General features: G+C 35.9%; 1 protein-coding gene across 4 annotated transcripts; it reads left to right on the forward strand.

Annotated features, from left to right (window-relative positions):
• The first annotated feature begins 2092 nt into the window (after nucleotides 1-2092).
• On the forward strand, nucleotides 2093-118771 carry LOC150082102 (ufm1-specific protease 2-like). Of its 4 annotated transcripts, none has more exons than XM_090379980.1 (13): nucleotides 2093-2181; nucleotides 13086-13298; nucleotides 19086-19305; nucleotides 26810-27036; nucleotides 38841-38934; nucleotides 49985-50136; nucleotides 55001-55100; nucleotides 64575-64718; nucleotides 77813-77991; nucleotides 90031-90129; nucleotides 105844-105946; nucleotides 117174-117298; nucleotides 118308-118771. In XM_090379980.1, the coding sequence occupies exons 1-13, from the start codon at nucleotides 2137-2139 to the stop codon at nucleotides 118392-118394; spliced, it is 1788 nt and encodes a 595-aa protein (XP_090236106.1). In that variant the 5' UTR covers nucleotides 2093-2136; the 3' UTR covers nucleotides 118395-118771. The 4 variants fall into 4 exon arrangements, with proteins under 4 accessions (XP_090236106.1, XP_090236107.1, XP_090236109.1 ...); XM_090379981.1 differs by having other exon boundaries at nucleotides 90031-90099; XM_090379983.1 differs by having other exon boundaries at nucleotides 13086-13133.
• Nucleotides 118772-130901: the final 12130 nt, after the last annotated feature.

A 130901-nucleotide genomic window follows, 5' to 3' on the forward strand; every position in this document is an offset into this window, starting at 1 on the left:
CATCCGAACATTCTGGAATACTCCAGGCGAATTTCGAATTTCTTCGGCAGCTACTGCTATTCTTGCAACCAGCTCCTCAGCATTGTCAACAGGGGTGTCATAAACTAGCGATTTCATATGACCCCAGGAATAAAAATCAAGACATGATAGGTCGGGTGACCGAGCAGGCCAACGCACGGGACCACCACGTCCGATCCACTGTTGACCAAATGTGACATCCAGGTAGTTACGAACATCTCCGCTATAATGGGTAGGGGCTCCATCGTGTTGGAACATTGTCTGTTGCGTCGATGCTTAAATCTGTTCATCTCTCAAAAGTTGTGGCAATACTTGCTGCAGAAAGATCAAGTAGATAGGTCCGGTTAGACGACATGGTAACAGGTAAGGTCCGATGAGGTGATCTCCCATAATACCGGCCCATACATTGACCGAAAATCGAATCTGTGCTGCACGACGTCGTATTGCATGCGGGTTCTCGACCGCCCAGATATGGTCGTTATGCGTGTTGAAAATTCCTTCCCTTGTGAAGGATGCCTCATCGGAAAACAACACTTCAGCAGGAAAAAGGGGATTTGTAGCACATTTTCCAAGGTACCACTGTGCGAAAGCAATACGAGGTGCATAATCCTCCAGTTGCTGTGTCTGGACATGCTGCACGTGAAACGGATGCATGTCTTGTTCTCGAAGAATCCTCCAGACGCTGCAATGGGAACCCCCGACTGCGTTTGCTAGACTTCGTGTACTCGTTCTTGGATTCCCCTGTACATGCTGCAGCACATTCTGTTCGACGGCTGGAGTCCGTGCTGTTCTTACCCTGTCCCTGTCAGCTCTTTCAAATAAACCTCTCTCAGCTAACCTCTGGTGCAGTCTTGCAAAGAAATTATGACTGGGAATACGCCTCGTCGGATATCGTTCCGCGTACAAACGCTGTGCGGCTGGCCCACTACAATTTGCAGCCCCGTACGCCAAATGCATATCGGCTAACTCTGCGTTCGTGTAATCATCCATCCTACTAACTTGGCGTTCTTGTTCAAGAAATTCGAAATTCGCCTGGAGTATTCCAGAATGTTCGGATGTCCATGCGTCGGAGATGTGAGGCGTGCATTGTAGCCCGTGGAAGAAACTTCGAACACTTACTTTAATCCATGTACCTTTTGCTTCTTTTCATGTATTATTAAAACGATTTCTCACTTACGGTCTCTTTTCTTTATGGTGCTTCTGTGTACAACACCGCTTCAGGAAAGCATTTCCGACCCCACATTGCTATATGATTTCGAGTTGTCAGGATGTACCCTACCCCTCTTAGAAGTTCTGAAACGTTTAACTGAAACACCCTGTATACTAAGACACTTTATGGAAACCACATCTTGAATGGGGCAGAGAAAACTTAATTAACTTTAAATACAGTTTCACTGGGTAATCTTCAGCCTCCGAAAATTTAGCGCAGGCTTGGCATCTGATTATAGATACCACCATTTTTTGTTTAGAAGAAGCACATGCCTATAAAAAAAAGTTCAGCAGTGACAAAGGAGGGAAAACTGAGATCACACGTTGGTGAAAAAATCAGGAGATACACCTTTATTAACTTGGGGCACAGAAACTGGTCCCTATATATGACAAGTGCTCTTAGCGATTAAGTAGAAAAATTCACATAAACCGCATTCCATACACTTCACAAAGCTCTTTTCAACTAACCGGGACAAATGAGTACGCGTGCATTTTTTTTTTTTTTTTTAACAGAAGCAAACTGCTCAATCTCCATCGCTTGATTTATGATTTCACAGGCTGGTGTGATCCTGTTCTCTCTGTGGCTACCCATCGTGTATTTTTTTCAGTGCGCCTTTAAATGGCTGATCTGATGCAGTATAAGCTTGCTGTCCTGCAAAAATTTGCTATTACTAATACTAGTGCCCATAATATTTTCTGGTCACTCTACTCAGGAAAGTTTGTAAAAAGACAACAAGGAATGTCTAATATAAATTAATAATTATCATTGCTTGGCGTTTTTTTTTTTTTTTTTAAGGAGGGAAATTTAGCTGAGTAAGTGAGGAAGATTGGTCCCAGGTGGTCTAGTAACGTTTTGTATGGCATACATTACAAAAGTTTAGGGTTGTTGTCGCTTGGCAACGTGGCAAGATGGGTAAAGCGTATAGAGTGATAGTTTCAGAGATACTTCAAGAAGTAAGTGCTAATGGATTGGCTCTCAACTGTGATTCCTTGTGATGGCTGTGTACTGTTAATATTTACTACACTTGGCAAAAAAAAAAAATTTTTTTTTTTCAATAATAATCGAGATAACGGTGCTATTTGATTACTTGTTGCCTAACAATGGAAGACTTAATCACATGGAGTAATTGTTCCGATTCGAAATGTTTACCCCGCAGAAAATGGAACGTTCTACAAGTTCTAAGTTCCAGTATTCCAATATTTTCTGTTTATCTGAGTCATTCTCGGTGTAAATACATAAAAGTAAACTGCAGTCGTTATCAACCCACTGCAGGATGGAAGCCTCCTCAACAATTCTTGTTGAGGGAAATGGACCATAATCTGCCACGGTGGTCCAGTGCGGGTTGGCAGATCGACCGTATTTAGGAGTCGGACTTGAATCCCCGGCTACTCAAAGAGCGTGTGCTACTGCACTCCGGCTCCTGACCACTCTGTTACATAAGACAACAGCGTTATTCTTAGTTTCTATACCGAGAGCAGACAGAAAAGAATATTCTTATCAAAAGACGCCAACAACATACTTGACTTTGTATTTGCTAACGTACACAGTTTTGTTGCCTGTAGCAGCAGTTCAACATTTTAAACCCCTTTAAACATCAGCTTTCATTTTTTATTATTTTGAATATATTGATAGAATTTATATTATTGTATGTTTTATAACGTGTGAGGACGTTTTTAGCGATGGGGATTCCAGGAATATACCTAATTGTAACTGGGAGTTGTTTTTTTTGACAACTGAGAGATTGTTGAAGCCAAAAGTAAATAAGCACTTGGGTCTGATGGAATCTATTTAGTTATATTAATTAAAATAAGCAGCAAAGAAGGTAAGCAAACATTTAACCATGGCCTCCGTAGCCGATTGGTCAGGAGTGGGAGTGCAGTAGCACACACTCTTTGAGTAGACTGGGGTTCAAGCCTCTGACCGCTGAATACGATCGATCTGCCAACCAGCACTTTACCAGCGTGGCAGATTATGGTCCATTTTCCCTCAGCATGAATTGTTGAGGAGGCTTCTGTCCTGCAGTGGGTTGATAATGGCTGCACTTTACCTTTATGAGAGCATCCTTGGATTCAGGGGATGTTCCTACTGGCTAGAGATGCAAATTGCCCCTATTTACAGAGGGGATCAAAGGGCAAAGTGAGTAATTTCAGACCTGCAAGCTTGACATGTGCCAGGGAAGGTGATGAGTTTAATGAACGCACTTATATAGTAATCAAATACAGATTTGTTAAGAGGAGTTGGTGTCTGACCCTGATTAGAAATGTGAAGTCACAAAGGAATGGAATGCAAAAACAATTTTGACATTGCATACTTAGATTTCAGTAAATCTTTTCATACTGTTCCACGTGAATGATTGCTGTACAAATTGGAGCAGTGTTACATTAGGGGTAAATTATTGCTATGCATGAAGGAATGCATTGAAAGGCAACAGACAGATATTGATTGTTAATGACTATTACTCTTCATGGTCTAATGTTATTACTGGAATACTTCAGGGTTTGGTGTTTTCTCTCTTATTGTTTTCAGTATTTATTAATGATATTGAAATTTTACTAACAATACAAAAGTTGGTGGGGTGATTAATGACTGTAATCAGGCAGATAAGCCGAAAAGTGGCAATCAAGGTTTAATATTGATAAATGCTAGCACTTCATTTGAGTAACAGTAGTCCCAGAATAACTTGTCAAGAGGTGGGAATACTATACTTTTGTTAGTGGAGAATGTAAAAGACTTGGGCATAGTGCAGTCCAATATAAAGTTCTTTGAGCAATGTGGGTGGGCTGCAGTGATAGCTTATGGGGTTCTGTGAGTGATATATACCGGAATATTGCCATTTGGGACAAGGAAGTGATTATCCTATTGTATAAGGCAGTGGTTAGGCTGCTTCTTTATTACTGCATACTGGTTTGGAAATTCCATTTTAGGATGTGGATATGTTTGATGGCTGCAGGGAAGAACAGCAAGATTAGTCAGTTGCACAAAAGGGTACCTTTATCAAGAAATACTTGAGTTCTGTAAATTGCAGCACCTGGAACTAGGCACTTGTGGGGAGACCTGATTGAAGTGTTTAATGCTTAAAATGGATTGAGTAAACTAAATTGTGTTGAAATCCTTACTCTTTCTCAGATAAAACATACAGAAGGATATAAAGAGAGGAAGGATGGTTGAAGGATAAATAAATTCGGAGGAAGATTAGATAACTTGTTAGAAAGGATCGGTATATGAAGTGGGTATATTTTTTTTCCTGATGCCGTGTAAGGTTGCTTCCTTAAATCTTTTTGCTGCTTCTAATACTTTTACAGTGAACAATAATTCAGTACACAGGGCTAGAACAAGATTTTTTTTTTTTTTTTTTTTTCTGAGGTAAACAACAAATTTTCACTTTAATAAATTAAGTATAACTTAAAATATAAATATGTGATACATAGCATGTTGATACTGTTAATATTATTTAAGATTTAACAGTAGAACTAAAATTAAATCACACACATATCAATCAGAATAGCATTTTAAAAAATGATTTTGATGTTGCTTGAGTAGCATGGTGTGTAGGTAATTTAAAACTTGTCAAAAGAGGAATAAAGCACTTCAGCCTACTTTAGTAGAATATCTGTTTATTTCCGGTTGGAAAGAAGATACAGTTAGGAGTCTGACATTTCATAGTATATTCTTGCCACTTCATGAGTGATTGCTGTTATTGCTGCTTCGCCACTACATAGATCAGAAGGTCCAAAGCTGTGATTTATAAGTCAAACTTTTGGCTTATTTGATATGTAGGAAGATATGCAAGAAAGCAAGTTTATACAGGTCAGAAAACAAAAAAAAAAAAAACAAACCGCAAAGACCAAAGATTTGACTTATAGATCAAACCTTTGGTCTTTTTTGTCTTCAGTAGGAGCAGAATGACCCCATCATTTTCAATTGCAGGGATCATTCTACTCCCACTGAAGACTTAATCCAATTATTTGGCATTCCAGTTTGGCTTTATGTTCAACTTGTATCAGAGCTGTGATGCCAGTTTGTTAACACTGGGTTTGCTTTAGAATATCAGCTAAGGATCATACTTGGTTAAAACAACTTTAAATTTTAGCAAACTGTTATTTTTAAAGGGGACTTCGATAATCCCTCAAAAATTTAACAAAGATATTAGCAACAAGTTGCTAATATCTTTTTAAATTGTATAGCATCACCTGTAAAGTGAATCTACTATACATTTAAAAATTTGGAACTCTGCCAGGACAGCTGTTTAGAAATTTACAGGCTTCTCATTAGCGACGTAGGCAGAACCATTGATAGCTGTATTTACCATTTACAAATCTTGGGTGAAACAAAATTTTGTTTATACTTTTGTAAATTAAATTACATTACATATCCCAGGTGCCATATGTAGATCCTATCCAGAGTTTAGCTATTGGGACAGGATTAATGACCTTGGAAAACCTGATTCACACTTGGCTTACACTCCATCTTTGCTTCCACCAGTCATACTATCCCTCTGATGCTAATGTACTGGCTCACCCAATAAACATCTTTGTGTGCACTGATTTAAAGTTTCCCTTTCAGCATATATTAAAATGCATTTCCAACTTATGAAAAAAAAAAAAAAAGTATGTATGCACACATACAACATATTTTCTGGATGTTAAAATGCACTCATGTTTTAGAAGGCAGATTTTGGAAAAAAGAATTTTATTGGATACATTTTAAATACAAATTCACAACTGCGTATTAATAAAAATGTCAGCGTTTTACCTATTCGCACACTTATGAAATATTTGGTTAGTGTCAAATTGTGACTTGGTACCTCTGTCCATTTGGTCTACTGGCGCCTCCGTAGCCAGGTGGGAAGGAGCAGCAGTGCGTAGCACACGCTTCTTGATTAGACCGGGGTTCGAGCCCGTTACCACCAAATATGGAGAATGCGGAAAGGTCATGGAATGACCACCGTATATCCCGGAGCAATATGGCCTTAGTTGCTAATGCTCCTAAAAACCAAAAAACAATTTGGTCTACTGCTCATGCATGAATGCTTTAAATGGTTTCTTAATTCAGATGGTCAATGGCTGCAGGTGACTGAGCTTCTTGGAATCACATCTAACTCTGTTGAATTCAGCAACTGTTCCTTTTTATTACTTGCATCACATACTAAAACAGGATTTTCAGAAGGCTTACACATTTTGACCTTACTCTAGCCACAGCTGGAGATAAAATAAATCACTGTTTCCAAGACTGTTGTAGCTGAGTGGTGAAGCCTGGGCATGTGCTACTACCTGTGCTTGAATGAATGTGGTTCAAGCCCACATGACTACTAAATATGCTGCTATTCTTATATTCCCTCTACCTTGTGAACTCCTCTGAACTCTGTGTGTATCTAGGTGATTATGAATAGATAGAAATAAAATAAAAACAGGAAGTTAGTGACAACAGAAAATATGAATTACTGTCACCAACATGTAATGCATTGCACTATAGTATTCCCTACACATATTGGCTGTATATATATTATATTTAGATTGCAAAGCAGCAGTATCATAATAAAAAAAAACAGTAAAGAACACTATTTTTTACCACCTCACCAGTCATCTAAATAATAGTTTAGTGTAGGAACTTAAGTTTTTGCAAATTTATAGTACAGATGTGAAATTTGGCAAAGCCAAAGTATAACTAGAGCAAGAGGACCAGGGTTAATGGTGGTACAGATAACTTTATTGGTACGGTGCCAATAAAGTGAGTAAGATCAACTGTACTCAAAGCAGGAGCATTAATAGAGGCATATGATGCAAGAAAGCAAGTTTATACAGCATCAGCCAAAAAAAAAAAAAAAAAAAAACCCAATTCCCATTTCACCCATACATATTTGCTCCAAAAGTTTGTCCAGTTCTTCCTTGAATTTATTTAAGCTATCAACTTTATCAAGGTTTAGGCCTAAATGGATGTCAGATGAACTAATGAGATACGGCAGAGAAGAAAAATGCATGGGATACATATAAATTAAAGGGTGACTTGGAAGCCTATGATAGATATAAGCTGGTCTGTAACCAAGTCACAAAGGAGATTAGGCAGCCAAAGGCAGATTATGAGAAATCCCTGGCAAAGGATGCAAAGAAAAACAGAAAAGAGTTCTTTACCAATGTAAACTCTAGAAGGGATGAATCAGATTGGTCCACTGGATATTGATGGTTCAACTGTTGATGATCCTGCTCAGGTGGCTAACAAACTAAACAAGTATTTTGCATCTACATTCGCACATGAGGAGTTATTCAGGAAGGGGAATGCTAGAGGTGAAGTAAACTGGCAGTGAGCTAGATGATTTTGTAATAACTGAGAGGAAAGTGGAGAAGAAATTGTTGAGGATAAACATGAAAAAGGCACCTGGGGTGGATGGGATCTATCCATTTATATTAAAGGAGGCAGCAAAGGAAGTAAGCAAACCCTTAACCATAATTATGAGAGCTTCTTTGGACTCAGGGGGAGGTACCCATAGACTGGAGATGTGCAAATGTGACCCCAATTCACAAAGGAGGATCAAAGGCTGACACAAGTAATTATAGACCTGTGAGTTTAACTTCTGTTCCAGGAAAATTAATGGAGGCACTGGTTAAAGAAGCACTGCAGGATCATCTAGACAAGACTTCAGTTATAGCTCGGACACAGCATGGTTTTGTTAAGGGAAAGTCTTGCCTGACCAATTTGATTGGATACTATGATGCAGTCACAAAAGAACTGGATGCAGGGAATAACTTTGATATTATATATTTGGATCTTAGAAAGGCTTTTGATACTGTTGCACATGGAAGACTGCTGCACAAATTGGTGTAGTGTGGCATTGAAGGCAAATTGCTGCTATGGATAAAGGGATGGAGAGGGGGAGAGAGTGGTAATCAATGGACACTGCTCATCGTGGACTAATGTTATTAGTGGAGTCCCTCAGGGTTCAGTGTTGGGTCCATTGTTGTTTTCTGTATTTATAAATGATATCGATGATGGTATATCAAGCTTAATGTCCACGTTTGCAGATGATACAAAGGTTGGCAGGGTTGTTAAGGACACTACTGACAGTATGCTGCTGCAACAGGATCTGGAAAGGTTGAGCAGAAGGGCTGAGAGGTGGAAAATGAAGTTTAACATTGAAAAATGTAAAGTACTACATATAGGAAACAGTAACCCCAGAGCAACGTATCAACTCTGGTACTACACTGACAGTGGTAGAGAATGAAAGGACCTGGGGGTAATTGTGCAGGCAGATATGAAGTTTTCTGAGCAGTGCAGATGGGCTACAAGAGTAACTCACGGTGTCTTGTCAATGATATACAGGAAATTTTTCTAGCAGGGATAAGGAGGTGATTATTCCCTTGTATAAGACAATGGTCAGGCCACACCTTGAGTACTGTATACAGGTCTGGAGGCCTCATTTCAAGAAGGATGTAGAGGCTGCTGGGACGAGTACAGAGAAGGGCAACAAGATTAGTGAATGGAACAAAGGGTTGCTCTTACAAAGAAAGGCTTAAATTTTGGGCGAAGAAAGGCTTAAGAAAGGGTATAAATTCAAATTGAGGAAAGACAGATGTAGGATAGATGTGCGGAAATTTGCCTTTAGCCAGCGGCTAGTTCATTGGTGGAACAGACTTCCATCCCTTGTTGTGGAAGTTGATAGCCTAAATAAATTTAAGGCTCAGCTGGACAGGTATTTTGAATAAACAGAGGGGTGAAATGGGAGTGGTTTTTTTTTTGCATCATATGCCTCTACTAATGCTAATGCTAACTTCCACGATTACAGATGAAAGTCTGTTCCAGCAATCAGTTACCCGCTGGCTAAAGGCAAACTTCTGCACATCTATTCTACAACTGTCTTTCTTCAGTTTGAGTTCAGAACTTTAAGCCTGTCTTGGTAAGAGTACCCCTTTGTTCCACTTGCCAATTTTGTTGCCCTTCTCTGTACTCACTCTAGCAACTCTACATCCTTTCTAAAATGAGGTGTCTAGACCTGTATACAGTATATCCAAAGTGTGGCCTGACCATTGCCTTATACAAAGGGATAATCACTTGATTCCTGCTAGCAAAATTCCTGTATATCATTGACAAGACCCCTATGACTTGCTCTGGCAAACCTGACTGCACAATTACCCCCCAAAGTCTTTTTCATTCTTCTCTACCTTGAGTGTAGTACCACACAGTTGGTACATTTCCCTGGGGTTACTGCTACCCATATGCAGTACTTTAGATTTGTCAATGTTAAAATTCAGTTGCCACTTCTCAGCCCATCTGCCCAACTTTTCTAGATCCTGTTGCAGTAGCATACTGTCATTACCAACCATGCCAAACTTTGTATCATCTGCAAACTTTGGCATTAAGCTGATATACCTTCATCACTATCATTGATAAATATACAAAACAACAATGGGCCCAACGCTGAACCCTGGCACTCCACTAATAACATTAGTCCTCGAAGAGCAGTGTCCATTGATCACCACTCAACTAACCTTTTATCCTTTTTAGCAACTTGCCCTTAATGCCATACTGCATAAAAAAGCTTTTCTGAAATTCAAGTATATGATATCAAAATTATTTTTTGCATCCAGTTCCTTTGTGACCACATCATAATATTGGTGCCTCCGTAGCCAGGTGGGCAGGAGCAGCAGTGCGTAGCACACGCTTCTTGATTAGACTGGGGTTCGAGCCTGTGACCACCAAATACGGAGGATGCGGAAAGGTCAGGGATGACCACTGCATATCCTCGGAGCAATATGGTCTTAGTTGCTAATGCTCCTAAAAATCAAATAACAAACAAACAAACATCCCTACAAAAATAATTTCCATGATGCAATGTGAATAAATATTGGAATCAGAAGATTTAAAATATTTGTCCAACCAAGGAAATGAAGAATAGGGATCATACAGATCATGAATAAGAAGGGCATCAAATATTCAGACCTGTATCCAGCTGTCAATAGTTTCAAAACACATCCCTCCTTACTGGCTGCAGCAGGAGAAAACTTTAAAGATTACAGTACCATTTGTACTGGTTGTTTCATTTAGTTGAAAGTATCAAATACCCTGTAAGATTTCCTAAAAGAGAATATGCAACAAACATCATAACTGCAAATTGATAGAAATTGGCAGTTGCAGAGAACCTGACCTGTGACATCTTAAGCATAAAGTTGCATGGATGTGCATGTGCAACAGATCTTACTTGTACTAAACTGTGGTATTACAAGAAGTGAATATAGCCCCACCCCATGTCATTAGTATACATTCATTGGCAAATAACCAAAGGCAAACTGTTACAAACCACAACAACTTCACATAGCAAAGGAATAGTCACCACAAGTTGCTCACTGTGGCAGCTTGTAGTGACTGACTTTACCAATCAATTTTTTGAGACAAAAAAAAAAAAAGGCAAGAAATAGTTTAAAATGGGAAATCTAAAAATTTATTCTTAACTCTGACATTATATTGACATTATAATAAGTCTTGTTATCTAAAAAAAAATGTGTGTGTGTGTATATATATTTCTCAACTACTGTATAGCCAAAAATCAGGTAGCACAGTGAATGAGAAAGAAAACTAAAACTCTGTGTAAAGCTGTCATAAAAATTGGCATTTTTTTAATGTATATATTCAGTACTGTGAATTTTTAATGGATTTGCACAATGGGTAATGTTATCCAAATAAAACTGATATTAGTTACTCCAGGTTAACTACGTGGAAAGTAGTCATTTCTAAACAGCACATGTCTGAGTGCTGTCACCGTCACTGGAGAGCCCAGTGCCCCCTGATGGTTGACTGCAAAAGTTAAGACAGAGAAGTATTAATTTAGAAGCTGTTTCAAATATTGCAATCAGCATTTGAATTAGTGCCCCCTTTTATTAGTTATATTATAATATTGGCCTCATAAAGTTTTTCTGTTGGGGTTTAATGTCCACATAACTTACATTTTAAATTGAAAATTTTCTTCCGGTTTATCACTTGACTGCCCATTTAGATTCGATACTTCCATTCACTGCTCAACAGAAGGTTGCTAATAGGGCTACCTGCTGTCTGATGGAACCACTAATTTCTGAAACCAGTCACAGCAATGCCTCAGTTTTTTAATGGATAACAAATTTGCCAATGAGTGATGTAATCTAATTAAAATCAGTATTAGTTATTCTAGGTTGGCTATGTTGACAAACAGTGGCAGATCCAGAAAAAAATTAGGAGGGCACCATTTTGTGCACTAGAATGTCGATCACATTAGCACCAGTTTTGCCAACTGTAGTCAGTTGAAAATAGCTGAGCCACAATGCAAAAATAGATAAAATCCTATGTTAACAATGAAAAAAAAAAAAACTTTGTAACTAGAGGGAATTTAAATGATTGGTGTACATTTTCCGAAAAACAACAAGGGGGAGCACGTGCCCCAGTGCCCCTATCTATCCTGAATCCGCCACTGTTGACAGATGTAGTCATTTCTAAAGAGCACATGCCTGAGTGTTGTCACCATTACTGGATTGACTACTGCATCTCTTGATGGTTGACTTAAGTTAACACATAGAAGCATTATTTTAGAAGCTGTTTCAAAAATAGATAAATCAAGACATGGCTGCTTTCAAATACACGTTACTGATCAGATTCCTAAAACTATAAAGGTAAATACAGGGTGATTTATAAGTATGTTATCGCTCTTACAGGAGTTTTTGTTTCAGATTGTTTCTTTGAGTAAAAAAAAAATGGCTTACGTACATGTCGGAAAATGCTGCATGGATGGAAGTATGCTTATTCCCCCCCCCCAAATAATTACAGTTTATTGTTATGTATTTATATTTTTTAACGTTACAATGGTAGCATACTAATGGATCACCCTGCAGGAAAGTAAGTTTCCCAATATTTTATTTTCAAAAGTTAGATACAGAAAAGAAATTGTTTAATTAAAAAGAGATGTCCATTTTTCAACATAATCCTTGTGAACATTCTATCATTTATCCCAATGTTTTATGATATTTTTGAAACTGTATTGCATGTTGTGTCATAACATTGATAATCAATTACATAACCATAATATATTTGTAGATTTCTAATGGATTCTTACCTTTTTAACCCAATAAGAAATAGATGACTCCTGGCAATTTTTTTTTTGTGAAGCTGTGTGATTGGCCATTCTAAAATATCATTTCACAATCTGATAGGAAGCCACTCGGATCAGTTTCATATAATTTGTTGCATAGAATTCCATACATATACAAAGTTACATTCTATACTATATTTGGTTTTCAAAGTACATTTTGAGACTTTACTTTCTAGTTTCTCAGATTTTGCATTTTCTACAAATGTGATTTCTAGATTTAATAAAGGTGAAAATAAAATGTGGTGCGATAAAATAATGACTTCTAAAATTAAACACTATTATACCATTGAAGGATAGTTATAAACTATAACCAGTAATGCTGAATGGGTGCTATCTGCATATGAGAAAAAATTAAATATAAAACTACTAAGTAAAAATAAGAATTAGAAAGTTTCCAAAATAAAAACCAGTAGTTATTCAAGCCTTCCACTTCCACAGCATTAGATAGAAGTTTGTTCTAACAATCAATTACCTCAAGTTTCTTATTCTTATTTTTACTTGGTAATTTTATTTTTAATTTTTGCTCATATGCAGGTAGCAGTTGGTACCTCTCAGCATTACTGCTTGCAGTTTGCAACTTTTCCTTCAATGTGGTATAATGGCATTTAAATTTAGAAATCACTACAAGATTTAGTTACATTTAAATTATTCTATTTATGACAAGAAAACTGAAAAAAAAATTATTAATAAGGAAGCAAAACAGATTATACTGAAGTTTGCAATCTGATTTTTTTTTATGATTATAATTTCTAGAAATTGAGAAGATATATGCTTCAAGAAGAAGAACTTTGCCTAGGACTGGTATTTGGATTTTATAATGATGATACAATTTTGTGCATTGATTTTGGAATCTATAAAGATTTCTTTCCAGTAGGTCTTTTTATAGTTGGAGTTTTTTGTTGTGCTCCTTGTGATCCAAAGAATTATAACTTATATTATGAATCACTTTTGGATGCCAATTCTGAGGTAAGTATTAAGCTTATTTTTTTTAAAGATCGGTTTATGGAATCTCATAAAAGGTCATGCATTAATTAGATAAGCTGAGTACTTTGAACTATCAGTGAACATTTTCTGTTGTGGAAGATGCCCATTATGAGTACAATTTTCAGTATAACAGAATATAATCTGAAGAAAAAAGCCTAAGCTTAGTTAACATTCTTTAAATTTAGTTTAAGATTTGTCAAAAATTTAATTATAGTTTAAACTATGATAAAGATGTCCAAAATAACCCGAGGCAATTATTGGGAGGGGGAAAATGTTAATCTGTTCACAAACACGGCAGACCAATTTGTAATCAAATTGGAAGGAGAGAATGGGATGGACAAGTTATATCTAATCTGATCATATTAGTTCTCATATGGAAACTTGAATTTTTTATAAACTATCTGAAGATTTAGTTTCACGTTCCAGGGGGTAAAAACTATGCCTTATATCAATGTCAAATAATCAATCCACAAACATGGCAGGCCACTTTGTAATAAAATTGGAAGGAGAGAATGAGAAAAGCTATGCCTTTTATCTCCTAGAATGCGAAATTAAATCATAAATAAAATTTATGTTCAGATTTTTAATGGTTTGATTCAGTAACATGTTATGACATTTAATTAAAAAATTCTTTATTTTTTTGAGCTTCAGATTAGCTCAAAAAATTAGATTAGCTTCAGATTTGTGCATATAATAAACAGTGGCCTAGCTAAAAGCAGGGTATATATCCATTTTTATGATTAAATTTAAATATTTTGTTTGTTCTGGTTAATTAAAAAGTGGGACATCTAAATGGACTGTTTTGTGTAAAATTTTTTTTGGACACATGGTGATGATTACTGATTGCCATCTTTTACATTGCTTTGTTGTTATCACTGGCTTGTCAATTTTTATAATGGGATGCCATGCTTTCCTTTTGAGAAGTATCATTATCAAGGTAGTTAAGCTAGGATGTGCCGGGGCATCCTAGGCTGAATAGTGGCAGTTGAGTTTTAACATTGATAAATGCAGGGTGCTGCATTTGGGTAGCAGTAATCCCAGGATAACACACAGTTGAGAGATATGATACTGCATTCGTGGCAGTATAGAATGAAAGAGACCTAGTAGTAATTTTCAGTCCAACATAAAGTTCTCTGATCAGTGCAGCTCTTCTGCATCGCTTAGAGAACTTGACATGGGGTTCTGTCAATGCGATGCAGGAATTTTGCCAGCAGGGGAAAATAGGAATTTACAATGGAATAATCATTACAATGATTATTCCATTGTAAAAGGCAATGGTTAAGCTGCATCCTGAGTACCGCACACATTTGGAACCCTCATTTTGGAAAGGATATGGATCTGTTGGAATGGATGTAGGGAAGCGCATCAAGATTAGTCAGGTGCACAGAAGAGCTATCAAGATGGACGCCTACTTGCTTGCTCTTGGATATCCAGACACACAGCAAGAGAGCATACATTTAAATTGTAATGTAAATTGTAAATGGAAAAGGATGGTTTCAGGATAGATGCTTGGAATTTTGCCTTCAGCTAGAGAGTAATTAATTAATTGATTGTTGGAACAGACTTCTGTCTGGTGTTTTTGAAGAAGGAGCAGACATGTTACTAGAAGTGATAAGCAGACAAAGCGGATAGCATTTTTTTTTTCTTTAAACTAATTCTGCATAAATTTGCTTCCTTGCATCATTTTTTCACTAATATTAAAAAACTAATATTAATATCCCACCCAGAAACCTACTCATTGATCTTTTCTGGATTTTTCTGTGGTTTCTGGATACCGGCACCCGCGTGTCTACCACTTTACTGGGAAAGTGGTCCCTAGTGAGATTCTTATAAAATGGCTATCAGAATAGTCTTTTAAGTACAGGGTGTTTCAGAATTACGTTTAAAAAATTCCAGGACATGTTCTAATCAGTGGCGGCTCGTGACTCTAATTTCGTATGTTTGGGTTTTCTGCACCTTAAAGTCACATTAAATTGCTTTGGTTATAAGATATACACAGTAATAATAATAAGCAAGTTAAAAATACTACAAAATATTAACTAGACATTTACCATTAACAGACTTGAACTTTTATTTAAAAACAAAATTCATTCTTCAGTTATTATTTGTTAAAAATAGATTAATAACTTTTTTCATTCAAGTTTGGTGCACTGCTGACCAAGCTTTTTTTCTCTATTGAAAGCATTGCTTAAGCATTTAGCCTTTCCTGATTCATAGTACTCCTAAAAATGTTTTTATTCTTTTTAATGTCGAATGGCAGCGTTCTGGCTCTGAAATAGTCATCAGAATGGTCAAAAGAACTTTTATGAGTTTTGTAAGTTCACCAAGAACTTCAGCTAGATTATTTTCTGAGATAAATGTCAGAAAGTCAGTTAATTCGCAATAATTGTGTAGATCGTGTCTGCTGTAGAAAACTTGTAATTCCGTAAGAAGTTTTTCTCTTTAAATCATGGGATATGCCTCAGTAGTTTCCCATACCTCTTCCATGGGCATTTTCGTATGAAAAATAACAAAGTTCTCCTTGTTAAACAATTTAGCAGCAATTAATTGCTTTGTAAAAAAATATCTGTCACCTATGTCAACACATATAGTTGCATACTTCCTTCGCTTCAATCATGAATGTTTTTGAAGGATTTTCACAGTACATTGAATTCCTGATTTTTAGAATGGCATTCTTAAAGTTTCCTATTCATTACTTAAGATGTGCAAAATTCCAGTTGCTTCTGAAATTGTCTTATCTGCATTTGCTGTCGCTTGTAGTTCCTCCATGCACTTTTTTTAAGGATTCGAAATTTTCATAAATGCTGTTCATGGTGCGTATATTGAAGTTCCATCTTGTAGGGGAAGGTCAGGCAACATGGCTGTCCATATGCTTTCTGAGAATAGAGAGACGCTGTGGTGATCTCGAGAAAAATGTTGGTATTGACGTGAGGGTCGAAAAGAATATTCTTGAATCTTGGGTACTACTTCCTGCATTTCTCATCATCAGATTCAGTTGGTGTGCATAGCAGTGAATAAAATGTGCATTTTTGTACACTTCTATTATTTTAGCCTGAACTCTCCCTTTCTTGCCTTTCATCACACTTGCGCACTCAATCAAATGTCTGAGCAACCAGCTTTTGAGTATTTCCTTCGAGGATTATGTTTAACTGATCTAGAATGTATTTCGATATTCCGTCTGCTGTTTGGTTTTCCGGAGTGAAAAAACCCCAAAAACACTCAAAAATGTTTCCATTTAGTTCATATCTCAGAAAAATTACCATTTGTATATGTTCTGAAACATCTGTTGTGTCATCTGCCATGACAGCTACGAATGAAACTTCTTTAATTTCTCTTTTTATTTCATCCTGGCATATTTGCAGAAAACAGTCAAGAATATCATTCCGAATAGTTTTTGAAATGCCTTTAAATGCTGCATTACTTTCTAAATGGTTCTTTAAATTGGAATCTAATGTACAGGCGAAATTTATTAATCCTCTGAATACTACTGGATTTTTAGAATTGTCTTTTTCATCATGTCCACATAAAGGAATTTCAAACTGTCCACAAAATTGAATGCAGTTTATTATTTTAGATAATACCTCACGTTTCTTGGTAACTTTTCCGTTATGTTTGCAGATTGAAAGTCTGTAGGCCTCACTAAGCTGTTTAATATTTACGCTTCCTAAAAGCGATAGTGAAATCACATTATCAATATGTTTCTTCGAACTCTCATATTTTAAGTCTTTTCTTCATTCTGTTTGTTTGTAAAGCCACTTATTGTCCATGTTAAGTCACCTCCGAACAGTAAACATGGAAAACAAAACAATGCATTTTTAACTTCACATCCACAAAGCCAACTTTTCCTTTGGTACGTTCAGTTTTAAAACTGCAAATATATTTCTTATTATTACTTATTCCCCACTGAGAAATTTGAATCTTTGGTGTGGGGTGGCCTTCTTTATTAATTGCATTTTTTTCTTGGAGGGATAATTGTGAAAAACTAAGTTGCTGAAGTTTATTCACTGTCACGCAATTTACTTCATGGGGAAGTGTGGAGGCCATGATCGAGTCAAATTTCACAAATGTCGTAGAAATAATGTTTTACTTACACATCGCCTCATAATATAACTTCAACTTACTAAGTTCAAGCTCAATTTGCAATTTAGCTGTAATCGCATAATTACAATGTTGAGTATTGACTTAACACATTATTTAGTTACTTAATGGGAATTTGGGCGAATGACAAAAAGACACCGACATTGTGGCTACACACCCATCGTGGTCAACAATGAAATTTGCGCTGCACGCTTTACAGTGACTTTGATTCATTTCATCTATAAAAAAATGTATATTAGCAAGTTGCCAATGGCAACCAACTACCAGATATTCATTGGAATGCAAATGTGTCACTGCCTGGCGCACAGTGAGGCCTATGGTTAAACGATTTCGTGCTTTTATTCGTTTATTATTTCGTGTTTTTGATTTTCTTAAATGAAATCAACAAAGGAACAGGGTGTGATGTCAAAATTTGCAGATCATGTTGTTGTTGTTATTTGGTTTTTAGGAGCATTAGCAACTAAGGCCATATTGCTCTGAAGCAGATCATGTGAAGTATGAATGGCACGTAGTTTATCAGCACCAAGCAGCACATCTTCAGGTTGACTTCAAGGATGGCCAGAAAAGTGGTAGCTATGTTTTAATTTGGCAAAATGTGATGTCTTACACATGGGGAATAGCCACCTCAAAATAACTTGTACACTTGGTGAGGTTGAATTATAAACAGTAGAGGAAGAAACAGATTTGGGAGTTATGATATATTTGGACATGAAGTTCTCAGAGCATAGACTGGCAGCAAGGAAGGCTCATTATGCCCTGTCGATGATTTGTCAAACATTTACTTGTAGAGATGGAGAGGTTGTAATCTCACTGTATAAGGCAGTTGTAAGACTGCACTTGGAATACTGTGTTTAGTTATGGAGATCACACCTGAAAAAAGACGTTGAGCTTCTTGAAAGGGTCCAAAGTCAGACACTGCACCTAGTGAGTTTGGCAAAAAGGATGACCATACAAGGAAAGCTTTCATATATATGATCTACAGAGCTGGGCAACTAGGCACCTTAGAGAAGACCTGTTGAGGTGTATAAGGCTTTGAGAGGAGAAAATAAAACAATTGGGGGTGAAATTTTATTGTTATAAATGAATCCAGAACTAAGGGGCCATAAATTCAAATTGGGAGGGAGGGAATGGTGGGGAAGAAGTTTAGACTGGATTTCAGAAAGTTCTCTTTTAGCCAGAAAGTTGTCGATTCTGAAATTCATTGCCTCCATGGGTGATTGAGGTTGACAGCTTAGGGAGATTCTGGCATCAGCTGGATAGGTATCTTTGGGAAGAGGGAGTCAAATAGATTATTTATTTTATTTTATTTTTTTATTTATATTATATATTACAGTTGAAGCTCTGTATAACGACTCCCCAAGGGAATGAGAAAATGGTTGTTATGTCGGAAGGGTGTTATATCGATTGTTCATAAAATAGCATTAGGTTAATGAGAAATTGGCTGGAACCAACCACATAAGGTGTGGGATGTTAAAAAGAGGGTTGCTATAAAGAGCTTTGACTGTATTTATTTTATTATATATGATTTTTATTTTATATTAATTTTATTATATATACAAACACATTTTTTGCTGATGAAGCAGAAACCTCGAGCTTCCTTGAAATATTGTGTTCAGTGGCTAATACTTAGTCAGAATTAATTTTAAATATTTTATGTTTATGCATATTTAGGCTATTCCAGAAGAAGAAGCTGTTATTCTCTATGCACAGAAAATTCATTGTGAAGGTAACACTCATGTGGAAGATATCAAAGCACAGATTTATTCGTTCTCTTCAACAAATGTGAAAACGGCTGACGTTTCTTTTAAACCTTTTGATCCTCTTGATGGATTTATATTTTTAAGGGCCAGAGGTCGATTACCTTTAACATTTGAAGCTGCTCAAGATAACGGTATGTTTCAATCACCAGCATATTTGAAAATAGATTATTACAAATACCATAACTTGCAGATACTTTAATTTAATGGGTAATTAATAATATATCACCATGTTATCATAAATTTGATTACTTCATTGATGATGTAATGATATTGTGAATGGGGAGGAACATTTGCCCTGTTTCCAGTCTTCAGGAATTTCACTTTAGTGTAAAGATGCCTCTATTATATTATAATGTCTGATAAAAAAGTTCTAAGATTTTATTTATTACAAAAGAAGCAGTGAAGATAGAAGGTCAAAAGGGTGAGAAACTATACAGGGGAAGGCTTCATCACATTACTGGTTTCAGCAGCCTCCTGTTACACCTAAACTTCAAGTGAGGCAGGGCTGCACTTGTCATTACTGGTTATGATTTTCTTGGAGCATTTAATAAAAGAATGTAAGTCACTGACGAAGTTTAGTGTGGGAAATGAAAAAATTGGATTTTTTTTATGCAGATAATATCAGACTGTTAAATAGTAGCCCAGAAGAATCTCTGAATAAAATAAAATTTGTAGAGAATTTGATATGAAAATTATTAGTTGCACAATAACAGAAGTTATGAAAGTGGGAGAGACAAGGAAAATTTAAGTTGTAGACTAAATAGTTAAAAATTGAAACAAGTTGGTAATTTTGTGTGTCTAGGAACAGTGTTTAATGAAGAAGAGGATTGGCATGAAAATGAGTCATTGCATAAACAAAATAGGAGGCACAGGAAGCTATAAATAATTCAGAGCCAAAGACAAAATTAGCTGTTTATCACAATCTTTTTTTTTTTTTAACCTGATGTCTGATTAGGTTTGGTCCTTGAGGTTGTCACAGACATTCTCTCAGATATGCCAGACAAGCTGTACTTGCTACCTGGGAGTCTAAAACGCTGATGGAACTGATATTCGGGTGACACTCAAGTCAAGTGGACCCAATTTCGGCGAAGTCCGGACGGTCTGTGACAGCCAAATCCTCTGCTTGCACCTTCACGATGGTGGGACTTTTAGTAATCCTGGGTATAACCTCCATGCACAAGCACATGGTGGGCGACCACCCAGGTGTGAACCAACGTAAGCAGGGGTCGAGGTGTGGCGCCCACACCACATGGAGGAATGCCGCCCCTCTATGTTACCAGGCAGTACTAGGTGGTAGATGACTCTCATCAACCGGTGAAATACCACCACTTTGCTTATTAGAGGCTTGAAGTGGTGGAACCCATGTTTAGTCTCTAGAGCTAAGTTCCGGTCAACCCTTCCCTATCTCTTCCATCATGCAGTATGATTGATGACTTTTGAGGTTATGATGAACGTCGTGGTGAGATCCAACATTCCTTACATTTCGAGGGTACAGCTCTAAAACGGTTTTCGCAGGCCGGCCGCTAGTTAGTACACCGGACCGAACCTATTGGTAACTCTCTAGGAGGCTTCCGGATCAGCTAGTGTATAATCTTGCTACCTCTACTCTGCCAGATAGTGACTGGAGGGAGTCTGAGTAGTGTGTATGCGGGGAGCATTGTTGAGGCCACGTTATGTCAAGGATCTGGGTATATTCTTACCACATGTACGCCATATCCAAAAATTTCATTACTTCATACAGCATGTCCCACCCACTTTTTTTTTACTATTGAATACACCATGAATTGTCAAACTAATAGAACAAGCTTATCTGCGAAAAGATCTAAACCTCCCAAGGACTTCCTAATTAATTTCACAAATATACGTGGTCTCAATTCTAATCTCAACGATGTCCATTTCCACTTGCAGTCTGCCAAACCACATGTACTTTTTCTGACAGAATCTCAGTTATCAGTTGATTCAACTACTGCTCATCTCAGATACCCAAATTATTCGCTGTATGATTCCTTTCGCCTCAAAGGTGGTACTTGTGCATATGTCCGTTCTGATATTCCCTGTCAGAGACTTGGCAATTTGGAATCTCCTCTCTTTGATCTTCTCTGGCTTAAAATCTCTCTACCTCATTGTGTCAAATTCATCTGTTGTCTCTACCGTTCTCCCAACTCCACTAATCACTTGGAGCTCTTTGACTTCCTCTCGTTGCAACTTGACTTTCTTCAGTCCAACTTTCCTAACAGTGAGGTAATTTTCCTTGGTGATTTTAATGTTCACAACTCCAGCTGGCTTCCGTTTTCTAGTCACACCACCCAGCCGGTCGTGATGCTGAGGCTTTTGCAATTACTAATGACCTAGCACAGATTGTTCATTTACCTACAAGAATACCGGACAATCCGAATCATACAGCCAATACGCTTGATCTTTTTCTCACAAACAACCCTTCTAAGTACACGGTCGAAGTGAGAGGTCCTTTAGGCACTTCAGATCACAACTTGGTGATTGTCTCTTCTCCAATGGAACCTTTATCTCATGGCTATTCCCAACCTCATGTTGTTTGGCATTACAAGAATCCAAAATGGGATGACCTGCGAGACTTCTTTTCTTCTTTTCCTTGGTCAGATTACTGTTTCAAAACTCCTGATGTCAACGTTTGCTCAGATCGTGTCAGTGAAATTATTCTTGCAGGAATGGAATCCTTTATCCCACACTCCACTTTAAAATCTCGTCCTTTATCTAAACCTTGGTTTTCCAATAAATGTGCTAAGGCTGTTCAAGAGAAGAATGTTGCATATCGTAATTGGCTTGTTTCTAATTCTTCAGTTTCATTTTCTGCCTACACCAAAGCTCGCAACAATTGTAAAGCAGTTATTAATCAGTCCAAACTAGAGTTTGAACAGGCTAAGAGTAGAAAACTTGCTTCTTGCCCTAATGGTAGCCGAGCATTCTGGTCTCTTGCCAAAGCTATTGGCCGCAACTTTTGCCCATCTCTGCTTCCACCTCTGTCCAAACCATATGGTTCTGTTGTCACTTCAGCCAAGGATAAAGCTGACCTGCTAGCATCCCATTTTTCTTCCAGCTCATTTATTAATGAACTTGGTAAAACACCTCCCACCATTCCCAACGCGGTCCATTCAATGCCTCCTGTGGTCTTCCGTCAAAAGGATATCAGAAGGATTTTGATGAATCTTGATGCTAAGAAAGCTCCAGGTCCTGATGGTATTTCTCCACTTGCTCTCAAAATCTGTGCTCCTGTACTTACTCCTATTCTTTGCTGCCTTTTTTCACTTTCTTATTCCAAAGGTGTTTTTCCTTTTGCTTGGAAATTTGCTCATATCCAGCCAGTTCCTAAAAAGGGTGACAAATCCCTCCCATCCAATTATCGTCCCATTGCAATTACTTCTACTCTTTCTAAAGTAATGGAGAAATCAATTAACCGCCAACTCTTAAACTACCTAGAAACCTTCCGTCTGATCAACGATCACCAGTATGGATTCCGTCAGTGTCGATCCACTGGTGATATCCTGGCTTATGTTACCCATTTATGGACTACTTCAATGGAAAAGTTCGGTGAAACACAAGTAGTTGCTCTTGACATCTCAAAGGCTTTTGATCGTGTTTGGCATAAAGGTCTTCTAAACAAGCTTCCATCTTATGGTTTGCCAACTGTTTTTAGTAATTGGTTATCCAGTTTTCTCTCTGATCGCTCACTGAGGGTGATGGTAGATGGCTCTCTGTCTTCTAACTTCTCCACTAATGCCGGTGTCCCCCAAGATTCCGTTCTTTCCCCCACTCTTTTCGTTTTGTATATCAATGACCTTCTTCCATTGACTGGAAATCCTATCCATAGTTTTGCCGATGATAGCACATTGCATTCAACTTTCTGTTTTGAGAAATCTTGTCCTGCTCAGTCAGCTTCAATTTCTCAAAAATCTGCTACCAATTCCTTAAATGCCGATCTTCAGGTAATTCTCCAGTGGGGCAAAGACAACTTAGTTGATTTCAACCCTTCTAAAACTCAGTCTTGTCTTGTATCTCGCAAAAAGGATTCTTCTGCTCCTATGCTTATCTTTAGTGACACTCCAATTTCTAGGCAAAAGGATATATCTCTTTTGGGGATTACCCTGACTTCTAATCTCTCTTGGCACAAGCACATTACAAATATTGCTTCCTGTGCATCTAAAAAACTTGGTTTTCTCTTTCGCTCTCAGCATTACTTTTCTTCCAAACAGCTGCTCACTCTGCATAAATCGCAAATCCGCCCTGCCATGGAATATTGTTCCCACATTTGGGGTGGTGCCCCCAAAACCTCTCTCAGGCTTCTTGATTCCATTCAGAAGCGGGCAGTTAGGTTAATTAATGACTCATCTCTAACAGAGTCTCTCCACTCGCTTTCTCATAGACGCACTGTTTCTGCTGCATGTCTCTTCTACAGATACTTCCATGGGCACTGTTCTTCTGAATTGGCTTCTATAATTCCTGCTCTCTCTTTCAAAACAGTCCGAACACGTGCCGCCACCAGCCAACATCCATTTACTGTCCAACTTCAAACCTACAGAACCAACTTTTCATCTTCCTCATTTATTCATTCAACTACCGTTTTCTGGAGCAACCTTCCTTCATACGTATTTCCTGAAAATTACAATCTACAGAAGTTCAAGTCCAATGTCACATACCAAAACATACCAAGCACGGTACTAAGTACTATAGGTTCTAATACCTCTCGTGTTTGGGGTTCACATAAAAAAAAAAAAAAAGAAATAAAGGAATTAATCAAAAATTAGAAAATTCAGAAATAAGAATTTTTAGGAAAAAGTAAATGGAACTGATAGATGTAAGCAATGGCAAGACCATATTACAAATGAGGAAATAAGAAAAAGTCTTGGAGTTACAAATATCCAAAGTTAATCGAAGCAACCATAAGCTGGTATGGACCTGTAGAAAGAATGGGGAATTCTTTCTACAGGCCTATATTACCATTTAAATATTTCAAATTTGAAATATTTGAATGGTAATAGGCCCAGAGGCAGATTAAAAGGAAGGTGGATCGATGGTAAAGGCTTACTCTGGCTAAGTTAAAAATCTAACAGGAATTAGGATAGCATGGAAGAAAACAATGAATGTAAATTTGATAATCCAGAAGGACTGATTTATACTACCATAGTAACCTGTACAGCAACTGGGTATAACAGATTTAGATGATGATGAGAAAGTATATTATACATTTGCTTTCGAAGACATGCCCTTCTTCTGCAGCTGATCTCAATTAAGTTTCACATGTTAAAATCTTCTCTGTAGCCTCTGTTCAACCAGTGAAAGAACATAACACTATTCAACAAAACATACCATAATAATTATTCCAAGGAGACCATGTTACAAATTAATGAATTTAATTTTGAAATGCAGTCTCTAACATCATCACTCGTAGATATATGGATACTAATAGTTGTCTTGCCTGCTGATTTTCAGATTTAATGCATTGAACAATCACACTCTATGATAGAATGAGTCTGTATAATAAAATTTTAGTCCATATTATGTGTTGAGCCTAGAATGTGAAGTGATTCTGGCTACCTCTTGTGTTCTTAATTACTATGGCATGATTAGCAGTTTTTAGTGAATATTGAGGGTGACCACATTGCTCCTCTTAATAATTCTGAGTCAGAGTAGAACAAGCAAAAAGTTAGCTGGTAAATAAAGTCATTATCTGCCCAGCCACCTATGCATGAAGACAAGAAGCATCATTTAATTCATATCTTGCATAAGTAGCTGGGCACAATGTGCATTGTCATCATCAGTGCCATCATGTAGGCATTGCACATAATAGGGGATAGAAAATCCCCATTCCTCATGACACAAAGAATGGGGATCATTTTCATATATTTCAGTATGCATTTTCATATACAGGCAACCTCCCCCATATAACGCGGTACTTCTACAACACCGTTTCGCTCTAACACGATTGATAAATTGCAGAAATCCTCGCACAACACGGTACTTATATAACATGGTTTCACTCTAACATGGTTTGAGAATTGAGGGAAATCTCACGTAGCACGGTATTTTTGAACTTTTGTGCTGGGGAAACCCTGCTATTATGTTAGATGTAATTTTCAACGTTTCCATTCCTTTTTGTGAATCCCTGCTGTTGACTTGCTAGTCTTTATCGCCTTCATGATATTTTTCTAAAGCACATTTCTGGAGGTCACTACCATAAAACAATAAAAACAATTTGCAGTTTCCAGTTTATTGGGCTTTTCTGTTAGTGTAATCAATTATAAACGGTTAGTAAACTCAATCTTCTTGCATTTGTTATAGTACTGACAGCTGGAATTCTGTGGGTTTTCATGTTATTACAGTGAAATGTGTTTCCCCTTCCATGAAATATTCAATTATATAAAAAAACATAAATAAATTTTCAGAAACTCATTACTCCATATCTCACTTGTGCGTATCGTATTTGTTGCAACTTGTGTGTGCCAGGTTCTCTGTTATTAATTGCTTATCATTTTTACTGTTTTAAATTTTACAACAAAAAAAAAGTCAGTGAACAGAAATATAAATTAGTTAGTATATACATATTACGGTATGTATTAATTAAGCTATGTACGTAAGCTTTAATTTATTTTTATTTTGCTAACTGGAAAATATTCTTCCTATTTTCACCTATCATTTAACTTTGTTAATTGGTAAGGTAATAAATTTAAATTTGTGCTTTATATCTAAGCGAGGGGTCCACTGTATTTTGTTGGGAGATCCCTGGGTTAGGTTCTGTGCTATTGAACATGTGCTTGTTTGAGACCATAAACAATTGTGACTTCGAAACGTGCAGTTCGTGATTTTTAAAGAGAGCAGAAGGTATATGGAATCTAGATGCTGCAGAAGAGATTGTGCTTAGCAGCGATGAAGAGGAATAAAATTAATTGAACATACATTATCTGACATATAACTATCACAGTTTGTAAGGTGAGACATTTGTTCAGTTATTACTATTTAAGTTACTACTATTATAAAAATAAAGTTAAAATCATCATCATCAGCCATTTTCATTCCACTGCAGGATGAAGGCCTCTCCAACAACTTTCCAGTTCCTTCTGTTTTGTTCAATGGCCATCCATTTACTACCCACAAACTCATGAATTTCATCTGTCCATCTCCGTTGTTGTCTTCCAGGTTTTCTTCTAGCTCCTCTTGGATACCATTCTGTTATTTTCATAGTCCAAAGTTAAAGTATTAAGTTATTACTACTATAAAAATTAAGTTTCCGATAGTTATAAAAAATGGCATATTTTTGTTAGCTGTTGGATCGTAACCTCCCTTTTTGCACCGGTTCTTAGTCCCATATAACACGGTTTCTCATTACATGAGATTTTGTAGGAACCAAATTACCGTGTTATACGAGGGTTACCTGTAGTTTTTTTTTTTTTTTTGCTTCTTAGAATTTTGTTTTCTATCTTTTATCAAAGAATTTTATTCTGTAAAAGTCATTTACAAATTCTGATTTTATTAATTTTGTTAATATTTAATTTTATTTAATAAAATTATCTTTTTGAATTGGAAATATATTTCTGATTATAATTTCATTATTCAGACATTTTTGTCTCTTGTTAATGTTATGATATGATATTTTATATTTTTAAGATACTAATGAGAAAAATATCAAGGCTGCAGTGGATAAATTATATGGAATATTTTCTAGCAAAGCACCTGCATTCCATTTAAGAAATTCTTCATTTTTATTAAGTAATTTATTGCCAACAAACTACCAGCAAGTCACATGCAAAGAGTTGTTTAATCAGATTGAAGTAAATGATGAAGATTTCAGCAATAAACAGAAGTCCAGAAAGAAAAAGCAGACAAAAGAAATGGTAAATTGATATGTGAAAAAAAAAAAATTTAAATATAAGATTAGTAAAAGACCGAGTGAGTCAAAAACAAAATTTTAAAATCGCTATTTATCTTTTTTTAATGGCATTTTTGCTGAAAATAATGAAGTGTTTTGCATTGTTTCTAATCACTGACATAAAAAGAGGTAATACAATATTTGAATAATGTCAGCATTAAGATTCCCCCATTCTCAAGTAAACATACTGTGCAATATTGGTGGTAGAGTTTAATTCAGTTTATTTATATTAAAGGGGAATACCAGATATTTTGACTTCTTGTAGGTCTTCTTTAGTAGGTGTTTGTGGAGTGGGAAATTATATGAAAAGTTTACTTTTGTAATCATCTTAATTTTTGAATTATGATACAGAAAAAAGATATCTCTGCATATAATCGATTATTGAAATAATTGCTTATTGATAATTTGATTATGCCCATCACTATAGAAGAGAAGAGAAGAAAGAACTTTGTTTTGTTCTCCTTTTAATGTGAATTAACACTTTCACTGCTGACTTTTCTGATGACCTTTTTGACTTGGGATTGAAAACACAGGATTGAGTTAGTCTGGATTGAGATGGGCACAGATATTTTTGGGCTTTCTTCTTACTATGACTGAATTAATCAAACTCTAGTGAAGGTTGCTTGACAAAAATATTTGGTTTTTCCTCTGTCAAATTGGAATCAAAAGTTCTAAAATTAGGAGTCGTTTCCCTTCCAAATGGATTAAAAATCCATTTGGAAGGGAAATATTTGGAAGGGAAATAAAGCCATATATTTGTGGGAGGAAGCAATGAATGTGTTAAATGCCAATATTCCATTATGAATTCTACCACTATTGCAACAGTATTTTTTCAAGAATTAGTGAATCCTGCTTTTGGCATCCCTCACAAAAACCTCATTATAAAATTCCTTTAAATGTTATGTTTGTGTACTTCAGTTCCCTGTAAAATATGATGTATCATTGTAAATAAACTCTAACCCAAGGCTCTTCCTCAAATGTGAAGACGTTTGTGGATTACCACTTAATTAAAAGTGGTTGCTCTGAAAATCACTTTGCATTTTAAAACTCTGGTGTCACTATCTGACAACTACATAATTTCATGTACCATTTCAGGATAATAGATCATTAATGTGTTTAAGGATCTGTTATTCTGAACAATAGGATAATAGATAGTATAAGTTAAATTGAAAAGGATGACTGCAGGATAGATGTTCAAAAATTTGCTTTCAACCAGAGCGTGACTGATTGTTGGAACAAATTGCCATCTGGTGGTATAGAAGTGGGTAGTTTCAATAAATTTAAGGAAGAATTAGACAAATTATTAGAGGGGAAGGACAGATGAGTTTTTTTTTTTTTTTTTTTTCTTGCTAATGCTGCATAAGCTTCCATCATTTGTCACTACTCATACTAATTAATAAGAATGTGTGTACTTGATTGAATTTGTGGTCAGTAGTGAAGATGAAACGGAAGCATTGGTTGTGCACGTGGTAGTTTTTCAGCAAAATTGAATAATAATTGTTATGCTGGCATCTCCAGAATAATGGTTTCACATATTTGAATATTATTATTAGAGTAGCTAAATGATGTGCAAGAAAACATACTTTTTCTGCATCTGTTCAAAAGTAGAATGTGCAATCGCTCATACTTTTCCCATCACCAAAATGTGACCATCTATTCCACCTTAGTTATGTTAAGAGGTTCCAGTGATCTGTAGCATGCTACTCAAAAGTAAACTTCATAAGATCCAGCCTTCTGGATCAGTGTTACTCCATAAAATTTTATGTCTGTGCCTCTTGGTTCTTATCTCTCCTACCAGCAAGAATATACCATTTTTACTCAGGTCCTTCAGAGCCTTGTGTGCCTCAGCAAACCTTCCCCTCCAAGATTTAGCTTTTAGTTGCCAATCTTTGTAGCATTTCTAAACTGTTCTATATAGAGACAAAAATTAGTGGCCCTCAATCTGGTTATCCTTCTTTGAGTCTGCTTACAGGATTTTTTTTATGTAAAAACATCTATGGCAGCACTAGAGTAAAACCGATTGGTAACGAAAATTTTTTACGGTAAGGGAAATGACTCGATTGTTACCGAAATTTTTTTATGGAAGTGATGCAATTGACATCACTTCCTATTAGCTGGCTGTTAGATTTTAAATGATGCAAATGACATCACTTCCTAAATGGTGCTAACGATGCTAACTCAGTCACTAATTGATTCGGTAGAGTAAGTAGTTGATTCAGTAGAGTAAGTTTCATACTTAGATATGGAAATGGTGTCACTTCCTAAATGATGCCAACTCAGTCACTAATGTTGATTCTGTAGAGTAAGAAGCAGATAGTAATATTATGCAAGAAAGCGGGCAGTAATATTATGCAAGAATAAAATGCAGACTTTAATAAAATCTGTTTCTCAAGATTTTGATCAACATCAAGCTTCTAAGTAGCGTAAGTAAGTTTCGATCAAACCGTTCAAAAATTTAAATGGTTTTACTCTATTGCTGCTGTAGATGTTCACATAAAATAAAACATCTTTTGTGCATGCAGAGTATATATGCTACTTTATTTTTTAATCATTGGAATAAGTTGCTTGCATGGGTAGTTGAGACCAAGGGATCAGGAAAATTCAAAGGCCAACTGGATTGTTACCTGTGGGAGAATGGAAGCACATGGTTATATGTGTGTGAAAAGCTCTTTTGCCTTACACCACATAACTGATGTTAATACTTCAGCTTGGTGACTCGAGCATACTTGAAACATGCTTTCTTTATTGAATTCACATTAGTTTCAACTGAATGCCTTTCAGTAACCTTGGCAGTGTTCTTTTTATTATTTATTTATTTTTTTTGGCACCTCCATAGCCAGGTGGGCAGGAGCAGTAGTGCGTAGCACACACTTCTTGATTAGACCGAGGTTCGAGCCTGTGACCACCAAATACGGAGGATGCGGAAAGGTCAGGGAATGACCACCACATATCCCCGGAGCGGCGCCTCCGTAGCCAGGTGGGCAGGAGCGGCAGTGCGTAGCACACGCTTCTTGATCAGACCGGGGTTCGAGCCTGTGACCACCAAATATGGAGGATGCGGAAAGGTCAGGGAATGACCACCGCATATCCCCTGAGCAATATGGCCTTAGTTGCTAATGCTCCTAAAAACCAAATAACAATATCCCCGGAGCAATATGGCCTTAGTTGCTAATGCTCCTAAAAACCAAATAACAATATGTTTTATTTTCTTTCAGTCTTAGTTAACAGAAAGTACTTATTCCATTTGTATTTTCACATACATCATGACTCCTGCAACCTGAGGCATAGCTAATTTCAGTCACAGTATCAGTTACCAAAGGTGTCTCCAATGTTCCATCCCTTTTCTTGTCACCTGATGTTTGAAAAGTGAGAAAAATGAGCACCTGTGAATGAGAGTTTATTGTGAATTGACTTCTATAGCTGCAGTTGTTTTGTGATGCATATTGAAGATGCATCCTTTTCATCCAAACTGTTGATGGCACCTTTTCTTTCACCTTCTAAAATGTTTTGCATATTAAAATGCAACAAACGTTTTTTTTTTGTTTGTTTGTTTGTTTAGTCAGCATGGGTTGAGCAGGTTATGTGAGTCCAAGTGCAATTTTCTTGAACATCTGATGATGTGGACTTTTCACAAATATCCTATTGCCATATGGCAACAGGATATTTGTGTTAGGATATTTATAACATCAAGAAATAAGCTCATACTGCTTCTAGGCGCCTCCGTAGCCAGGTGAGCAGGAGCAGCAGTGCATAGCACACGCTTCTTGATTAGACTGGGGTTCGAGCCCGTGACCACCAAATACGGAGGATGCGGAAAGGTCAGGGAATGACCACCGCATATGCCCGGAGCAATATGGCCTTAGTTGCTAATGCTCCTAAAAACCAAATAACAACAACATACTGCTTCTGAAAATCTGAATTACCTGTGCTAAACAAGTAATGTAGAGCAAAAAGAATTTTAAGAGTTCTTACTGATTTTTAATGTTAGGAACAGCAGTATGTTATTATATTTAATTCCATCAGCTGCAGCATAGAAAGAGCATTACATTGGTAGTATATATCTTCCCACACCATCAGTTGTCAGTGGAAATTGAAACATTTTGTCTGGTAACTTCATCTTTAATCATCTGTGTACACTGACACAGTGTGACTATCACTGTCATTGTACAAAGAAACCCCAACCAACTGAATTTAATGTACACCCATGTAGAAAGTCCTTCATGTATTTTTCAAGAAAAACTTTCAGTTTTCTAGTTTCCACAGAGGAATACTGCTATCAACAAACACTTGGCATTAATAAAACAAAAAAACAGATTGCTTGCTGGCAGTCTTCCAAGATTTGGCTCCTTTGTATTAGAAGTTGGAAAGGTAAGTTTTGGGAAACTAAGTACTTCTTATTGAATTCACTGGTTTTTGTACACTTTACAAAACAACACTGTGCTCATCGTTAGCTAATTTATTCGCTATCTGGTTTAAAGAAGTACTCACTTTTGGCATTGTCATTTGCTACAAAACCTAAAGATTGAATGACTTTTAGAGTAAAAGTTGCTAGACTAAAATAACAAACAGAAGTCATCCTGACTTTGTTATTTATTGCTCATCAGTCATGTAGTATGAAATACCAGTAAATAAGAATAAATGGAAAATTCAAAGTTTATCAGATGTCCCCCCAGTGGTTTTACTAACAACATCAAATGTGAGGAATAAAGATAGTTTTTTTGATTTCCCATATTTTTTATTTACAGTATTGAAAAACTTTGCCTTCCAAAAATTCAGGAAAGGAGCTGAGAAATATATGCTCTACCAATTGATTGATTATGAAAAACACATTAAATCTTAATAGATGTACCAATTTAATCAAAAAAAAAAAAAAAAACTTGTGTGTTTATGGCATCACATAGATTTCTTTAATTTGTATACAGGGTGTTTCAGTTAAACGTTTCAGAACTTCTAAGAGGGGTAGGGTACATCCTGACAACTCGAAATCATATAGCAATGTGGGGTCGGAAATGCTTTCCTGAAGCGGTGTTGTACACAGAAACACCATAAAGAAAAGAGACCGTAAGTGAGAAATCGTTTTAATAATACATGAAAAGAAGCAAAAGGTACATGGATTAAAGTAAGTGTTCGAAGTTTCTTCCACGGGCTACAATGCACGCCTCACATCTCCGACTCATGGACATCCGAACATTCTGGAATACTCCAGGCGAATTTCGAATTTCTTCGGCAGCTACTGCTATTCTTGCAACCAGCTCCTCAGCATTGTCAACAGGGGTGTCATAAACTAGCGATTTCATATGACCCCAGGAATAAAAATCAAGACATGATAGGTCGGGTGACCGAGCAGGCCAACGCACGGGACCACCACGTCCGATCCACTGTTGACCAAATGTGACATCCAGGTAGTTACGAACATCTCCGCTATAATGGGTAGGGGCTCCATCGTGTTGGAACATTGTCTGTTGCGTCGATGCTTAAATCTGTTCATCTCTCAAAAGTTGTGGCAATACTTGCTGCAGAAAGATCAAGTAGATAGGTCCGGTTAGACGACATGGTAACAGGTAAGGTCCGATGAGGTGATCTCCCATAATACCGGCCCATACATTGACCGAAAATCGAATCTGTGCTGCACGACGTCGCACGACGACTTCTGTGTACAATACCGCTTCAGGAAAGCATTTCCGACCCCACATTGCTATATGATTTCGAGTTGTCAGGATGTACCCTACCCCTCTTAGACGTTCTGAAACGTTTAACTGAAACACCCTGTAGAAATTTCCCATTTCTGTTAGTGCTTTGATGTTTGACTGGAAAATGCATATGATAGTTCAAGTACAGAAGGGAAAATATGGGCAGAATAACAGATGAAAATAGGTCTTTTTTCCCTGAACACCCCCTGACTTTAGTCATGATCATGCTAGGTTATTATTTATTAATTATTTGGGTTTTTTTTTTTAGGAGCATTAGCAACTAAGGCCATATTGCTCCGGAGATATGTGGTGGTCATTCCCTGACCTTTCTGCATCCTCCGTATTTGGTGGTCACGGGCTTGAACCCCGGTCTAATCAAGAAGCGTGTGCTAGGTGCAGAAAACTTCTCATCATTAGGACCCTATAGAATAGCCATGTATAAATATTTCTCAATTAAAATTTTTGTGATATGAATTAGTGTGAGTACTGAAAAAAAAATCAGGAGACTTATTTTGCCAGCATTCGTTGAGATCGTAATGGCTAAATCCAAGTCAAAAATATCTAATCCAATGTTTTCCAACTTGTGGGGGTCATGATCCAAAATTGGGAATTTGCATAAAAGAAAAATAAATTTTAATGAAATAATTAACAGTATGCAATTAAAAAAATAAATAATAATGTGTGTTAAAATGATTAAAAACACATTGCCATATCTATGATCAGCTTATCCATAATGTATATACAACTATTAATAAATTATATATCAGTTCATTGATATACAGGACTTGCATGAAACATAGTAATATACAGAACTCTGATAGATATATCATCACTGAGATGTATAAAAGAGGTGTATAAAGCCTTGAATGGTTTGAGCATGATGCTGATGGGATTCTTCCTCTTGCTCAGAATAATCACCTGAGATGGCATAAATTCATATTGAGGAAAGACAGTTGTAGGATAGATGTATGGAAGTTTGCCTTTAGCCAGCGGGTGGTTGATTGCTGAAACAAACTTCCATCGTTGTAGAAGTTGATAACTTAAATAGATTCAAGGCAAAACTAGACAAACATTTGGAGCTAGTGGATGGGTGAAATGAGAAGGGTGGTTTTTTTTTTTTTTGCTGATGCTATATAGGCTTGCTTTCTTGCATCATGTGCCTTTACTAATGCTAATACTGAAGATACATTAGATATATTCACTGAGAAATTAATGAGCCTCTCACCTCCAACTCTATTGTAGTTGTGCATAACAGGAGAATTAGTGGCAAATGATGCAAGGAAGCAAACTAAAAGTTGTCGATATTTGAATAAATGAAATCAGTGGATTTTCCATTAATTAATTAATTTTGTATGTTAACATTTTCACAAATTTACAGGCGATTGTTTTGGGCCATAATGCTCATTCATTTATGAACAAGGATTGCAGAATTGACTGAACTGTGAATATGAGGCATGAAATCTGCTTAATTGCGAATATGGGTTGCATTCAAAGAACAGCCCATATAATGAGAATGTATGTGGAAAATTATATAAATTGTCTGTTGAGATGGTCATGCTCAGCTAATTGAATAATGTTATCTGTAATACTTGTTGCAATCATTCCTTTTCTGATGCACATTGCTATGCATTTGTAATCAGTGCAGCATAAACTAGAGGCTCATATCTACTCCAGTGTTCTTGGCATCTAGCAAAACTCAGTTGTTGCATTCTAAATTCATTGCCACATCCATCTCAGTGTACATGCTGCCCTTTCAGTAATTTCAACTAGAAGTGCACAATACTTGTGTGGTTAATGTACCAGCCACAAGTGTGACGTTATATGGCACGCTCGTGGCTGGTACATTTACCACAAGTGTTGTGCACTTCTGGTTGAAATTAGATTGATGATAGAATGTTCATTCTATCATCGTGTAAATTTCTAGTTAAGCCGTATGTGTCTTGATGTGCCAATATGTGACACAACCTTAGCATGAAGTTGCTAGTAATGAATGAAGTTGCTAGTAAGCATTACCTTTAACACATATAGGCAGCATATAGAAACCAGAAGTTAGCATTAGCATAAGCATACAGTGCAAGAAAGCAAGCTTATGCAGCATCAGCCAAAAAAAAAAAAAAATCCTCCCATTTCACCCCTCCATTCATTCCAAATGCCATCCAGCTCAGCTTTAAATTTATTTAGGCTATCAACTTCCACAACAAAAGATGGAAGTCTGTTCCACCAATCAACTACCTGCTGGCTAAAGGCAAATTTCCACACATCTATTCTACAACTGTCTTTCCTCAATTTGAAACTGTGCCCCCTCTGGTTCTTAATCTGAGCAAGAACAAGCTGAATGCTGATGGGATTCTTCAATCCCATCAGCATTCAGCTTGTTCAATCCATTCAAGGCCTTATACACCTCAATCAGATCACCTCGCAGGTGCCTACTCTCTCCAGTCGCTGCAACTTGCAGAACTTAAGCCTTTCTTGGTAAGAGCATCCCTTTGTTCCCCTCACCAATCTTGTTGCCCTTCTCTGTACTCATTCTAGCAACTCTATATCCTTCCTAAAATGAGGCCTCGAAATCTGTACACAGTACTGTAGGTGTGGCCTGACCATTGCCTTGTATAACGGGATAATAACCTCCCTATCTGTGCTAGCAGAATTCCTATATATCATATATCATTGACAAGACTCGATGCACTGCTCAGCAAACTGCATATTTGACTGCTCAGCAAACTGCATATTTGACTGCACAATTACCTCCAGGTCTTTTCACTTTCCACTTCCCTGAATCTAGTACCACACAGTTGTTACATTTCTCTTCGGTTATTGCTACCCATATATAGTACTTTGCATTTGTCAATGTTAAACTTCAGTTGCCACTTCTCAGCACATTTGCCCAACTTATCTAGATCTAGTTGGAGTAGCACACTGTCTTTACTGTCGTTAACAACCCTGCCAACCTTTGTATCATCTGCAAACTTGGACATTAAACCTGATATACCTTTATCAGTATCATTGATAAATATACAAAACAACAATGGACCCAACACCGAACCTTGGGGAACTCCACTAATAACATTTGTCCACGAAGAGCAGTGTCCATTGATTACCACTCTTTATCGTCTCCACTCAACCATCCCTTTATCCATTAATGCCATACCTCTCCAATTTGTACAGCAGCCTTCCATGTCCAACAGTATCAAAAGCTTTCCTGAAATACAAGTATATGATATCCAAATTATTTTTGGCATTCAGTTCCTTTGTGACCACATCATAGTATCCAGTCAAATTTGTCAGACAAGACCTCCCTTTAACAAACCCATGTTGTGTCTTAACTATTACTGCAGTCTTGTCTAGATGATTCTGCAATGCTTCTTTAACCAGTGATTCCATTATTTTCCCTGGAACACAAGTTAAACTAACAGATCTTTAGTTACTTGTGTCACCTTTTGAACCCCTTTTATGAATTGGTGATACATTTACACACCTCCAATCCAAGCTCTCATAATTATGGCTAAGAGTTTGCTTACTTCCTTTGCTGCCTCCTTTAATATAACTGGATAGATCCCATCCACTCCAGGTGCCTTTTTTATGTTTAACTCCAACAATTTCTCCTCCACTTTGCTCTCAGTTATTACAAAATCACTTACCTCCCTGTTAGAGTTTGATAAACTTCTGGCACTCCCCTCATTGAATAACTCCTCATGTTTGAATGTAGATGCAAAATACTCATTCAGTTTATTAGCTATCTGAGCAGCATCATCAGTAGTCAGCCCATCTATGTTAAGTGGTCCAATCTAATTCATCCCTTTCGTTCTAGGGTTTACATAAGCAAAGAACTCTTCGCTCTTTTTCTTTGCACCCTTTTCCAAAGATTTCTAGTAATCTGCCTTTGCCTCCCTAACCTCCTTTGTGACTTGAGTACAGACTAGTTTATATCTGCCATACTCTTCTGTGTCACCCGATACTTTATATGCATCCCATACATTTTTCTTCTCTGCCACGAGCCTCATTAGTTCATCTGACACCCATTAAGGCCAAAACCTAAATGGGTGTCGAAAAGCCTAGTAGCCTCCAAAATTAAGTCCCTGAATGCTTCCCATTTAGAATTCAACGTTGGTAAAATCATCAGTTGATTCCACTGTACAGAATTTAAAAACTGTCTGAGACCCCTGTAGTCACCTTTACGAAAGCAAAAGCTGTCCCCTTTAGCCTTAATGGTAGTTACATCTTTAAGTAATTCCTACGTCAAAACTTTGTGATCACTATCACCCAGTGGTTCCTTTATCTACAAATTCTTAATACATGAATAATCACTGCTGATAATGAGATCAAGTGTATTACTCCCTCTGGTTGCTTTTCAAACATGTTGTTGTAGAAAACAGTCATCCAATAAATCCACAAAAGCCTTGCTAGTGTGCGAGTGACCAATCCACATTTTCCAGTCAATATCTGGAAAGTTAAAATCCCCCATTATAAGACATTCTGATTTACTGGCCCACTATTCCTCTGCACACTTGCTCATTATACTCATCAGATTCATTAGGTCCTTAACACACACACACACACACACACACACACACACACACACACACACACACACACACACACACACACACACACACACACACACACACACACACACACACACACCTACTCTCATTTTTCCTTTCCCAGTGCTTGTGTCACACCAAACTGACTCAATATTGTTCTGTCCACCGATGTCGACTGGTTTTATTTGCTTGGATTTTATGTTTCTTAACTAACAGCATAACCCCTCCTCCCTTCCTGTCCTGTCTATCCTTTCTGTATACATTGTACTCCCCAAATTCCAATTCTGCACTGCTTATATCTGTGTGACACCATGTCTCTGATATCCCAACAATATCTGCCTTTGATGTCTTGACTAGCACTTCAAGCTCATCAAATTTATTAACTATACTCCTAGCATTGGTGTACATGCAAGTATACATGCACCTATTCCTACTTTTAGTTACCCTAACACTGCCCATGTATTTACTTGTTCCACAATGACCCCCAGCAATCCTGGAAATCTCCATTACCTTGCTTTCCAGGCTGCTGCTCATTCTAACAGAAGTAGTGCAAGAATCACTTTTGCCTCTGCCTGCGGCCACTGTTAACGTTTTTGTCCGTGTATCCCCCAAGCTAGCAGTTTTCTGACCCATCTAACACTGCCTCGATAGCATCAGCAAATATTCTTGCACCCTTTATTTTTAAGTGTACCCCATCCCTGCAGAAGCAGTCTCTCCTGTCAACAAGCACTGACTAGGCTGAAAAAATTCTACCCCTTGAGACTTGCACAATCTTTCCAGGGCCAAATTGATTGACAAGGCTCTCATCATATACTCCCTCCTATCGTGTCTGGGCAGAATTGCAGACACTTTCACATTCAATCCTAACTCGCAACTTTTTTCAACATTGACCTGTACTTGTTGAGTAAATCTGCAGATCTCTTACTCTTAATGTCATTAGTTCCAACATGCACAACAATATCACCCTTAAAAGATTGTGTACAGTTAATTGTGAGATTCCTTTGATTGCCTGTACCGGAAATCGTGTCCTACATTTCTGTGAATAAAGAATTTTATTATTATATCTGCAAATTCTTTTTTGTGCAAGCTAGAATCCTTCCCTGGTTGAAATTGCCATTCAGGTTCAACACAGTAGAATGTATGTTTCTGTATATAATTGCTAGACTCTGTCGATCTGTTGCTGGGCATTATCCAAGACCCAGCTTCTCTGGGCCTTGCATATGAGCCTATTCTAGGCATTACATGTATGAATTCCTTTAATAAGATCTGCTGCAGATTCATCTACCTGCGGTGGGCCTCGTTTTATTAAATATATATGGATAAGTGCACCAAATGTCATTTATCATCTCTGTTTTGTGTAATATGATGTAGTGAAGGTATAAGATTTTGGCCAACAAATATATAATTTCAAAATCTTTTCAGAATTACATTTTTTTTTTTTAATGCTCATATTTATTGTTAATGTAACTTAAAAAAATATAAAGTTTCTGTTCTCTCAAAATTCACAGGTAAAAATTCATTTGTTTTGTTTTATGCAGAATATACTGAATTTTGATATACTCCTACAAACGACTGGCAAAGCTGCATTGGAAAACAGCGTGGAACACACATTAGTAATTCATCATCAAAGAAGCAAGTATAATGTTTTGCAATTTTGTGTGATGAGCTTTTAATACCTTTTTAATAAATTTCAAGATCAATGTTTGAAATTTTAAAACAGTTTCAGACATTGAAACCTATTATTAAACTATAACTTTAGAAGAGGAATATTTAAAAACCAAATTTTGAAATCAAGTTAAGAATAAGTCAAACATCTTAAAAAAAAAAATTGATGTATTAATATATTGTGAATATATTAATCTTGTTCCCTCTACTCTGCTGAATAGTTGTTGGAAGGAGTTTGTGTAGTGTGTATTCTGGGGACATTGTCAAAGCCACGTTATGTCAAGGTGTTGGGTATATTCTTTCCACGTGTACACCATATCCAAAAATTTCATTACTTCATACAGCATTTCCTTCCCACCTTTTCTTACTACTGAATACATCATGAATAGTCAAACTAATAGAACAAATTTATCAGTGAAAAAGATCTAAACCTCCCAAACATTTCCTCTTTCATTTCACAAATATATGTGGTCTCAGTTCCAATCTCAGTGATGTCCATTTTCACTTACAGTCTGTCAAACACCGCATACTTTTTGTGAGCTGTCCTAATCATTTGCTGTATGATTCCTTTCGTTTCAAAGGTGATACTTGTGTGTTTATGTCTGTTCTGATATTCCCTCTCAGAGACTTAGTAATTTGGAATCCCCTCTTTTTGATCTTCTCTGGCTTAAAATCTCTCTCTACCACATTCTGTCAAATTCATCTCTTGCCTCTATCATTCTCCCAACTCTACTAATCACTTGGCTCTTTGACTTCCTCTCTCTGAAACTTGACTTTCTCCAGTCCAACTTTCCTAACAGTGAGGTAATCTTCCTTGGTGATTTTACTGTTCACAACTCCAGCTGGTTTCCATTTTCTAGTCACACGGATCCAGCTGGTAGTGAAGCTGAGGCTTTTCCAATTACTGATGACCTTGCACAGATTGTTTGCTTACCTACCAGAATACCAGACAATGCTAACCATGCAGCCAACATGGTTGAGGTTGTTGTTGTTATTTGGTTTTTAGGAGCATTAGCAACTAAGGCCATATTGCTCCAGGGATATGCGGTTGTCATTCCCTGACCTTTCCGCATCCTCCATATTTGGTGGTCACGGACTCGAACCCTGGTCTAATCAAGAAGCGTGTGCTATTCACTGCTGCTCCTGCCCACCTGGCTACGGAGGCACCTTACATGGTTGAGGTGAGTGATCCTCTAGCCACCTCAGATCATAACTTGGTGATGGGTGATGGTCTGTTCTCCATTGGAGCCTTTCTCTCATTGCCTATCTCATCCTTGTGTTGTTTGGCATTACAAGAATGCAAAATGGGATGATCTGTTAGATTTATTTCCTTTGTCGGATTACTGTTTCAAATCTTCTGAAGTCAGCATTTGTTCAGATCGTGTCAGTGAAATTATTCTTGTAGGGATGAAATCTTTTATTCCACACTCCACCTTAAAATCTTGACCTTTATCTAAACCTTGGTTTTCCAATAAATGTGGAAAATTGTTCAAGAGAAGAATGTTGAATATTGCAATTGGCTTGTATCCAAATCTCCAGGTTCATTTTCTGCTTACACCAAAGCTTGCAACAATTGTAAAGCAGTTATTAATCAGTCCAAACTAGATTTCGAACAGGCTAAGAGTAGAAAACTTGCTTCTTGTCCAAATGGTAGCCGAGCATTCTGGCCTCTTGGTAGAGTTGTCGGCCACAAATTTTGACCATCTCTATTCCCACCTCTTCAAAACTGGATGGTTCTATTGCCACTTCAGTTACAGATACAGCTGACCTGCTAGCATCCTGCCTTTTTTCTAATGTCTGTATTGATGATCTTGGTAAACCCACCTCCTGCCATTCCCAGTACACTCTTCTCAATGCCTCCTGTGATCTTCCATCCAAAGGATGTCAGAAGAATCTTGAACAGTCTTGATTCCAAGAAAGTGGCAAGTCCTGATTGTATTTCTCCACTTGTCCTCAAAATTTGTGCTCCTGAGCTTACTCCTGTTTGTGTTGCCTCCCCCCCCCCTTTCCTATTCCACAGTTGTTTTCCCTTCAGCTTGGAAATTTACTCATATCCAGCCAGTTGCTAAAAAGGGCGACAAATCCTTCCCATCCAATTATCATCCCATTGTACTTCTATTCATTATAAAGTAATGGAGAAATGTGTTAACTGCCAACTCTTAAACTATCTAGAAGCCTTCCATCTGATCAATATGGATTCCATCAGTGTTGATCCACTGGTGATGTACTGGCTTATGTTACCCATCTTGGACAGATTCAGTGGAAAAGTTAGGTGATACTTAGGAAGTTGCTCTTGATATTTCAAAGGCTTTTGGTCATGTTTGACATAAAGGTCCTCTAAATAAGCTTCCATCTTTTGGTTTGCCAGCTGTTTTTTGTAATTGGATATTCAGTTTTCTCTCTAACTGCTCACTGCAGATGGCTCTCTTGTCTTCTAACTTCTCCATTAATGCTGGTGGTGATCCCCAAGGTTCGTTTGTTTCTCCCAATCTTTTCCTCTTATATATTAATGACCTTCTTCCATTGATCAGAAATTCTATCCATAGTTTTGTTGATGATAGCACGTTGCATTCCACCTTTCAGTTAGAGAAACCTTGCCCTGCACAAACAGCTTCAACTTCTCGAATCTCCAGTGGGGCAAAGATAATTTAGTTGATTTCAATCCTTCTAAATCTCAGTCCTGTCTTATATCTCGCAAAAAGGATTCTTCTGCTCCCGTGCTTGTCTTCTTTGATGACACTCAGATATCTAGACAAGATCACATATTTCTATTAGGGATTAACCTAACTTCTAATCTCTCTTGGCATAAGCACATCACAAATATTGCTTCATCTGCATGCATCTAAAAAACCGTATTTTTCCTTTTTTTTTTTTTTTCTTGGCGTTACTTTTCTTCCAAACAGCTGTTCACTCTATACAAATTGCAAATCTGTCCTACCATGGAATATTGTTCCCCACATCTGGGGCAGTTGTCCCCAAAACTTCTCTCAGGTTTCTAGATTCCATACAAAAGAGGACAGGTTAATTAATGACCCATCTCTAACAAAGTCTCTCCACTCCCTTTTTCATAGATGTTCTGTTTCTGCTGCATGCCTTTTCTATAGATACTTCTGCAAACACTGCTCCTCTGAATTGGCTTTCCTAATTCCCCCTCTCTTTCTCTCTCTTCCAAACCTGTCCAGACACATGCTGCAATCAGTCAGCATCCTTTTACTGTCTAACTTCAAACTCACAAGACCAACTTTTCTTCTTTCTCACTTATTCTTCAACTTCCATTTTTTGAAACAACCTCCCTTCATACATATTTCCTGATAATTATAATCTACAGAAATTGAAGACTACTGTCAGCAAGTATCATCTTTCAACCTTCAACCCATGCACAGTACTACTAATTATTATAGGTTCTAATACCCCCTCGTGCTTGAGGATTTGATGAAAAATAAATAAATAAAAGAACAAGATGTTCATTAAAGATGGTCTGAGTTTGCAGTTTCCTATATTTCTTATTCTTCATTATGTTACATCATGTTACAAAATACTTTAATGTATTTTCTCTTCTTGTTATATATGTGTTTTACTCCTTTCTGTTATGAGAATAAATACCTACATTAAAATGGTACTCTGATTTTAATGTAGGTATAAATACCAACATTAAAATGGTACTCATTTTCTTTACGGAAATGCTGCATTGGGCTAATGCAGTCCAATGCAGCAATGACAGTTATAATAAAAATAAATAAAGGGGTTATTTTATAAACGTAACAAAATTGGAAGTTTTGTTTCCAGTCAATTCTTGACTGATTGCTTATATTCAGTGCATTTATTCACTGCTCTATACAAGATTGAGGCTGCCTAATTTCTAATGAGTGGCCCAAATAGATTTAAAACTAGTACAACAGTACCTTCAAGTTTTTAATGAATAATAGATTCATCCTCACTAACAGAAGATATATCGTGAATGATGTTACCGTCCTGAACAAGGTAAATGTTGGAAGTGATCATAGAATGGTAAGATGCACACTTGATATAGGTGTAAGAAAAGAAAGGATAAAACTGACTCAAGTGAATAATACAAAGATCTTTGAGATAACAGAAGAGGAGAAAAAGCAGTATGTACTGGAACTCAGACTGCTCAGGACCAAGATATCGACAAGGAATATTACAACTTTCTGAAAGTGATAAAGCCCAAGAAACCTATAGGGAAAAAGAAATCCAAAGAAGAAAAAATTATTCAAGAAACACTTGTCGTGATGAACCAAAGACGACAAATGAAGAGCAAGAAAAACACTGACAAGGAAAAAATTGAGTATACTGAGTTATGCAAAGTCATTAGAAAGAGACTCGGAGAGGACATAAGAAATGTAGAACAAGCATTAAGGGTAAACAAAGGATTTAAATCAGCAGCCATAAGAAATAATACAGAAAGACAAATGATACTGAAACTGAAGAATAGTGATGGCGTACTTATAAATAGCAGAGAAGGCATAATTCAAATAGCCGAACGCTATTATAGAGAATTATACAAGGAGTGAGGGAATGATGCCAGCAGTGGGGAAGATGGATCACAAATTAGTAACTCATACGACATACCCGATATCCTTCCTGATGAGGTAGAACATGCTTTGAAGAAAATGAAGAATCAGAAAGCCCTGGGAAGAAGATGAAGTTACTGTAGAGTGGTTAAAATTGGGAGGAAGAGACATGACACAAAAACTGGCAAGACCCTTCACAAAATGCATTAGAAAAGGTGTGAAGCCTAAGGAGTGGAATAATGCAATCATAGTTTTGCTGCATAAGAAAGGAGATAAATCAGAAACTGGAAATTATAGACAAATTATCTTGTTATCCCACATCTACGAGTTGTTCACAAGGGTCATTACTAACAGATTAGAAAGAATACTTGATGAGAATCAACTGAAAGAGCACGCTCGCTTTAGGGCAGAATTCTGAAATGTGGATCACCTTCACATAATATTAGTATTAGTATTAGTAACGGCCGTATGGTGCAAGAAAGCCTATGGCTTATGCTGCACCAGCCAAAAAAAAAAAAAAAAAAAAAATCCGAACAAAACAATGATAAAAACAAAAATTAAATAAATAAATAAATCATAATAATTAATAAATAAATAAAAATAATAAAATGAAATTAAAAATTAAATAAAAAGGAAATTAATCCTATCATCCTATGCGCTTCCCTTACCCGAAAGTACTATCCAGATGACCTTTGAATTTCCCCAAACTGTCGGCCTCTACCACCCATGAAGGCAACTTATTCCAGTAATTTATAACTCGCTGGCTAAAATAAAACTTCCTGCAGTCCAATCTAAACATTTCCCCGCGTAACTTGAATTTATGTCCCCTAGTTCTAGCATCATTTATAATCTTGAAAATTTTGTCCTCATTCATTTTACTGATGCCTCTCAGAGCCTTAAACACCTCAATCAAATCTCCCCTAAGGTGTCTAGTTTCCAAACTCTGCAACCCACATATTCGAAGTCTTTCTTCATACGGACGCCCTTTTGCCGATCTCACCAGGCGAGTTACCCTTCTTTGCACCCTTTCAAGAAGCTCGATGTCTTTCTTTAGGTGCGGTCTCCATACTTGAACACAGTATTCCAAGTGTGGTCTAACATAGGCCTTATATAATGGGATTATCACGTCCCTATCTCTACTTGCAAAAGTTCGATAGATCATCGATAGGACACCATGGGCCTTCCTTGCAACCTGTTTACAATGCTCAGAGAATTTCATGTCTGACCGTATCGTAACACCCAAGTCCCTTTCCTCCAGTACTGGGTTTAGTTGAACTCCACCAAGTGAATAAGTTATTTTGGGATTACTGTTTCCCAGGTGTAATACCTTACACTTTGTTGGATTAAAGCACAACTGCCATTTTTCTGACCATTCCTGAAGTCTATCTAGGTCTCTCTGAAGAAGCTCAGCTTGACAGTGATCATTAACTACTCTACCAATTTTAACATCATCTGCAAATTTAGACATCACGCCCTCTATCCCTTCATCAATGTCGTTTATGAAAATTAAAAACAACAGTGGTCCTAATACTGATCCTTGGGGAACCCCACTTCTTACATCAACCCAATCTGAGGAATAGCCATTTATCACAACCCTCTGCCTCCTGCCCTGAAGCCATCCTTCTATCCATCTAAGGATTTTTCCAGTGATTCCAACCTGTTCCAGCTTATAAAGCAACCGCTCATGTGGGACTGAGTCAAAAGCTTTGCTGAAATCTAAATAAACAATGTCGAAATTATTCCCTAAATCCAGCTCGTGAGTGACCCTTTCGAAATAGCGAACCAGATTTGTTAAACATGATTTTCCCTTTACAAAACCATGCTGAGTATCCTTGAGAATTTCAATTCGATCCAAATGATCCTGAATTCCACCCTTGATCAATGCCTCCATGATTTTCCCTACTACTGAAGTCAGACTGACAGGTCGATAATTTCCCACTTCACTTTTAGAGCCACCCTTATGTATGGGAGATACATTTGCACTTTTCCAATCCAAGGGAATCTCCCCAGAGTCTAGTGATGCTCGCATAACCAGCCTCAGTGGTTCAATGCACTCGCTTGCCGCCTCTCTCAAGATTATAGGGTATATTCCATCAACTCCAGGAGCCTTACTAGTCTGTAGGCTTGAAAGTTTTTTCATTAAATAATCTTGCGAAATTTCAATATCATTAATTACATATTTTTTAACTTCGCTCCCACAATTTCCCATTGCCACAAAAGGCTTTTCATTTGTAAATATCGATGCAAAATAACTGTTGAGTTCATCTGCAACGGCAGCTGGTGTATTTATTACTATCCCCTTTCCCTTACGTAAAGGTCCGATCTGGTTTGTCCTGCTCTTCTTGGCATTTATATATGTGAAGAATTCTTTATCCCCCCTCTTTGCTCTGTTTGCTAGTGATTTCTCATAAACTGCCTTTGCCTGTCGAACCTTTTCTGTGGCTCTATTACACATCACCTTGTAGCTGTTATAGGCTTCAGTACTTTTTATTGCTCTGTAACGTTTCCATGCCACCTTTTTCTGCTCAAGTAATGTGGCAACTTCACTATTCATCCAACTTGGAACCCTTCTCGTGGAGTATTTTTTTAATGGTATATACGCATTCAAGGCATCGGTGATTAATGTTTTAAAAGCGTACCACAGTTCAAATGTAGTCATTCTCTGCGCGATATCTACCCAGTTAATAGAGGCCATGTAGTACCTTAAGGCATCGTAATTTCCTTTTCTGAAATTAAAACCCATTCCTTTGCCTTTTACTTCTGCTACCTCTCTCGTCATCATCCACCGTAGAACTCCGTGATCACTTCCTGCTACTGGTTCCTCTACTGTCAGCCCTGTTATGTCATCTGATTCATGTGTGATGATGAGGTCTAGGATATTCTTTTCTCTAGTACTTTCCCTGACATGTTGATACAAATAACAGTCATCTAGTTGATTTAAAAATTTTGTTCCCCATGTCGAGTTTCCTTCCCATTTACTCCAATCAATTAGAGGCAAATTGAAATCACCCATAATAAGGCATTGACGCTTACTTGCCCATTCCATTTGCATGTAGAGGCTTTTGTCATAGTCTTCACAATCACCTGGTCTGTAGATTACGCCTACTCGCATTGTACCTTTGTTTCCAACTATCTCACACCATACAGACTCTATACTAGCATGTGAAATGTCTGAATCTGGGAAAGCTATCGTCGCACTCAGGCTGCTTCTGATAAGAAGCATTACCCCACCACCCCTTCTATCTACTCTATCCTTCCTAAATACATTATACAAGCCGTACTGAAACTCATCATCCCCAATTTCCGGGTGGCACCACGTCTCCGTAAGCCCTATTATGTCCGCGTTACTTGTTTTAACCAGCAGTTCGAATTCGCTCATTTTATTGACGACACTTCTGACGTTACTGTATAAACAATTAAGATTTACTGTTCTTGTATATTTAACAACCCTAACACAACCCTTGAAGTTTTTTAGGCTCTCTTCCTTGGCATTAGCTACCCGCTCACTTGAAACGTTTCTGTCCCCAGAACATCTAGATAATACGTCCAGTTGGGGTAACAGATAAGAACTCTTAAGGTATGTGCAAGAGTTACATTGACCAATATTATCAGATAAACGCGTGTCAGTATTACCCACATCCCCCCTAACTAGCAGTTTCCCTGAGCCTTTAAGGTATCCTCAATAATACTGGCAAAAACTTTTGCACCACCTTTGTTTAAGTGTATCCCGTCTCTACAAAACAAATTCCTTCTACTTACAAGTGTGGGCCATGCTGATAGAAATTTACCCCCTAAAGCCTTGCAGATTCCTTCAAGTCTTGAGTTAATCCACAAGGCTCTTAACATATAATCCCTCCTATCGTGTCTGGGCAGAATTGCAGACACATAGACATTATGGCCTAGCTCGCGACATTTCCTCAGCATGGTCCTGTATTTTTCCAACAAATCGTCAGATCGTGTACGTTTAATATCGTTTGTCCCCACATGAATAATAATATTTTCTTTACCCCCTTTAAAATCTGACTGTCTGTTGGTGACATCATCAATAGTTGCTCCCGGCAGACATACCCTGGTTCTGCTCCACCTATCTTTATTACAAAAAATATTCCCCGTTTCCCTGACAATGGAGTCTCCTAATAAAACAATGTCCTTTCTAACCAGGGTAGTTTGCACTTGGTTTTTCTGTTTTGAGGCTCGAATCGGGTGTGCATCACTTGGTAGATTGCTGGAGTTTTGAGTCCCTGACGAGCTCCCAGAAGCATTATTTTCGAGGGCAAGCACTCGTTTTTTCAGGGACTCAAATTGTTCCATCAGTGCACCAAATTGTAATTTAAGATCGGTGCACTCCTTACATCGATCACAAAGAAAAGAATCCCCAGGTGAGGTAAGATTAGTCACCAGGTCGACCTTGGAAAACATTCCACAGGTTCCACAACGGATTAAATCATGACTCACCCGTAAATCGCCATCTGCTATTTCCGTGTGACTCACGATACCCTGTGACGTGTTTAAGGCAGATCTCGTAACAACCATTATAAAATTAAATAAATATCAATGAAAGTAACTTTAAAAAATTATATCTATAATATTATTAAAATCAAACAGTTACAGGAAAACCTATAACAAAATAATCCAACAATATTTAAATAAATCAAATATTTAAAAGCACTATCCAAAAGTAAACCACTTAACTGAGGAGCCCTGTCTAAGCGCGTCCGCTCGCCTCGAATGCCAATGTACTAATATCACAGCTAATAGAGAAAGCAAATGAATATAAAACACCATTACGCTTGGCATTTGTGGATTATGAAAAGGCATTTGATTCTATACAGCATAAGGCAATGTTTCGTGCACTGGAAAGACAAGGCATAGATACCCCATATATTATGATTTTGAAGAAAATATATGAGAATGCTACCTCCTTTATTAGACTAGACAAAGACAGTAGTAAATTTAAAATTGAGAAAGGAGTTCGACAAGGAGACACAATATCCCCGAAATTGTTTACTGCTGCCCTTGAGGAAGCTTTCAGAAGATTAGACTGGTTGCAGAAAGGAGTCAATGTGAATGGAGAGTACCTAAACCATTTATGATTTGCAGATGACATTGTGGTCATAAGCCACGATCCCAAAGAATTAGGGGAAAATCTTAATCAGTTATGCAGAGTTAGTAAGGATTTTGGACTAAAGATGAATATGGCTAAAACAAAAGTAATGATGAACAAGTTGCCACAGAAAGGGAAATAATAATTGAAGGAGCAGTAATTGAAAAAGTGGAGTCATATACTTATCTGGGACAAGTTATTAGCTGTAATAATGATAAATGGCTGGAAGTCAAGAGAAGAATAAATTTTGGATGGATAGCATTCAGGAAATATAGTCACATACTGAGGAGCAATATCCCAATTTGTCTGAAACGTAAAATAATGAACCAGTGTATACTCCCCACCATGACTTATGCAAGTGAAACTTGGGCAATCACCAAAAGAATGGAAGAGAAGCTGAGAACTACACAGCGAAGAATGGAATGAATTATACTGGGAATCAGACTGTTAGATAAGAAGAGAAACACATGGATTAGGCAGCAAACTCAAGTAAAGGACTTTCTTATCAAAACGAAAGAACTAAAATGGTCTTGGGCAGGACACATAGCTCAATGACATGATGACAGACGGACTAAGAAAATAACAGAATGTACCCAAGAGAAGCTAGAAGAAAACCTGGAAGACAACAACGGAGATGGACAGATGAAATTCATGAGTTTGTGGGTAGTAAATGGATGGCCATTGCACAAAACAGAAGGAACTGGAAAGTTGCTGGAGAGGCCTTCATCCTGCAGTGGATTGAAAATGGCTGATGATGAATAGATTCACCTACTGGGTGATGTTATTTGATCAAAAATGATATTTGTTGCTTTAGGTGAACTTACGAATAAACAGTCATTTGTAAACAACATAAGCCCAAGCTCTGCCACTGTTACTGGAAGGACAGGTGTGTCCCCAGACAGTCATGACAGAAAAATATAATGCTGTGCTGTGTTATTTTTTCAAAGAGAATTTACTACTTTTTTTTTTTCATCACAGGTCTAGAGATCAAATCCCTATAAAGATATAGTTATCCATTAGTTTTAATTCTGTATGAAATGAAATAATAGAAAATAAAAGAAAGTTTGACATTGTGATGTCAGAGCATATATATCAGTATTATTCAAAAGCAGACAGATTAGATTAGTGGTTTTTTAAGTGATGACAGACGGACTAAGAAAATTTGCAATATTTGTAACAGCTAAAGAACATTGTAGCCAGACTTGCTGGACTTTGTTTAATGAGAACAGACATTTATTATAATTAAGTTCTCACTGTTAAATATTATTTAAATCATTATTTTGAACTGATGCATATTATTTAAAATTTTCTAAAAGTTTAAATTGCAAAATATGTTACATATTAGTATCCTTATTAATTAGTTCCCTACTTATCTTTACAGGAGAATTCCAGAATATTTCCCTTGTGTTACCAATGGATGTACTTGTGATATCCACAGAAGGTTCTACTTCATTCTTTCTTTCAGATATGCTGAAAAATGCAGTATGCAATCAAATTGAATTAATGACAAAGTGTTTACTTAAATTCGAGAAGGTACTATGAAAATCCATTATTATAAGGGCTATATCTGTATGCTTGCTATAATTAACATTATTAATGCGCCATCAGCAATAATGTAATTTTTCTCATAGTGTTTTTTTTTTTTTTTTAACAACAGTTAAAATTAAACAAGAGATGTATATTTTTGCACATACTGTGCATGTCTCTTGTTTAACTTTTGTTTATGCTACTTGGCATATGCTGTCATATTTTTGTTCTTTAAAGTTATGGTAAAAAGATTTATCAGAATTGTGAGAAAGCATGATAAAGCATTGTAACTTGATTGCCATTCTGTTTCCACTTTTTTAACATTTAGTTGCAATTGTAAACATGTTTTTTACAGAGTGAAATGTGCACTTGGAAAAAAATGGTAGTTGTTAAAATTCTGTTAAGTTTCCAGTGGAAAATGTGTAAGGTACATTTTAAGATAAAGCTTATCAGAATGGTTAAGAAATGGAAAGGTGTGGCCTTATGTAAAATTTAAAATTACAGGTGATTGCAAGAACAGCAGTTGAGCAAAAGTTTAATTATAAATATGAGTTATTTTATCATTCTTCTTCACTGTCCTTAAGAATAATAATAAAATCAAAGGTACCATTCTCCTTGAACTAGGAAAAAGGAAGAAATTTGAGGTGTTGAATCAATTTTGGTGCAGCTCTTTATTGTGTAAAATTAATATGCAGGATATCACAACAAATGTATTTATTTCATTATCCTATTGTTTGATTTCAGTGAAGGTCATTTTTATAGTGAATGGAGATTAGAATGAATATGCAACAGATTTTCTGTTGCATATTCATTCTAATCTCATCCCATCACTTCATTCCCATCACTTCACTGTCTAACTTTTTACCTGGTTAACCCACATCATCTTACTCTTTATGCATTACTCATTTCCTTGTCTCTGCAGTTTCTCCTTCAGTTATTTAATACGAGGCACTCTATCATATATAAGGTCTGAACAGGTTACATGTTAACCTGTTCAGACCTTAGTGTTGGCATATCGTAATTCAATCCATAGTTCATAAATTTTTATACCAGTTGTTTTTGTTCTTTGTAATCATTTGTTATTGTTTCTAGTTTTTTAGATTTTTAAAGTTTTAATATGTTAATTTATAATTTATGATAGTAGAATTTCAATTAAATTTATTTTGCTTATTTCTTCTGTCTAGTTACATGTCTTGAAAACAAAGCCAAAAAAGAGGATCCAAACCATACTATTTTGTTCACTTGAATTAAGTTTGAGGAATTTGTCTTGGTATAACCCTAAAATTTTATTAAACCAATTCGTTAAGCATTGATTTTTGTGAGAGTGTGCATTCATTTCCATATTAAAAATTCCTTCTTCATTAAAACATATAACATATACATATCACATAAACATATAACATATTAAAATTTAATATGTTATGTTTCCTATTTTTTTGTCCTAACCATTCAATAACTGAGAGACAGATATTTTATGTAAAAGAAAACGTAACTGTATTCTGAGTTAGTTAGCATAAATATAACAAATTTTCTAACTTCTCACAACAAATCCATACAAATTTTTACAGCATCTCTGAGCATGCCTGTTATAAGGGGCTGGCTGCAGTCCAGGGATAGTATGCATAGATGCAAATTTGCACATTGTGAGATTGAGTGTGTTCACTGCCACACAAAGTGCACAGCCCATTGTTAGCTGTTGTGCTGGTAAATCAGTTGTAATAAAACAGTTACAGTGAAGTTCTAAACTCTTCTGATACCAGTAATCCAGAGTATAAACAGGAATGTATTACTTTTTTTAATTGGAACATATATTTAATTCAAATAATTTAGCAGGTTTCTGAAAATTGATTTTCTATTTTTATAGCCTTATCCTCAGTGGTCACAACAACATAAACATTGACTTTCTTCTTTCACACCAAGGAAATTAAATTGCTGAAGAAAATAAGATTTCTTTCTTATCCTTTTTGCTGCTTTAGAATCAGCTCTTCTGGAAATACATTTTGCCAAAAGTAATCGGACACCTGCATATTACAAAGAACTTTTTATTGATACGATATTGATATTAATTATCTACCCCAATTGTCTGTTAGTTACTGTGCTTTACTAATCTAATATTAAAAAGAAGCACTTGCTATTTTTAATATTATTATTAGAATAAAACTAATATTATATTATATTGAAACAATATTTAATCATATGCTAGCTCACTTTTGCTTAATTACACACCACGTATTCATCAGAGAATAGAGTATATATCTAAGCCCTGAAGACGCCCTGAAGATCAGTAGATTGTGAACCAGTTTTTGGTAACAGTGAAGCAGTATTTTGATCTCTTCCTTTTTCACCGCAGCAGTCAGTTCAGCTGCTGATTGTAGTCACGTTAGTCTGGTCCAAAGCCAAGTTCTAGTTCATTCCAAAGTGCTCAGTGAGAGTTAGGGCTCTGGGCTGGTAAATGAAGCTTTTGCATGCCATGTCTTTAAATCAGGTCACTACAGGTTGTGTAATATGACATGGGGCATTGCCATTCTTAAATAGAAATAGGCCCTTCCCATTATTCCCATACTGCTGCCACAGCATAGGAAGATACTACATGCTATTCATTATTCCGGAACGATAACTAATGGCCCAAGCCCAAACCACAAGATACAGTCCCAGACAGTGAGAGCATCTCTGCCAAACTTCACAATTGGAACAGCTTAAATGACCCAATTTACTAGAGTAATGATACACTCTGGTAAATAACATTCCCCAAGCATCTGCTAGATCTGAATATATCCATCAGATTGGAAAACTGTGATTCATAAAGAATGTTTTAGGAACAATTCAGATGAGTTATGTATCAGGTGTATCAGGCAAGTCAACACTGTGCATTGCATGTGGTGATGGATGTTTGGTTTGTATGCTGCAACTGTTTCATAAAGTCTGATGCCATTTGGCTCTCTGTGTATCGTTTTGCGCTAATGTAAGTTAGCGCCAATGTAAATTAGCCGACCGGGCTAGCCGAGTGGGTAAAGTACCTGCCCGGCAACCCAAAGGTCGCGGGTTCGATTCCCGCCTCGGGCTTGGATCAAAGTACTGCAAAAAAACCTTGGGAGGTGCAATATGGCCACAGAAGCCGATGCGCCAACAACTACCAAATCAAAAAAAAAAAAAAAAAAAAAAAAAATGTAAATTAGACCGGGGTTCGAGCCCATCACCACCAAATACGGAGGATGCAGAAAGGTCAGGGAATGATCACCGCCTATCCCGGAGCAATATGGCCTTAGTTGCTAATGCTCCTAAAAACCAAACAACAACAACAACATTGCTCTAAGGCAGAGGTGGCAAACCTTTTTAAGGGTGCATGCCAAAAAGGCGCCTCCGTAGCCAGGTGGGAAGAAGCAGCAGCAGTGCATAGCACATGCTTCTTGATTAGACCGGGGTTCGAGCCCGTCACCACCAAATACGGAGGATGCAGAACGGTCAGGGAATGACCACCGCATATTCCGGAGCAATATGGCCTTAGTTGCTAATGCTCCTAAAAACCAAAAACAAACAAAAAAGCATGCCAAAATTGGTTAAATCTTGTAAAAAAACTACTCTCGCGTGCTCAGAACACAAAATTAGCTAAATTGTGTGCCAAAATTGGCTAAATATTTTCAAAAACTACCCTCGTGTTTCAGAACACAAAATGCATAATGCCTTATTATTCTTCTTAATCAAAGCAAACCTTTCACTCTGATACTCCCCTCTTCATTTGAATTTTTGTTTCTTTCCTAGTTGAGCTGCATTCTAAACAATCTGTAAAGGGCAAATAACAATTAAAATATTTACGAGAATTTATAGGAATTAATGAAGAATAATCTGCACACCACATACAAACTGTAATTGACAATGGAGGCTACGCTAAATACTAAATGTGGATAATACATCTCACATAACTTTACCAGTAACTTATGTTCTGAATAAATGTGTGAAATATATGAATTTTTTTCTTAATTTCGTTTCACAGTTTCACTCCAACTTCAAACAAATCATTGCATGAAGTTTGAAATTTTTTTTGGGATGCTCTGAATTCTGCCTGCCCAAAAAATTTGTATGCGTGCCATGGGTTCGCCACCCATGCTCTAGGGTGTTGTAGTGTTTTGCTGCATTGGCATGAACAGATTGATTGATAATATGGTATTTTTCAATGACCCATGCTCTAGGGTGATGTAGTGTTTTGCTGCATTGGCATGAATAGATTGTTGATTTTGTTGATTTGCTTAAGAACATTTTGTTGATTTGCTTAAGGCATGAATGCATTTGCCACTATAAAAGTAACCATTTTAAAACTTTTCTATTGCTATGCACAATTATCACTTATTTACTGGCCTTCATTTCCATTCTCTCTTTATTTAAACGTTAACAGTATATACCTTTATTATATAATTAAAAGGCAGAACTACCTTGTAGCTGGAGTATTTTAAATTATTAATTTCTAAGAATTACTTATTGTCAGTTAACTATATTGCTATTTTACAATTTTAAATCATTTACTTCCATTGCCATTATAACATTTTGGTTGCAGCCTGTACACATTTTCTTAATGTGGCATTTGAAATGAAACTGAATAATAGTTTCAGGCAATTAATGTGAAAATAGTTTGCCATTGGCAGACCTCTCCTTACAATGATAAAGAAAAAATATTGTTGGAGGACAAAGATCATCAAAAGAGATTACAAAGATTACGCCCAATGTTTAAATGTTATTATCTATAGCTCTATTGCTAGTCTTTCCTGAAATGCAAACTACTGATTTTTAAAATGGAGGATGATGTAAGATTATTTTGAGTGAGCAATAATCTTTTGTATTATTAAATATTTGTTTCATTAAATTATTTTTATTACAGGATTCTATTTGTACTCCAGTACCATATCACTTTTGGCCAAAGAACTGTGCATTTCCATTGACAGTTGTTTATCCTTTTGGAATAGACGATAAAAAATTAGGTATTTAGTGACTTAAACTTCTTTTATATGTTCTAATATTAGTTTTTTTTTGCATTAGATATAAAATTGCATCTGGCAGTTCATTATCCACAGCACCCATTTTCCTAGTTACTTTAGGGAAATGGGTAAATCTGAACCCAGTCCCAAAAAGTTTCAAACAATTGCTTTGATAAAACAATTGTGTGAAATTTTTGGGGTTGGTTTAATTGCATACAGTATATTTCGGAGGAGAAATAATTGATTTTATTTTTAATGTCTAATATAATAATTTCCATACACTACAGTGTGTGGAAAAACTATTATATTTAATGTTGAACCAGGATAAATTTCTTCAAGATCTAGGTGCCAGGTGGTGGTGGTGGTGGTGGGGGCTTGGTGGCATACTAAAAAATAGTGTGGAAGAGCAATCATGCAGAAACTTCTTGAATCACATAATGAGATGAAAATACCCATGTTTTCCTTACTTGTCAAGTGATAAATTAACGTAATGTCAATTTCACAAACCAGACAGTAGTCAAACTCACACTATCATATTGTATGGTTCATGTAATTAAAATCTGCGAATATTAAAAGTTTTTTTAAATTTCTTTACATAATCAACTTTATCTATATGTTAAATTAATTATAATTAGTAACAGGACCATACTTGGGGTTATATATACCTGTGTGTAAATTTATAAATGTGTCTTTTTATTGCTGAAAGTTTTATTATTACAAAAGTAAATTTTGCCACTTGTGTTGATCATGCAATCCCTGCTCATGTGAATGGCCACAAATGATAAATTAATTATTATAAGCATAACAAAGCTATGCAAACTGAAAATGCACAAGAGATGATAAAATACTAGATCACTCCTCAAGTTATGAACATCCCCCTCCCCCCCATACTTCTCCTTCAACCCATGCACGGTACTAAGTACTATAGGTTTTGATACCTTTCGTGTTTGGGATTTTCATAAAAAAAAAAAAAAAAATCCTACTTATGATAATCATGCATGTGAAAAAAGCTGCCTAAGATAAACAGTATAATGTTTTTATGAATTAACTTGATATTTATTTTTCCTGTCATCAAATGCAAATTAATGATGAAATGTCTGTGTTGTTTACAAATGGACAGTTGAAATGCACTGTCAGCCTAATGCTTCATCCAAAAACCAAAACATTCCTGTTTCCCTATTGCTAATTATCAATGAGTTGCCAGTTTTGCTGAACCTTGTACATTTCCCCATATTATAAATTGATTGAAGAACACAAACATGCCTTAATTCCAAGGGTTGAAAATGGAAAGTTTTATGAAATAGAATGATTGTAAATAAAGATCTTTTTTTTAATAATCAAGTGTATACATGACATTACCAATGCTTGTGATAGACTGGAATGGCATTCTGGTACACTCTGGTCCATTTTAAACTCGGCTTAACTTTTTCCTGAGTTCATATGTGTATATACATGGTGGCTATAATTAAAGTATTCCTATTCAGAGCTCTCTTATTTTTTATTCATGGGAAGGATCCCATGAAAAAAAAAATTAGTTCTAAAATCTGCTGATAGGGGATAATATGGCGCTGTACAAGAGGAAAGACATGACAAAGTTCCGACAAATAAATAACTAAGACAAACCTTAATGAAATTACAAATTTTTATTTGTACTCTGCAAAAAAAAAGAAAGAAACTGAACTAAACTCCCAGAGGAAATGGTTTCACAGCTCCAGACTCACTCACAGTTTACTCCCGATGGTCGATGATGTCGCTGCTCTGGTGGAGTTGGTTTTCGATGTGATTACCATTGTTCAGACCAGAAATTGCATTTGATGCACAGTGTGCTCGATTGCAGAATGCAACATCTCTGGAGTAATGTTCCACACATGCAACTTTAAGTTGTCCTTTAAGACACTTTAAGCCAGGTTGGGGACACTTCCTCGATAGACATTGGTCTTCAGGTGACCCCACAGCCAAAAATCACACGGTGTAAGGTCAGGCAAACGTGGTGGCTATGCAATGGGAAACAAATGACTGATGACTCTTTATGCAGTAAAGTGATGCCAGAGAAGCTGCTGTACTGGTCATGCAACATGAGAAGGAGCCCCGTCTTGCATAAAAATTGTCTCATCCTGGCATCCTCTTTGCTGCAGTTGAGGAATAATGAAACTGCTCAGCATGTGATGATATCTTTGTGCTGTAACAGAACAGGTGGCTGCTCCTGCTGGCTACAATTCCTTGAAAAAGTATGGCCCTAGGATGAAATTTGAAGTCGTACCACACCAGACGGTGATTTTCGGCAAGTGCAATGGGATTTGCCGAATACCATGTGGTGCTTCTGAAGCCCATAGTCGGCAGTTTTGAGTGTTGATAGTCCCATCGAGATAAAAATGGGTCTCATCTCCCCAAGAGATGAGACTCAGATGAGTTCCATGGCTAGGCATCGTCCACTTCCATTCTGGCCAAAAATGTTAGAGCAAAATATCATTCGTTTTTCAGAATCATCTCTTTGCAGCTGCTGTTGCTAGTGACTGATCTTGTATGGATAATAGTGGATTAGTTTCCGAAGAATTTCCCACCCAGTGGAATGTGGGACATCCAATTGCCTCGCTACTCCCCGTGCACTGCTACTAGTTCCAGCAGCTGATCCATGGATCGGTTGACGATAGCCATTGCAAATTCCTCTGACTTCCTTCTAACTGCCGCAGCTGATAAAGGACCTTGACATAAGTTCTTACAGCGTCTAAATTCATGCAGAGCAGCTGCTGCATTGCATCCATTAACATAAATGAACTTTGCAATGAAAGCACAATCAAGCAGCGCATTGTTAGCAGTAAACTACAGAATACATTTGCAATGTTCGCATTGTACCTTTATAGCTCTCTGCTGTTGGGAAAATTAAATTAACTCAGATTTATGCAACTTTTCTGCTCTCTTAGGTGTCTTATTTTGTAATTTGGATTTAAAACTTTAATGCAATTCAGTTTCTTTCTGTTTTTTTGCAAAGAGCACAAATAAAAATTTGTAATTTCATTAAGGTTTGTTTTAGTTATTTATTTGTCGGAACTTTGTCATGTCTTTCCTCTTGCACAGTACCATATTATCCCCTATCGGCAGATTTTGGAATGAATTTTATTTTTCACGGGATCCTTCTCCCCATGCCTTGAATAGTTTACGTACTAATATTGGTGGCATTCCACTTATTACTTAGAGCTACAGAGAGCTCTGAATAGGGATACTTTAATTATGGCCACCCTGTACAATATCTAAATGTTTTTCATGTGTGGGTTGCAAGAAGTATATGTATGTGTGCATGCATACACGCACTCAATATAGTTGTATGATTTTTAAGGTAGTTTCCAATACATTTAAAATAAAAATGCTTCAAAGTATTCTGCAAATCTTCCATCTCTTATCTGTGTTCCTAAGTAATTGTAAACATATTTTGTAAAAGGTGGCAATACAGAAATAGATTTTAAGCAGTGATAGTAGCACCCAAAATTTTGGAAAATATAATAGAAACACTGACAGGTGCAATTTCTTTTTTATTTCTGGAAAAGGTTTTAGATTTTTTTTCTTTTCTTTTTTTTTTAATTCTGCTTTGATAATATCAATATTTCATTTTTTCTTAATGAATTGAAATATTATTTTATGTAAGTTTTTCATTTTTATTTAAAAAATTAAATATTTAAGAAATGAACTGAAGTTACACCTTTTATTTAAAAAAAAAAAAGTTTTATGCAAAAAATATAAATGGAAATCAATTAGCATCTCCCGTTTTTCAGTTTTAAAAGTCTGATAAGTATGCAAACCTTTAAATTTGTGCATTACACTTATTTTTGCTTATTATGTATACAGATACTTTTAAAAATTAAGAAATATGTTCAATGCACAAGTTTAAAGGTTAGTGAACAAATAGAAGTGAAAGATAGTATATTAGATACTAATATTCACTTACATTTTTCAGATTTTTTCAAAATTTATTTCAAATTTGACACATGTCACAGAGCGCCTCCGTAGCCAGGTGGGAAGGAGCAGCAGTGCGTAGCACACGCTTCTTGATTAGACCGGGTTCGAGCCCGTCACCACAAAATACGGAGGATGCGGAAAGGTCAGGGACTGACCACCACGTATCCTGGAGCAATATAGCCTTAGTTGCTAATGCTCCTAAAAACCAAACAACAACAAAACAACAACACATGTCACAGTATGCCAAATTTGAAACATATCTTGCTTCCCACAGAGTAGACTTCTTTAGTGAACATCATGTTTGATAATCCCATCTTTATTTATGTGAAAACAATAACAAATCTTAAAAAATGACTTGTGTGAGACTATAGATGTTTGTATAACTAGTGGGAAAAGAAAAGCAAATAAACTGTAAATAAACATTACTCTGTGTAATTTGAAGCCTCATAGCATCATCAACTTTGAGATGCCTTACCATTGCTTTGATTCACCATTAGAGTTACAAAAACTTAGTGCAGCACCTGGCAGGTTCTCACACTCAGTTACTCTGTACAAACTGCTAAAAAAAAATCTGGAGTTATTGCAGTAAAAAATTTAAGTATAGCATTAGTAAAGGCACATGATGCAAGAAAGCAAGCTTATGTAGCATCAGCCAAAAAAAAAAAAAAAAAACAGAAAAAACCTTTCTCATTGCACCCATCCACTCACTCCAAATGTTTGTCTAGTTCTGCCTTGAATCTATTTAAGCTGTCAACTTCTACAATGACAGATGGAAGTTTGTTCCAACAATCAGCCACCCGCTGGCTAAAGGCAAACTTCCGCCCATCTGTCCCTACAACTGTCTTTCCTCAATTTGAATTTATGCCCTCCCAGGCGATTATTCTGAGCAAGAGGAAGAATCCCATCAGCATTGAGCATGCTCAAACCATTCAAGGCTTTATACACCTCAATCAGATCACCTCGCAGGTGCCTAGTTTCCAGACACTGTAATTTGCAAAACTTAAGCCTTTCTTCGTAAGAGCAACCCTTTGTTCTATTCACTAAATCTTGTTGCCCTTCTCTGTACTCATTCCAACAGCTCTACATATTTCAGTTAAGTAGAAAAATTTCAGTTTAATTGTTGATTAACTACTAATATGGGATTATTTTAGGAGGGTACCTGCCAGGTTACCACTGTCTGTTAAAATTGGAGAAGGAAATTGTGCTTGTCAGCCACCGTTATTCGATTTTGGCTGTGTGGGAAGCAAAATTCTGATTTTAAAACACCTTGATTTGATTTTTGAAATTATTTGAATTTGATATTGGCAACCAAGTCAAAATAGGAAAAATTTTAAATTAAAAATTCGTACAAAAATTAAAATTTATTTATGAAGTTTTAATTTTTATGAAACATCTGAAACTGAAATTGAAAACTCATTTCTGAGGGCACAGACATATTCAGGAAACTCACCCTGGAAAGGTTAATTCTAAACATTGTTTACATTCGTTACTGTATTTACTTCAAAGTACACCTTGGTAAGAATTTTTGTTACTTTGCATTGAAATCTTCATCCTGCTCGTCAATGTGTTAGTAGCTGACTATAACAAGCTAATAAACATAATGTCTGTTCAGAGGAAAACTTTATTTTTGTTATCTTTTCTGAATATGTTAAGTTACTGTGAAAAAAAAAATGTATTTTAGAATTTGAACAATTATTTCTTTATAAATATATCATAACCTTCATTCAAGAATTTGCAAATGCGACTGATCTCCAAAGTTAACAAATTTAGAATTATATTAAGCTTTGTTACATTTTGTTTTTGATGTATTTGGTGGAATAGTATAATACTATATTATATTGTAACATGACTTTAGCTGAAATTTTTCCTTTGAATACCAAATCAAAGATTTGGTATTCAAATTAGTTTAAATTGCTGCTAATTAAATATTAAAAAATGGTAGTAAACTGACTTGGAGGCACATTTATTACCTGGTATTATATAAATGATACCTGCATGCTTTTTTAGGAGTGAGGGGGGGTTAATACCAATTTTTTTTGCAAAATATTGATTGTGATGCAGTAACAAATGGAGTAGCGAACAAAACAAATTATTTCTGATGAAAATGAAATTTTTCATAAATCTGCTTGTGTTAGTGCATGTAAAAATTTATTCATATATTAAATGTTCTGTATTTGGGTATTGCCTACTTGATTTTGTGTTTTTATTGCATGTTCAGTGCTGAGTGTTGTAACTGTCACCTGTACATTTAAGAGATGGAACTGAATAATATTAATGAATCATTCATATTACTTTTGCTTTTGTATAATTTGTTTAACAGTACAGAAAAAAAAAAAAAAAAATTGAACCTGAGGACCGGTTTGAAACTAATGCCTCCAAATTTGTTTTTTCCCACTCATGTGATGTATACAAAATGGAATTGGTGTTAGATGAAAATTTAAACACTGCCATCAATGTCCTGCAAGTGCCAATACTGAACACCAGGTGGCAGGGCTGTGGTATGTGAAAATAGACGAGGATGACATTGATATGCATATGATGCAGCAATGTGCTATTGAGCTCCTGAATGCAGAGAACATTGTGTCCATTGAGCTTCAAGATTTGATGAATGTTTATGGAGATTTTTATGAGTTGATGTGAGTATAGTTAGACAGTCGGTTAGGTGAGTCAGTAATGGCAGTTGTTTATAATCTTGGAATAATTGAAGCCTTTTCATCTACATTAACCACTCTTTGCCTTGAAGCCACTGCTACACATAAATTGAATTTTGAGCATAAAAACTTTATGAAAAACTAAGTTACAAGAAACTCACTTCTTGTATCAGAACTTTTATCAGATATGAAAACAGAGTGAACAATGGATATAAACAACTGATAAGGCAAAAAAAAGTGACGGTTGTTTTTGTATTTTGTAATGTTAGTTTATTATTGTTGGCATGTGCTGACTAACTGAAGAATGTTCTAACGTTATAAGGAGAGAATATTGGCAGGCATTTGCAACTTATTACCATAATGGGCGACTGTGATTACCAGAGCTTAGATGAAATGCTGACTTATTAAAAGGAATGGTTTTATGAACATTTTATGGATGATATAGGTTTGCATTTGTATCAGTGACACAAAAGTGAATTCATGGGAATGGTCTTGCATCTTGTGGGGTGAGAAATACAAGTATTTACAGAACTCCATTGTATGCAGTAGTAAATGATATGTACCTTAATGAGATAGAATATGGTTATTATAACCAAATTTATTATAAGTGAAGTTGTCATAACTGCGACTTTTCCATTGAATATATATATATGTAGGTTTCAGTTAAGCCTTGAAATTTCATTGTTAAATATGGTTGGTCATTGTAGCTGATTTCGACTGCATTTTTTTCTTTTCCTTTATAACTTTGATACCACCACCCAGAGTCTATAAAATTCTTTCAGGATGCTAAAAAAATATTCGTGAAATATGTCCTTTGTGGAGGTAACTCTAATTGTGGCATTTGTGGCAAGAAATTTTCTAAGTGTTTAGCCAAGAAGAAAGCACATTCTCTAATCTGGGTATTTCCCATTTCTGCAAGGGTATTCACTAGTAATATCTTTCATTTTTACTAATGCATATTTTTGCATGCTGTTTATTTATTTTGCATAACATAACATCATGGAAGATTATCTCAGTTACAAATACAATCTGTATATTGTAAAAAGGCCTTATGCAGCTGGGATAAGCATAAAATGAACAAATCCTGTTTCCACTAACAAAATATAGAAATAAAACTAATGATTAAAATACAAAATTAAAAGTATAAACAGTATAAAAAGTGATTAAACATATAATGTAAAGTAAAAGTGATAATATAATATAGTAGACATTAGAAGCTTTCAAGAGGTGATGTGCCTCTTCATCAACCATAGAGGTTTTTATATACTAGAAAAATGTTATAAAATGGCACGTGACAAAAAACATAACTGTACTAAATGCATATTAGACAGGCTCTGGGGAAACAGAACAACATGCATTGGTCATTAATAAGCAGGTCTCCAACCTCATAGAACTGAAGAATAACTTCATCCTTAATAGGGGTATATGCAGGTCCTCCCCCCCATTGTGATTCATATTTGGACTTGCAACCATGATCAAAGGTGTTAATTTTGCATGTGGTCTAGGATCTTAATATGGGAACGTGGGTTGAGATTTACATGCTTTTCCATCGAATAATGCTCTTCAACAGCAGGCATTCAAAATTAGCCGGGTGGATAGCCTCTTCATCCTCCGAGGTGCATGCTATATAGCATTGCAATCTCATTCCAATTTCACATATATATAGTATACTCCATAATCCAGGCAGGTAATCCAATAAACAGATCCACCCTGTAGTAATAAAGAACTAACTGATTTTGTTTTGGAAATAATAGATTGTAATCTCCAGCTAAGGAGCTGGGCACGACCAGAATGATAGCATTGCAGCATTATATGAAAAGACTGTGCACCACAGAAAAGATGACGACAGGCCACATTAGCTTCCCAAACATCTGGGATTAATGCCACTGGAGGATCCCTTTTCAAACCCCAAGGACCTTGTCATTCCTTATGTCAAATCTGGATTGTCTCCATATTGCAGACAGATTCTGCAAGGCCTGGATGCTGATCTGAAAAACTTTGTGGAGGAGAGAAAAATATAGGAGGGCTATCCTTGTAGAAATTGTGATTTTTTCCATAATTGTGCCATGTTCAATTCAGTTTTTATTCTAAATGATGCTTCAACTGCAAGTTTGGAATTTGCTTTGTTGGAAGTGACTCGGCAATCAGTGTGTTAATTTGAACCTGCATACATGCAAAATCGTCTCTCTCTCTGTTGTTCACTGTAATTGTATATAGTTGTTTCTGAAAACCATACTTTTCATATAATAGATATCTGTATTATTTTGTATTATAAGTTATCCATAATAATAGTCAATGTTATGTTCATCATAAAATGGGTAGAACATAATGTTTATAATTTGTAAAACCCCTAGCTGTATAGCTGTGATAGGATATTGTATATTTTATATACTGTGGTAACTATACAATAAAGATTCCACACACACACATCCTAATGATATGACCAGAAACACTCAGATAGTGAGAAATGTAGAAATATTTAATTTCTGTCTTTATTTTCATTATCAGGCTCCATTATAACTTTGTAAAGAGTATGGGGAGGGTGTCTGCTTTTTTGAAAATACATTGTAATTATGGGAAATTTCATTATTTCTATCCACTACAGAACTTAAGTGGAACCACATCTTAATGGGCATGGTTCCACTGCAGCTATATATGCTTTATTTTATACATAAGTTTAGTTATTGTTGGTTGTGTACAGTGTGTGAGGATTTTCAGGGTGGGATCAAAATTCCATAGTTTTTAATCAGTGTTAATATTAATTTTTTTAGTATTTGAGCTATGATAAGAGTTTGTAATCTCCTGCCCATTTATTTTGTGAAAATTGTAATAATAGAAAGTGAAAATTTAAAGCTTATTCAACATTTACTTACAGAGCTTCAAAGAAAAGAACTACACCATCACTTACTATTGCCAATGGATAGGCCACTTCTGCGAAGGACTAATCAGTTCTTATTTCCAGATGAAGTAACAGAAACTTATCTAAAAACTCCACATATTGGACTGCAACCGTCTGGAGGTAATAACATCAGAAAAATTAAGACATTTATTTTTCTGATGTTAGACATTAATTTTATTACTTAATGAGTAAAAAGATAATGTGGTTTATGGTGAGTCAAATGACCTGACAAGATGTATTATAACTTTCACTTTGCATAATATGAATCGTGTAATATGAAGCCTTAATTAATTTTATCTTCATTATTAGTATTAGTAGTGGCAAATGATGGACGGATGCAAGCTTATAAAGTATCAGCCAAAAAAATAAAAAACTTCCCACCCCACCTGTTCATCCCCTCCAATAATAAATTTTCTAGTTCTTTTTTGAATTTATTCAAATTATCCACTTCCACAATAACATATGAAAGATTGTTCCAACATTCAACCACCCACTGGCTGAAGGCAAATCTATGTGCGTCTATCCTGCAATGAGCTTTCCTCAATTTGAATTAATGTCCCCTTGTGTGTGTAGTCTGAGCAGAAGATAGAATGCTATCAGCATTTAGTTTACTTGAGCCATTCAAAGCCCTAAATACATACCACACCTCACACATGCCTAGTCACCTATGAGGTGTGGTATGTAGTCACCAGACTCTGCAATTTTCAGAACTGAAGCCTTTATTGGTAAGATCACTCTTTTGTTTCATTCACCAATCTCTCTGCACTTGTTCCAACTGATCTATATCCTTCCTAAAATGAGACCTCCTGACCTGTATGCAATACTCGAGATGTGGCCTAACCATTGCCTTGTACAATGGGATAATCACCTTCTTATCCTTGTTAAAAAAGTTCTTGTATATCATTGACAAAACCCCATGAGCTGTCCTTGCACCTGTCTGCACTGCTTAGAGAATTTCTTATATGACTGCACAGTTACCCTTAGTTCTTTTTCATTTTCTTCTATTCTGAGTGTAGTACTACACAGTTGGTATGTTAATAACGTAACTCAGGAGATAATACTCGATACTGAAATATATATACTATTATAACTGCATTGGGATATAAGTTTAGGGTTATGTTTTTGTATTGGAATTTTATTGAACTTGAATAGAAATCATCACTCGGACCAGAGCAGCAAAGCAAAAGGCTCAAACTAATGGAAGTGCTGTGGCTCAGGGGAGTGGTTGTCCTCTGAATCACAGCCTTTTGAAATGTACTGCTTGTTTGATGTTTGTGGAGCAATCAGGAACGGGACATGATATTGTCAAAGGGAATGTCTTTGTGTGTGTGTGTGTGTGTGTGTGTGTGTGTGTGTGTGTGTGTGTGTGTGTGTGTGTGTGTGTGTGTGTGTGCGCGTGCGTGTGTGTGTGCGTGCGCGTGCGTGTGTGTGTGCGCGTGTGTGTGCGCGCGCGCGATGTAAGGAGTGTGAGGAAATCAGGTGCCAACTCAGCGTTGTTATGGGCCTATATGAGAGCTTGAAGGACAGGGTAGATGCCCTTGAAGGATTTAAATTGAGGGGCCCATCAAGCTCTCAGTTGCCCACATCAATGTCAGAGCTTGCATTTGAATGTTGTGCAACACAATGACAACCCCCAAGGCAAATGCACCGGTCCCACAGGAAATAGTTCTTGTCAGTGGCTCTATTATCAAAGAAACGGGGAATATATTGTGCAAAAAGGATAGGTGAAACAGGACCAGGGTATGTCTGCCAGAGGCAAAGGTTGATGACTTTGTTGAGCAGATATCATATTTTAGGGGCACAAAAGGTGATATCTTTGTACACTTTGGCACCAATGATATTAAGAGTAGGAGACCAGCGGAATTACTTAACAAGTACAGATCAATGTGAAAAAAAGCTGTGAGTTAGGGTTGAATTTGAAAGAATCTGCAATTCTGCCCAGACATGCTAGGAAGGAGTATGATGAGAGCATTGTCGATCAATTTGGCTCTGTAGAGAGAATGTGCAAGGCTCAAGGGGTAGAATTTTTCTGAGCATGATCTGTGCTTGTTAACAGGAGAGACTGTTTCTACAGGGATGGGATACACTTAAATAGAAAGAGTGCAAGAATATTTGCTGATGCTATTGAGGCAGTGTTAGGTGGGTCGGAAAACTGCTAGCTTGGGGGAATACACGGACTAATAGATTAACAGTAGCTGCTGGCAGAGGTGAAAGTGATTCTTGCACTGCTTCTATTGGAATGAGCAGCAGCCTGGAAAACAAGGTGCAGGGGATTTCAGAGACTGCTGGGAGTCATTGCGGAACAAGTAAATACATGGGCTGTGTTAAGTTAGCTAAGAATAGGAACAGGTGCATGTATACTTGCCTGTACACCAATGCTAGGATTTTGGTAAATAAATTTGATGAATTTGAGATGTTGGTAAAAACATCAAAGGCTGATATTGTTCTGATAACAGAGACTTGGTGTCACAGATATAAGGAATGCAGAAATGCAATTTGGGGAGCACAATGTGTATGAGAAGGATAGACAGGATAGGAATTGAGGAGGGGTAATGCTATTAGTTAAGAAACACATAAAATCCAAAGAAGTACAGCCAGTCGACATAGGTGGACAGAGCAATATTGATTCAGTTTAGTGTGACATAAGCACTGGGAAAGCAAAATTGAGAGTAGGAGTGTGTTATAGGCCTAATGACTCTGATGAGTATAATAAACAACTGTACAGAGAAATAGTGGGCCAGTAAATCAGAGTGTCTTATAATGGAAGATTTTAATTTCTCAGATATTGACTGGAAATTGTGGGTTGGTCACTCACACACTAGCAAGGCTTTTGTGGATTTATTGGATGATTGTTTCTACAGCATGTTTGGGAGGCAACTAGAGGGAGTAATACTCTTGATCTGATTATCAGTAGTGATTCTTCATGCATTAAGAATTTGAGATAAAGGAACCATTAGGTGGCAGTGATCACAGTGTGCTGAAGTGGGATTTACTCAAAGGGGTAACTACCATCAAAGGAAAGGGTTTTTGCTTTCGTAAAGGTGACTAGGGTGGTCTGAGACAGTATTTAAATTCTATACGGTGGGACCAACTGATGATGTTGCCAACAGCAAATTCAAAATGGGAAGCATTAAAAGAATTAATCTTGGAAGCTACTAGGCTTTTCGTACCAACTAAGGTATATTGTTCATGGTTTAGGCCTAAATGGATGTCAGATGAACTAATGAGACATGTGTCAGAGAAGAAAAATGCATGCATGGGATACATATAAATTAACAAGTGACACAGAACCCTTATGATAGATATGAGCTGGTCTGTAACCAATTCACAAAGGAGGTTAGGCAGGTAAAGGCAGATTACGAGAAATCTTTGGCAAAGGATGCAAAGAAAAACAGCATACAGTTCTTTACTTATGTAAATTCTAGAAGAAAGGGGATGAATCAGATTGGTCCACTTGATATCGGTGGTTCAACTATTGATGATCCTGCTCAGGTAGCTAAATGAGTATTTTGCATCTACATTTACACATGAGAAGTTATTCAGGGAGGGGTATGCCAGAGTTGAATTAAACTCAGGCAGTGAGCTAGATGAATTTGTAATAACTGAGAGCAAATGGAGCAGAAATTGTTGAAGATAAACATAAGAAAGGCATCTGGGGTGGATGAAATCTATCCAGTTATATTAAAGGAGGCAGCAAAGGAAGTAAGCAGACCCTTAGCCATAATTATGAGAGCTTCCTTGGACTCAGGGGAGGTACCTCTGGAATGAAGATGTGCAAATATGATCCCAGTTCACAAAGGAGGATCAAAGGCACAAGTAATTACAGACCTGTTAGTTTAACTTCTGTTCTAGGGAAATTTGGTTAAAGAAGCACTGCAGGATCATCTAAACAACACTTCAGTTACAGCTCGGACACAGCATGGGTTTGTTCAGGGGCTTGTCTGACCAATTTGATTGGATACTATGATGTGGTTACAAAGGAACTGGATGCAAATAATAATTTTGATATCATATATTTGGATCTTAGAAAGGCTTTTGATACTGTTGCACATGGCAGACTGCTGCACAGGTTGGAGCAGTGTGGCATTGGAGGCAAATTACTACTATGGATAAAGGGATGGTTGATTGGGAGAAGACGGAGAGTGGTAATCAATGGACACTGCTCTTCCTGGACTAATGTTATTAGTGGAGTCCCCCAGGGTTCAGTTTTGGGTCCATTGTTGTTTTCTGTATTTATTAATGATATTGATGAAGGTATATAATGTCTCAGTTTGCAGACGATAGAAAGGTCGGAAGGTTTGATAATGATGCTAATGACAGTACCTGCTGCAAAAGGATCTAGAAAAGTTGAGTAAATTGGCTGAGAGATGGCAACTGAAGTTTAACATTGGGAAATGTAAAGTACTGCATATGGGAAGAAGTAACAACTGTGTATCAATTTGATACATAGTTGTTACTGTGTATCAACTTGATACAAATAATACACAGTTGATACAAATAATGTATCAACTGTGTGCAGTCAGATATGAAGTTTTCTGAGCAGTGCAGATGGTCTGCAAGAGTAGCTCATGGTTTCTTGTTAATGATATACAGGAATTTTTCTAGCAGGGATAAGGAGGTGTCTATACCCTTGTATAAGGCAATGGTCAGGCCACACCTTGAGTACTGTATACAGGTCTGGAGGCCTCATTTCAAGAAGGATGTAGAGCTGCTGGAACGAGTACAGAGAAGGGCAACAAGATTAGTGAATGGAACAAAGGGTTGCTCTTACAAAGAAAGGCTTAAGTTTTGCAAATTACAGCATCTGGAGACTAGGCACCTGAGAGGTGATCTGATTGAGGTGTATAAAGCCTTGAATGGTTTGAGCATGCTCAATGCTGATGGGATTCTTCCTCTTGCTCAGAATAATCGCCTGAGAGGGCAAAATTCAAATTGAGGAAAGACAGGTGTAGGATAGATGTGCAGAAGTTAGCCTTTAGCCTGCAGATGGTTGATTGCTGGAACAAACTTTCATCTGTCGTTGTAGAAGTTGATAGCTTAAATAGATTCAAGGCAGAACTAGACAAACATTTGGAGTGAGTGGATGGGTGAAATGAGAAGGGGGTTTTTTATTTTTTTTTGGCTCATGCTGTATAAGCTTGCTTTCTTGCATCATATTAGCATTAGCTTTAGTAGAGGCATATGATGCAAGAAAACAAGCTTATGCAGCATCGCAAAAAAAAAAAAAAAAAAACGCCCTTCCATTTCACCCCTCCATTCATTCCAAATGCCTGTCCAGCTCAGCCTTAAATTTATTTTTAGCTAACCACTTCCACAACAAAAGATGGAAATCTGTTCCTCCAATCAACTACCCGCTGGCTAAAGGCAAATTTCTGCATATCTGTTCTACAACTGTCTTTCCTCAATTTGAATGTGTCTCCTCAGGTTCTTAATGTGAGCAAGAGGAAGAATCCCATCAGCATTCAGCTTGCTCAAGCCTTTCAAGGCCTTATAAACCTCAATCAGATCATCTTGCTGGTGCCTATTCTCCAGGCACTGCAAGATGATCTGATTGAGGTTTATAAGGCCTTGTTGCCCTTCTTTGTACTTGTTCTAGCAATTCTACATCCTTCCTAAAATGAGGCCTCCAGACCAGTACTCTAGGTGTGGCCTGACCATTGCGTTGTATAATGGGATAATCACCTCCTTGTCCCTGCTAGCAAAATTCCTATATATCATTGAGAAGACTCCATGACCTGCCCTGGCAGCCCATCTGCACTGCTCAGTGAACTTCATATTCGACTGCACAATTACCTCCAAGTCTTTTTCACTTTCCACTTCCCTGAGTGTAGTAACACACAGTTGGTACATTTCTCTTCGGTTATTGCTACCCATATGCAGTACTTTGCATTTGTCAATGTTAAACTTCAGTTGCCACTTCTCATTTGCGTAACTTATCTAGATCCCGTTGGAGTAGCATACTGTCTTTACTGTCATTAAGAACTCTGCTAACCTTTGTATCATCTGCAAACTTGGACATTAAACCTGATATACCTTCATCAGTATGATTGATAAATATACAAATTTGATTGATTTTGATTTGGTAGTTGTTGGCGCATCGGCTTCTGTGGCCATATTGCACCTCCCAAGGTTTTTGCAGTACTTTGATCCAAGCCCGAGGCGGGAATCGAACCCGCGACCTTTGGGTTGCTGGGCAGGTACTTTACCCACTTGGCTAGCCCGGTCGGCGATAAATATACAAAACAACAATGGACCCAACACCTGGGGAACTCCACTAATAACATTTGTCCACGAAGAGCAGTGTCCATTGATTACCACTCTCTGTCTTCTACCCTTAATGCCATATCACTCCAGTTTGTACAGCAGTCTTCCATGTGCAACAGTATCAAAAGCTTTCCTGAAATCCAAGTATATGATATCAAAATTATTTTTTGCATTCAGTTCCTTTGTGACCACATCATAATATCCAATAAAATTGGTCAGACAAGACCTCCCTTTAACAAACCCGTGCTGTGTCTTAACTATTACTGCAGTCTTGTCTAGATGATCCCGTAATGCTTCTTTAACCAGTGATTCCATTATTTTTTCCCGAACACAAGTTAAACTAACAGGTCTATAGTTACTTCTGTCGCCTTTTGAACCCACTTTGTGAATTGGTGATACATTTGCACATCTCCAGTCCAAGGAAGCTCTCATAATTATGGCTAAGGGTTTGCTTACTTTCTTTGCTGCCTCCTTTAATATAACTGGATAGATCCCATCTGCTTTTTTATGTTTAACTTCAACAATTTCTCCTCCACTTTGCTCTCAGTTATTACAAAATCACTTAGCTCCCTGTTAGAGTTTGATAAACTTTTGGCACTCCCCTCATTGAATAACTCCTCATGTTTGAATGTAGATGCAAAATACTCATTCAGTTTATCAGCTACCTGAGCAGGATCGTCAATAGTCAACCCATCTATGTTAAGTGGTCCAATCTAATTCATCCCTTTCCTTCTAGAGTTTACATAAGTAAAGAACTCTTGCTGTTTTTATTTGCACCCTTTTCCAAAGATTTCTAGTAATCTGCCTTTGCCTGCCCAACCTCCTTTGTGACTTGAATATGCCTTTACTAATGCTGGTCTGGAATTACTGGTACCCATATGCATTACCTTGCATTTGTCATTGTTAAACTTCAACTGTAATTTCTGAGCCTGTCTGTCTAATTTTTCTAGTTTTTGTTGCAGTAGTTTATTTTGATAACTGTCATTAACCACCCTGCCAGCCTTTGTAACATCTACAAACCTAGACATTAAGCCTCATATTCTTTCATCAGTATAATTAATAAAGCATTGAAACATGGGGTACCCCCACTAATAACATTTTTCCACAAAAAGTAGTGTTCATTAATAACCATTCTTTCTTCTCCCACTCAACCATCCCTTTATCCATAAGCAATACTGCTCCAGTTTATACAGTAGTTTTTTATGTGGAACAGTATCAAAAGCTTTTCTGAAATCTGAGTATATGATATGAAAATTATTTTCTGCACTCAATTCCTTTGTTACTGCATCATAGTACCCAATCAGATTAGTCAGACATGATCGTCCCTATATTGTGACTTGTTCTTATAGTGTAACTGCAGTATAACTGCTTTCCTGTTTAGTTGATTTTGCAATTCTTCTTTAAGCAGTGATTCTATTATTTTCCCTGGAACAAATGTTATAGTAACGGGTCTGTAATTACTCACATCACATTTTGATTCCTTCCCCTTGTGAATTTGAGATACATTCATGCATCTGCCCATAGGGACTTCCCCAAATCCAAAGAGTCTTTCATAATTGTGCTAAGGGATTTATAAATGAGACTTCTTGAGTTTATCAGGTATAGCACATTTTTAGTGGAAATGTGAGTATATTGTTAGATGTGTATTGTAACCTGTTTATATCAAATTTTATTAACTATTTAAGTGAGTGTAGAATTTTTCTGTCGAATTAAATTTTTACCTATTCTCGTACCATAAATAATTCCACACTGCGGTCTATAAAGGAATATGATGACATTTTCTTGAGAGTTTCTTAAATGTTGTATAATTAATTTCTAATATTGAAAAAAAAAAAAAAAAAAAATTCAGATTTCTCTGTATAAATAATGGTAAACAATATGTTCAAAGAGCATAGTTGCCAACTCTCCAGAGTGACAATGGAGAATTTATCATTTTAATCAATTTGACTGCTTGTAATCTAGTTGATGACAGAGTTGTCTTTTTCTTTTTACAAAAAAAATTAGTAAAACTACTCTGAAATTGGAAGTTTTTAAATAACTTAATAAATTTAATCTTATTTTTATTAGTGAATCGGTCATTAGATGTTCTAGTCTGTACTGTAAAATAGAAACAGGGAATAACAGTTTTGTTCTCTGTAGTGCACGATCATTTTATTCTACATGTATGATGCAAAGCTAATTAACAAAGTCTTTCAGTAAGGAGCCAAAAAAATACTACTATATTAATATAGTTTCAGAAGACACATTCTCAAGATTTTCCAAATATTGTAAAATTTGAAAATCGTAAATTGTTTGTTTTGTGTTGTATGTAGGTGTGATTTTTCAGTTTTAAAGGGGAAGTGTGATGTAATCAGGCATTTGAAAACAAATGAGCATAAGAATAGTGTGTAGAAAGAAATGCAAAAATTTGGTATAACATTTCATAATGACAGTGATGTCATACATGCTGAATGTTAATCTGCATCTTCCTGAGTTGTGCTAGTCATGCAGGTGTTGGTCAGAAATGTATATCCCGATAATGAAATAAGGGAAAAAATGTGGTTGCAGAAGAAGAAAAACAACAGCCATTGTTAGTTAATTTGCACAGATAGATAAAGAAGCAGTAGTGATGACTTGAAAAATGGGCCATTTTCAGTTTTTACAGATGGTAGTAATCAAACTGATTGCAAGCAAGCTATATCCCATTGTGCTGACCTTTGTAATACAATAATACCCCGACTTACGCTACCCCGACTTACGCGAACTCGGAGTTACGCGGTTCTTGATTTTTTCGTTTGGCAACGCTGCCGCCCACTATCTTCAAGGTCGTTTTTCATATGTTATCGATATACGGTGCGACGGCGGAGATTGAGAGCGAAAGATGAACAAAATTCAACTTTGCTGCTTTTATGTTTTTTATATCAGTGAAGGGGAAACACATTTCACCATAATAACATAAAAACCAACACAATTCCAGCTATCGGTATAATCGCAAATGCAATTAGATGGAGTTTACTACCCGTTTATAACAGATTTCACTTGCAGAAACGCAACTGGATTTTTATTGTTTTATGGTAGTAACCCCTAGAAATGTGAGGTGTTAACAGTGTATCTCTGCCTTTATGGTGTTGTTTATTCAGTTGTTGCAAGCGCGCAGCTTTGTTTATGCGTATCAAGCGTGCTCCTCGTTTTGTAATTGTGCTTTATTCCCTAAAAATTAGTAAAATTAAAAGGTGTGAAAAGGAAGCGTCCTGGTGAAGACACTGCAGATTCAGAGAGAAAAAGAAAAGCAATTATGGATAAACAGAGGCGGACTGGATCAAAAATTCTTACCCGGGAAAATTTGTAGTGGCCTCATACTATGGTTTATGGCCAAAATCACACTGGCCCACCGGGGTTTCCCCGGTAAGGCTTATGGCCAGTCCGCCTCTGTCGATAGAGAAAAAATATGAAATTGTGAAACGCTTTGAGCGAAATGAAAGACCATGTGATATTGCACGTGCTACAGGCCTAAATGAAGCAACGGCGAAAAGCACATGACAATTGCAAACTTGACAGGTTGAAAATTGAAAAGATCTCAATTGTTAAAGGGCTTAAAAATTTTAGAAAACATAGACTCCAACGAAGAACGCGTTATAGCTACAAAGCAAGGAATAAAAAAATTATTAGCTTGCTACGAAGAAATTCTGCGTGAAAAAAAGGAACGCGCTGTGTCGTCAGACGAATTTGTTAGATTTTATGAAGCCATCGACATCGAAATAACTTTTTAACGTAAGTCATTTGTTTTTTTAATACATATTTTGTATTAATATGTATAAAGAACTGCAATTTTATTAATATTTTTCTTCTAAACTAGTGTTTTTGTTAGTCCTTGGTCCCAATTAAGCAAAATTTATATGTATTTATATGCAAAGTTGTACCCCGACTTACGCGAATTCGACTTACGCGATTTTCGTCGGACCCACCTATCGCGTAACTTCGGGGTATTACTGTAATATAATACAATTTTTAGTAATACAATTTACAATTTTTTATGATAATAATAAAAAATTGTAAGATCAAAAGCAGCTTGGTCTCAGTGCCTGCATTGTAAGATGACTCTGTAGGGTACAATGTTGGGCATCTTCTTCTAAACAATCTGAAAGCATGCAGGATTCCTTGTAAAACATGTCTGCCACTTAGTGTTCATAATGCACATGTTATAATAGGCCCAAAAACTGGAGTGACAAGCATATTAAAAGAGGGGAATTGAGCACTTAGTGGTAATGGGCTGTCTTATCCTGTTAATCTGCATGCCTTCTTGTGAAAGTGGAATATTTGGTAGATATTTACTACCAGCTAGAAAGAAGTGATAAAAGGAAAGATAGAATTAAACGATTTTAGTTGTATACAACTGAAGTAAGAAATGTTTTGAAGCAAGTATATATGTACATGTTTGCTGTCTTTCAATAACTTTGTACTTAGATGGGTAGAACAGTGGCATCCTTTGGCAATTTTGTTTAATTAAGAGGTTAGAAGTGGTGAGAAAAGCCATATGAGCACCCTTCAGAATTACTAAATTGAAAAATACAACAGATGATCATTAGTGAGTGGTGCTGACTCATATCAAAATCCAGTTCATGATTTGGAAGAAAACAAATTGTTGAACCATGTATGTTTCACTGAGACTGTTTTAAGACTGCTCTATTATAAGCCAAGATTTGAGGCATTGCTAACAGCCCTATATGGTCTGATTATGGTATCTGGCAAGGATCCTGAATCTTCACCTTTGAAATAAGTTTAGGAATTAGCTCAGAAGCAGTTAATTAATAAACTAACTTTGTATTATTCTGTGGTAAAGGTTTAATTTCAAAATTAATCCATGGATAATCATCATGTCGCATCATTTCCAAATTATATTAGAAGCAGTAGACGTTTTGTACATCAGTTCTGTCAGTTTCATTTTGAGAACTTACCAGACATTATTATGAAAGAAGAAAGAATTGATGTACAGTGGTTTTTGGTTGGGGAACTGACAGTTACACAAGGAGACACGAAATAAAACAAATTATTCCAATTCATTCTTGCTATTTTAATAATTCCTCATAGCAGTGCTGAGTCAGAGAATATATTTAACCAGGCAAAACAAAAAAACTGAATTCAGATCTTTTCTGTTGAAGCTTTCAAAATGCTCTTGACAACCAAGTCTAGACAGCAGGGACAGTGTTATAAACAAAGTTCTGACTCAAATTTTCTGTAGAGAGAAAAGTTTGCAACAGTATCTTTCATGGAGCAATGAAAATCAGTTGATGTCTAACAGAAATCCACAGAGAAAAATCCTCGGTAAGCTAATGCTTGAAAGCATACTGGTGAAAAGTCCTGTATTTATATTTTAATATAAAATATACATGTCATTGAAATTTAAATTTTGGTGCATTGTGGACTCTACAGAAACCTCCCACTTTTATCTAACACTTGCTTGTTTTCCTCTTGTATTTTTTTTTTTTTTTTTTTTTTGTGACAAACTCCTAATTTAAAAAAAAAAAAACCCTGTTTTTTTTGTCCGTTTTGGCAAAGAAATTCCTCCTGCTTTCATTTCATTACCTTATCTCCACCTTTTTGAAAGTTGGAAGTTGGCAGCAATGAAAGAGTAGTAATTATCTTTATCTCAATTTAATTCAGAAATAACACTGTGTAAATTGTGTATGTCCCCCTAAAAAAGTGAAAGGTATCAAATTTTGTCAAAGCACATGTTTCCGCTATTAAGTTAGTTTTCATTACATGCAACATTATAAAGTTGTTATATTTTTAAGAGAGCTATAACACTTTTCTGTAATAGGTTTGCCACCATTTTAAATATTAAAGTAACAATTCCCAATGATAATAGTTTCGATTAATTGATATGATTGTGGAACGTTCATAATTCTTGCCACTTTGATTAGAGTGACCAGAATTGTCATATTAAGGAGGACAATTCTAGTTCTACCAAGAGTAAGCTGAGATATTTAGTCCTGGTAAATGTCTTAGTTTTTAACATTCAACCTGATTTCTCTCTCTCTCACCTTCCCCCACACATAGGGTTATCTTAATTTGGTCATGTTGGTATTATATATGTGCATAGAACCATGATTTGGTATAGTTCATTAAACGTTTATAGTTTATGTTACTATTATAGTATTTAATTACTGTTTAAAATGGCACATTCAGTTTTGCAATTAAAATGAATATTTCACCTGTAGTTAACTTTGGATTATTACTCTGTGTATCATGAGAATGCCAGGAGAAACATATAACAAACATTCACATTATTTGACATTTAGTATTTTGTCTGTTCTCATAGGAAAGCGTCATATAATTGCACAGGCAGTTACAGTATTTTTTAACAGCTTCAGTTGTAACTTCAACCATCTGATATTAAAATTCAGCTGAATATTGAAAATTTAACTTCAAAGATGAGTTGAATCAAATGTGCATACCCTGACAAGTTATAAAATGGAACCAGTATATGAGCTGATAAGTGATATTAATGTGAAAGCCTTAAAATACACTGCATATTTATTATAAACTTGTGTTTTGGGAAAAATTAAGGGACAAAATAGTGAAAGGATATTGGGGAACTTTTATTTCAGCGAATATTAAATTCAAGGGTTATCTTACATGTGTGATTATTTTTTGCTTGAAGAAATAGTGTTAATGATGTTTATCATTGCATTTGAAGTTTGTGAAAGTTGTAAACTTTGAAATAAAGGAATAATGTTTTGGGACAGTGTTAAGTAATTTCCAGGCTATAATAAGTTAATTATAAAATTAATTTCTCTTCTAGTGTAGATTCCATTGCTACTAGTGGGATTTTGTTATATGCATAAGTTTAGATATACTTGATATTAAATTTTGTGATACATTAGAATTAATTTGTAATTCTGCTGTATCACATATTATTCTGATAATTGCAAGTTAATAATGATAACTCTGTATAAAATTTTTATTTTCAGTACAGAATGGTGTTGTTTCAACTGTAGATGGTGTATATACATACCATCACTACATGCAAGATCACTTCAATGATGATGGATGGGGTTGTGCCTATCGATCCCTTCAAACTATCATCTCATGGTTTCGCTTTCAGGGTTATACTGATAAACCAATTCCAAGCCATAAAGAAATCCAACAGGTAAAAGTAATATATGTGGTAGATAATATATATAGCAATTGACATTTGAATATAGATAATTTTATAGATGAGAAAATAAATAACTTCAATTGTCAGGTGGATTTTTTTTTTTTTTTATGTAGTTAATAGATTTCTTTAATAAGCAGACATACTATAATCAGTTACATTTCAGTTCCCTCTTATGGATTCTCTGAGCTAGTACAGTGGTTCTTAATATTGGCCACAGACAAATTTTAAGTCAGAAAACATGACAGACTTCAAAGCAGGTTGATGCTGTTTAGATCTGGGCTTAAATTGATCATTTTAAATGATATAACATAAATAAGAAAATATGTTTTCAAGTCTAAATTTATTTGTATATACAATTTGGAATAGGCGCCTCTGTAGCCAGGAGCAGCAGTGCGTAGCACACGCTTCTTGATTAGACCGGAGTTTGAGCCCATGAACCACCAAATATGTAGGATGCGGAAAGGTCAGGGAATGACCACCGCATATCCCCGGAGCAATATGGGCTTAGTTGCTAATGCTCCTAAAAACCAAATAACAAACAAACAAACAATTGGAATAACACCAGCTACATCTACCATAAAATGTTAGCCTATATAATAATACCAACTCTGCAATGTAGGACAATGTGCAAACATAGGTTTGCATGTTTCCCTACATTTCAATGTTGGTATTCTTATGTAGACAATTTGTTTTATGGTAAATATAGCTGGTACTATTCTGATTTTTATATGATAAATTTAGGCTTAAAAATATTTTCCCATTTATATTATATTATACATATAATATATATTTGTACGATACATATTAATTCTAAACATTTTTTGACCTTTTTCAATAAAAGAACAAAATTTGGGGATTTTCAAGTTAAAAAAAAATTCCATGAACAAAATGAGTTAATGATCCCTCATACAAACTCATTCCATTTCTTGTTACCCAGGTGCATTAAGTTTCTGCTACGTGTCTTTTCTACAGGTATTTCTATGGCTATTGTTCTTCTGAATCAGCATCTGTAATCCACATTTTTCCTCCAAACCATTTGAATATATGCATCATCTAGTCAGCATTCATTTACATTTCAGCCTCAAACCCAAACTAACTTCTCTTTTCTTCACAACTTATTTAAGTTGTTCTGAACTAAGTTAGCTTAGTGTAATATTGTCAGTTATCAATTAAATTTATACTTTTATTAATTTTCATTGTTAATCAATTAAATCACATTTAAATAGAAATCGTGCCAAAGACTAGAGCAGCAAAGCAACAGGCACAAAGTAGTGGCAGTTCTGTGGCTCGTGGAGGAACCAAAGAGGGCATTTCTCCAACATATCAGAGCGACAAATTGTGTAACTTGTGAAATGTTTGCAGAACTTTTTGGAACAGAACATGATCTAGCCGAGGGTGTCTTTGTGTGTGTGTGTGCTAGGTGCAGTGAGTGTGAAGAAATTATGTGCCACTCAGCGTTCTGATGGGCATTTATGAAAGTTTGAAGAGTAGAGTAGATTCTCTTGAAGGAAATAAAATGGGGGCCCATCAAGTTCTCAGCTGCCCAATTTCCACTTGTGCATTGCCAGAGCTCACGCTTGTGCATAAGACAACACAGTGGCAATTTCCAAGGCAGAATGCAATGGTCCCACAGGAGGTGGTTATTGTCAGTGACTCTGTTGTCGGGGAAATGGGAAATATGTTTGTGCAAGAAAGATAAGTGAAATAGGACTAAGGTATGTCTGCCAGAGGCAAAAGTAGATGACGTAGAGCAGATACCATCTTCTGCTCAGATCTCCTACTCTTAATGATATTAAGAGTAGGAGATCTGAGGACTTACTTAACAAGTACAGCGCAATTAGGATTCAATTTGAAAGTGTCTGCAATCTGCCCAGACATGATAGGAGGGTTTTTTTTTTTTGGTTTTTTTTTTTTTTTTTTTTTTTAGGAGCATTAGCAACTAAGGCCATATTGCTCCGGGATATGTGGTGGTCATTCCCTGACCTTTCCGCATTCTCCGTATTTGGTGGTGACGGGCTCGAACCCCGGTCTAATCAAGAAGCATGTGCTATGCACTGCTGCTCCTTCCCACCTGGCTACGGAGGCGCCGCTGATAGGAGGGAGTATATGTTGAGAGCTTTGTCAATCAATTTGGCCCTGGTAAGCTTGTGCAAGGCTCATGGATTAGAATTTTTCTCAGCATGGTCTGTGCTTGTTAAAACAGAAGAGACTGTTTTTACAGGGATGGGATACATTTGAATTGAAGGGGTGCAAGAATATTTGCTGATGCTATCAAGACAGTGATAGGTGGGTCGGAAAACTGTTGGCTTTGGGGGGATGCACAGACTAATAGCTTAACTAGGGCCACAGGCGGTTAAGTTGATTCTTGCACTGCTACCATTGGTACATGCAGCAGCCTGGAAAGAAAGTGTCTTGGACTGCTGGGTCATCATGGAACAAATAAATACACTGGCTTTGTTAGAGTAACTAAGAATGAGAACATGTGCATGAATACTAATGTTAGGAGCAATGTAAATAAATTTGATGAATTTGAGGTATGGATTAAGTCATCAGAAGCAGTCATTGTAGGAATAGCAGAAACATGGTGTCACTCAGATGTAAGTGATGCTGAATTTGAATTTGGAGAGTACATTGCATAGAGGAAGGAGAGATGGGACAGGAGAGGTGGAGGGGTTATGCTCTTAGTTAAGAAGCATATTAAATCTAAGGCAGTGATCCAGTTGACATGGGTGAGAAGTGCAATGTTCTGTCAGTTTGGTGTGATTTAAGCACTGGGAAAACAAAATTGAAAGTAGCATAATGACTGTGATGAGTATACCAAACAGATATACAGAGAAACAGTGGGCTAGCAAATCAGAATGTCTCATAATGGGCGATTTTAACTTTCCAGACGTTGACCGAAATTTGTGAATTGGTCACTCACACACACAAGACTTTTGTGGATTTCTTGCATGACTGTTTTCTACAGCAGCATGTAAGAGAGAGAGAGAGAGAGAGGAGAGAGAGAGAGAGAGAGAGACAACAATAGGAAGCAATACTCTTGATTTGGTTATCAGTAGTGATTCATCATGCATTAAGAATCTGCAGATAAAAGATCCACTGGGTGGCAATGGTCACAGTGTACTGATTTGGAATTTAATTAAAGACATAACTACTGTCAAGGGTAAAGGGAAAGGCTTTTGCTTTTTTGTAAGGGTGACTACAGTAGTCTCGGACAATTTCTAAATTCTGTGCAGTGGGACCAACTGATGATGTTACCAACAGCAAATTCTAAATTAAAAATATTCAGGGACATAATCTAATCAGGGATATAATCTATATAAAGAAGCTATCAGGCTTTTCATATCAACTAAGAAATACTGTTTGGGACTGTAATTGCAATTACTCCTTTTTATTTTTAAATTGAATTCTTGAATCCACAAATAAAATAATTTTAATTTTGAGTACATACAAGGATTGTGTCAATTATATTTTATATAGTGCAGAATTATTTTTATTTTAAATATATTTTTGTTAGACTGTAATTTTCAGGAAATTACGTATGAACGAAGGGTTGTTCCAGAAATCGGCAGTTGAATGAATAAATGAGGAAGATGAAAAGTTCGTTCTGTGAGTTTGGAGTTGGACAGTAAATGGATGTTGGCTGGTGGCGGCACGTATTCGGACTGTTTTGAAAGAGAGAGTGGGAATTATAGAAGCCAATTCAGAAGAACAGTGCCCATGGAAGTATCTGTAGAAGAGGCATGCAGTAGAAACAGTACGTCTATGAGACAGCAAGTGGAGAGACTTTGTTAAAGATGAATCATTAATTAACCTAACTGCCCTCTTCTGAATGGAATCAAGAAGCCTGAGAGAGGTTTTGGGGGCACCACCCCAGATGTGGGAACAATATTCCATGGCAGGGCGGATTTGCGATTTATACAGAGTGAGCAGCTGTTTGGAAGAAAAGTAATGCTGAGAGCGAAAGAGAAAACCAAGTTTTTTAGATGCACAGGAAGCAATATTTGTAATGTGCTTGTGCCAAGAGAGATTAGAAGTCAGGGTAATCCCCAAAAGAGATATATCATTTTGCCTAGAAATCGGAGTGTCACTAAAGATAAGCATAAGAGCAGAAGAATCCTTTTTGTGAGATATAAGACAAGACTGAGTTTTAGAAGGATTGAAATCAACTAAGTTGTCTTTGCCCCACTGGAGAATTACCTGAAGATCGGCATTTAAGGAATTGGTAGCAGATTTTCGAGAAGTTGAAGTTGATTAAGCAGGACAAGGTTTCTCAAAATGGAAAGTGGAATGCAATGTGCTATCATCGGCAAACTATGGATAGGATTTCCAGTCAATGGAAGAAGGTCATTAATATACAAGAGGAAAAGAGTAGGGGAAAGAACTGAATCTTGGGGGACACCGGCATTAGTGGAGAAGTTAGAAGACAGAGAGCCATCTACCATCACCCTCAGTGAGCGATCAGAGAGAAAACTGGATAACCAATTACTAAAAACAGTTGGCAAACCATAAGATGGAAGCTTGTTTAGAAGACCTTTATGCCAAACACGATCGAAAGCCTTTGAGATGTCAAGAGCAACTATTTGTGTTTCACCGAACCTTTCCATTGAATTAGTCCATAAATGGGTAACATAAGCCAGAATATCACCAGTGGATCGAACTGACGGAAACCATACTGGCGATCATTGATCAGACGGAAGGTTTCTAGGTAGTTTAAGAGTTGGCGGTTAATTGATTTCTCAATTACTTTAGAAAGAGTAGAAGTAATTGCAATGGGACGATAATTGGATGGGAGGGATTTGACACCCTTTTTAGGAGCTGGCTGGATATGAGCAAATTTCCAAGCAGAAGGAAAAACACCTTTGGAATAAGAAAGTGAAAAAAGACACCAAAGAATAGGAGTAAGTTCAGGAGCACAGGTTTTGAGAACAAGTGGAGAAATACCATCGGGACCTGGAGCTTTCTAAGCATCAAGATTCGTCAAAATCCTTCTGACATCCTTTTGACGGAAGACCACAGGGGCCATTGAATGGAGCGTGTTAGGAATGGTGGGAATTGTTTTACCAAGATCATTAATACATGAGTTGGAAGAAAAATGGGATGCTAGCAGGACAGCTTTATCCTTGGCTGAAGTGACAACAGATGGTTCTGTTGTCCTTGGCTGAAGTGACAACAGAACCATCTGGTTTGGACAGAGGTGGGAGCAGAGATGGGCAAAAGTTGCGGCCAATAGCTTTGGCAAGAGACCAGAATGCTCGCTACCATTAAGACAAGAAGCAAGTTTTCTACTCTTAGCCTGTTCAAACTCTAGTTTTGATTGATTAATAACTGCTTTACAATTGTTGTGAGCTTTGGTGTATGCAGAAAATGAAACTGGAGAATTAGAAACAAGCCAATTATGATATGGAACATTCTTCTCCTGAACAGCCTTAGTACATTTATTGGAAAACCAAGGTTTAGATAAAGGACGAGATTTTAAAGTGGAGTGTGGGATAAAGGATTCCATTCCTGCAAGAATAATTTCACTGACACGATCTGAGCAAACGTTGACATCAGAAGTTTTGAAACAGTAATCCGACCAAAAAAAAGAAGTCTCATAGGTCATCCCATTTTGCATTCTTGTAATGCCAAAGGAAACTGAAAGGAAAGCAGAGGAGAAATTATTGAAGATAAACATAAAAAAAGGCTCCTGGGGTGGAAGGAATCTGTACAATTATATTAAGGGAGGCAGCAAAGGAGGTAAGCAAACCCTTAGCCATAATTATGAGAACATCCTTGGATTCAGGGGAGGTCCTTGAGGACTGGGGATGTGTAAATGTGTCCCCAATTCATAAAGGGCGATCAAAAGGTGATAAGTAATTACAGACCTGTTAGCTTAACGTTGTGTTCCAGGGAAAATAATGGAATCACTTGTTAAAGAAGTAATGCAGAACCATCTGGACAGCATGCAGTTATACTGCAATCATAGCATGGATTTGATAAGGGGTCTTGTTTAACTAATCTGATAGGTTATTATGATGCAACGACCAAAGAACTGGTTGCAAAAAATAATCTTGACATCATATACAGTAAACCCCCGCTATTCGCGGTTTTGCGTATTTGCGGTCGCTGACTTAACATAAAATGAAACCTAAAAAAATGTGAATTTTAAAGCGCCGTGAACATTTTCTGCCATAACAAAACATGGGCGTGGCTAAAATTATCTTTCCCGGTCAAAACAGCGTCAGTGGGTGGGGAGAGAGAGGTGACAAAATCGCGAGAGTGGATGTTTCTCACTAATCCTTGTTCAGTACGTGTAATGCGCTTGCCATGGAAGGTTTTGTCGTTTGTTTTTAATTTATATGCTTTTAAAATTGAATAAATTTATCAATTTATAAATTTATATGCTTACAAAATTCATAAATCTACAATTTTGCAGTGTAAAACAGACTTTTTCTAGTGTGTTAACGGAAGAAAGTGACTTTATTTGGACAAGTTTTTTCTAACCCGTACAAAAATATGGCTACGAATAACAAGGGAAATGTGAATGTGAAATTATCAAAGAAGATGATGACATTGGCGAATAAAATTGAGTTATTAGACAAAATTTCTAATGGTGAAAGTGTCTCCTCAGTGGCAAAACATTATAAAATCAATGAGTCAACGGTACGATCAATCAAGAAATCGGAAGAAAAAATCCGCCATAGTGTCCGTGAAAATGCGCTAATTGCTTCAAAAATTTGCTCTGTAACTCGTGATGGTAAATTAGAAAAAATGGAAAAGCTTTAAATCTGTGGATAGAAGACCGAACTCAAAATAAAATTCCGTTAAGTTCACTCATTATTCGTGAAAAGGCAAAACTCTTTTATCAACACTTTAGCAAAACTGGTGATAGCACTGGCGGGATAAGTTTTTTAGCTAGCAAAGGCGCTGGTTTGAAAAATTTGTTTGAAATTTCTAATAAATATTACATTTAATATTAAACTGTTTCTTATTTTCATTTCGATGCCATATGCTTGCATTTCACTATGTACTGTCTATGTACATAGTCATATTATGAAGGTACATATAATACATACATAGACAAAATTTTAGACTAGTTTTTCTTGTATATTTCATACTTCGGAACTGAACCCCTTTATTACTAGGGAGCCATAACTCAGTATTCACGTTTTCGGTATTTGCGGCATTTCTCAGAAACATAACCCCCGCTATTCGCGGGGGTTTACTACTTGGATTTCAGGAAGGCTTTTGATACTGTTGCACATAAAGGACTGCTATACAAACTGGAGCATTGTGGGCAAGTTACTGCTATGGATAAAGGGATGGATGAGTGGAAGAAGACAGAGTGGTAATCAATGGACACTGCTGTTTGTGGACTAATGTTATTAGTTGAGTTGCCCAGGGTTCAGTGCTGGACCCATTGTTATTTTCAATATTTATCAGTGATACTGATGAAGGTATATCAGGCTTAATGTCTAAGTTTGCAGATGATACAAAGGTTGGCAGGATTGTTAATGACAGTATGCTATTGCAACAGGACCTAGAAAAGTTAGGGGGTAATTGTGCAGTCAGACATGAAATTCTCTGAGCAGTGCAGACATGCTGCCAGGACAGCTCATGGAGCTTTATCAGTGATATACAGAAACTTTGCTTGCAGGGATAAGGAGGTGATTATTCCTGTTATATACAGCCATGTTTAGACCACATCTTGAGTACTGTATGCAGGTCTGGTGGCCTCACTTTAGGAAGGATATAGATCTGGAACAGGTACAGAGAAGAGCAACCAGACTGGTGTAGGGAACAAAAGGGGTGCTCTTACCTAGAAAGGCTTCAGTTGTGAAAATTGCAGTGTCTCAAGACTAGGTGCCCGCGGAGAGATCTGATCGAGGTGTTTAAAGCCTTGAATGTTAGCATAAGCATTATGCTAATGCTAACATAAGCTGAATGTTAATGGCATTCTTCCACTTTCTGAAGTTACACACACGAGGGGGCATAAATTCAAGTGGTGGAGGGATGTATCGCAAGATAGATGTGTGGAAGTTTGCCTTCAGCCAGGTGGTTGATCGTTCAGGCTACCATCTGTTGTTGTGGAAGCATATAAATTCAAGGAAGAACTAGAAGAATTCTTGGAGGGTACAGATTGGTGATTTGTGTAGGTTTTTTTTGGCTGATGCTATATAAGCTTGCTTTCTTGCATCAATTCTGTTACTCTTACTACTACTACTACTACTTTTCTTTGCATATATTTTCTGACAATTACAATCTGGATAAATTCAATTGCAGTCAAGAAGAATCTTCTGTCTTCTCACTTTTCAACTCATACAGAGTACTAGAGTATTCCATAAGGTAATGAAACTTATAGTACTAAAACACTGTACGTTCTATTACCTCCTTTTGTGGTTGGAGTTTACAAAAAATACGAAAAATCCCATATATATCAATAATTTATTTATTAGAATTACAATTAGCAGAGCATATGATACAAGAAAGCAAGCTTATACAGCATCAGAAAAAAAAAAAAAAAAAAAAAACACCTTCCAATTTCACCAATCCATTCACTCCAAAAGTTTCCAAGACAGATGGAAGTTTGTTCCAGAAATCAACTATTTGCTGGCTAAAGACAAATTTCCTCACATCTATTCTACAACTGTCTTTTTGAGTTTAGGCCCCTCAGGTTCGTAATCTGAGCAAGAGGAAGAATCCCATCAGCATTGAGCCTGCTCAAACCATTCAAGATCATATATACCTCAGTGAGATCGCCTTGAAAATGCCTAGTCTCCAGACACTGCAATTTGCAGAACTTAATTCTTTCTTGGTAAGAGCACCCATTTTCCCCTCACCAGTTTTTGTTGCCTTTCTCTGTACTTGTTCTAGCAACTGTACATCTTTCCAAAAATGAAGCCTCCAGACTTGTTATGCGGTACTCAAGGTGTCGCCTGATCATTGTCTTATACAAAGGGGTAATCACTCCCTTATCCTTGCTAGCAAAATTTTGTATAACATTGACAAGAACCCATGACCTGCTCTGACAGCCTTTCTGCACTGCTCATAAAACTTCATATCTGACTGCACAATTACCCCCCAGGTCCTTTTCATTCTCTACCACTGTCACTGTAGTACCACACAGTTGATATGTTACTCTGGAGTTACTACTTCCCATATGCAGTACTTTGCATTTGTCAATGTTAAACTTCAGTTGCCACTTCTCAGCCCATATACCCAACTTTCTAGATCCTGCTGCAGTAGAGTACTGTCATTAACAAAAAATCAAAATAATAGACTGACCATTATGCCCCATATTGACAGAGGGCCATGAGGCCAATAGTGGTCATGGAATCGCTGCATTTTAATCGCTATACAAATCGTCACAAAGGCAAAAAGATCGAAGAACCAAACCACCCATTCCTCTTGGTGGATCGATCGGAGGAGGAATGGGTGGTTTGGTTCTTCGATCTTTTTGCCTTTGCGACAATTTGTATAGCGATTGAAATGCAGCGATTCCATGACCATATTATTGGTCTCGTGGTCCTCTGTCGATATGGGGCATAATGGTCAGTCTATTATTTTGATTTTTTGTTTTCTTTTAGTAGGTCCTTTAACCCTTTTTGGTGATATTTCACGTCTTTCGGAACTGGCACCTTATGAGGGGGGGGGGGTACTGCTAAATTATTATGTAATTGGCATCATTTTAAATTTTTTATCAGTTTTATTAATTGGATTTAAAGTGATAAATTATATAAGTGTTTTTCGGCTACTTTTTATGTCTTACCTTTACTTTCCCGTTCGTTCATTTTATTTTGGGTTATTTTTATGTTAAGTTTCGCTCTACAGTTTTTGCCATACTACTGGCTTATGTTTTATTTTATTTTATTTTAAAATATTGGAGATATATATATATATATATATATATTATGTGAGGTAAAAATTAGGCAAAAGTAATAAAAATAAATAAATATGGCTATGTAGCTATCATTAGAGGCAGCAAATGCACATCCTCCACATGATGCCTAATTATATCTGATAATTAAAATAAATATGATATTTAAAATAAAATAAATATGATATTTAAAATAAAAAACATTAGCCAGTAGTACGGCAATAATGCAGAGCGAAACGAAACGCAAAATAATATAAAATAAACAAACAGGGAAGGGAAAGTAGAGATAATAGGACAAAAAGGTAGTCGATAATCCCCTGTATAATTTAGTCAATTAAGTCATTAAACCCAATTAATAAAACATGAGTAAATTTAAAATAATGCCAATTATAAATAATTTAGCGGAACCCCCTCGAAGGTACCAGTTCCAAAAGACGTGAAATATCATCAATAAGGGTTAAAGAAGCTACCAAAAAACTAAAATATCAAAATAATAGACTGACCATCATGCCCCATATCGACAGAGGACCATGAGGCCAATAATGGTCATGGAATCGCTGCATTTCAATCGTCATACAAATCATCGCAAAGGCAGAAATATCGAAGAACCAAACCACCCCTCCATTCTCCGATAGATAAACCAATGCAGAGGATTTGCATGGCGGTGGTCCTTATGCAGCGAAAAATAATCTATAGAACAGACAGCACTCTAGATCAGAGCCACCCCACTGACATAATGCAAGCTTAACCAGCTTATATAATAGAAAGGAAGGAAAGAAATAGATGGCAGTACAGGCGCTGCTTATTTAGCATATCAACCCACTACTACCATTAATTTATATTATGTGAGGTTAAAATTAGGCAAAAGTAATAAAAATAAATAAATATGGCTATGTAGCTATCATTAGAGGCAGCAAATGCACATCCTCCACATGATGCCTAATTATATCTGATAATTAAAATAAATATGATATTTAAAATAAAATAAATATGATATTTAAAATAAAATAAATATGATATTTAAAATAAAAAACATTAGCCAGTAGTACGGCAATAATGCAGAGCGAAACGAAACACAAAATAATATAAAATAAACAAACAGGGAAGGGAAAGTAGAGATAATAGGACAAAAAGGTAGTCGATAATCCCCTGTATAATTTAGTCAATTAAGTCATTAAACCCAATTAATAAAACATGAGTAAATTTAAAATAATGCCAATTATAAATAATTTAGCGGAACCCCCTCGAAGGTACCAGTTCCAAAAGACGTGAAATATCACCAATAAGGGTTAAAGAAGCTACCAAAAAACTAAAATATCAAAATAATAGACTGACCATCATGCCCCATATCGACAGAGGACCACGAGGCCAATAATGGTCATGGAATCGCTGCATTTCAATCGTCATACAAATCATCACAAAGGGGCAGAAATATCGAAGATATTTTAGTTTTTTGGTAGCTTCTTTAACCCTTATTGGTGATATTTCACGTCTTTTGGAACTGGTACCTTTGAGGGGGTTCCGCTAAATTATTTATAATTGGCATTATTTTATATTTACTCATGTTTTATTAATTGGGTTTAATGACTTAATTGACTAAATTATACAGGGGATTATCGACTACCTTTTTGTCCTATTATCTCTACTTTCCCTTCCCTGTTTGTTTATTTTATATTATTTTGCGTTTCGTTTCGCTCTGCATTATTGCCGTACTACTGGCTAATGTTTTTTATTTTAAATATCATATTTATTTTATTTTAAATATCATATTTATTTTAATTATCAGATATATATATATATATATATATATATATCAATTACAAAAGCATTAAAATCTGTGTAAATATTTATTTTTAGTTCCATTAAAATATATTTATTTATACAAATTGATGAAAAAAACAAAAGGGAAATTTTGAGATTTCTTAAGCGTAACCGATTATACGTTACCCACTTATTGGCGCAGTATATAGTAGCATGTACAATATCTTGTGGTATATAGTAGTTATTTTATTTTACTGTTAAGTTTTTATTATTATTTGTCTTTTGTTTAGGTTTTTTTCATTTTGTAAACGTTTAAAATTTCTTATCAAAAATTTATAAGTAAAATACTTTTTTTTTTATATGAAGTAAAATTAATTATGATTTCGGTACTTAAATATTGTATTTTACAGGTTCTGGTAGACATTGGGGATAAGCCTGAATCTTTTGTAGGTTCTCGTGAGTGGATAGGATCACAGGAGGTTAGCTTTTGCCTGAGTAGCTTAATAGATGTAAGTCTGCCCATTTGATTTGGATTTTTATGCTCTAATACAGAGGGTCCCAAACTTTTAGAGAAGCAGGCCATATATGAATATTTGGCAAGCTGGAGAAAATTCCTAATTACTGAAAACGACATTCTCTGCATAACAGAAACAAATTTTATACCTACCTATATCTATAGATTCAAAAATAAATTGATGGATATGTAATATAAAATATACCAGTTTGTTTATATCAAATTTTAATTATTACATATTTATTATACTAACACAAAAATATAGTTCGTAATACAAAAAAATTATATTTAATGCGACGAATGTGGTTGTAGAGTGCAACTAAGTTTCATAATATCAGGTTTAAAGGACTAGTTCCAATTCTTAAAAGTCATGTAAATACGGGTCAGTTAGGTGTGATCATATTTTTGATTTTACATATTTCACTTTTTAAAAGGTCTGCTCACATATACATGTACTTCCAAAAATTGAAGTAATCTGTCATGCAAAATTTTTAATTTTTGAATAATCTGACTCAGATAATGTTGAATAAAATTGAATTAGATTTTCACTTTTAAATATTTTATTCAGTGCGTCATTAGATTGAAGATCTACCAACTCTGATTGTAAATTTTTGTCAATGTCATTGATGGGTAAATCAAATGGACTTTAAAAAAGTTCAAACACCTTTGAATTATTTTTTTAAATCAGAAATCTAGCTGCAAAATTTTTCTGCAACAAATTAACGTTTTGAACAAAATTTTCAGTGGAAAAATTACAACTAGGCATATTTTTAGATAAATTATTGCAACATGGAAAATGTGAACAATTATTCCGAAGTAGTTGACTTTTAAATAACTCCAATTTTGTTTCAGATGCTTTGACATTATAATACAATTCATTGACAAGTTTGTCTCATCCTTGTAGTGTCATATTAAGAAAATTCAGGTGTTCACATATATCTATTAAAAAGGCAAGTTCCACAACTATTTGAGATCTAACAGTTCCATAACAGGTTTCAATTTTTCATTCATAAATAGATCTATTTCGATCCTAAGTTCAAAAAATTGCTTTAACGCGTTACCCACGACTCAATCATCATACTTCAGTGTAGTACAACAAATCACCACATTCAGCCATAATAGTTTCAAGAAAATTTTTGAATTGTCGATGATTCAGACTCTTGCAAATAAAATTTACTGTTGATATGACTGAATCTATGCCCAAAAATTTTCTGCGCAAAGACTGCTGGTGAACTATACAATGAAATTGCGTTGGTTTTTTAATATTTTTACTCTCAAAATATTTATGAAGTTGGCACATGAACCCAATATTAGTGCCGATCATATTTTTAGTGCCATCCGTCATAACTGCTGATAGTAAATCCCAATTCAGTTTGAGGCCATCAATTGCTTCTGACACACTCAAAAATATATTTTCACCTGTTGTTGTATCTTTCAAGCTTTTTAATGCAGCTAGCTCTTCAGTTACTGCAAAATTTTGATTTAAACATCAGATATAAATTAGTAATTGAACTGCATGGCTTGTATCTTCACTCTCATCAATTGCTATTGAAAAATGTGTGAATTCACGAACTTTTTCTATGAGTTGATTTTGAACATTAGCTCCTAAATCATCAATTCTTCTCATTAATGAAGATAAACTTACAGACACAAAATTCTCTACTTTCTCAGGACATACTTCTGCAATTGCCAAACAAATTCGTTTTACAAATTCTTCATCTGTAAAGGCCCTTACTTCTTTGGCAATGATTTGGGAGGCTCGAAAACTAGCTCTAACTGCTGATAAATTTTGATGAGTAAAAGTTATAATCTTCTGTTGTTCACTTTGAAAATTTTGGATTAGTTCTTGGAGTTTTTTCTGCTGCAAAGCTCCTTGAAATTTATCGTAATTTGAGGCATGGTTTGTGGTGTAGTGACATTTCACATTATATTCCTTGAACACCAACAAGGCTTCATTGCAAATAAGACATGTGCAAGTATCGTTGAGCAGTGCAAAAAAGTAATTAATTGGCCACCGCTCATTAAAAACACGGCACTCAGCATCACCTTTTATTTTTTTCTACATTAACTTTGACATAATTTTTATGGGGTCACTGGAATAAAAAAAAATTATTAAATATTTTAACATAAAGGTTATTATTATATTCATATCACTCTTGTATTATTTGAAATTAATAATATAATTTATTAGGCTGTTTGCCAAATAAACTACATTATTATAATATAAAACTTTATATATTCCTTGAACACCAACAAGGCTTCATTACAAATAAGACATGTGCAAGTATCATTGAGCAGTGCAAAAAAGTAATTAATTGGCCACCGTTCATTAAAAACATGACACTCAGCATCACCTTTTATTTTTTTCTACATCAACTTCGACATTTTTATGGGGTCACTGGAATAAAAAAAAAATTTATGAAATATTTTAACATAAAGGTTGTTATTATTATATTCGTATCACTCTTATATTACTTGAAATTAATAATATAGTTTATCAGGCTGTTTGCCTAATAAACTATATTATTATAATATAAAACTATATTGTTAATTATATTATAGTTTAATAAGATGATGTTTTGCATATCTTAACGATACCCATCATCAGACCATGCTGTGGGGGAGAACAGAAAGGGCTACAAATTTGAATATTTTAGGATATTGCAGTTACAGTTACCAGTAATAAAATTGCAATTACCAATTATGATTCTAAAGTAACAATTCGAAAATTGTAGATCTCTTAAAGTACCATTTATAACTGACACAATATAATAGCGTAGCTTAATTTAATTTATTATGATACTCACCTTTTTATAATCTGCATTGATGTTGGAATAAATTGGATGATAATTTTAAATTTAAGTTAGCATGAATAAGTTAGGATTTAAAAACAGAATTAAAATGTGCGCAAGGAAGTAGAAGTGCACGTCTTCGTCCTTGGTTGTCAATGTTGAAATTTGAAACGATTTTAGTTATACGGTTGGAAACAGAAGGCCAATAGCCATAACAAGTGGCTTTCGTTTTACACATCTTCAGTTGGCAATGGTAGAATGAGAGTAAACGCGTGTATTTAAGAAGACTAGGTTCCCGTGATGCTCCTGGATACACGTGGGAATCTCAGGTGCATGAGATTCCAGTCCGGTGCTATGTTATAGGGTAGTTTGGAATTTAATACTTGAAGAGTGGAATGGCGGAGAAACCATTCTATAACTAGGGCTTCATATTGGAAAAAATTTTTTTTTTCTATCAATTAATCAAACAAACTATTATCACAGTCCAAAATAATATTAACAACCCACCCAAACGCATGTCCAATAATAATCCACGTATTATCCTCCCTTACCATAGTAATTTTGCCAACCAATTCCGCCATTTATTCAAAAGTACTGATATCACCCTTACATTCCCATCTTACAATAAACTAGGTTCATTATTCAACTCATATAAAGATACACAAAATTACCACATTAGTGACATGAATAATATCATCTACTTAATTGGCGCATTATAGCCTTAGTTGCTAATGCGCCAATAAAACCAAACAAACAAACAAACAAACAAAATCTACTTAATAAAATGTCAAGATAACTGTAACGCTTGCTACATTGGTAGCACCACCACAAAATACGGTTCTACCAAAACATCAAACACGTGCTTACTACGCTTTAGGACGGGACAGTCCAATACTGAATTAGCAACACATGTTCAATCCCACAACCACACCCCCTTAGTAGATTCAGCCATTCCCATTATCAAATCCAGTTTTAAAATTTTCCAATATGAAGCCCTAGTTATAGAATGGTTTCGCCGCCATTCCACTCTTCAAGTATTAAATTCCAAACTACCCTATAACATAGCACCGGACTGGAATCTCATGCACCTGAGATTCCCACGTGTATCCAGGAGCATCACGGGAACCTAGTCTTCTTAAATACACGCGTTTACTCTCATTCTACCATTGCCAACTGAAGACGTGTAAAACGAAAGCCACTTGTTATGGCTATTGGCCTTCTGTTTCCAACCGTATAACTAAAATCGCTTCAAATTTCAACATTGACAACCAAGGACGAAGACATGCACTTCTACTTCCTTGCACACATTTTAATTCTGTTTTTAAATCCTAACTTATTCATGCTAACTTAAATTTAAAATTATCATCCAATTTATTCCAACATCAATGCAGATTATAAAAAGGTGAGTATCATAATAAATTAAATTAAGCTACACTATTATATTGTGTGATTCTAAAGTATTAAGTTTTGAATTGCTGTTACAACAGAAGACAAGAAATCTAAGGTAATACAAAGAGATTAAATTCAGAGATTAAATACCTGCCGATAGCCTCCTCTTGCTGATGCTACCAGAAACTCTATGTACATACAGGCTGCCAGCAGTTAATTTATAGCAGAGGGATTAACTCCATTAGCCAATAGGATAGTGTCATGTTTTTATCGTGGATCCGGGCTTCATGTATAGTAGAAGCCAGACGTGACCTTTCTTCCCATACTCTGAACATCAGGGTTCATGTGCAAGCCTGTTCAGGATCTTACCGATACCAATCAGACCATGCTGCTGGTGCCAGGTTTTATCCTGGATCTGGGATTCTTGTGTAGTGGAAGCCTAAGGTGACCTTTGCTGACATCAGGGTTGGTGTGCAGGCTGGCAAGGGATTAGGAAATTCCTAATTACTGTCTCTAATGCCTATTCCTATTTAATGAAAAAGTCAAGATTAACGCAGCGTTCTCCCCAGGACCTATCAAATGGGTGCATGGCCCATTGAATTTAACTGACTGCCCAGCTAAAATTTAAGTGATTCTCACGGTACCGTATGGTACTGATCTCGATCAGTATTAATTTGAACATACTATGCGATCAAGATCAATGCGACGGGAGCGGACGGCAATCCAGCTGGAATTGTGGTTGGACACCAAAAGATCGGTAGAACTCAATTTCCGGTATGTAATCTACCTACACAATTATAAGACCTCCAACTATTCGACCATTGCGCTGATGTCATGTGGCCATTGCGTAGTTTGACACTGCAAATCCAGATTACTGAGAATATAGTCATGTGCTTTTTATGTTGAGTTATCAGATGCCAGTTGGTTGACAGCGTCAATATGTTGGTTGAATTCTAGAATTTACTGAGTCTACTCACTCACTCTGGAGCCATCTCTATGGCAAGCTGAGTGTTATAATTCCGCAAGCTAGTACACCACATTAAATTCTGTGAACTGTTAGATGCATTGTTTGTCTTGGTCTCCTCCATACAAGAGCACAAATATAACAATATATATTGCAATAAAATAAAACAAAATAAGAACCCATAATGAGTAACAAGTTAAATTAGAAAACATATAGATTTAAACATTTTTCATTATTTTTTTACATTGAATTCTGATAAAATAGTTTTTTTTTTAATTTGTTATTAAAACATTCTACTTTTTAAATAAAAAGTACCTTATTTGTTAAATTTAGTATGTTTATGTATATGGATTGGAATTATTTTATAGTTAAAAATATAACACTAGCCAATATTAAATTTTTTCAATTTTTGTTCTGGATCGCTTCAGTCACATTTATAAATAACAGAAAATTTTATTATATTGCAAAGTATTACACTTCCCCACCCAACTACTTCATACTGCCACTCGGCTGGCAAAATTTTCTGGAGAGAACACTGTTAACAATTATTTTAACGATGTTTCAAAGAATAGCTTTGAGTGGAAATAACAGAATTAATATCTAACAAGACTAAGCTGATGACACAGAGGCATCAACACCATTAATCAACCGACGAATGTTAAAATAATCTGTAAAATGTGTTTTGTTTTTTATAAATTTTATTGATATAATATAAACATTAATTTTTACGATCTAATTGAAATATCCGCAGGCTGGATAAAATTTTTCACGGGCCGTAGTTTGGGGATCCCGCTCTAATACAATAGTCAGCTATATATTTTATGCTTGATTTTTAGCTGTCTTTTTTATTTAACAGTGTTGTTATTTTTTTAAACTGAAATTAATGTGCACAATGCTGTGTTTAAGCAAGATTAGCTTTACAGGCAAGAAGGAAGAACATCACAAACAGGTGAAGGTTGTAAATTGTATATATATATATACACAGTAGACTTTCAGAATAATGGTACCTTCGGGGATTCAAGGTGCTGTTATTTAAGTTTTTCCGTTATCTAGAAAGTTTTATTTTTAATACATTTAATGCAGAAATAATTAGGTTAAATAAGAAATAGATCAATAATTCAATTTTATTAACTGAACATAAAAAACATAAACACATTGATGATCCAATGTTATATTCTGCCATTAATACACTCCTGCTTATGTCCTGTTCTAGTTTCTTTATTATATCAAGTTTAGCCTTTACGGTAGCACAGTGGTATTGTCGCCGTCCTCCCACACTGGATGGAAAAGCCCAGGATTCAAATCCTATTGATGATGCGAGGAACTTTTATGGGCTTTTTTCACTCTGTGGCTGAGTTAGTTGGTCTCAGGTGTTAATAGCTAGGTTTTTTCCTCAGAAACTGTGGTTTTTCTTCCATAAAAACAGACAAATTGACAAGAGAACACACGCAGTTTACAGACAAAATAAATACACATGGGTATACGAATTAACTTTCTGGGTGACCCTAATGTAATAGTTTGGTGTGTATGCACACAATGTAGATATAGGCAGCTTAATGATTTCCTGAAATGTAATATGTTAATTCACCTAATAATATGGTTGTTCTTCAGATATCACAGAGAATCCTCTGTGATAGTATAGTGGTTTCAGCAATTGTCACAAGATGTTTGCATTTGAATCCCAGCAGACTGGAGGAATATTTAAAGTCCTCTTCAATAGGGACTGCAGGTAGCTGATCTCAGGTAGAGGCAGTAGGATTTTCCATGTGTTATTCTGGTTTTTTAGCATGCACAACATGTAAATCAGTAGTAATAGCCATATAGTGCAAGGAAGCTACAGGCTTTTGCTGCACTGAAAAAAAAAAAAAATCTAAGTAGATAAGAAAATGCAAATTATGTGCTTCCCTCCTCACATAGGTAACTGTCCAATTGACCCTTGAATTTATTCAAACTCAGCCTTGAACAACTTGCCACTTGTTCCAGCAATCAATGACTCGCTGGCTAAAAGAAAATTTCCCACAATCTAATCTAAACCTCAACCCCTGTAATTTGAATTTATGATCCCTAGTTCTGGAATTCTTTATAACAGTGAGAATTTCACCTTCATTCATTTTACTAATCCCTCTCAGAGCCTTATAAACTTCAATCAGGTCACCTCTGAGGTGCCTAGTTGCCAAGTTCCAACTACATGGGCTGTAGCCCACTTGTGAGTCTTTCTTCCTACAGTCGTTCTGTCGATCTCACCATTTGAGTTGGCCATCTTTGGACTCTTTCAAGAAGCTCAATGTCTTTTCAGATGAGGTCTCCATACTTGAACACAGTATTCAAAATGTGGTCTTACAATTGCCTTATACAGTGGGATTACAAGTTCCCTACCTCTGCAGGATAATGTTTGATAAATCATCAATAGGACACCATGAGCTTTCCTGGCTGCCTGTTTACACTGTTCAGAAAACTTCATATCTGCCCATATTGTAACTCCCAGATCCCTTTCCTCCTGCATTGTTTTTAATTCAACCCCACAATTAAATATAAAAATATATACGCGAACATACGTTGACACACTTGACAACGTATGTCAAAAATGTTGACATACGTTGGCCTAAGGTTTTGATGCTCTGTGAAATCACTAACAATATGAGAGAGCAAATTGTACTGTAAGATACAAAATAAATGTAAAATTAGATACTTATTTAGATATGCCATCAGTGTTCTATAACCCTTATTTAACTTTCCTTATTTACTTGCCTGGCAACAGAATGTGAGATAATCCTTCAGAAATGTATATTATTTATAGTACAGCAGACTCTCGATTTACCAGGATTGGATTAACCGGGACACTTCAAGACTCCAAATTAAAAAAAAAAAAAAAAAAAAAAAATCAACCAGAAATGATAAAATTCAAGTAATAACTAGAATAGGTATAAACAGATATTTTGCAAGTCGTAAATAAGTGATAAGAAGTGGAGTTATAAGTCGTCATTGGGAGATTGTGGCTATTATCTTGCAACCCCCACTGTCTTCACATATCCGCCACTCAAAAAAAAAAAAAGAAAAAAGAGACCAAATGTTGTTTGTTTAGTGCGTCGCGTTGATTGCTGTGTTCCGTCGCACCGCAAAAAGAAAAATTTTGTTTCGCTATTTATGTCAGGACGAACTTTTTTTTATAGCAAATATATATATATATTTGTTTATAAATCGCGAAAATGATGGGTAAACACAGAAGAGTTGTGCTTTCAGCTAAACAGACTTGAAATTATTCCAAAGTTTGAAAATGGTGCATCCATTAAATCTCTAATGAACCATTATAATGTTGGTGACCAAACCATACACGACATTGTAAAAAATAAAGGGAAGCTATTAGATTTAAAATCGACATTGCAAAAAAATAAAGGGAAGCATTGTATTGGACACATGAGTAGTGTGTGGTAATTTTTTTATCTATCGCCATATTTTTTACGTAGGTTGCTGAACATTTTTCGATACAGTAAGTCCCTGACTTACGCAACTACGGAATTATGTAAATTTGTTTTCACTCAATTTTTTTATTTTTTTATTTTTAGGATTGTAAAATTTAAAACAACAAAAAAAAAAATAAATAAATAAGCAATCAATAACGACGATCATGGCACGCACAAATCGCACAAGTGAGATCGTAGTAACAAGCAAAAAAATAGGAAAAAAAGAGAAGATTCTTACAATTATTTATGGTTTTTTTTTATATGACTAAAGATTTCAGTGAAGGGGACACACTTCACCATAATAACTTAAAAACCCACAGAATTCCAGCTATTGATATTATTGCTAATGCAATAAGATCGAGTTTAGTACCTGTTTATAATAAATTGCGCTAACAGAAATGCCCAATAAAACGGAAAGTGCAAATTGTTTTTTTGTTGACCTCCAGAAATGTGCTTTAGTAAAATGTGAGTTTGCACGGGGTGATAATAGTGTGTTTTTTGCTTTAACCCTGTGAAGTTCTTTACAGAAAATTTCATTTTGACCTTTATCATGGTGCCGACTAAGAGAATAAGTGACAGCGGTACTACTAAATCTACCAACAAAAGGAAAGCGATGATTTGGATCAGAAAATTAAACTAATAAGAATTTATGAAAATGGTCAAACATTAACAAATATTGTGCTGAATTCAGATTTGTCAATAATAATATACAGTAGTAGCAATATATAACTATTCATTCCTGAGTTATGTAAAAATCGATGATGTAAGAAGTCCTGTAACATATCTCTTACATATGTCGGGGACTTCTGTATTTTTGGATTAACCGGAAAATCGATTATCCGGGATTTGTTTTTTACCCTCTATCCCGGAAAATCGAGAGTCTACTGTATATATTAGATGGGTTTTAGCTTGATTTCACCTGTGTATTTTTCTTATTTCACAGTATATTTTCTTTGTGATATTTGAATAAAAACCATATTATTAGTGGATTAATTTATTACATTTGTGAAATCATTAAATTGTCTGTATCCTAAAATGTTTTATTTATTGTTACTTATATACAGTTAATTATTAAAGAATTAAATGAAATAAATTAAATTTAATAAGAATCCATTTAAGAAAAATATGCACTTTTTGTATCAGTTCATCAATGTTGTAGGATTTTAAGCATTAAAAGAATTAAATTTTTTTTTTTTTTTATATTTTAATTTGTGTTGATAAACCAGTATGAAAAGTGTACTTTTCTGAAAGGAGATCTTGTAATTTTTAATATTCAACTTTTAATTTTTACTTCACTTTAATTCTTCAAACTGATCAAACCATGTGAACCAAGTGTTGAGTGTCAAAAAAGTATAAACTTTTGCTATTCAGGTTATTTAATTATTCATCACAATATTTAGTTACGGTAGACTTTCAGAATAACTGTGTCTTCGGGGATTCAAGGTGCTGTTATTTTGATTTTTCCTTTATCTAGAAAGTTTTATTTTTAATATATTTAATGCAGAAATAATGAAGCTAAATAAGAAATAGAGTGATTAAGAATGCAATTTTATTAACTGCACATAAAAAACAAACTTGTTGATATCCAATGTTATATTCTGCCATTAATACACTCTTACTTACACCCCATTCTGTTTTCTTTATTATATTAAGTTTAGTCTGTGCGTGTAGCACAGTGGTATCGTCACCGTCCTCCCCACACTGTGCTCGAATCCCGTTGATGATGCAAGCAACTTTTATGGGCTTTTTCACTCCGTGGCTGAGTTAGTCGGTCTCAGGTGTAGATAGCAAGGTTCCCCCCAGAAATTGGAGTTTTTTGTCAAAACAGACAAATCAACTAGAAAACACACATTTAGAGACACAATACACGTGGGTATATGAATTAACTTCCAAGTGACCCTAATGTAATAGTTTGGATTATATCAAGTTTGTCACTAAGCTTTAATGTTGTTGTTCTTCTCTGTATGAGGTTTATTAACTTTAGGAGTCATAGTGAGGGGTTTTTAATTTAAAATAAATGTAAAACAGCAGTATAATCCGTGATATCAGTACAGAATTCACTTTCAAAATGGTGAACATAAACAAATACAGTAATCATGTGACTAGTTGTTTTCTTTTTTTCGTCACTGCAAGTCATCTGCAATGTATGTAAATATCCAATCTCAATGTGCCGTTAGATCGAATGTTCCGTTATTTGGGGTGCTGTTATTTCGACAGTCTACTGTAGTATTGACAAATGTGCAAATGCTCAAAGAATCAGCCAAAAAAAAACTTCCCACATCACTGTTCCTTAAATTTATTCACATTATCCACTTTCATAACACTAGACCAGCTGGGAGCTTGTTCCAATAGTCAACTACCCACCGGTTGAAAGCAAATTTCTACATCTCTCCCCCCCCCCCACCCTGCAATCACCCTTTCTCAATTTAAATATGCCTTCTCACGTGTTGCTCAAGCAAGAGCAAAGATGGCATCAACATTTAATTTACTCAATCCATTTAAGGCTTTAAACATCTCAATCAGGTCTTCTGTGGGTGCCTAATCTCCAAGCACTGCAGTTTGCAGAACCTAAGTCTTCCTTTCTAAGAGTGCCCTTTTGTTCCCCTCACCAATCTTGTTGCTCTTTTCTGCACCTGTTATAACAGATCCACATCTTTCCTAAAATGGGGCTTCCAGACTTGTATGTAGTACTCATGATGTGGCCTAACCATTTGGCTTATACAACAGGATAATCACCTCCTTATTCCTAATAGCATAATTCCTGTAATATCATTGATCAACCCCATGAGATGTCCTAGCAGCCTGGCAGCCTGTCTGGGCTGCTCAGAGGACTTTCTGTCTGACTGTAAACAGGTTGTATTTATTCTTCACTACATTGAATGAGGTACCACAGATAGCATGTTATTCTGGAATTACTGCTACCCACACATGGTGCCTTGCATTTCAATTTAAGCCCTCTCAGAGGCTTATAAACCTCAATCAGGTCCCCTGTATGGTGCCTGGTTACTGAACTCTGTAGCCCAAATAATCAGTCTTTCTTCGTATGGTTGCACTTTTACCTCCAAGCACTGCAGTTTGCAGAACCTAAGTCTAAGAGTACCCTTTTGTTCCCCTCACCAATCTTGTTGCTCTTTTCGAATTGTTACTATGCGAATTGTCCACCTTTGGACCCTTCCAAGAAACTGTCTTTTTTTTCAAATGAGGTTTCCATATTTAGACACACAATATTCCAAATGCCGTCTTTCAATTGTCTTACAGTGACATCCCTTTCTCTACATAATATTCTTTGATAAATTATCAAAGCAGTGTAAACAATAATTTGTAAATTATTGTTTACACTGCTCAGAGAACTTCATATCTGCCTGTATTGTAACTCCCAGATGCCATTTTTCTCTACTGTTTTTAATCGAAACCCACCAAGTGTATAAATTATTTTGGGATTTCCACTCCACAAGTGTAAGACCTTGCATTTTGCTGCATTAAAACATAGCTGCCATTTTTCTGATAATTCTTGATGCCTGCTCAAGTCATCCTGAAGGAGTGCTGCTTGGCACTGATCATTAATGACTCTCCTAATCTTTACATTGTCTTCAAATTTTGACATCATTCCTTCTATCCCTTCATTGATATTGTTTATGACAATCAGAAATAACAGTGGTCCAAGAACCAATCCTTGGGGGACCTCTCTTTTGGTGTTACACCACAATCTGAAGGATATCATTAATCAAAACTTCTGTCTTCTGCCTTGCAGCCACCCTGCAGTCCATCTTAGAATCTTTCCAGCAATTCCGTGTTCCAGTTTATACAGTAACCTCTTATGGGGGGGGCCGATAAAGTGCCTGCCTGACAACCCAAAGGTCGCAGGTTCGAATCCCGCCTCAGGCTTGGATCACAGTACTGCAAAAACCTTGGGAGGTGCATTATGGGCACAGAAGCCGATGCGCCAACAACTAACTAAAACAAAAACAAACAATCTTATGAGGGACTGAGTCAAGTGCCTTGCTAAAATCAAAATAAACTATGTGAAAATTGTTCCCTACATCAGCTCATGAGTAATTGTGTCAAAATAGCTTACCAGGTTAGTTAAACATGATTTTCCCTTAACAAAACCAACCATGTTGTTTATCCTTCAGAATGCCATTTTTATCTAAATGTCCCTGGATTGCAATCTTAATCATTGCCTTCAAGATTTTCCCCACTACTGCAGTCACACTATTCAGTCTGTATTTACCAGCTTCACTCTTAGAACCACATTTATGTATTTGTGAAACATTGGCACTTCTCCAATCCAAAGGAATCTCTCTTTCCCAAGTCCAATGATTCCATCATAATTAATAACCTTGATAGCTGAATACAGTCTCTGGCTACCTCCTTCAAAATTACTGGGTATACTATCAACTCCAGAAGCCTTACTTGCCTTTAGGCTCAAAGTTATTTCATTACTCTTAGCCAAGTACTTCTCATAAGCTACCTTAGCATGCCCAGTCCTCTGAGTACCTTGATCATAGGCTGATTTATACAGAGTCCTCGTTATCTGAGGAAAATACATAAGAATTATATGATAAATTGAGTATTACAGCTCTGATTCATACTATATAATAAAATAAATACATAAGAATTATATAATAAAATAATTGTCTCATTTTTCAAAATGAGACAATTATTTTATTATATGTTGAACAATATAAGGTTAAGTAAAGTTTATTGAAGTTGCACTATTTTTCAGTTTTACGAATAAAGAATGAATCCAAAGATGTTTTTTTTTTTTTTTTGCCGTATTTTTTCAGATAAAATTGTATCGTAGACTTTAATTATGTTTTTAACTTTGCACTTAACTTTTGCTGCACGATCATGAAGAAGGTCTTTCTCACCAAAATATTCAAGTGCTTGGTTAATTTTCTTAAGGGCTTCCTTATTTTCAAATCTTTATCCTTGGTGATTCCATCACATCATCATTTTCAGCATCCTCTTCTTCTGTGGATACGGAAAGGTCAGGGAATGACCACCGTATATCCCGGAGCAATATGGCCTTAGTTGCTAATGCTCCTAAAAACCAAATAACTAACTAACCATCATCAACTTCATGGAATCCCCCTTTTTTTGCAAGACTTACCATTTCATTTCATTTCATTTTGTAACTGGTCACATTGCATTCTTCATATTCACGAACAGCATCATGGTATAACTTTTTCCATGCACTATTCATTAATCTACATTAAATTTTTTTCCAAGCTTTTCCAATCATTTTTAATATTCTGTGCAGAATATTAAAACTTTTCCAAAAATCCTCCATGCTATTTTCATTGCTTGTATTGGTTTCAGAAATTAATCCTCATAACTGCAAGGACTCTGATACGGGGTACCCCATATGTATTCTATGATTTCTGTGTCACCTGAGAATTTTTAATAATGGTATGGATTTTTCTTCTCTGGGAATAATTTTATCAGTTTGTCTGACATTTGTTTTTTTGCTCTGAACCTTGAATAGTACCTCTTTCTTGGTATTAATAGCTCCCATGATTATTTAACCAAAAAATTCCCCTTTGTATTTGTTAAGAACATCAGTTGGCCCCAAAAAATGTCCAAGACTATTGTAATCACCTTTGTGAAAACAAATTCCTTTATCTGTGATAGTAGCTATTTCTTTTGAATGAAACCCCCATCAGTACACTGTGATCGCTACTTGCCTAATATTTCCTTTATTTGAATATTCTTAATACATGATGAATTGCTTCTGATAATCAAATCAAGAATTGCCTTATCTAGTAGCATCTCCAGCATGGTTTATCAGTTACAGAAAACAGTCATGCAGCAAATCCAAAAATGTTCTTTTACTGAGTGAGTGGCCAAACCACTGTTTTTATTGTTTTGTTAGATTCATCATAGTCATTTGGCTTATAATATACTCTTCATTTCCACTTTCCCAATGTGTAAGTTGCACCGGACTGACTCAATATGGCAACTTGTGTCTGTTGGATGTACTGTTTTAGAATCTGTTGTTTTTTTTTTTTTTATGAAAACCCCAAACACGAAAGGTATCAAAACCTATAGTACTTAGTACTGTGCATGGGTTGAAGGATAAGTATGGGGGGAGGGGGATGCCAGAAACTTTGCTCTAGAGACTAAACATGGGTTTCACCACTTCAAGCCTCCAATAAGCAAAGTGGTGGTATTTCACCGGTTGATGAAAGTCATCTACCACCTTCATTGCTAGTATAACTACCCTCCCCATCATATATGTCCTTCCCATACATTTATACTCCCTGTAATCAAATTCAATTACATAAACTGGGCCAGCAAATCAGAATTTCTTGTCATGGGGATTTGATTTTAATTTTCTAATTTCCAAATATTGATTGGAATTTGTGGTTCGGTCACTCACTTAGTAGCAGAACAGTTTTGGATTTTCTGAAGACTGCTTTGTGGGTCTGTAATAGTAGTCATTTGATTAGTCATAACAATTTATCATATATATAAGGATCCTCGAGTAAAGGAACCATTAGGTGGCTGGCAGTGATCGTAGTGTAGTGTATTGATGTGGGAATTTATTCAAAGAAATAACTGCTGTCAAGGATGACTGGGATTTTGTTTTAATGAAGGCAATTATGTTGATCATTGACATATTTAAAATTGTTTTAAATGGGAGCAACTGATTAGCATATTTTAATATATAAAAAATCTTTTTTCTCAATACATTTAACTTTTCATAGTGCTACTAATCATAATACATTTATGAAATTCCTCCTGATATTTTCATCAGGAGGAATGTGGCATTTTTTTCTCAGGCTATTTAACTGATCTGATGTGGTTTGGAGTCTAGTTACTGACAAAAAATACTCTGGAAAATTGTGGAGAACAAACTGTTCACTGCTCAATATCCTCAACTTGCTTTGATTAAAATTTTTTTCAATGTTTTCTTATTCTATCAGTCTATGAAATCCCATATTGCTTTGCAGTATTTATTTATTAATACTTTAGGTAACTCCAGCAAGTAATTTTTGATATTATATAATGACCATTTGCAACATTTTGTTTTCAAATATTAATAATATACATTTGAACCTCTGGTATTTTTCTGATATGTTTCTAAACTTCTTTTACAGGTAACATCAAAAATTCTGTTTGTTAGCTCTGGGGCAGAGTTGGCAAATAAGGGTAGAGAACTGGCTAATCACTTTTCTATTCAAGGAACACCAGTAATGATTGGTAAGTTTTAATTTAAAAACATTTTTTCTTCATATTTTTAATATTCTATGATTATACTAATTATAAAAGTAAGTATAAATTGGAAAAACCCACTTCCCACATGAATAAAGCATTTGAACATGAAACTATGTGCCTTAAAATTTCTAATGAACTGAGAGGTTAAGATTTCATCTTAGAGCAAACTTAGGATATATCTTATTCATATTTAAATTGAAGTTATACATTTGTAAAATTGATTATCATTTAAATGAAAATCCACAAAAATTAGAATAATTTTGAGTAAAAAGAGTGCTAGTGATATGAAATTTACAGTTGTAATTCTTTATTCTCTGACATTACTTAATTCGTTTCAAAAAATTAGAACCGAACCTAACCATTATGATCACAATATAACAGCGCAGTGAAGTATAATCAAAATGCCGCCTGCAGCATGTTGGGAATGTTGCTTTTCAGTTCTTTCCAATGGTGACAGATCTGGTGAGTGTAGTGGCCATGTTCCTTTTGAAACTATGTGATCTCCAAACAAGAGGGATTGGTTTTGCCATAGACACGTGAAGTGTGACGTTGCATTATCCTGCTGATGAAACCGATTAGCGATCTTCTCTGTGTGTGGAATATGTCATTGTATTGCTGAAAGGTTATGGTTTTTGAGAAAAAGATGAGCCTGATAGTCCCATGATGGATTCATTCACCACACTCCAATCTTCACAGAGTATAGGGGCTTTTGTGTAATGGAGGTTTCCCATACACCCCAGGTGAGTAATCTTAGAGTATACTATACAGTCAGATGAAACCAGGGTTTTTGAAGAAGAAAGTCTAGTCTAACATCTGAGGGTGTTAAGCTACTTCTTCCATTATTTGTATTATGGTGCAAAAAAAAAAAAAAAACATTTTGCTGCCCCAGCTAAAAATAATAAATGAATAAAATAAAATATTCTGTATGTGTGTGTTTCCTCTCCTGAACAGACAATGTAATTAACAACTGGCTAGCTAAAAGAAAAATTTCTAAATTTCAGTCTAAACTTCTCCCCCTGTAATTTAATTTATGACCCCTAGTTCTAGAATCATTTATAACTATGAAAATTTCACCTTCAATCTATTTTACTATCTCCTCTTAGACCTCTATTTGGTACCCTCCCATAATACTTAATTACCCAGCTCTGCAGATGACATATTTGAAATCTCTCCTCATACAGGTGTCCCTATGCTCATCTTACCAGACACATTGTTCATCTTGGGACTCTTTCAAGAAACTAAACTTTATTTAGGTAGTTTCCATACTTGGAACACAGTATTCAAGTGAAATCCTACAGTAGGATTATGACCTCCCTATCCACAAACAGATGTTTAATAAATCATTAATAGGACATCAGGCTCTCCTTGCCACCTGTGTGTACTGCTTGAAGTACTTTTCACCAATCTGTATCATAACCCCCAAATCTCTTTCTTCCTCTTATTATTATTTTTTTTTTTCAGTCCACACCAAGTGTTTTGAAGTTGCCATTCCCCAACTGTAAGACTTTGCATTTTGTTGTATTAAAACATAGTTGCCACTTTTTTGACCATTCTTGTGTTTTCTAGTCTGATGGTAAGAGTTGATGTATTACATGCAATTTTTATTGAAACCGTTTTAATTTCTTCACCTCTGCATGATAACTGCTGTGTGAACATTCCCTTTTGTTGTGTAAGCTTTCATAGTGGCATGGACTTGCTACCAGGTTCTCCCTAGCCTGGACAAAACGTAGCTGTCACAACAGTCAGTGTGCAAACACAGCCCACGACATTCATGTTACCATTCTCCCTGAATACATTCACAAGCAAAAATCACAGATTTTGTTGATGCCTCATGACATTGAAATCTTACAAAAATCATGCCGAGTAGTTTTAAAAAATTCTGAGGTAATGCTCCACAATAAATACGATTCTCTATGCTGAATGCTTTGTTCATATACTTCTTACACTGAATATGAGATCATGTTTTGTAGGTTGTTAACAGATGACAACATCATGTGCAGAATAAATAATGTAAATTTTTTTTGGACAATAAATCTTAAACCATCATGAAATATCAGATCAAATTTCAAAATCTAAGTATGAATAAGCTATCCTAGAGCTGTTAATAGCTTGCTCACCCAGCAGCATTAGGTATCTACTTTCTGTCAGTTTATCCATGTGTTTAGCTTATTATTTATTAACTATAATTTATTTGTATTTATTCTTTATCTCTTTGTCTGTTGGTTAAAATTTGAAAACAACAAGCCCATAATAAAACTGCTAAATGAAATGATTATCAGCAAAATCGCTTAAAAATTGTTCCATTTAAAAAAAAAAAAAAATTGCTTGATTATAATTTGTCACACAGTAGCTATGTCCTACACATTTCAAGCTTCTTGTTTAGGTATCTTTGGTGACAACATATCCTGCACCTAGGAATAAAAGTTAGCCATGTAGAGAAATTGAAAAACCTGCTCCCAACAGAGCAGGCTCCATAGAATGCCGATGCATTCTGTGGAGGTAAGTTCGTAAAGCTTTTCACAACATTAAATACACTGTGAAATTTTAGAATAATGAAATTTTATTTATTCACAAACACATTTTTATTTTCTATTTAAGTGCCAATAGATAAACACAGCATAAGCTTATTAATTCCCACGATACAGTTAAGTCATTAGGAATTGAGGAGCTGCATGGAATGGGCTGTCAAGCCATTGAGGGACATTGTGTTTATTTAGAAATAAAATCTTTGGATTCAGAAACTTTTTGGCTGATGCTATATAAGTTTGCTTTCTTGCATCATTTTCCATTACTACTACTACTATACCAACTTTAAAATATTTTTAAGCATAATAATATTACATTGAGTTTTAATTTGAATTCACTGTGTTTTCACCATAGAAATAACTTTAGAATCGCTGGCTCTTTTCTCTCTCATAGTGGATTAATTTTATGTTAAAATTAATAAAACTTTCAATAATATAAACTAAAATATCGTATAAACATGACTGGGGGGGAAGAGAGAGAGAGAGAGACACCCACTTTTCAACATTGCTGAGTTGTAATTGCAAATAATGAATGTGAAACTGAAAACTGGTGTAAGATGGTATGTTTCTTGTCACTTATTTACTTTCCATTTACCGGTAGTAATTGTAAGTGTCATTTTATAATCATCATCATCAGTAATTCAGTCTTGTGACTGATCAGTTCCTCTGATGAGGTGTCACCATCTTTGTTTTTCCTGTTCTGTTTGTTTTAGTTCCTCAAAGTCCTGCTTCATCCAGCAACATCCTGATAGTCTTTTTTTGGTTTTTTTTGGTCTACCCCTAGGAAGTTTTCCCTAAATTGCATCCAGAAGCAAACCACCATGTTGAATCACATAGCACATCCACTTTAGTCTAGTTGATCTTATTCTACCTGAAATTTTCCTTTGTTCTTGGACACGTCTTAATACTTCCACATTCAAAACTTTTTCAGTCCATTTAATCCTGCATGAGCACCACATCTCGAAGGCCTCGAGTCTCTTTTTCTCTCTTTGTTAGAATCCATGTCTCTGCCGCATATAGTGCCACTGACCTTTCTACTGTAATGACCAACAGCCTAGAGAGCAAGTTACTGTGGACTTCAAAAGCTGCTGGGAGTCATCATGGAACAAGTAAATACATGGGCTGTGTTAGGGTAACTGAGAGTAAGAACAAGTGCATGGGAATGCCAGAGGTGAAGTAAACTCTGGCAGTGAGCTAGATGATTTTGTAATAACTGAGAGGAAAGTGGAAGAGAAATTGTTGAGGATAAACATAAAAAAGGCACGCTGGGTGGATGGGATCTATCCAGTTATATTAAAGGAGGCAGCAAAGGAAGTAAGCAAACCCTTAGCCATAATTATGAGCTTCCTTGGACTCAGGGGAGGTACCCATAGACTGGAGATGTGCAAATGTGACCCCAATTCACAAAGGAGGATCAAAGGCTGACACAAGTAATTATAGACCGGTGAGTTTAACTTTTGTTCCAGGAAAATTAATGGGGGCACTGGTTAAAGAAGCACTGCAGGATCATCTAGACAAGACTTCAGTTATAGCTCAGACACAACATGGTTTTGTTAAGGGAAAGTCTTGCCGGACCAATTTGATTGGATACTATGATTCAGTCACAAAAGAACTCGATGCAGGGAGTAACTTTGATATCATATATTTGGATCTTAGAAAGGCTTTTGATACTGTTGCACATGGAAGACTGCTGCACAAATTGGAGCAGTGTGGCATTGGAGGCAAATTGCTGCTATGGATGAAGGGATGGTTGAGTGGAAGAAGACAGAGAGTGGTAATGAATGGACACTGCTCATCGTGAACTAATATTATTAGTGGAGTCCCTCGGGGTTCAGTGTTGGGTCCATTGTTGTTTTCTGTATTTATAAATGATACTACTGATGATGGTATATCAAGCTTAATGTCCAAGTTTGCAGACGATACAAAGGTTGGCAGGCTCGTTAAGGACACTACTGACGTTATGCTGCTGCAACAGGATCAGGAAAGGTTGAGCAGATGGGCTGATAGGGCAAATGATGTTTAACATTGACAAATGTAAAGTAGTACATATGGGAAACAGTAACCCCAGAGCAACGTATGCGCCTCCATAGCCAGGTGGGAAGGAGCAGCAGTGCGTAGCACACGTTTCTTGAATTGACCAGGGTTCGAGCCTCTCACCACCAAATACGGAGGATGTGGAAAGGTCAGGGTTTGACTACCGCATATTCCTGTATATCACTTGTCAGTGTCAATTACAGTGTCTGGGGACTAGACACCGGCGAGGTGATCTGATAAAGCCTTGAATGGTTTGAGTATGCTCAGTGCCGATGGGATTCTTCCTCTTGCTCAGAATAATCACCTGAGAGGGCATAAATTCAAATTGAGGAAAGACAGATGTAGGATAGATGTGCGGAAATTTGCCTTTAGCCAGCGGGTAGTTGGTTGGTGGAACACACTTCCATCCCTTGTTGTGGAAGTTGATAGCCTAAATAAATTTAAGGCTCAGCTGGACAGATATTTCGAACAGAGGAGTGAAATGGGAATGTTTTTTTTTTTTTTTTGGCTGATGCTGCATAAGCTTGCTTTCTTGCATCATATGCCTCTACTAATGCTAATGCTTGCATGTACACTTATGTTAAAGTATAGTAAATAAAATTGATGAATTTGAAGTGCTGCTCAAGACATCAGAGGCAGATATTGTTGGGATATCAGACACATGGTTTCACACAGATATAAGCAGTGCAGAATTGGAATTTTGGGAGTACAATGTATACAGAAAGGGTAGGAAGGGTTATGCTGTTAGTTAAGAAACACATAAAATCTAAAGAAGTGCATCCGTTTGACATGGGTGGATAGTGCAATGTTGAGTCTGTTTGGTGTGACATAAACACTGGGAAAGGGAAAATGAGAGTAGGAGTATGTTATAGGCCTAATGACTCTGATGAATACAATGAACAGTTGTGCAGAGAAATAGAATGGGCCAGTAAATCAGAATGTCTTGTAATGGGGCATTTTAACTTTTCAGATATTGACTGAAACTTGTAGGTTGGTCACTTGCATGCTAGCAAGACTTTTGTAGATTTATTGGAGGATTGTTTTCTACAGCAACATATTCGGGGGGCAACCAGAGGGAGTAATACCGTGATCTGACTATCAGCAGTGATTATTCATGCATTAAGAATTTGCAGATAAAGGAACACTAGGTGACGGTGATCACAGTGTACTGATGTGGGATTTACGTAAAGATGTAACTACCATCAAGGGTAAAGGGAAGGGTTTTTGTTAAATAAAGATGACTACAGTGGTCTCAGAGCTTTTAAATTCTATACAGTGGGATCAACTGATGATGTTACCAATGGTGAATTCTAAATGGGAAGCCTTCAGGGACTTAATCTTAGAGGCTACTAGGCTTTTCATACCACCTAAGAAATACTGTTCAAGGTTCAGGCCTGAATGGATGTCGGATGAATTAATGAGGCTCGTGGCAGAAAAGAAAAATGCATGGGATGCACATATCAGGCGACACACAAGCCTATGGCAGATATAAGCTAGTCTGTAACCAAGTCACAAAGGAGGTTAGGCAGACTACAGAAATCTTTGGCAAAGGATGCAAAGAAAAAAACAGCAAAGAGTTCTTTATTTATGTAAACTCTAGAAGGAAGGGGATGAATCAGATTGGTCCACTTAACATAGATGGTTCTCCTATTGATGATCTTGCTCAAGTAGCTGATAAACTGAATGAGTATTTGCATCTACATTCACACATGAGGTGTTATTCAAGGAGGGGAATGCCAGAAGTTTATCAAACTCTAATAGGGAGCTATGTGATTTTGTAATAACTGAGAGCAAAGTGGAGGAGAAATTGTGTAAACATAAAAAAGGCAACTAGGGCAGATGGAATCTATCCAGTTATAATGAAGGAGGTAGCAAGGGAAGTAAGCAAACACTTAGCCATAATTATGAGAACATCCTTAGAGTCAGGGGAGGACTCATGGACTGGGGGTGTGCAAATGTATTCCCAGTTCACAAAGGGTGACACAAATAATTATAGACCTTTTAGTTTAACTTCTGTTCTGGGGAAAATAATGGAGTTACTGGTTAAAGAGGTGATACAGGATCACCTAGACAAGATAGCAGTAATAGTTCAGACATAGCATGGGTTTGTTAAGGCGAAGTCTTTTCTGACCAATTTGATTGGATACTAAGATGTGGTCACAAAGGAACTGGATGCAAAAAATAATTTTGACGTCATATACTTCGATTTCTGTAAAGCTTTTGATACCATTGCACATGGAAGATTGCTGTACAAATTGGAGTAGTATGGCATTAAGGGCAAGTTACTGCAATGGATAAAGGGATGGTTGAGTGGGAGACGGCAAGGAGTGGTAATAAATGGACACAGCTCTACATGGACTAGTGCTGTTAGTGAAGTCCCCCAGGGTTCGGTGCTGGACCCATTGTTGTTTTGTGTATTTATCAATGATATCGATGAAGGTGTATCTGGCTTAATGTCCAAGTTTGCAGATGATACAAAGGTTGGCAGGGTTGTTAATGACAGTAAAGACAGTATGCTACTGCAACAGGATCTAGAAATGTTAGGCAGATGTGCTGAGAAGTGGCAACAGAAGTTTAACAATGACAAATGCAAAGTACTGCATATGGGTAGCAGTAACCCAAGAGAAATGTACCAACTGTGTGGTACTATACTCAGGGAGGTGGAGAATGAAAAATACCTGGGGGTAATTGTGCAGTCAGATATGAAGTTCTCTGAGCAGTGCAGATAGGCTGCCAGAGCAGGTCAGGGAGATTTGTCAATGATATATAGGAATTTTGCTAACAGAGACAAGGTGATTATCCCTTTGTATAAGGCAATGGTCAGGCTACACCTTGAGTACTGTATACAGGTCTGGAGCCTTCATTTGAGGAAGGATGTAGAGTTGCTAGAACTAGCACAGAGAAGGACAAGATTGGTGAGAGGAACAAAGAGGTGCACTTACAAAGAAAGGCTTAAGTTCTGCAAGTTGCAGCATCTGGAGACTAGGCATCTGCGAGGTGGCCTGATCGAGGTGTATAAGGCTTTGAATGGTTTGAACAGGCTCAATGCTGACAGGATACTTCCGCTTGCTCAGATTAAGAACCTGTTAGGGCATAGATTCAAATTGAGGAAAGACAGTTGAATAGATGTGCGGAAGTTTGCCTTTAGTCAGCGGGCAGTTGATTGCTGGAACAGACATCCATCTGTTGTTGTGGAAGTTGATAGCTTAAATAAATTTAAGGCTGAACTAGACAATGACTGGATGGGTGAAATGGGAAGTTTTTTTTTTTGGCTGATGCTGTATAAGCCTGCTTTCTTGCATCATATGCCTCAACTAATGCTAATGTCTTTATTATCTTTTTCCTAATTTCTTGTGACATCTGTATAATCAAGGACAGTTTATTCTTGATTGTTTTGCCAATGCAATCTGGATTGAATCTGAGTTTGACATGAAATGTCGTGCTGCAAATAACTACTCCAGATACCTCAAGTTCTCTACCTGTTCTATTCTTACTCCATCTATCTCAATTTGGAAGGGAATTAACCTTTTACAAATCATCATTGCTTTAGTTTGCATAACGTTTAATATATATCTTTATTCCATACTTCATCACTTTCTTATTTAGCCTTTTAATCAATTTTTTGCACCGTAGCAGGTTGCCCTGCTAGTATGGTCTGATCGTCTGCAAACTTAATAGCCTGTACAATACTTCTCCCCTATTTTAATCCCCCACTTATTCTCAAGTGCCTTCTTTATTATCACTTCAGCAAAAGCATTAAACAAACCAGGTAAAAGAATAAGCATCCTTGTCTTACTTCCTTTTTAACTTTAGCTTTTTCTGTTAGTTCTCCCCTCACTCTTATCACCGCATTTCGTCTTCTATATGTCATAGATCAGTCAAATGCCTTCTCTTAATCTACAAAACACAGAGGTTTCTTCCCATGTTATACACTTTCTCACCCAACACTCAACGTTCCAATAGCATCTCTCATCGATCTGCCTCTGCGAAAACCACAGTCATCCAGAAATTGTTCGATATGACTCTCCATACAAACTTTGATAACTTTCAGCAGAATCTTGGATGCATGAGTAGAGTGTGTTTAGTGTCAAACAGCACCAGGGGTTTCCCCCATCTCCGCGGGCTATACATTGTGGGTGTGAAACAGAACACTGTCAATGCCAGAGGTTTAAAAGTGTATGGATTTTGTACATGTGTAGTGTCGTGTACCGTTGTTCCTCTGGTCATGGATGCATGAGTAATAAGACATATAGTTCTGTAGTCATGGCATACTGTTGGTAACATCTTGGTTACAGGGATTATGATTGATGTGCAGAAACCCTCTGGCCAATGCTCATCCCTGTATATATCATCTTTATCAGTTCAAATAAGGCTTTCTTCACTGTATTTTAAAAGCTCTGCAGATATGTTGTCAATTCCTGGTGCCTTGTTTTTTGCTAAGGGACTTTAAGGCTGCATTGAATTCATCCTTAGATATTTCCTCCTCCTCCATGTTTTCTTGTTCTTCTAGTGTCGTATTCCTCCATGTGTATGTGCTTGAATTGTCATAAAGTTCTTCAACATAACATATCTCCTCCATCTTTCCTTTTGTTCTTCAAAGTTCAGTACAGTCATTCCCTTTTCATCCTGCATTGCTCTTGTTTGGATTCTGCTACTCTTTCTTGTTAATTCTGATTTTTTTATGTGCCATGTCTACCCAACCTTGTTGTTCGAGCGTTTCAATCTCTTGACAGTTCTCTGCCCTCCACTGTTCTTTAGTCTTCCTACATTCCCTATCAATTTCATTCTTCAAGTTACAATAGTTCCTTTGATCATAATTTTTTTGGCCTTTTAGTCTCCTCTCATCCACTTTCTGCAGTAAAATAACCATGATCCAAGGCTTCCTCCTAATTTTTTAACCCTTACCTAATTTTTTAACCCTTACACCGATGCAGCTTTACAAGTCATCTCCTTGATTAAAGACCAATTCTGCTCTAGATCATTCATAATCTCCTCAGCAGTGATAAAATTCACCAGATCCTGAAACACATTTTTCACTCTCCTGAATGATTTCTTTTTATTCAGGCACTTCAATTTTAGTTCCACATTCATCTTCACGAGGGAGTGATCCGAATTTCCATCCTCTCCCAGATAGGACATTGCTTTCTTCACTTGGTTATGGTATCCCTGTTTAACTAAGATGTAATCAATTTGGTACCCTCATGAGTCGCCAGGATATTTCCATGTATATCTTCTGCAGAGTGGTGCCTTAAACCACGTATTTGCTACCATTACTCTCTTCTGTACAAAACTCCAGTAAGTGTTGACGTCTTGTGTTTCTCACACTCTGTACCAAAATTCCCCACAGTCTTTTCTTCCCTTCTCTCTCCAACCGCTGCATTCCAATCCCCCATAATTATCATGTCTCTTTACCTGGTTTTCCATATTAATTCCTCCAATTGTTCAAGTTTCCTCAACTAATTCTTCAGCGTATAAACTGGTATAATTACCATGTTGACCAGATTTGCTGCAAATCTGACCATGATAAGTTTATATCCCAATGATTCCACATCTACTAGTGCTCTCATGAATCTTGTCATAATTATTGCCACACCCCCCCTTGTCTGCCACTACTTCCAGAGTGCACAATTTTATAGTCTATATATGTAATTTGTAAGTACAAATTCGCCCACTTCACTCCATCTTGTCTCTGCCACTCCAAGCACATCAATACTATTCCTGTGCATTTCTCTTTTGACTCTCCAGCTTTCCACATTAGTGTAAGTTCCATGTCCTGATTCCACAACAGGGATTTTGCAAGTTGACCTGAAAAGCCCTGACCCTTCCCCTGCCTGACATCAGCATTCTGTCGTGCTACGATGATTTTGTAGCTGCCCTATCTTTCAGACATCTCTAGTTTGCTCATCATAGAATTACTTGGGATGTGTTTTTTTTTACAGGTTAGTTTCCTGTTGCCTTTCCCTGTCCGTATATATACATATAAATAGAATATATATATACATATGTATTATTTAATTAGTTTTGCACTATTTCATTTTTTTTTAAATCTTCAGTGAGGTGGCACTATTATTCCTCTTCCTCTCTCAATCTCTAGCTAATTATGTCCAATATATTAACAATTTTTGAATTTTCTTAAACATATTTTCATGGTGGTTCGTACAGGCTTAGTCCCAATGAATAAATTTTAAATTAAATGTTAAGTATTTATCCTATGCTCTAACATAAGCAAATAATCAGCTGACCTTTAGAACTAAGAACATTCCAATTAACGTGTCAAATAAACACGTCTATAAGTAGTTCGTGCAAAAACACTCAACTCTGACCACAATGCAACTTGTTAACAAGGCGATCACTAAGAAAGTCAAATATCTCTTCTTAATATCATTTCATTTTCAACATAAAATCCAGGAGCACATAGTAACTGCGTTAAGCATAGAGAGTGGTCAGTAGCGCCACTACATCAATATCATAAAATGATATTGATCCAAAAAATCAGCATTATTCAAAACATGGTTATAAATGGTAACTGACATTAACAGAAACATTTTTAAGGACAGTTTTATGCAAAGGATATACAATTGTATGTATATAAAATTGTTATTTTTATAATTAACAGTATTTTCCTTTTTTTTTTTTTTTTTTAATTATTTCAGGTGGTGGTGTGTTAGCACATACAATACTTGGAGTAGACTTCAGTGAACAGTCTGGAGAACTAAAGTTTCTTATTTTAGATCCACATTATACGGGCACAGAAGACTTAACAGTTATTCAGAATAAGGTATGTGTTAGGTGACAAGTATATTTTTGTAGTAGGTAATGTCACTTCAGTTATATAATTATGAGATAATGCTAATATCTAGACATAATTTTATAAAGAAAATGTAAAGCTAGAAGTCAAATCTGTTTTTAACACATCACAGTTTACTGTAAATTTATAGTAAAATTTACACAAATTATAGTATTTATAGTCTGTAAATTCATCATTTTACTAATTATGAGTTAGTGCCTGAACTTGATGGTTTATGTAAGATAGTGCATCACTGCATTATGAACTTCCTCACACAGGTTGGATGAAACTTTTTCTCACTGGATCAGGCCAAAGAGGAGTAGTAGAATGGGCATTGAGATCACCTGATTTGTAACCATGGATATTGCTATACAATGTTTAAAGTCAAAAAGTTTATCCCTAAAAATTACAAACTTGAAACATCATAAGAATAGAGTCATACAGGTAGTTACAGCTATCAATGCTGACACAGAAAATATTTGTAAAAGCATGCTGTATATCATTTACAAAAGTTTTTTTTTTTTAAGTTGGCAGTGGCCATTTTGAACAGATATTGACTGTATTTAAAATTGATTCCATATTTTATGAACACCCTGCATAAATAGGTTTCATTTAACAAAAGACTGAGTGAGGAAACTTTTAGTAAGCTCTCTGTACTCTGTGGTATGCTATATGTACTTGTAACATTCACTACAATTGAGTAAAGTTCTTTGAAACCAGAGCTATGCTGTTAAACATGCTGTTATTATTTAGTTGATGTTGGTATTAAAAAAAAATAATAAAAAGGAAGCATGTCATTTACCTGAGCCAATCAGTCCCATTTCTGATAACTGACACTCCATTGTATAAAATGGAGAAAAAAAAACAAAAAAAAAAAAAAAAAAACTGAAAAGTAAATACAATTTTTGTTATTAAGATTTATCATGTAGCTGTGACTCTTTTGATATTAAAAGCATGTTTATTTAATACAGTTGCACTATCGCATTTCATTATCTTTCAGGGATGGTGTGGATGGAAAGGACCTAGTTTCTGGGATCAGAAAACTTTCTATAACCTGTGCTTACCTCAGAGACCAGTAGTTATTTGAAATTTTAAAAAAATTCTAAAAACTGGTTATAATGTATATATGTGCAACTGTACATCTTCAGACTCTTGTGATAGTTGATTGTGAAGGACTGCTGCATACCCATGTGCATATATACACTTAGAGACATTAATATATTTTTTAACAAAAGTCAGGACCAAGCCAAGTTTCACTGGATTAAAGTCACTGGAAGTAATATTTTTAAATCATAACCTTATTGCTTAAAAATGATGATGCATTGCTAACAAAATCTTCACTTTAATTTGTTAGTTTATCATTTTAACTATGGTAATGATAATACTTATCATGAAATATTTCATTTCCTGAATTTTTTTTTCACTTTTTGCTTAATCACAAGTTAACTGTGAGATAGGTTTTAATATGGCAATAATATTTTTATGAAGTAAATTATAAATTAATATAAGTGTTTTATAAAAGATCAGTTTTTATTTTCAAATATATTTTATAAATCACTAAAATGGAATTCATGTTTTACGTTAGAAATTACTTTTGTATTTTAAGAAAATATGAATTCCCATATAAGTGAACTATAAAAATTAAACTGTGGAAAATTTGGTCAACCACACTGAGATATTCAAAAATAAATAAAAGCAGTTCTCTTTACTTATATTTATGTCTAGACGTTATTGTTATAGTAACACATCAGATGTATCCTTACAACATATTTATTTCATTTCTAACACCAAGAATTTTTGTTTTTATTTTCATTGCTGAACAGTTCCACTCATTCTGACACTTCAACAGAATTTGGTCACAATTTAAAGTGAAATTGTGATGCAAGGTTGTTAGTAGGGTTAGGGTCTTTACGCAGTTGTTAGTTGTTCAAAGACAAGTTTTTATCCAGACCTTTAGCAAGATAAATGAATTTATCACTAAAAGTGTGACAGACTTATTTATTACTATCAACTGTACACAGGTTAGACAACAAAAACCCAGAAATAAGTTTACTTCGAGTCTTATAAAACTGCATCATATTACCATGGTAGGAGATAAAAATAAAATTAAAGTAAACTGCAACCATTATCAACCCACTGCAGGATGGAAGCCTCCTCAACAATTCACCTTGAAGGAAATGGACCATAATTTGCCATGCTGGTCCAGTGCGGGTTGGCAGATCAACCGTATTTACCAGTCAGAGGCTTGACCCTGGTCTACTCAGAGCGTGTGCTACCGACACATTCAGTTATGGTAGGAGATAGTGGCACTTAAATTGGCAGAATAAATATGAAGAATGGTAGGTAGGAGAAATTGACACTTAAAAGTAATTTTTAAAAATTTTTGTAACAAAGAATATTATAGTAGCAGTGATAGAATCTGCAATTTTCATATTTTATTGAAATATAAACGATTTTGGAGCTTTTATTTTTATTTAGATACACACTATATTGCTAAATATGTGCGACTGTACATTATCTAAAAGTAACCAGACATTGCAAGTTTCAAAGAGCCTTTTATTGATACAGTATTTAATGCGTTAACTCACCTTTAGCATTAATTAAACACTATGAATTTTTTTAAAATTTTAAATTTGAATCAATTTTTGATAACAGGACAGCAATATTTTAAACTATTTCTCCTTAAATTCAGCTAATGATTGTGGGTACATTAATAGCCCAAAAGTATTATTCCAGAGATCAAGGCAGGCCAGCAAAACTTTTACATGCCTGTACCTCCAAGTCACTGGCAGCTGTGCAGTATAGCATGGTGCTCTGGTATTCTAAAACCGAAAAGAGCTCTCCCCAACCACGGCCACAATACACACAGTGAAATTGTCCAGAACACCACAGCAATTCATCATTCCAGGAATGATGACCAGTGTTTTAAGCCCAAACCACAGGCATAAATAGTACCTCAGCCAAATTGCACACACCCTGGTAGATAACATTCTCTGAGGATCTGCTAGACCTAATTTTTCTGGATCTGCCACACCTGTGGTACTCAATGTACATATCTTTGTTTTTGTTAACTTAACAGGTACTTGCTGAAATTCCAAAAATCAATAAAAAATATAGACTTCCCCTTTTCTTAACAAAGTAAAACTTTATAATTAAGGAAATTTTGAAAAATTTCCTTAATGAACCATCTAACAATGTAATAACTAATTTAAATCCCCCCCCCCCATCATTTCCTGAAATATTCATAGCTTTTGAAGAAATAACCATTGAAAATGGCCTGCTATAACCCACATCATCATCATTTAGCCCCACTGTAAAACAGAATGGTAGTCGGCCACATTCAGATCTCTATATCTCCAAGTCCAACAATGCCCTTCAAACAGAAAATGGAGTCTGTTTCTTGTACCCATGTATTAGAAGCAGGTTTTGTAAAAAAAAAAACCCATGGGGAAAATCCTGCTCCCACCACCTGAAATCAGGTAACTGCAGCCTCAAAGGGCATTAAAAATTCCTCCACTGATTGCCAGTAATGTAAGTTAAGACTTCTACAAATGAATGTAAATTCAATGTATTTGTGCAGACTAAGTTACCATGGCAGACCAAACAGAAATAGTCGTCCTCATATAACACGTGTTTACACTACACGAATTCGATCATACACGATTTATAAATAGGGGAATGATATCTTATATAACATGAACCGAATTCGCTTATGCATGATTCGCCTTGGTGTTTACAAGAAAGGGCAGTCGAATGTAGAATCACCCCAACTGAACACAACACGATAGAAACTAAGAGAAGATTCTGAAAATGTATTTATGTTTTTTATATCAGTGAAGGGGAAACACATTTCACCATAATAACGTAAAAACCAACGCAATTCCAGCTATCGGTATAATCGCAAATGCAATTAGATCGAGTTTACTACCAGTTTATAACGGATTACACTAGCAGGAACCTGCAACTGGAAATTGTTTTTATTGTTTTATGGTAGTAACCCCTAGAAATGTGCTTTAGTAAAATGTGAGGTCTTAATCTCTGCCTTTACGGTGTTATTTATTCAGTTGCTACACATGCGCAGCTTTGTTTATGTGTATCAAGCGTGCCTCCTCGTTTTGTAATTGTGCTTTATTCCCTAAAAATGAGTAAGATACTTAAAAGGTGTGAAAAGGAAGCATCCTGGTGAAGACACTGCAGATTCGGAGAGAAAAAGAAAAGCAATATCGATAAACAGGCGGACTGGGTCAAAAATTCTTACCCATGAAAATTTAGTGGCCTCATACTATGGTTTATGGCCAAAATCACACCTGCCTCTGGCCCACCGGGGTTTCCCCGGATAAGGCTTATGGGCCAGTTTGCCTCTGTTGATAGAGAAAAAATATGAAATTGTGAAACGCTTTGAGCGAAATGAAAGACCATGTGATACAGACCTAAATGAGGCAACGCCGAGAATTACAAATACAGAGAAAATAAAAACAACTTTCATAGCAGGAACAACTCAAAATGTAATTAAAATCCATTAGATTAAGACACAAAGAATTGGAAGAGATGGAACGGCTATCATCTGTTTGGATAGAAAATCAAACAAAAAACAAGTTTGCTTAAGATAAAAGCATTAGCAATATTTTATTATGTAATAGTCGTAATAAAATATATTTTATTACGACTATTTATTGTGTTTGGTAATGTTTTGGTTACAAATGTGTGTTCAATCTTGGGTGGTCGGCAACTAACCCTATTTTTCCCATAGGGTCTGTTGTTTATATTGCACGATTTTGCATTGCACAAGGGTTTCTAGGAACACAACTATCGTGCTATACGAGGACTGACTGTATAGAGAAAACCCAGTTTCTGCTCCTATAAAAGCAAAGATGGACTTTGTAAGTATCCCCACACATACAGTCTATTTTATAGATAGGACCTCTAAGGTTGTAGGGGTTATTGAACTGTTGTTTTAAGATCTGCTTGATGGAGGCCAAACCCTTGAAAATGGTGGAGATGCCAAATTTCCTAGCTTATTTTGCTATTTTTGTGCTGACTTGGGTATGTAAGGGGTTTTCTTGTGAACAGGATTCTCTAGGAAAGGAAGGCTGCTGTTGTTTTCTATCTTCATTTTGAATTTGATTTTTTGGTGGTGGCTGTTGAGAGCTTCAAAAAATGTTTATAGGTTTTCTGTTCCATGGCTCCAGATAGCTATTATATCATCTACTTACCTGCTCCAAAATTTAGGTTGGTTTTCTAGAAATTCTCCTAATTTTGTCATAAATTAATATCTGTTTTCTGTTGTAACAATAATTCAGACTTAAAATTCACAATTAATTTTGTAATTGTTATATAGTCAAATTTGTAACTCTTTCTATTGTTTTGTCCCCCAACAGCATGGTCTGATGATGGGTTTTGGTAAGATGCCCGAAACATCACCTTAATGTATAGTGGTTTACATGATTGCTTAATAAACTGTATTATTAATTTCACGTGGTATTAATATAGTAATAATCTTAATGGAAAACAACCATGTGTAACATCCTTCCCTAACTATATTAGAAAGTTGGCATTAATTCCAAACTTGGAACAAACACTATAGGTGGTATTCTCAGAATACAACAGGACTATCTATTGTTAAATTTCATAAAATAGGGATTTTTAGAGGCTCTTATAATATAGGAATAACAAACAAAACTGAAATAAGGATATTACATAATTCCCTAGGAATATATGTAATTCCATAACACTCTGGAACTAGCAATGTTAATACACTCACTGAATCCTGACACGTGATTGGATCATGTAAACTTGAATATATATATATAAATGTATAGAATCCAAATATTACAGAGTTAAATTGTAAAAATATATAAAATTATTAAGTGTTACATATAGAACTAACCGATTAATGCCATCAAACGATAGAACATTACATCGGACGTTAGGTATGTCCAAATTAGATAAGTTATAGTGTAATGTAAGTACTTCCATAGTTTGAAAATCAATGTAACCACAGGCCAACCGTACCTCCAGTATACATGAAAAATATAAAATATTAGGTAAATTAACATAATAAGCCTTACATGGGAACCCATTTTGCAAGAGACTTTGTCGAGGGCTAAACCCCTACAAAATGACCAACCCATGTTAGACTGAGCCATCGGTTTCTGTTATCATCTGCCTGTATACCAAATCCAAATATCCATAATAATGGATAATTCATCTAATTTAAAATTAGGTTATAGTAAAGACTATAAATAAGTATAAATCTAGCCGTCCAAAAAGGGGTATGTCTAACCATAATTTGTAAGAATACAGGCTGGATGATATTTAGCCCGACCGATCACTGCAACATTATAAGCACAACTGAGAAATTATTAATATTTGCTGAACAATTTGCAGAAAAATGGCTAAATTAGCTAACTAAAGGCGAACGGAAAGCAGTGTAGTTAAAGCAATAGTACCTCACTCCCCCTCGAATTACTCTAATAGTTCGTGAGATATGAAAAAATAAGGCAAGAGGATAGATAAAAGTGAAACAGAAAAGGAAAAGCAATTTATCGATATTACATCGGATATAACTGGGAGTGTAACTTCCCGACCCTAATAGTAGGGATCCTGGTTAAGTAGTAAGAGCCAGTAAAATATATCAATAGAATGCGAAAAGAAACAGAAAAAACGGAATGGCTAATTCCTAAGATAATTTACTATAAATCTAACGTCAAAATATCAAGTAGTGGCGAACTTTATGTAAAGCGTTAAAAAACAAAGGAGGGAATGCCGTTAAACCACAAAGGAGGGAATGCCGTTAAACCACAAAGGAGGGAATACCATAGAACCAGTATGTTCCCGTCAAAGAATCTACATTACATACATTACCGTAGCCCAAGGCGGGAAAAACTAAATGCCTGCAGCTAACACACTAGACGTTTATAACTGCCGCGTATACTGCGCCACCTAAGATTTGTCCAATAATAGTTAAAGAGCAAAGTGTCTGCCAGTTGTATCAAACAAACAAACATTCCTGCATAGTCATAGAAAATCTGTGAAGAGTTACAAAGCACATTATGGCAAATCATGGAAGTGATTAAGGATGAAACTGATAAGAGTTATAGCTACTGCAAGGAAATTCCAAGGAAGATTAGTGTTTCACTTTCAATTTTTCTGTTAAATAATCAAAATCACAATGCTCAATGAATTAGCATAATGTGTGCATGAAGTATAGCAAATCCTCAAGTCTATGTTGAATTCCCCATTCCCTGCAATTCTCTAAAGGTAAACATGCTTTGAAGAATCACAGGAGTCATCCATTTCAACCTGTTATAGTTATTTCTACAGTTGCAGGACTTGCCACCAAAGTTTTATTTTTAACCAAATATCTGGATGTATCCCTAGCAGTTGAATTGTATGTAATGGTCCGACTGCTTAACTAACAAGATTCCTCAATTTAATCTCACTTAGACTTATTCACTGTGGCAAAATGAGTTTTAAGTGAGATTTAAATCGAGGAATGTAGTGTAAACAGCAACAGGACACTATGCCCCATTACTGTTTACACTAAAGGATCAGAGCACCAATTCCATAATATAAGGGAAAAACTTGACTGTTGTCTGAACATGTGGCAAGTCAAAGTATCTACACAGAATATCTATAGAACAAAAGTTTTGCATTTTTTTTTTTAATGTAGTCTACAAAGTTATGGAAAATCCCATATAATTCTATTAATCATTAGCATATATACATTTGCAGACATAAAAATTGCCAAACAGGTATACAACCATGTTTCAGTACCATTTTGTATTTTTTGTTTACAAAATGCTTGTCGAGGTCAAACTGACCCTATAAATATCAACACGCAATAAATTTTCAATTATAAATAACATGTATGAAAAGAGTTCTCCTTCCAGACATTTGGTTGTGAAAGAATTCAGTTTAGTGTCATGAGTCCGTTCAGTGTGGTAGCTGTTGATTAATATATTTATAGAATGATGTATGGCATTAACTGTGTATGCAGATTACACTAAGTTTACATTTATCAAAATTTACATTACTAACGCTTCTGCTGGCCATGCGTCTCTCCTCATCAATTTGAATTACAAAGGAGACAAACTTGAAAGGCATGCAACATTAGAAGCTGCATGAACACTGTTAAACTCAAAGGATTATCTTATTTGACATGCAAATGAAGTTATTCTGTGTTAAATTTCATCCTTTAACATTATGAATTCAGGTTTTTCAGATCAGGTTTAATTTCTTAGTGGTCTGTGCATGATTCAAATAAAGTAAGAGCATACATTACATGCTAATATGTCGACACCTTGAAAAGTAATGGTTAATTCTAAGTCACATGTTAGGTAGAATGGCAGTACCAGTCAAAGTACAGGATAATCAAGAAACCACAAGGGTTTTTTTATGTATTACACTGGCATTGGTGAGTTTGGAATCGCAACATCTGGGGACATTTTTCTTTAACTTAGCTATGATAATGTAAAGTTTAATATATATAAAAAAATAAATAACATGCTACAAAGTATTTATTTTTTATCAAGAAATGAAAAATTTACAGCTGAAAAATATTGAAATGATTAATATTCATAACTAGACTGATTTTTCATAAAAATATCCTCCACAAGATTTTATCACTGCTTTATAGAAGTGGTATTCTGGCAATTGATTTTATATAGTGTCTATAATAGATCAAAAATAATCTTGACTAATATTATTCCAAGCAATCTGCAAGGTTCATAAATGTTGTGAAAATAGACAGACTAACAAGAGAATGCTAGCCCATTGTCTTGTTAGCCCAATTTCTTCAACAAAATCGAAGTGATGAGGATATTGCATTATAGTAGTAGTAGCATGTGATGCAAGAAAGCAAATGTATTGGAATAATATTAGTCAATTATGTTTTTATATCCCTCTTTTCTTAAAATTCCTTCAATTTTGACGATGTCATCCACTCCAGAAAAACAGAAGCAACCCCAGATCGTGATGGAACCATTACCCTTCTTGACTGTGGGCACTAAACAATGTGGCACCATTTTTGATTTTATTAATCATCTCACACAAAACTCCACACTTGGATGCAAAAATTTCAAATTTGGATTCGTCCATCCACAGTACATCTTTTCACTCTTCAACGCTGATGCCTCTTAGACCAAATCAACTGTCTTTCGATTTTCCAGTTGTAATAACAGTTTTTGGGCCACTACACAATCTTGAAGCCCTGCTTGTTTAAGAAGTTTTATAGTGGACGTAGACATGGGTCTTTCTCTGTTCCTACTGAACTCAGCTTTGATTTCAGGTGCAGTAAGTCATGGTTTGTCTTTTAAACTACCAGTCTCCTTGAATCATCAAATGGTAATTTGTACTTCTTTAAATGAAACACCTAGCTTTTGCCAATACTTCTCATGGACAAACTTCCTTTAAACAGTTATAATAGCATTTCTTTTTCCAACACTCAGTTCTTATTTCTTGCCATGTTTATCAGGAACACACAACTTACAAACACTTTCTGAACAGGTGACTTTAAAAGTTACAGCTCAATTTATATTACTGCAAAGCACTTGAGAATTGTCTACAATCTTCTATAATATTGAAACAATACTCCCACTTTCTATAATATTCTAGAATAATAATATTCTACCACATCCAGGAGAAATATTTTTGAATACTCTAGAAATTTCTTAAATATTTAAGTTTTTTTGATTTTTATACATAATAGAAAATATTATATAAAAAAAAATTGGTAAACAAGTTTGTCCTATTTTAATAAAAACTTTGAAAATTAAGAAAAAGGAAACGTGATTCCAAACTTTTAGGCAGGGGTGTATGCAATGTTTTCAGGCCTCCCATGAACTTCTTTCTGCCAACAATGCACTTTTTTCCTTATCTGTCATATCATACAGATAAAACTCAAAATTGTTAATCTTTTTTATAACCAAATCTCACTTTAAATTCATCCCAAATTCTAATAAAGCTGCCAGTTCGATAAAAACCTTTTCACAAAAAAATAAATAAATAACACCTCTGTTCAGTACTGTACTCCATCTTGCTTGCAGAAGTTTTCCTGCTGGAGTGCCTTACTAACCAGTAAAAAAAAAAAAAAAAAAAACCTTCATGTCTTATGTTTAAAAGTGGCAAACTCATCAATGCCAACTCAAAGCACCAAAAATAAAGGCAGTCAAAATTGTTGCACCTTTTCTTGATAATCCGGTGGGATATAAAATGCAGGCACTCTCATTGACATGTAGATCCTGTCACAAGGGTAAGATAGCAGGAAATTTCATATTCTAATGAAAGAAAGTAATATGACCATTCATCCCAAGCCAAGTGGCTATCGGCATTTCAATAAAACAGTTTTATTGAACTTACAGGCACTCTTAATCAGCTGATTCAAGAAACAGTTGACTGAACTGTGATAAATGTGGGACTATCACCCATCAGAAAAGCATTTCATGCAATGGATTACTACAACCATGCAGCTGCCTCTCAGCAATACATGTGAATGCTTATTGGTGCACTGGACTGGCAGAATATGATATGGAATGATCAAATTGTGCCACACAATCCAGGCATCAGATGCCTGCACCAGAGTGTGGTGTAAGACTAAAGAACAATTCCATCCAAATTATACTGCACCAACACTGAAGTTTAATAGTGGTGGTGGTACAGGCCTCATTTATTTTTAATGTGGTTTGGACTTGGTCCACTGACTATCAATTAAACTGTGAATGCACCTTTTCATTGTGGCATTCTGAACAATTCTTTGGGGAGGGGCAGTATTTTTTATCAGTCTTGCAATGCACTCCCTTCACATTCAGTAAAACAACATGAACCTTCCATTTCCAGCACAAGGCCGAATCCAACTGAACACTGGAATGTTGAAAGAGCAAATGAGAACAATATGAGAGAGAGCTAACTGCAGCCTTACAAGGAGTGGAACAAGATTCCAGTCTCCACCTACTAAAAACTTGTATACAAAGTGTTCCACACAGAGTTATTGATGTCAATAAAGCTTATGTGGCATCATAATCTTTCTATACATTAAAATTTTCCCCCTAGTGATATTTATTCAGCCAGTGGGATGCAGGTTACGTGGTAATACGTGAAAAATACTAAAACATGTAACAGAAGCTTGTTTTACTGTGGTAAACCAAGCTTCTGTTTTAATGTGATCATGCCAGATAAAACTAGTGCATGTGCTTTGTTTATCTAGTATGACCATGCAGTACCATTCTTGATTTCCACATGTGACAATGTATTTATGTATTTTTATAAAATTTGATGAAATAAAATACTTATAGAAGCTTTGAAAGCTTCTATAAGTATTTTATTTTATTGAAAGAAGTGAGCACAGCCCCCTAGTGAATATTATTTTTTTTTTCTCTAACCAATTTTTTTAATTTGGTATCAGCATGTATTCAAATACCAAATTAAAAAAATTTGGTATCTGAATACATGCTGGAGGATAGTAGTTTGCTAAATAGTTCAACTGCCTTTCCCCCTCCCATTTATACTCACTTCATAATGAGACAGAACTTGGGTGCATTTGAACTTGTTCTGTCTTAAGATATGTATTTCTTAAGGCAACACATATGTTACAGCCACAATTTCCATACAATCAGATAAGTTTTGCCTGCTTCTGTGATTTTTCCTATTTTGAATAAACCTAAAATAAATCTAAAATGATTTTAATTCTGTATAAAATTTCTACAGAGGTAAAATAATTATCAGATCCTTTTATTTAAAAATTCAACTAAATCACAGAGATTGTTTCCTCTATCATATACAGTACTGGATAAGAAATTCCCATATAAGTTTTCCCCTGTACTAATTTTGGTTTCTTAAGTCCCAATTTCACCTCTGTATGTTGTAATGTATTATTTTCCTGCATAAGAAGTTTCCCCGGGTAAAAAGTTTTCCCGCATAAAAAGTTTGTGATAAAGATACACAGCTTATTATTATAATGACGTTTTCCCACTTAATACGTTTTTTAAATATAGAAATTTATTTTTATTATAAAAAAATATAAACATTTGGTAATCAAACAAGTTTGTGCCAAGCATCATTTTAGTTCGTAGTAAATCACTGAAGTAGGTGAAATGGCATAGTTTTTGATATACATGTATCTCATATTGTGAATGCCTTCACGAGTTGCCCTGATATTGCACTACCGCCAATAAGCAACGATTTGCCAATGGAGAAGACAAATTTTACTTATTCTTGGCAGATAACACCCACAGGGATTGTAGGGTGATGGTATCCGCCGAGAATCCATTGGCGAAGTGTTGCCTATTCTAGAATATCCGCTGTCGAAGCATTGCTTAAGGTAGTTCAATATCGGAAACTTGGGAAGGCACTCACAATATGAGATATAACAAAAACGATGCCGTTTCACCAAACTGACGTTTGGCACTAACTGGTTCGATTAGTGAATTTTTCCGTAGCCTGAGGCTTTCAGTGCTAAAAACGTTTTTAGTAGAAACATTTTGATATAATGGATATGTAGACAGCATTAAGTTCTGATGGTTGTGAACAGTTCTGAATTACTTAGTAGATTATTGCTCCGTCTTACTGTAATTGTGACCTTTGAAGGTATGTTGAAACTCCAAAGGAGCTCATTCTTCAAACTTGGTAATGAGTTTAATGAACACAGAATGTTAAGCAATTAGAAATCCTCAGTTTAAAAATGTTTCCCCATACAGAGTAAAATATTCATAAATTCTGAAATAGTACTTAAAAATCATTTCATTATTTCATTTTTATTTGTGTAGTTAATATTTCATACCCTTAGGTCATTTTCCCTTCTAAGAAGTTCTAAACCTCCAGTCCCTTGAAAAACTTCTTATCCGGTTCTACTGTATATGAAGAAACTGGTAATGTAATGTATTTAGGAATGACCAGAACAGGCAGAGAAGTTTATCACCAAAGCATACATACCACCCTCCATGCATTCCTGGGGCCAAATCTACTTTCCTGCCTAAGTAATAGAAGTGTCTTGTTTTTTCCTTCTGTGCATGCCAAAGAAATGGCCAGCAAAGTAACAAAGTGTATATACACCACCCACAAGAAAGAAAAGAAGTAATGTGTTAACTTGTACAGAATTCTGACTGATCACACACAGAAAGCAATAAAACACTAACAACCACAAAGAACAGGTAAAAAGACAAAAGACTGTTGGGAACTTTTTTGAAGCAGTACTTTCAAACAAGTGCATTGGAAATGAATGGGTTCAAGAATATTTGCTGATGCTATAAGTTGGCTTCCTTGCATCATATACCACTATTAGTACTCTACATGAATGTGAGAAAACAAATACACATCTCAGAAAAACAAATTGCTTCAGGCATCCTACAGCTGACTTTTTCAGTGTGAGATGTGTATCTAAAAGTTCCCATGAATACTGTATTCAAAAACATCATTTTACGATGTTTTTGAATACAATATTCATAAATTCTGAAATAGTAATAATAATACGAAACATCTGCGAAATCTGACTTTCATGCCAGTCACAAATATCTGGGGGAATTCCACTCTTTGTATCCCATAGAAGTATTAAAAAATGTTTTATGAAATTACTACAAATAACAACATATTGCCCAACAGT

Source organism: Mastigoproctus giganteus, chromosome 8, assembly GCF_048544385.1.
Source record: "Mastigoproctus giganteus isolate SK-2022 chromosome 8, ASM4854438v1, whole genome shotgun sequence".
Classification (NCBI taxonomy): Eukaryota; Metazoa; Arthropoda; class Arachnida; order Uropygi; family Thelyphonidae; genus Mastigoproctus; species Mastigoproctus giganteus.

Excerpts from the sequence above, each read along its gene's own strand:
- LOC150082102 (XM_090379980.1), top strand. The coding sequence starts at position 2,137 with ATGGGTAAAGCGTATAGAGTGATAGTTTCAGAGATACTTCAAGAA. Across the intron at positions 2,182-13,085 it reads TTTCAGAGATACTTCAAGAA|AAATTGAGAAGATATATGCT; the intron begins GTAAGTGCTAAT and ends TATAATTTCTAG. Across the intron at positions 19,306-26,809 it reads TGAAGCTGCTCAAGATAACG|ATACTAATGAGAAAAATATC; the intron begins GTATGTTTCAAT and ends TATATTTTTAAG.